Consider the following 144179-nt stretch of genomic DNA (forward strand, 5'->3'; position numbering starts at 1 on the left):
CGACGTTCACTAGCACTACCCCATTGCGGAAGTTTACAAGCAGCATTAAAATCTTCTAAGTCCATATTATAAGCTTTACCATAAAGATCAAATAGGACAGTGTGAGAATTGCGTGAAGATGTAAATTTGAACCTTCTCACAAAGGAATCAGTTAGGTGATAGTACTGAGGGCACTTATCTAGCATGAAGCCCTCGAGTTCAGCAATACGCACATAAGCGTCAAATTCCTCTTAATTCCTGCTTTGACCATGAAATCTTCCGACGGCCATTCACAAGGCCGCACTTGAGCTTCTCTTGGTAGTTCATGGTCCGGCTCGCGTATTGCGGGCCTGGGTCCTTGCTTCCTTGGAGAACCACCTTGGTACTTTTTCCTAAACATATTTCTTCCTCTGAAAAATTTTAGTAACTCAAAATAAAAGTGAATCAAACTCAACAAAATTGATAGCAACTACTCCCACAAGTGCCTAGAGACTATATCATGCATTAGAACTACTTGGGACCATATAAATTTGACATGCAAGCTCAAGAACAGGGTCACCTAAGAAGCAAAAATTTGCAATAAATAAAGCACCAGAACAAAAACTAATTGGACCATTGGAGAGTCACATACCGAAGAACAATCCCCCAAAGCAGTTTTGTGAGTGGAGCTTTGAGCAAGGAGATCGAAAATGGCAGCGAGATGAGCTAGAACTCAAGCTTGAGCTGGTTGGTGATTTTTTGGGAGGAAGGAGTGTGTGGGTGCAGGAATAAGTGGAGGGGGCCACCAGGTGCCCACGAGGCAGGTGGGCGCGCCCAGGGGGTGGGCGCGGCCTAGACCCTCGTGGCCAGGTGCTGGCTCCCCCTGATTTGTTCTCAGTGCCAGATATTCTCAACTATTCTAGAAAAAAAATCATATTTCAATTGCACGGCATTTGGAGAACTTTTATTTTTGGGGTGTTTTTTATTGCACGGATAATTCAGAAAACTGACAGAAAATACTATTTTTGCTTTATTTAATCTAAATAATAGAAAGTAAAAAGAGGGTACGGAGAGTTGTGCTTTCTAACTTCATCCATCTCATGCTCATCAGAAGGAATCCACTAACAAGGTTGATCAAGTCTTGTTAACAAACTCATTCCGAATCGCATGAAACCGGAGAATTTTGGAATAACACTAGGTTACGTCAACGGGGATATGCACGTCCCCAATAATAAGAATATCCTATTTCTTCTTGACAGTAGGAAGAGGAAATTAAAAACCTCAAAATACACTACTAGAAAAAGGCTTACTAGTGGCGCACCAGTTTTGCCTACTAATGGCGCACTACTGGTGCGCCACTAGCATCACGCCACTAGTAATTTTTACTAATGGCGCACCAGGCAGTGCGCCATTAGTATAGGCCACGGTGCGCCATTAGTATGCCTCCCAGGGGGCATGTGCTTTGCCATACTAATGGCGCACGTCTGGGTGATGCGCCATTAGTATGTATATTAGGGATTTTTTTTTTCTGATATTTGCACGGATTACAAAATATATTATTGGACAGAATATAAACAGCACCACACAGCAACAGCAGATTCATCGAATACAATAGAAGATTAGTCTCCGAATACAATTCATCATATTAGTCTCCGAAATCAAAAGACCGAACAAAGATAGAACATTACAAGTCTCGAGACCGTGAGTAGCGAGTTTGTCGAAATTAATACTAATCCTAACAAGTCCTACTAATCATCATCATACAACTTCTACTCGTTATTAATAACAAGTCATACGATCATCATCCTAATAGTCATCGAACCAACCCTACTTAATTGTTCGTAGCACATGATCATCAGTATTAGGCAGGACCTAAAATACCCTATTTAAGGTAAAATAGCATAAAACAATATAGACCCTGACTCTCCATTATGGAGAATGGAGATCATCCTGTCTCCAATTCTTGCGCGGCGCTTCCTTTTGCTTCCAAGAACCTCCTTACGACTGTCCATACATTTTTTCCATTCTCTGATTAGCATGTCTCCACTTCTTCTAGAAATCCGGTATGGACAGTTGAGATTTGTAGGATGACCTGGATATAAGTTCAAAACTTGAAGGCTGCCATTCTGATACATCAAATGAGGCACACAATCCTCTGGGATTCTCTGTTGAAAAACATAGTTCATAGTTAGCAATGATGTACTAGTTTTAGAAGTATGCAAAAGATGCACGGATGTCGTAATAGTACAAAATCTTACCAGGGTATCTCCATGGTAGTTACCGTAGTTCAACACGTGCACTAGTGGCATGTATTGACCATAATGTTGAGGAGTTTGATTGTAGATATTGTAATTCTCAAGATCAGTACAAAATCCGACCAGATTATTTTTCTCCTGATAAGTTAACTCGGAGCCATCGGTGTAGTGGGTTTTGTCTACCATTTTCCGCAGATTTTTTGAACAATCAAAATAAGTTGTCAATGGAAATAAGTTGTCAACTATTTTGAAATAAACAATATAGATTAGTTAATAATTAACTATGTTTGAGAAACTCACATAGCGGTAGAACTGGAGGCGTATCAACAAGGACCCAAATGTCCATATTGTCTTGGTCGATGCCAGGATCACCAAGATCCATGGTGACAAGCATACCCTCATCAAAACCATACATCTTGCAAAATGCTTCCCAATTTTTGCAACCAAAATGGGTTACGTATTATACAGATTTACTTCAAAATCCACATCATGATGTGTCCTTAGGTGAATTTTCTTCGTTTCAAAATTTTCATGATCTTCAAAATCCATCCTCTCCAAGACATAGCGTCTTGCATGGCATGGGATAAACTATACTCGAATTGTAAAAGATGAAATTACACGTTGGAATAGTTGAAGTCAGGCTTAATTATGAAAAAAACACTTGTCGTCGTTGCGTACCGTTTCAACTTCGAAGGTCTCCTCGAGCTTAATGCTGAAGCGCCGATCATCGTCCAGGTGAGGCCTGTCGCACAGACCTCGACCGTCGTGGCACCAGTCGCACTCCCCCGAGAGACTTTCGTCGTCCGATGACGACATTTCCTATGTTCATAATTCAAAACTACATCATCTCTGTTGGGTCCAATAAGATAATCCACAGTGTGGTGAAAACACTCCCATCCAAATAGAATATGTGGTATGGGCTTTTTTAGTAGGTCATCCTACCAGATTAGGGTTTATCGATGACGAGCAACTGACATTAGTAATAACTATGAGTAGATATCACACTTCTATATGAATAACACAAGAGGTAGTTGATCCTACTTAATTAAGTACTAAGATACCCCGGCCCATGCATTAGTCGGAAGTGCCCCATATGTCCTATTTTTAGCAAAGTCATGCTAAAATTCACGGAAAATTTCAGCATGACCTTTGCTGAAAATAGGACATATGGAGTACCCGAATTTGCCGGAACGGAAGTTAATCGACATTCCGGCAAACTCAAGGGCCTCTCGGGGTACCTGCAAAATCATCACGACACGATGGTCGCAGACAAAACCCAGCAAACTAGCAATTGATGGATCAACACGTAAAACATGTCCAATAAGAGCATATAATTCAACAACTCCACTGAAAATGAGAGCTGAAAGATGCAGGGAGCACAAACAGCTCAGAAAAAGGATGCAGGGAGCACAAAGAGCTACACTCTGAATCTTTTATCTATTTATACCTGTAAATTAGCACTCCGATGCTGGCCTTGACAAATGATCCCACTATGTTGTTTGCTGGAATCTGCAAAATGATCCCACTATGTTGACAAATGATCCCACTATGTTGTTATACTTGAGAACACTGTAACAAAATCAAAACCACAATAAACAGTGGTCAAATACAGAAGAAGGAACAATTTATTTGTACTGTAAAAAAGGTTAGAGAGAAAAGTTAATGAGGATGAGTCACATAAACCAATTCAGATCACTCCCTCCCCAACACTGGCAATGCTCACCAGATCTTTATAAACCTGGGTACTTGTTTGGGATAAAAATAATAGAAGGGATTTCAGGAAGGAGTTCAAAACATATAACATTGGAGGGTTAGATTCAATTTAAATGAAGGCACTGTTAGAAAAGACAACATAGTTCAGTAAAGTCATGAACATAAATACTGCAGAATTTAGAGACCACTTAGTACTGTAAATTCAGTTAGCAACAAGACAGAGAAATTGCACTTAGATTTCAAAGAAAAATATGACTACTCCACACTGTAAATCATCAACATTGACACTGTAATAACTGTATCCTCCACACTGTAAATAGACAGAACATTTTTTTGCCACAACTTGAATCTGCAGATTATCACGAGGAGTGAAGCAATTTTGATTTACAAACATAGTTACTCCTACTACTTATCTGCGGTTGCCCAGATCATAATTGCATCATGCTTGCTTATCTGAGACTAATACAAAAAGAGTAGAGCAGTTTTAAACAGAGCAGAAGAAGTACTAGTGCAGGAACGAATGTAAGGTTCAGAAAATCCATCACAGGAGCAAGAAGAAGAACAACAGTTTTACTAGCTTGCATGAACAAGTGGAGCAAATTGCTCAGAGGTGCTGCTGGAGATGCTGTCGGGGCGGCGGGCCGCTGGACAAGGAGGAAGGAGGAAGGAGGAGAGGTACCTGGGCGGGCGCGGCCGGTCACCGGAGGGGTCGGGGTCGGGGTTGGGGTCGGGGTCGGCGGCGGCGGCGGCGTCGAAGGGATGGCTGCGCGGGGGAGGGCGCGGGGGCGGCGGCGCGGGGGCGGGGGCGGCGGCGCGGGGGAGCTGCAGTGGTGGGGGGCACGGGGGCGCGGGGGCGACGGGGGTGGAGTCCGGCGGGGGTCGGGGCGGCGGCGTCGTGGGTCAGGTGAGCGCGCGGGTGGACTGGCGAGCGAGAGGGGAGGAATTAGCTAAGGGGGGAAACTTACTAATGGCGCACCCCGAAGCGGTGCGCCATTAGAATGTTTTTTTACATAGCAATGGCGCACCCACGACCGGTGCGCCATTAGTAAAAAAAATTTATGTACCAATGGCGCACCAGCCATAGGTGCGCCATAAGTAATTTTTTTATTATTATTTTTTGTTGCATCTAATAAATTTTTTAGAAAATGAATATGAATATGAAACAGTAACAATTTTTTACAAAAACAGTAATAATTTGTGACGGTGGAGCGGGGCGGGGAGGGTGCGGGGGGTCGTCGGCGGCGGTGGAGCGGGCCGGGGAGGGTGCGGGGGGTCGTCGGCGGCGGTGGAGCGGGCCGGGGAGGGTGCGGTGGGTCGTCGGCGGTGGTGGAGCGGGGGAGGGTGCGGGGGGTCATCGGCGGCGGTGGAGCGGGCCGGGGAGGGTGCGGTGGGTCGTCGGCGGCGGTGGAGCAGGGGAGCTAGGGTGCGGGTGGTCGTCGGCGGCGGTGGAGCGGGCCGGGGAGGGTGCGGGCCGAGGGGTCGTCGGCGGCGGTGGAGCGGGCCGGGGAGGGTGCGGGGGGCGTCGGCGGCGGTGGAGCGGGCCGGGGAGGGTGCGGTGGGTCGTCGGCGGCGGTGGAGCAGGGGAGCTAGGGTGCGGGGGGTCGTCGGCGGCGGTGGAGCGGGCCCGGGAGGGTGCGGGGGGTCGTCGGCGGCGGTGGAGCGGGCCCGGGAGGGTGCGGGGGGTCGTCGGCGGCGGTGGAGCGGGCCCGGGAGGGTGCGGGGGGTCGTCGGCGGCGATGGAGCGGGCCGGGGAGGGTGCGCTGGGTCGTCGGCGGCTGTGGAGCAGGGGAGTTAGGGTGCGGTGGGTCGTCGGCGGCGGTGGAGTGGGGGAGGGTGCGGGGGTCGTCGGCGGCGGCGGAGCGGGCTGGGGAGGGTGTGGTGGGTCGTCGGCGGCGGTGGAGCAGGGGAGCTAGGGTGCGGTGGGTCGTCGGCGGCGGTGGAGCGGGGGAGGGTGCGGGGGGTCGGCGGCGGCGCCCGGTGGAGCGGGGTAGAGGGTGCAGGGGGTGCTCGGCGGCGAGGGGGACAGGATCTGGCGAGGTGGGATAGCGATCGAGATGGAGGGGGATCGAGATCAAGTGTCCATGAAATATACACTAATGGCGCACGGGGAGCAGTACGCCATTACTAGCTTAAACTAGTAATGGCGCACTGCACCAGGTGCGCCATTAGTAGTTTTGCAAAAAAGTAAAAAATAAAAAAATATTTTAGTGGCGCACTATGCTGCTGGTGCGCCATTACTAGTTACAACTACTAATGGCGCACTATGTCCTGGTGCGCCATTAGTATGTCTGGCAAAATAAAAAAAATTGTTACTAATGGCGCACCGTTTGTCTGGTGCGCCATTAGTGTGAAAGACACTAATGGCGCACCACATGTCTGGTGCGTCATTAGTGGCCATTCCATCTATAGCCCTTTTCCTAGTAGTGTTATAATCGATGGAATTTTTCCAATAGAATTGATATTGTGGACTTGAGGTTGTTTCCTCGGAAAGTGCAACGTGTGCTCATTACCATTAACATGAAAAGTCACATTGCCTTTGTTGCAATCAATAACAGCCCCTGCAGTATTCAAAAAGGGCCTACCAAGAATAATAGACATACTATCGTCCTCGGAAATATCAAGAATAACAAAGTCCATTAAAATAGTAACGTTTGCAACCACAACAGGCACATCCTCACAAATACCAACCGGTATAGTAGTTGATTTATTGGCCATTTGCAAAGATATTTCAGTAGGTGTCAGCTTATTCAAATCAAGTCTACGATATAAAGAGAGAGGAATAACACTAACACCTGCTCCAAGATCACATAAAGCAGTTTTAACATAGTTTCTTTTAATGGAGCATGGTATAGTTGGTACTCCTGGATCTCTGAGTTTCTTTGGTATTCCACCCTTAAAAGTATATTTAGCAAGCATGGTGGAAATTTCAGCTTCCGGTATCTTTCTTTTATTTGTAACAATATCTTTCATATACTTAGCATAAGGATTCATTTTAAGCATATCAGTCAAACGCATATGAAAAAAGATAGGTCTAATCATTTCAGCAAAGCGCTCAAACTCCTCATCATCCTTTTTCTTGGATGGTTTAAGAGGAAAAGGGTTTCTGAACCCGTGGTTCTCTTTCTTTACCGTGCTTCCTAGCAACAAAGTCTCTCTTATCATAACGTTGATTCTTTGATTGTGGGTTATCAAGATCAACACCAGGTTTAATCTCTACATCATTGTTATTGCTAGGTTGAGCATCATCATTAACATCATCATTAACATTATCACTAGGTTCATGTTCATCACCAAATTGTGTTTCAGCATCAGAAATAGAAATATCATTGGGATTCTCAGGTGTGTCAATAACAGGTTCACTAGAAGCATGCAAAGTCCTATTATTTTTCTTTTTCTTCTTTTTAGAAGGACTAGGTGTATCAACATTAATTCTCTGAGAATCTTGCTCAATTCTCTTAGGGTGGCCCTCAGGATACAAAGGTTCCTGAGTCATTTTAACCCCTCTAGTCATAACTCTAATAGCATTGTCATTTTTCTTATTATTTAATTCATTGAGCAAATCATTTTGAGCTTTAAGCACTTGTTCTACTTGAGTGGTAACCATAGAAGCATGTTTACTAATGAGTTCGAGTTCACCTTTAACTCTAGACATATAATCACTCAAGTGTTCAATCATATAAGCATTGCATTTCAATTGTCTACCAACATAAGCATTGAAGTTTTCTTGTTTAACAATAAAATTATCAAACTCATCTAAGCATTGGCTAGCAGACTTATAACGAGGAATATCACCTTCATCAAATCTATAGAGAGAATTTACCTTTACTACCTGTGTCGGGTTATCAAGACCACATATTTCTTTAACAGGTGGCAAATTAAGACCACATATTTCTTCAATAGGAGGTAAATTCTTAACATCTTCAGTTTTAATACCTTTTTCTTTCATAGATTTCTTTGCCTCTTGCATATCTTCAGGACTGAGAAATAGAATACCCCTTTTCTTCGGAGTTGGCTTAGGAGTTGTTCAGGAAGTGTCCAATTATTTTCATTAGTCAACATATTATGCAATAGTAATTCAGCTTGATCAACTGTTCTTTCCCTGAAAACACAACCAGCACAACTATCCAGGTGGTCTCTGGAAGCATCGGTTAGTCCATTATAAAAGATATCAAGTATTTCATTTTTCTTGAGAGGATGATCCCGCAAAGCATTAAGTAATTGGAGAAGCCTCCCCCAAGCTTGTGGGAGACTCTCTTCTTCAATTTGCATGAAATTATATATTTCCCTTAAAGCAGCTTGTTTCTTATGAGCAGGGAAATATTTAGCAGAGAAGTAATAGATCATATCCTGGGGACTACGCACACAACGAGGATCAAGAGAATTAAACCATGTTTTAGCATCACCCTTTAATGAGAACAGGAATAACTTAAGGATATAGTAGTACCGAGTTTTCTCGTCATTAGTGAATAGGGTGGCTATATCATTTAATTTAGTAAGATGTGCCACAACAGTTTCAGATTCATAGCCATAGAAAGGATCAGATTCAACCAAAGTAATTATCTCAGGATCGACAGAGAAATCATAGTCCTTATCGGTAATATAGATAGGTGAAGTAGCAAAAGCAGGGTCATATTTCATTCTAGCATTCAAAGATTTTTCTTTCAGCTTAGCTAATAATTTCTTAAGATCATTCCTATCGTTGCAAGCAAGAAAGTCTCTGGCAGTTTCTTCATCCATAACATAACCCTCAGGCACAACATGCAATTCATATCTAGGGGGAGAATCTTCATCATCTCTTTCATCAATATTATGAGTTTCAATAATTTCATTCTCTCTAGCCCTAGCAAGTTGTTCATCAAGAAATTCACCTAGTGGCACAGTATTATCAAGCATAGAAGTAGTCTCATCATAAGTATTATGCATAGCAGAACTGGCATCATCAATAACATGCAACATATCAGAATTAATAGCAGAAGCAGGTTTAGGTGTCACAAGCTTACTCAAAACAGAAGGAGAATGAAGTGCAGAGCTAGATGGCAGTTCCTTACCTTCCCTCGTAGTTGAGGGATAAATTTTGGTTTTCTCGTCTTTCAAGTTCCTCATAGTGACCAGCAGATATAAATCCCACGTGACTCAAAGATTAGAGATGTGCTCCTCGGCAACGGCGCCAGAAAATAGACTTGATAACCCACAAGTATAGGGGATCGCAATAGTTTTCGAGGGTAGAGTATTCAACCCAAATTTATTGATTCAACACAAAGGGAGCCAAAGAATATTCTCAAGTATTAGCAGTTGAGTTGTCAATTCAACCACACCTGGACAACTTAATATCTGCAGCAAAGTATTTAGTAGCAAAGTAGTATGGAAGTAACGGTAACGGTGGCAAAAGTAATAGTAGCAGTTTTGTAGTAATTGTAACAATGGCAACGGTAAAGTAACTAAGCAAAGATCAATATGTGAAAAGCTCGTAGGCATTGGATCGGTGATGGATAATTATGTCGGATGCGATTATTCATGCAACAGTTATAACATAGGGTGACACAGAACTAGCTCCAGGTCATCAATGTAATGTAGGCATGTATTCCAAATATAGTCATACGTGCTTATGGAAAAGAACTTGCATGACATCTTTTGTCCTACCCTCCCGTGGCAGCGGGGTCCTATTGGAAACTAAGGGATATTAAGGCCTCCTTTTAATAGAGTACCGGACCAAAGCATTAACACTTAGTGAATACATGAACTCCTCAAACTACGGTCATCACTGGTAAGTATCCCGATTATTGTCACTTCGGGGTTAACGGATCATAACACATAATAGGTGACTATAGACTTGCAAGATAGGATCAAGAACTCACATATATTCATGAAAACATAATAGATTCAGATCTGAAATCATGGCACTCGGGCCCTAGTGACAAGCATTAAGCATAGCAAAGTCATAGCAACATCAATATCGAAACATAATGGATACTAGGGATCAAACCCTAACAAAACTAACTCGATTACATGATAAATCTCATGCAACCCATCACCGTACAACAAGCCTACGATGGAATTACTCACGCACGGCAGTGAGCATCATGAAATTGGTGATGGAGGAAGGTTGATGACGACGATGGCGATGGATCCCCCTCTCCGGAGCCCCGAACGGACTCTAGATCAGCCCTCCCGAGAGAGTTCAGGGCTTGGCGGCGGCTCCGTATCGTAAAACGCGTAGAATCCTTCTCTCTGATTTTTTTCTCCCCGAACGTGAATATATAGAGTTGGAGTTCAGGTCGGTGGAGCACCAGGGGCCCACGAGGCACGGGGCGGGCCCAGGGGGCAGGCGCGTCCCCCACCCTCGTGGACAGGGTGTGGGCCCTCTGGCCTTGATTCTTTTTCCAGTATTTTTTATTAATTCGAAAAATATTCTCCGTGAAGTTTCAGGTCATTCCGAGAACTATTATTTCTGCACAAAAATAACACCATGGCAATTCTGCTGAAAACAGCGTCAGTCCGGGTTAGTTCCATTCAAATCATGCAAGTTAGAGTCCAAAATAAGGACAAAATTGTTTGGAAAAGTATATACGATGGAGACGTATCAGGGCAGCGCTTATTTGGTGGAGGGGTCGGTGATTTGGGTGGAAGGTGTCGCGCTCGCGCCGGCGGTCTGGGCATGTCGGATGTGGAACGAAGAGGAGGATGGGGGTTGGGTGTTGATTACCTGCCTGGATAGACGAGGCCGAGCAGCATGAAGAAGGGTCGCTGGTGAGGAGGCGGCGCTGCAAGCAAGGAGTGAAGGTTTCAACTTGGAAAGGAAGGCAGAAACAGGGGAAATGTGGCTTTTGGTAAGGGAGAGGGGGGAGGTAGATATTTCCACGGAAGCCGACAATTTGGAATCGCTTTAGCGAAAAAACTGGCGTGCAAAGTGTCATCAGACACGGTACCTTATTCAGAACTGTGTACAACATGTGAACATCACAAACGATTCAGATAGCTTAACCTGTGTGTGATGTGTTTGAATGTCAAAAATTTTGGTTCGAAATTCCCTGGTTACAGTGGTCATCCATGTCATTGCATAATTTGGGTACACAAAGGAGACTACAGCACACCCACACTTCTTATTTGAGCAAGTTCAGCAATTAAACTGATCTAGCTGACCTAAACAGTACTCTAACATATTAAAGACCGGCGCCATTAATTAAACAAAACAAAGAGTACTACTACGGCTGGTACTCGTCGATCTCCGCCGCCGCCTCCATGTCCAGCTCGCGCCCGACGGTCTCCTGGGGAAGGGGCTCCATGGCATTCATCGCACCATAGTCGGCAAGCATATCGCCTTCTGCATCCGCCATCTCTTTGGAAAAGGCCGCCACGAGCTGGGCGTGGGCGGCCGCGATCTCGGCTACGACGGGCTCCGTTGTCGCAAGGTATGCGACGGAGCAACAGACGGCTGCTCGAACGTTCTCGGCGATTGCCAACTCTTCGGTCATGGGTTGCCGACCATTGTCACAGAAGCTTCGTTCGATTTGTGCGGTGACCGCCACGAGCTGGGCGTGCGTGGCCTCGACTTGATCGTGGCCGGCCTCCATCAGGGCTAAGGCCCCCGCTGCGGAACGGACAGCTGATGTGCCACTCTCGCCAGTTGCTATCCCCGAGGAAGATGTTTCTGCCGCCACCTAAGAAGCAACAGCGGCCGTTTGGACTGCCTTGGCCGCCCAGTCGCAGATTGCGGCTGCACTCATACACCTTGTTAGCACGCGCATCGCGGCTGTGGCCGCGCTCTCGCCGAAGTGGTCCACCGAAGTTGCCCTCACGACGCGTGTCCACGTGCCCATCTTTCACCGGTGATGATGAAGTGAAATGATATTTGGGGAGCGAGCTAGTGTGCTTGAGACGCCGGCTGTGGACTGTAGCCGACACACCTTCTCGCGTAAGCCATAGGCGTATTATAAACCGACGGTGCTCCAGGATATTTTGTGCTGCATCTCACATGATTGGTGATAATAAACTATGTGCGATCTACTTGATTTTTCATCTTGATTTGAATTACATAATGGGGTCACAGCGGCAATGGCCGGTGTTTGAATTGCTAGACCTTTTATCTGCAGTGAACATGCAACTATATGTGTGCCGTAAAATAATTGGAATTATTCAGGGTTCGTTTGAACATTTTATACATTAAATTGGTTTTCTAACCATTTCAGGTGCACAATTCAAAATTAAACTACATGCACATGCTCCGGTGCACTAACATGGGTTGTAAAATCATATATGTGTCCATGGGTTTATGCTTATGTCCCATGCATGAAATGGGGATGAAATTTGAACACCACGGCACCGTGGCTCTCTGGCAAACGTCGACGTACTTGCTTTTGTAATTCTAGTAAATCCAAAATCTGTCCGAAATTCATGAAACTTGGCATGCAATCATGGAGCGACATCAACATGCCGTGGTAAAAATTTCCCATTTGGGGCAGGTTTGGGTATAAGCTTCTCATAAACCAGAGCTTCTCACAACAAGTGTGATGGTTTCGGTAGGGAACATTTCACCTTTCTGGACGAAACGATATTTGTTGCCTCTTCTCGATTTCAAAATTTTTCCTAGTGTCAACATAGAGCAACAGGAGTGTTGTGTCAATTTTTGGGATTTTTTGGGGTGCGCTTGGACATTTTTATACATTAACTGAGTTTTCTATGCATTCATGTGCATAATTCAAATTTGAACTATAGGCACATGCTCCAATGCATATAAATTAGTTGAAAATTAAAATTTGTGTCATTGGTTGCCTGCTTAGGTCCCGTGCAAGAAATGGGAATGAATGTCAAACACCCTTCCACCGTCACTCGGCCGCAAACATTGAGATACCTGGTTTTTAAATTATACTAAATCCAAAGCTCGTCTGAAATTCATGAAACTTGGCATGCTGTCGTGCAGCGGCATCAATATGTCGTGGTAATTTTTTTGTCACATTTGGGGCAGGTTTGGGGATATGCTTCTCACAAACCAGAGCTTCTCAAACAAGCCTGATGGTTTCGGTACGGAACGTTTCACCTTTCTGGACGAAACGATATCCATTGCCTCTTCTCGATTTCAAAATTTTTCCATGTGTCAACATAGAACAACAGGAGTGTTGTGTCAATTTTTTTGATTTTTCGGGGTTCGGTTGGACATTTTTATGCATTAACTGAGTTTTCAATGCATTTATGTGCATAATTTAAATTTGAACTACATGCACATGCTCCAGTGCATATAAACTGGTTGAAAAATCAAATATGTGTCCTTGGGTGCATGCTTAGGTCCATGCAAGAAATGGGAATGAATTTCAAACACCAGGGCACCGTTGATTGCCAGCAAAACGTTGAGATACTTCTTTTTTAAATTCTAGTAAATACAAAACTCGTCTGATATTCATGGAACTTGGCATGCTATCATGGAGCGGCATCAACATGCCGTGCTAAATTTTTTGTCCAATTTGGGCAGGTTTGGGGATATGCTTCTCACAAACGAGAGCTTCTCACAACAAGCCTGATGGTTTCGGTAGGGAACGTTTCACCTTTCTGGACGAAACGATATCCATTGCCTACTCTCGATTTCAATTTTTTTCCTAGTGTCAACATAGAACAACAGGAGTGTTGTGTCAATTTTTGGGATTTTTCGTGGTTCCTTTGGATATTTTTATGCATTAATTGAGTTTTCAATGCATTTATGTGCATAATTCAAATTTGAACTACATGCACATGCTCTAATGCATATAAATTGGTTGAAAATTCAAATCTGTATCCTTCGTTGCATGCGTAGGTCCCACGCAAGAAATGTGAATGAATGTCAAACACCCTGCCACCATCACTCGGCAGCAAACATTGAGATACCTTGTTTTTAATTCCAGTAAATCCAAAACTCGTCTGAAATTCATGAAACTTGGCACGCAATCATGGAGCGGCATCAACATGCCGTGGTAAAATTTTCGTCCCACTTGGGGCAGGTTTGGGTATATGCTTCTCACAAACCAGAGCTTCTCACAACAAGCATGATGGTTTCGATAGGGAATGTCCCACATTTGGGGATGAAAGGATATCCATTGCCTCTTATTGCTTTCAAAAAAATTGTCGTGTCAACATAGAACAACAGGAGAGTTGTGTCAATTTTTGGTATTTTTCGGGGTTCGTTTGGACATTTTTATGCATTAATTGAGTTTTCAATGCATTCATGTGCATAATTCAATTTTGAAATACATGCACATGCTCTAATGCATATAAATTGGTTGAAAATTCAAATATGTGTCCTTGGTTGCATGCTTAGGTCCCATGCAAGAAATGGGAATTAATGTCAAACACCCTGCCACCGTCACTCGGCCGCAAACATAGAGATACCTAGTTTTTAATTTCTAGTGAATCAAAAACTCGTCTGAAATTCATGAAACTTGGCATGCTATCATGGAGCGGCATCAACATGCCGTGGAAAAATTTTGGTCCCATTTGGGGCAGGTTTTGGTATATGCTTCTAACAAACCAGAGCTTCTCACAACAAGCATGATGGTTTCGATAGGGAACGTCCCACATTTCAGGACGAAACGATATCCATTGCCTCTTATTGCTTTCAAAAAAATTCTCGTGTCAACATAGAACAACAGGAGTGTTTTGTGTCAATTTTTGTGATTTTTCGGGGTTCATTTGGAAATTTTTATGCATTAACGAGTTTTCAATGCATTCATCTGCACAATTCAAATTTGAACTACATGCACATGCTCTAATGCATATAAATTGGTTGAAAATTCAAATATGTGTTCTTGGTTCCATGCTTAGGTCCCATGCAGGAAATAGGAATGAATGTCAAACACCCTGCCACGGTCACTCAGCCGCAAACATTGAGATGCCTGGTTTTTAAATCTAGTAAATCCAAAACACGTCTGAAATTCATGAAACTTGGCATGCTATCATGGAGTGGCATCAACATGCCGTGGTAAAAAATTTGTCCCATTTCGGGCAGGTTTGGTATATGCTTCTCACAAACCAGAGCTTCTCACAACAAGCATGATAGTTTCGGTAGGGAACGTCCCACCTTTGGGGACTAAACGGTATCCATTACCTCTTATTGCTTTCAAAATTTTCTCGTGTCAACATAGAACAACAGGAGTGTTGTGTGAATTTTTGTGATTTTTCAATGTTCGTTTGGACATTTTTATGCATTAACTGAGTTTTCAATGCATTTATGTGCATAACTCAAATTTGAACTACATGCACATGCTCGAGTGCATATAAATTGGTTGAAAAATCAAATATGTGTACTTGGTGCATGCTTAGGTCCCATGCAAGAAATGGGAATGAATTTCAAACACCAGGGCACCGTTGATTGCAGGCAAAACGTTGAGATACTTTATTTTTAAATTCTAGTAAATCCAAAACTCGTCAGAAATTCATGAAACTTGGCATGCTATCACGGAATGGCACCCGACATGCTGTGGTATTTTTCGTGTCCAGTTTGAGAGAAGGCGCACTCGAATAATGACAGCCAACAAAGCCACTTTAATATCTCAAACATTTGTATAATTCAAACCATGTGCGTTCTGTTAACCATTCACGTGACGCCACGTGTCTTGGTATTAATGGCTGTTGGAGGTGCCGTGCGGACAGCTGCTTGACCTTGGCTGAATGGGAGGCGTGCGAGCGCAGTGCGCTGCGTAGGCTGACCGAGCGGCGTGCAAGCTGTCCCCGAATGCGCAGACTCACCGGGAAGCGTGCGAGGTGTATGCTGCACAGGCTCACTGGGAAGCGAGCCCTTTGACTTCAATGGTCGCTCGCCTTCCTCTTCGTGCATGCGCCCCTCTCAACGGCATGGGATGCCGCCGTCGAACGCTACCTCTCAGCGCTGCCAGCTGCCGTCCTCCCGCGCGCCGCCTGTTGATCTCGGGACGACATCATGTTTGATTTACAAGTGAAGAACATTCTGTGCTGCATTGAAGACTTCAACAACGGCGCCCCGGAGGACGACAACGACAACGACGGTGCGGCATTTGTTTATTCAGGTGTGTGCAAATGATCTGTATAGTCACTTATGTAATTGGACGTTTATTTCAGTTATATATATACATGTTATTCTTCTGTAGACAAAGCAAATCACATGGCTTATTAGCAGCAATCGTCTGTGTTATTATTGGTCTTCGCACACATTTCTGATTACGGACCTATTTGCCGCGTATCACACACATCTTGTTAAGTTGAACCGTTTCCATTGTGTTGCCTAATCACACACAGTTCATCCTAGTCAACCATATGTTGTATATCGCACACACCTTCATCTGGCTGCCCGTTTCTTTTGTTCCTCCTCATCGCAAACAGTTAATTGAACTGAACCGTATGCCCTGCATCGCACACGCAACTAAAATCTGAACCGTGTTTGATACATCCGTCATGGCAAACGTTTTGCACCTTTTTTGACGGTTCTTTTACACCACCGTTTGCGATTATGGCATCGCACACAGTTTCGTCGAAGGTTCTATGATCGTAGTGTCGCGTTTGGACCATCTTGCAGTAGTGGTGAGAGAGAGAGAGACAGAGCGAAATCTCAAAACAAAAGGTGCTCTGCTGGAATCCCATTGTATGTATTCATATGGTTCCGGAACTCGAGTTAACCTTAGGCATATGTGTGAGTTACATAATTATACTTTGAGACATTAGTGATGGTGGGAGGGTGGAATTAAAGGGGTGGGCGTGTTCGACAGAGAGAGCGTGTGTGTTTCTGTGTGAGAGACTTGTAGGATGGGGTAGAAAGACGAATTCTAACCTTGACGCAGGGAGAGAACTACACGAAGTGCTGTGTGTGATTCCGATGCCCACGAAGAAATGAGATATGTATGCGTGTGAGAGAGATTGCACAATTCATTCACGTATCACTATCTAGCGATCGTGGACGTGGATCGCTTGATCATAAATCAATATATACTTCAAATTGTGGCCAAAGATACAATATCGATTTAACACTATAAAGATTGGCCACTCACATATCACATTTTTTCTAAATAATCCTTTTCAATTGTGTATGCCAAAGTTACAGTGATATTTCTTCAAACAACCAATGTAGCTATCATGTACATGCACCATTGTTAGTCTTGCATTAAAATTCATTAGTCTTGGATGATTTAAGGTTCTATTATGAAGTAATATATGTAATATTCATATATGAATTCAACATCCATTTCTTTTTGTCCGCCTCTACAATATCCATTTCTTTTGTCGGACTACAATATCCATTTCTTTTTGTGCGCCTCTACAATAACACGTAAATGCATTCCGTTTAAAGTAAATAACCAATGGCACTAAATTATCTATTTACACGAGAAATACATAGGATGAGCATTTGATCCCTTTTTTTGTGAACGCGCCTCTACACCCGTACGATTGGCCGCGCCCGTGTGAACGTCCAAGTATTCGGTGCATCATCCCGAGTTATTGTCTTTTTTTCTGGGGTGGACTTCACACCAGTTATTAACTGCTGACGCGTGCCCCGTGTACATAGTCTCGCATGACCTTCCCGCTAGCACTGTCCAAAATTAGTTGAAACTGGATACGAACGATCCTGCGGGCGGCAAAATCTCCCGCCTCCTTCTAAAATTTCCGCCACCTAGTCTTTAGCATGCGAAATGCCCCTTTGGTCCTTGGTGCACGGATAACAACAGTTACAAATACCGCCCTCATTTACGTAATAGGTTGGGGCTGCTTTGGTAAGTTCCGATTCCCCCCACCACACGGCACCCCCATTTCCTCTCCCCTCACGCAAAAACGACTAATTCCACAGCACCAGAGCATCTTACATCACGACGTGCGTACTTCATCGGCCTTTCTATCCCTCCCCTCTCGAAACCCTAGACTACTCATCCACCGGCGTACAAGGGCCCATTCACTGCTAGCAGCGTCCACCTCGCCGGATCTGCTTCTGCGGCCGCATCTACACCTCCCACCTCCCCTAGAAACAAGTAGACTGCTCATCCACCACTGTACCACAGCCCATTCAGTGTCGGCCTTGTCCACGGCGCCGGATCTGCTTCGCCGCTACTCTCGTCAACTGCAGCGCATCTGCAGCGGCTCCTTCGTACTCCCCACCGGAGACGCTTCGTCCACACCCCCCACCCCCCGAAGCCGCCCCAACGACGCCCCCGTCGACGGCCTCTGATCCTCTTCGCCGACACCTTCCTCAACCCTACCAGAGCCGCTTCGCCGACACCATCATCAACCCTACAAGAGTAGCTTCGCCTATACCATTCTCAACCCTACCGGGGCCGCTTTGCCAAGTCACAAGTCCACGGCCTTAGATCAACTTCGTCGCACCCTCGTCCAACCTACCGGAGCAGCATCTGACGCCCAGTCCACGGCCGCAGATCCGCATCGCCGACACCATCCTGAACCCAACCACCGGAGCAGCTTCACCGACGCCCTCGTCCACGGCCTCAGATCCGCTTCACCCACACCGTAGTCCCCCCTATCAAAGCCGCTCCACAAACACCCTACTCCACGGTTCTAGATCTCATTATCGGACCCCGACAGTCAGCGCAGTGTCATCACCCTTGACGTTTCTAACCTGATTCCCACCGTCTGGCAAGATGCCAAGCACCCGCCACAGCCTAGGTACTTGTCACCTTTAAACCTGTCCAGCATCACCTGCCCGATGTACTTCAAATATATTAACTGGTCGCTGTTACATGTTATGCAGCTGGCAAAAACTACAAGGACGATGTTTCTTCTGGATCTAACAGCTTGGCCAACCAAGATCCTGGACTGAGGCATTGCTATGATCTTGCAAGTGCGTCTCTCACTCTCTTGTATTGTTGTGTGCCTGCCAGCGTGCTTTGCTAGGATTTTCGACCAGTAATCCCTTTGTGTAGACAATGATTTCTACTACTGGCTGCTAAATTAGATATGTAGATGTCATACATCACTGGTACGCGCCGGTGCTATACAAACGGTTTTTAACCCCTTTCCGCGACGGCATTTGGAACCATCGCCTAGTGAGTTACGGCAATAGGGGGTCCTTCCCACACGGCCAAGAAACCATCGGGGATATGGCCCTCCTGGCACACACGCTCGGCAAAATGAGTTCGCGTGCGACCGACGAGCGCTAAATACAGAAATACGTACAGTAGAGCTAAAAATACAATTATGTAGGCGAAATTGTTTCCGGTTGCAAGTACATCTCACACAGGTAGTCCCAGCTAAACGTTTCTATTCGTATGTACATCCCACACAGTCGCTCCAAGGAAAACGTTTCCGTTCACAGGTACATCACACACAATTTTTGCCGTTAAATCGTTTGTGATAGCGTTGCCATAGCAGACGATATTAACAATTTTATCGTTTGCATTATTGAATGCATCACACACGGTCCGTAGAAGAAACTGTGTGGCAAAGGATGTCCATCACACTATGTGGTACACGTTTGCGCAAGGTGGCCTAACACAAACAGTTTTCAAGAGAAAGTCGTGTCTGATTGTTCATAGATCCAACACGGTTTATTCCTAGAAACAGTGTGCGTTGCCTGAGGTCATCGCCCATGGTATTTTTTCAATAACCGTTTGCAATAGGAAAACCCAATTAGCAGGCTAATTGCCCTATTATTAATAATCCATTTATAAATCTAATTGACATTCATATTAAGCACATAATATATTTCATTTCCATATTAAGGAAGCGGAACTTCATAATTGAAATACATTAGAGTACATGATATAGCTTCAGCACTCAGCTACCCCATTACACAACTTCACCAGGACCAAGTTTCACATGCAACATCTATAACCTTTCGAAATTAGCATCATAGACGGAATATAGACAGATGCATCTCATCTGGAAAACTGCTAAAGCGAAAGGAGAATATTGATCCTTCATTCATGTTGATGGTCTTTGCAACTTTAGGCAAGTGCCTGTGGATGATTGACCGTCCATCCTTCGTCCTCTTCAGAAACACTTCAATATTGAACCATGGGTGTTGTATGAAAACCTTCCTCGCCTCCTGACCATAGAGGTGGTTTGAGAGGTAATCATCAGTGAACTGCTTTGGAAAGGCCTGGAAACAAGGATGTGCATAAATATCTCTATATTGGAAATGGGGCAATTAAAGGAATAAAAAAGGCAAGGTATAATAGTTAGTACCATCTTGTAGTGAACTGATGTCTCCTTCATTGTGCAGACAAAGATCTTGTTGTTTTTTGTCGCTAATTTCATTATCCTAACAATCTTTCTGAGTTTCTTGACTTGATTGATTTTCATGGACAACTCATTTCCCCATATGCAAAAAGGGTCGAATAGTGGGTCAAAACCTCTGACAGCAGGACCTACATGTGCAAGACCAAATTTTTAAAAACCTAAATATTAGAATGGTTCCTGCAATTGCATAATAATGTGCTATTAGACAATGGACCATGCACATGCAGTTAAGTAAACACCACAACAAATGAACCAAACGTTAACTGAGCACCACATTGCACAATATAACATACTCCTAATAGAAGATCAGATAGTTAACCAAACCAAGCATGCTTAACAACTTGGAAATATAGCAATTGTATTTGTTTGCCATGTGTTTAGTACAGCCAAATTCAATTTATTTCTCACATGGTATAGAATAACAGAATGCAGCCACAACAATTGAACATCGAATTGCAGAATTGAACCATGCAGTTAAGTAAACACCACAACAAATGAACCAAAATGTTAACTGAGCACCACATTGCACAATATAACATACTCCTAATAGAAGATCAGACAGTTAACCAAATCAAGCATGCTTATCAACTTGGAAATATAGCAATAGTATTTGTTTCTCATGTATTTAGTACAGCCAAATTCGATTTCTCACATGGTATACAATAACAGAATGCAGCCACAAAAATTGAACATCGCATTGCAGAATTGAACCATCCAGTGAAGTAAACACCACAACAAATGAACCAAATTTTAACTGAGCACCACATTGCACAATATAACATACTCCTAATAGAAGATCAGATAGTTAACCAAACCAAGCATGCTTAACAACTTGGAAATATAGCAATTGTATTTGTTTCTCATGTATTTAGTACATCCAAATTCAATTTATTTCTCACATGGTATACAATAACAGAATGCACCCACAACAATTGAATATCGCATTGCAGAATTGAACCAAACAGTTAACTATACACCACAACAAATGAACCAAATGTTAACTGAGCACCACATTGCAATATAACATACTCCTGATAGAAGATCGGAAATTAACCAAACCAAGCATGCTTGACAACTTGGAAAATTGCACCTTGAAGAATCGAACATCACGTTTGCAGAATTGAACCAAACAGTTAACTGAACACCACATTGCACAACATATAGAACATATACTCTAGAGCAGAAGATTGCATGGTAAAAGTAGATAGCATAATTTACTAGAATTTGTTAAGGAAAGGCAGTAGCTAGCAAACTGAACATGGGTCCTTATAGTGAGCTAATAAGACAAGCTACTCCTCATTGTCGGAGATATCGATGATGATTGGTCCTTGGACATGGAAGAGGGCGAGGCCTCCACTTCGTGGGTGCCCTCGTCATAGTGGTGAGTTGCCTGAGCCGCTCCGGGCACCAACCTGCTGGCTCTCGAGATGAGGTAAGCACGTGCACGCTGAGAAAACACCTCATAGTCTTCGTCGAAGGCACCGACGGTGGCCTCGAGAAAATGCCATGAACTGTCGTTTAAAGCAGCCAACCGCATCGCGGCGTCGATGCGCGAGGCGTCGACGGTGGCCTCGATGGCGAGGTGCTCCTCCAAGATCTGGGGGTCGGCACGAATAACAGCCATCGTGACCTCATCCGCGCGTGCAGCCGTGATTTGCTTCTCTGCTGCCAAATGCTCCTTGAGATCCTGGCTATACTGCGTGCACCATGGCTTAGGGCGGCGCTTATTTGGTGGAGGGGTCAGTGATTTGGGTGGAAGGTGTCGCGCTCGCGCTGGTGGTCGGGGCATGTGGGATGTGGAAGGAGGAGGAGGATGGGGGTCGCGTGTGGATTACCTGCCTGGATAGGCGAGGCCGAGCAGCATGAAGGAGGGTCGCCGGCGAGGAGGCGGCGCTGCAAGCAAGGAGTGAAGGTTTCAACTTGGAAAGGAAGGCGGAAACAGGGGAAATGTTGCTTTTGGTAAGGGGGAGGGGGCGGGGAGGTACATATTTCCGCAGAAGCCGAAAATTTGGAATCGTTTCAGCGAAAAAACTGGCGCGCAAAGTGTCATCAGACACGGTACCTTATTCAGAACTGTGTACGATATGTGAACATCACAAACGATTCAGATAGCTTAAACCGTGTGTGATGAGTATGAACGTCAAAAAATTTGGTTCGAATTTCCATGGTAACAGTGGTCAGCCACGTCATTGCATAATTTGGGTACACAAAGGAGACTACAGCACACCCACACTTCTTAATCGAGCACGCTCAGCAATTAAACATAGCTAGCTGACCTAAACATTACTCTAAAAAATTAAAGACCGACGCTCTTAATTAAACAAAACAAAGAGTACTACTACGGCTGGTGCTCGTCGATCTCCCCCGCCGCCTCCATGTCCAGCTCGCACCCGACGGTCTCCAGGGAAGGTGCTCCATGGCATCCACCGCACCATACTCGGCAAGCATCTCACCATCCGCGTCCGCCATCCCTTTGGACAAGGCCGCCACAAGCTAGGCGTGGGCGGCCGTGATATGGGCTTGGACGGGCTCCATCGTCGCAAGGTATGCGGCGGAGGAACGGACGGCTGCTCGAATGCTGTCGGCGATTGCCAGCTCTTCGGCCGTGGGTTGCCGACCATTGTCGGAGGAGCTTTGTTCGATTTGTGCGGTGACCGCCAGGAGCAGGGCGTGGGCGGCCTCGACATGGTCGTTGGCGGCCTCCATCAGGGCTAAGGCCGCAGCTGTGGAACGGACAGCTGTTGTGCCGCTCTCGCCAGTTGTTATCCCCGAGCCAGATGTTGCTGCCGCCACCTGAGAAGCAACAGCTGCCGTTTGCGCTGCCATGGCCGCCCGGTCGCAGATTGCGGCCGCGCTCATGCACCTTGTTAGCACACGCATGGCGGTTGCGGCCGCGCTCTTGCCGGAGTGGGCTACCGAAGTTGCCCTCATGACGTGGGTCCACGTGCCCATCTTTCACCTGCAACGATTGAATAGTGAAATGATATTTGGGGAGCGAGCTAGTGTGCTTGAGGCGCTGGCTGTGGACTGTAACTGACGCACCTTCTCGCGTAAGCCATAGGCGTACTATACACCGACGATGCTCCAGGATATTTTGTGCTGCATCTCACACGGTTGGTGATAATAAACTGTGTGTGATCTACTTGATTTTTCATCTTGATTTTAATTACATAATGGGTTCACAGCGACAATGGATGGTGTTTAGATTGCTATACCTTTTATCTGCAGTGAACATGCAATTATATGTGTGTCATAAAACAATGTGACTTAACTGAGTTTTCAATGCATTCATGTGCATAATTAAAATTTGAACTACATGCACATGCTCTAATGCATATAAATTGGTTGAAAATTCAAATCTATGTCCTTGGTTGCATGCTTAGGTCCCATGCAACAAATGGGAATGAATGTCAAACACCCTCCCATGGTTACTCGGTGGCAAACATTGAGATACCTGGTTTTTAAATTCTAGTAAATCCAAAGCTCGTCTAAAATTCATGAAACTTGGCATGCTATCATGGAGAGGCATCAACATGTCATGGTAAATTTTTTGTCCTATTTGGGGATATGCTTCTCACAAACCAGAGCTTCTCACAACAAGCCTGATGGTTTCGGCAGGGAACGTCCCACCTTTGGGGACAAAATAATATCCATTGCCTCTTATTGCTTTCAGAAATTTTCACGTGTCAACATAGAACAACAGGAGTGTTGTGTCAAATTTTGGGATTTTTCGGGGTTCGTTTGGACATTTTTATGCATTAACTGAGTTTTCAATGCATTCATGTGCATAATTCAAATTTGAACTACATGCACATGATCTAATGCATATAAATTGGTAAAGAATTCAAATATGTGTCCTCGGTTGCATGCTTAGGTCCCATGCAAGAAATGGGAATGAATGTCAAACACCCTGCCATGGTTACTCGGCTGCAAACATTGAGATACCTGGTTTTTGAATTCTAGTAAATCTAAAGCTCGTCTGAAATTCATGAAACTTGGCATGCTATCTTGGAGCGGCATCAACATGCCGTGGTAAATTTTTTGTCCCATTTGAGGCAGGTTTGGGGATATGCTTCTCCCAAACCAGAGCTTCTCACAACAAGCCTGATGGTTTCGGTAGGGAACGTCCCACCTTTGGGGACGAAACGATATCCATTGCCTCTTATTGCTTTCAAAATTTTCTCATGTCAACATAGAACAACAGGAGTGTTGTGTCAATTTTTGGGATTTTTCGGGGTTCGTTTGGACATTTTTATGCGTTAACTGAGTTTTCAATGCATTTATGTGCATAATTCAAATTTGAACTACATGCACATGCTCTAGTGCATATAAATTGGTTGAAAAATCAAATATGTGTCCTTGGTTGCATGCTTAGGTCCCATGCAAGAAATGGGAATGAATGTCAAACACCCACTACTAGGAAAAGGGCTATAGCTGATATGGACATTAATGGCGCAACATGTATGTGGTGCACCACTGCTATATAGCAGTGGCGCACCAAATACAGGTGCGCCATTATTGACATATTACTAATGGCGCACCTGGTGTGTGGTGCGCCATTAGTTGTTTTGAAAAAAAATAAAAAAATGTTAGCAGTGACGCACCAGGGGATAGTGCGCCATTACTAGTTGTCATAGTAATGGCGCACCACACACCAGGTGCGCCATTAGTAACCCTGGTGCTAAATGCACACCCCCCCTCGTGGACCGCCTTTTCAGTTTTTAAAAAAATAAAAGAAAATGATGGAAACATCAAAAAAATAAAAGAAAATAAGTTTCCCATGTGATATGTGGTCTAGTTGTTGGGAAAATTTACAAATATGAATTTCGACTTTATTTGCAAAATCTCTCTGCAATTTAGTAAAATGGGCATAACTTTTGCATACAAACTCGGATTAAAAAGTTTTTTATATGAAAAATCATCTACTCGGAAAGTTACATACAAATTGAATCGAGGGAATCCAGTTCAACATCTTCAAAATCCCCAAAAACCTAACAGAACGAAAGATACGGGGCTTTTAAGATCTAGAGGGGGGAAGCTTGAAATATTTTTTCAAAATTTCATCACACTCATGAACATGAACAAAGTCCTAGACATCAACAAGGTTTAATAGGATTGATATGATAGATATATCAACAAGTGCCTGTGAAGTGAGCTGGTGCTGGGGTTGGATAGAACTGCGAAGTTAAGCGTGCTCGGGCTGGAGTAGTGTGAGGATGGGTGACCTTCCAGGAAGTTTGACCACGGAGTGCGATTTGACTTGAGATTAAGCATATTGACCTGAGATTAAGATATAGTGACCCGAGATTAAGAAAAAAACGAAAAAATGAAATTTTTTTAAAAAATTCAGAATTTTTTTTTGAAAAAAAATTGTTAGTAATGGCGCACTTCTATGTGGTGCGCCATTACTAAGTCAGATAGTAATGGCGCACCAGATAGGCATAGTAATGGCGCACTATAGGCATGATAAGAGTGGCGCACCTATAGTATGCCATTAATGGCAAAAACAGGTGCGCCACTAATTAGCCTTTTCCTAGTAGTGACCCTGCCACCGTCACTCGGCCGCAAACATTGAGATACCTGGTTTTTAAATTTTAGTAAATCCAAAGCTCGTCCGAAATTCATGAAACTTGGCATGCTATCATGGAGCGGCATCAACATGCCGTGGTAAATTTTTTGCCCCATTTGGGGCAGGTTTGGGGATATGCTTCTCACAAACCAGAGCTTCTCACAAAAAGCCTGCACTACAAAAGAAATACACTTCCGTGATGATACGTGTTTGTCACAGTAGGTCATGTTTTTTGTCATGCATGTACATCCATGACGATTTTATGACAGAATCAAGATAGTCATACCTGTGCTGTCGTAGAAGTGTTCCATGACATTACCAAAATTATCATCATGGAAGTGTCCACTTCCATGACGATAAATCACGCGTCATAGAAGTGCTTTCGTCAAGGGTGACCGACACGTGGCATCCACCGTAACGGCTCGCCGTTAAGCTATCGGGTCCGGTTTTAGATCTGATAACCCATTAACAGCCCCGACCAATGGGGATTTTCCACGTGTAAATCATCATTGGCTGGAGGAAACATGTGTCGGCTCACCTTTGGGACAGATGTCATCCACTCATTGGACTGAAGGCGCCTATGATACATCGACACATGGCATGGCCCAACAGAGGCCCATTCCTATGAAAAGGCCGGCCCGTTTGACTTGGTCAAAAGGTGGCGGGCCGGCCCACGGAAAGCCTGTTAATGGCTTGTTCGCATATAGCTCATTTACAGCCCGCTAACCTAGGGCCCGTTGCGACCTATCCGAATTAGGCCCAGTAGCGTCATCTCAGCCGTCCAATATGATTCCAGCCCGTTTTAACTTCCGGCCCATGTATGGCCCATGACATCTTTCGGCCCATATGAGGCCCTTTGTAACTTTTGGCCAATTAACGGCCCGTGGTGAAACTGGCCCGTAATGAACAGTGTATCACTTTATACCCATTAACGGCCCGTTATTCCATTGAGCCGTTTCCAGCCCATGTTATCTTTCGGCCTTCTCAGAGTCAATATATTTTTGGGCTCATTTCCAGCATTCGGTTACTTACGGCCCGTTACTGTCATTTTTTGCTTGTGGGCCAAATTCAGCCCGTGGTTACAGTCGGCTCGTTTGTTGCCCGTTAATATGTTGGGCCGTTTTTATAGCGTTCTCAAATACGGCCGATTAACGACGGCCCGTTATGGTTGGCCCATAAACGGACGATTCCAATTCTAGCCCATTTACGGGCATATTGCGGTCTATTATTGGCCCATGTTTGGCCAGTCCATCATACGGCCCGTAGAAGGCCCATTGATGATACAGCCCGTAGAAGGCCCATTGTGTCTACGGCCCGTAGAAGGCCCATTGTTTCTACGCCCCGTAGAAGGCCCATTGTTTCTACGGCCCGTAGAAGGCCCACTCTGTCTACGGCCCGTAGGAGGCCTATGGTAACTCAGTAAATATGTAGCCCATGGTTATTGTGGCCTAGTTTTAAAAAATAGCTTATTGCGGCCACAAGCAAACCACGGAAAAAGAACTGCACTGACTACTAGCAAACAAATAAACAAGACAACAAGGAAATAAATAAGCAAGCAACTTACGCTAGGCTATCACGGCTATTACACATATTACATCCACTGGGCATCAAAGTTCGCCACCAGTGCAAATATAGGGAACAAAGCAGCATATCATATACACTGGTTGTCAAAGTTGGCGACCAGTGCAAATAAACGCCGAAGCAAAACAAGTCCAGAACTGAAACCACTTCAGAAGAGCTCTAGAAACAATATACTCGCTACCAATAATGCTGGCAAGATGCTTAGCAAGCTTATTAACTTTCTCTTGTTTGGCGCTTAAATCCTCCAGCACTTGCTGTTGCTTCAGAAAGTATGCATCTGAATTCTGCAGGGACTTCCTCAGTCCTTCGGCTTCCTGTCGCATAACATCTGATCAAATGTCTTTCAACTTGAAGTTGAGACTCAAGAAGCCGAACTGATTCAAGAAGCGAGTTCGAAGAGCTGGTGCCAGCAGTAGTAGCCAGTAACTCGAATGCTACATCAAGACAGGACTTTGGTGTTGTTTCAGTGTCTTCAATATAGTTTTTATCAGCTTTCTTGGAGACCCACACAGATGCCTCACTATCTTGAACCTTATCTGCATTACTTCCTTTACCATTGCATAACGGGGTACTCTTCTCCAATATTTTATCCGCGTTCTAAAAGAGAAACAAACAAACACATCACAGGTTTATCATGTTGTATATGAAACTCATTTTGGTAAACCAGTTCAGTAGTAAGGTGGACAAGATAACAACATGAAACAAACATATATCTATGTAGTATGTTCACTGTATGGTCTATATCCACTAGTACAGCAAGCTGCTAAACAAACGGTCTTTAACCCCTTTCCGCGACGGCATTTGGAACCGTCGCCAAGTGAGTGTGGGCGATAGGGGGGGTCCTTCCCACACGACCCAGAAACCGTCGGGGATATGCCCTCCTGGCACACACGCTCGGCAAAATGAGGTCGTGTGTCACTGGTGAGCACTGAAATACAGAAATACGTACAGTAGTGCTAAAAAATACAATTATACAGGCGAAATAATTTCCGGTCATAAGTACATCCCACACAGTCAGCCAGCGGTAAACGTTTTCGTTCGTATACATCCCACACAGTCGCTCCAAGGAAAACGTTTCTGTTCGCAAGAACATCACACACAATTTTCCCGGTTAAATCATTTGTGATAGCGTTTCCATTGCGCACGATATTAACAATTTTATCATTTGCGTTATTGAATTCATCACACACGGTGCCTAGAAGAAAATGTGTGTCAAGGGCTGTCCATCACACACAGTTTTTATGTGGTAAACGTTTGCGCCAGGTGGCCTAACGCAAACAGTTTTCAAGAGGATGTCGTGTGCAATTGTTCATTAATCTAACACGGTTTATTCCTAGAAACTGTGTGCGTTATTGAATGCATCGCACACGGTTTTTTCTCAATAACCGTTTGCAATAGAAAAACCCAATTAGCAGGCTAATTATCTGATTATTCATAATCCATTTATTAATCTAATTGACATTTCATATTAAGCACACAATATATTTCATTTTCATAATTGAAATACATCAGAGTACAACATCACACTAGTAGAAAAAGGGTCAAATGTCAAGCACATTAGTGCCGGTTTGCTTTTGAGCCGGCACTAATGTGTGCATTAGTGCCGGTTCCAACGGCTAGCCAGCCGCTTTCATTAGTACCGGTTCGTGGCCGACCTTTAGCACCGGTTTGTGCCACGGACCGGTACTAAAGTGAGTGGTGGCAGAATGTTGTCAGTCCGGGGCCCGTCCAGCACCTTTAGTGCCGGTTCATGGCACGAACCGGTGCTAAAGGTCGTCCTACATAAGCCCTTCGTCCACCCGAGCTCGCTCTGTTCTTCCCCTTTCCCCTCTCCTCTCTGTTCTTCCCCTCTTCCTCTCGAGCTCATCACACATTTTGCCCAAAATTTGTCAAGATTTGAAGGCCCCCATCCATTCAAATGATCACAAAGGTTAGCAACTTTGTCCTTTCATCTCTCATTGCTATATTAGCTCTTGCAATGCTTTGTATAGTGATTAATTTATGAGTTTAGTAATTTGGTAGAAAATATATGTGCTAGTATTTGATTTATATGCAATTTGTGGTCAAAACTAACACTTAGTTTGCATATGTAGGTGTGGTTTACTTAGTGCCTTCTAAATCTCTGTCGTAACCACAGTCGATCGCCTGCACCGTTCCGTCACCGGCACCACCTTGTGGTGAGCCTCTTGTTCATGAATGTTTTACATTACCAAATTGATGTTTGTGTGATTTGGATATATAGTTACTCGTATAATTATCTTACCCGTACATTGTTTGTTATACATAGATCCATGGTTTTGATATCCGTCCCCGTCGGCCCTCGTCCTTGTTATGATTCGGATGTGGTATATTCTCTTTTAAAACTAGTTGTTGCATTTCGTGTTTATGACAAATTATGCCCATCAAGTTGACATAGATATTTTTGTCTAGGAGGTTTGTGAACCGGAAATTCCAACCGACCCTATCGTCGAGAGGTTGAATTTAGTTGAAAGAGAAAACGAGTATTTGAAAGAAAAATTGAAAAGAACTGAGGGGGAGAAGATGGAATTGGAGTTGCATGTTGCCGATGTCGTCGATGATCACAAGATCAAGATGGAGAAAATGCGCTTGAAGATTAGAAAGATTAGAAAATATGCCATTGATAGTGATGCTTGGTATCATTATGCTGTTGGATCAATTGTTACCTTAGTTGCGATCTTGATCGCATTTGTTGTTGCATTTAAATTCTTTAGTTAGAGAGTTTTTTGTTTGTTGCATTTAAGTCTTGTATGAACTTTATGTATGAACTTGTATTAATTTGGTCTATTCGGTGTTGTGTAATGAAGATGAGCCGACAATGGATGTACGATGACCGATCCTCTCCCGAGTTCATCAATTGCGTGCAAACTTTTCTGCTTGCGGCTGAGGCAAACAAGCGGGCGGATGGTTTTATGCCTTGTCCATGTTTAGTCTGTAAGAATGATCATAATTACTCTACGTCAAGAACCATTCACGTCCACCTGTTTAAGTCCGGTTTCATGCCCCACTATAATGTTTGGACCAAGCACGGAGAAAGAGGGGTTATGATGGAAGACAATGAAGAAGAAGAGGACGACGACAGCTATCCTAGCCATGGGTTCCCTGAATACGATGATACAACAATGGGGGAAGAAACTGAGCTGGCAATGCGGGAAGAAGCTGAAGAAGAGGCATCAGATGAGCCCGCTGATTATCTAGGTCGGGCCATTGCCGATGCAAAGAGAAACCGCGCAAGTGATTTGGAGAAGAAGAAGTTGCAGCGCATGTTAGAGGATCACAAGAAATTTTTGTACCCGAATTGCGAAGCTGACAAGAAAAAGTTGGGCACCACACTGGAATTGCTGCAATGGAAGGCAGAGAATGGTGTATCTGACAAGGGATTTGGAATGTTGCTGGTAATGATAAAGAATATGCTTCCAAAGGACAACGAATTGCCCGAGAGTATGTACGAAGCAAAGAAGGTTGTATGCCCTCTAGGGTTAGAGGTGCAGAAGATACATGCATGCCCTAATGACTGCATCCTCTACCGCGGTGAGTACGAGGATTTGAACGCTTGCCCGGTATGCGGTGCATTGCGCTATAAGATCAGGCGCGATGACCCTGGTGATGTCGAGGGCGAGCGCCCCAGGAAGAAGATTCCTGCCAAGGTGATGTGGTATGCTCCTATAATACCACGGTTGAAACGTTTGTTCCAAAACAAAGAGCCTGCCAAGGCGATGCGATGGCACAGAGAAGACCGTAAGAAAGACGGAAAGTTGAGAGTACCCGCTGACGGGTCGCAGTGGAGAAAAATTGAGAGAAAGTATGGGAAGGAGTTTGCAGATGACGCAAGGAACGTATGGTTTGGTCTAAGCGCAGATGGCATTAATCCTTTTGGGGAGCAGAGCAGCAACCATAGCACCTGGCCTATGACTCTATATTTGTATAACCTTCCTCCTTGGTTGTGTATGAAGCGGAAGTTCATTGTGATGCCAGTGCTCATCCAAGGCCCTAAGCAACCCGGCAACGCGTTGATGTGTACCTAAGGCCATTAGTTGAAGAACTCTTACAGCTGTGGAATGGAACAGGTGTACGTGCGTGGGATGAGCACATGGGGGAAGAATTTGACCTAAAGGCGTTGCTGTTCGTGACCATCAATGATTGGCCTGCTCTTAGTAACCTTTCAGGACAGACAAACAAGGGATACTGCGGATGCACGCACTATTTAGATGATACCGACAGTATATATTTGGAGAATTGTAGGAAGAATGTGTACCTGGGACATCGTCGATTTCTTCCGAGCAGGCATCCCGTAAGAAAGAAAGGCAAGCATTTCAAAGGTGAGGCGGATCACCGGACGAAGCCTCGGCACCGTACTGGTGCTGATGTACATGACATGGTCAAGGATTTGAAGGTAATCTTTGGAAAGGGTCCTGGCGGACAACCTGTTCCAAAGGACGCTGACGGACGCGCACCCATGTGGAAGAAGAAATCTATATTCTGGGACCTGCCCTATTGGAAAGACCTAGAGGTCCGCTCCGCAATCGACGTGATGCACGTGATGAAGAATCTTTGCGTGGCCCTGCTTGGCTTCTTGGGCGTGTATGGGAAGACAAAAGATACACCTGAGCACGGGAGGACCAGCAGCGTATGCATGAAAAGAGGGCATACATCAGGGGCATGCCAGCTACGCTCTTACCAAAGAAGAGAAGGAAATCTTCTTTGAATGCCTGCTCTGTATTAAGGTACCGTCTGGCTTCTCGTCGAATATAAAGGGAATAATAAACATGGCAGAGAAAAAGTTCCAGAACCTAAAGTCTCATGACTGCCACGTGATTATGACGCAACTGCTTCTGGTTGCATTGAGGGGGCTTCTACCGGATAACGTTCGATTAGCCATTGTGAAGCTATGTGCATTCCTCAATGCAATCTCTCAGAAGGTAATCGATCCAGAAATCATACCAAGGTTAGAGAATGATTTGGTGCAATGTCTTGTCAATTTCGAGTTGGTGTTCCCACCATCTTTCTTCAACATCATGACGCACGTCCTAGTTCACCTATGCGAAGAGATTAGCGCTTTGGGTCCTGTATTTCTACACAATATGTTCCCCTTTGAGAGGTTCATGGGAGTCTTAAAGAAATATGTTCATAACCGTGCTAGGCCAGAAGGAAGCATCTCCAAGGGCCATGAAAATGAGGAGGTCATTGAGTTTTGTATTGACTTTATTCCTGATCTTAAGCCGATTGGTGTTCCTGAATCGCGGCATAAGGGCAGACTGGATGGAAAAGGCACGCTAGGAGGGAATCAAAAAATATGTATGGATGGACATTCTCTCACTGAAGCACACTACACAGTTATACAGAATTCCGCCTTGGTGGCTCCGTATATGGACGAACACAAGAATTTTCTACGCTCCAAACACCCGGAGCGGTCTGATGACTGGATTACATGTGAAAAAACCAGGAGTTTCGCCGGCTGGTTGCAGACACGTACCAGGCATGACGCCTCTATTGAAGATGACCTGTACTCGCTGTCCCAGTTACCATCTTCGAATACAATGACTTTCAAAGGGTACGAGATAAATGGTAATACATTTTACACGATCGCCCAAGATAAGAAGAGCACCAACCAAAACAGTGGTGTCCCCTTTGATGCAACAACCAAGACGGGAAAGGAAACATATTATGGTTACATAGAGGAGATATGGGAACTTGACTATGGACGTGATTTGAAGGTCCCTTTGTTTCAGTGCAAATGGGTCAATATGACACGATATGGGGTAACGGAAGACCCGTAGTATGCAATGACAACAGTGGATCTCAACAATCTTGCGTATGCAGAGGAACCATTCGCCCTAGCTAATGATGTGGCACAGGTTTTCTATGTGAAGGATATGTCTACCAAGCCGAGAAAAAGAAAAGATAAGGAAGCGAATGCATCATACGATGAGCCAAAGCGCCACATAGTTCTTTCTGGGAAGAGAAACATCGTGGGAGTGGATGACAAGACAGACATGTCAGAAGATTATGAAAAGTTTGATGAAATTGCTCCATTCACAGTGAATATTGACCCGAGCATCCAGTTAAATGATGAAGATTTTCCATGGCTACGGCGCAAAGGGACATACGCGAAGAAAAAGTTTCACACCCAAAGATCTGGGATGTGATCGGCTTCACTATCATCACTTTCTTCCGTGTTTCACACCCAGGAGGGAATCTCCGTAATAGTTAGGGTAGTTATGTGTTTTGGCATTTGAAACGCGAATAAATTTTATGTGCAAACAAATTCTTTCATGCATTTACTGATTTTTTCAGCTAAATGACCCTGAAATTGAAAAGCATTTCAAATGAACTCAGAAAAGGTTGAAAGTTGGCATGGTATCATAATTTCACCCACATAGCATGTGCAAAAAGTAGAGAGGGTTACCGCAAAAACTGGATGCACTTCGTGTATAAAATGGACAATCTCTTTCGAAGTATCAGGGTTTCGGACGAAAACTCATGCGTTACAAAGGGATTTCATTTTTTAAATAACCTAAGCATTACCAAATTGAATATAACGATAAAACACACTAATAAACATAAGAAAATAGAATCACTGAAAATCTATTTTCAAAGTCAAGTTATTCACAAACTAGTGATTCACACAAATTTCAAATAATTCAAAATGTAAACTATTCAAATTTGTAAACTACCGGCACTAACAGAAAGTTTGTAATTTTTTGTACCTAAAGCAAAAATATTCCCAAAGAAACTCAAAATACAGCAAAACACAACTCAAAAATAAATAACCAAAAATAAAGAAAGCAAAAAAATAAGAAAATAAAAAAGCCCACCTACTGGGCCAGAGCGGCCTGCATACGACTAGAAACCCAACCTGTAGTTGGGCCAGGATGCAGGCCCGCAAGCCCAGTAGGCCCACAGGCAGAGTAGGAGAGGTAGGCCCAGAAGGCCTGCTATTGAGAGGAGCTCAATGCAGTGCCCGCGTCCGGGCTTATAAACTGGTCCTGGCGCTCCTCAACTAGCGAGGTGGGACTAAACTTCTACGCCCCTCGCTTGGCAGCGCACACCCTTTAGTACCACCCTTTAGTACCGGTTGGTGCCACCACCCGGTACTAAAGGTGGGTGCTTCCCGTCGCTTGGCCTGGCCAAAATCGACCTTTAGTACCGGTTGGTGGCTCCAACCGGTACTAAAGGACCATCCTATATAAGAAACACTTACGAAAATTTCGTCAGTTTCCTCCCACTTCTCTCTGCTTCATCGCCGCCGCCCCATCCCGCGCCGTCGCCGCCGCCTTCGCGCCGTCCCCTTCGACTCCGCGCCGCCCCCGTCCTCGTCGCGCCGTCCGCGTCGCCGGCCCGTCCCCATCCCCGCACCGGCCCGCGTCCCCGTCCTCGCTCCGGCCCGCGTCGCCGTCGCCTCGACCTCGCCCGCGCTGTGAGCCACTGTCCCCCCTCTCCTCTCCTTCCAATCAAAGCTGCCGTGCGCGCCGCCGGCGCCGTCGCCTTGGCTCGCCGTCGCCATCGCCTACACACACAACACATACACACACACCATACACACACATACACAATTTTTGTTCTCGCTTTAGTTTTTAGTTTGTCTATTTTTAGTTTTTAGTTTTTCTGTTATTAGTTATTAGTTATTAGTTTTTTCAGTTTTTTCTGTATTAATGTTATAGAAATGTTAGTTATATAGAAAGGTTAGTTATATATAGAAATGTTAGTTTTTTCTGTATTAATGTTATAGAAATGTTTGTTATATAGAAATGTTAAAGAAAAATTAGTTATACAATTTTAGTTATAGAAATGTTAGAAATGTTAGTTTTAGATATGGTCGATGTTTTTTAGTTTATTATATTTTTAGTTATAAAATTTAGAATTTGCATATAAGAAATCACAATCCAATCATTTAAAAAATGGTACTTTACTTTTGCGGCATATAGTATTTGTTGTCGACGATGCCCGGGCCGCATCCTCGCTGTCGACCCGTTCGCGACGACGTCCTGCTTCAGAGGACCCATGTCCGGGATTGGGCTCCGCCGGGCTGGCACTGGGAGGTGCTACCTGGAGGGGCGCGACGCTTGGTGAGGAACCCGGCCTCGGGTCCCGTCGTCGACCCTGATCTCCTTTGGTGGCGTTCGCGTGGGCCACATTCGGTGCAGAGGGAGCCGGCCCCGCCGGAGGTGGTGCGTCGTCGTGTCAGGGAGGAGGACGAGCACGTCCATCGCTACATGGCTGCTATGGACGTCAGGTTCTCCAATACCTGGCAGGTTCTTTGGGCAGATGACCGGAGATATGATCCTGTGATGGTTCCTTGTCTTTGGGTGTCCACCGCCCGCGCCCCAGGAACCGCGAGTGGCCTAGATTCTTCTATAGTATTCGATCTTTATTAGCTACCTAGCCAGTGATGTATTCGAGATTATATATTATTTGAGATGATGTATTCGAGATTATATATTATTCGAGACGATGTATTCGAGATTATATATTATTCAAGACGATGTATTCGAGATTATATATTATTCGAGACGATGCATATTATGTACTATATGATTCAGTTTTTCCTTATTGATTGCATCCATGCATTGTAATTTGAATACTAAATTGTTTTATATTTCTTCTATATTAGTTAAATAAAAGCTATGGCGGCCAATACCGGCAGAGAGGGAGAAGAGGCCCTGTTCAAGATCAAACGCAGCCCTAGCAGGCCAGATGATCTGAATGAAGCAAATGACGGATCCCAATATCTGAACAATACCGGGGAGGGTGATGATAAGATATTCGATCTCGACGACCGAGCTGATGAAGTCATGAACTATGATTATGATTATGATGACGCAGACAATGATTATGATGACGAATACAATGTTGATCTTGAAATAACAAAGACTACCGCGAGGTATATTTATATAAGCACGCATCTAGTGATCATCACATGTTTTTTTATTTGAAGATATATTAACGAATCGATCTTTCTTCTTTCAGCCCTCCGGTTGAGCAAATCTGCTTCTACAGAAAGCAGGACAAAGCGCGGCCCGAGAAAAAAGTTGAAGGAGGGTGTAAAGTACAACATCGATTCCATCAAAGCTAGTGGCTAACCCCTCACGCCTAAGAACATTGCGAGCAAGCTCATTCGTCAGTGCGGAGTTCTTGTGAAGGACCAACTCCCGATCTCCATTCAAGAATGGAAAGAGCCAAAAACTAAACGCCCAGATGTTACTTGGGTCGACGACAGAGCAAAACAAAAGCTTTGGGAATCTCTGATGGAACATTTCACCCTACCAGATTATTTCACTGATGCAGATGTGCAGAAACTCAAGGACGCTGCTCTTAAGAAGATGGCAATTGCATTCAACACCCACAAGAAAACTGTATGGGCCAACTACCTCGCTGCAGAAAGGAAGACTCCAGAATTCAAGGGAACACTGCAGAAGCAAAGAGAACACTGGCCCGCTTTCGTGAAATTCAAGGAATCAGAATTATCTAAGGAACGGTCGAGAAAAAACAAGGCCAATGCCGCAAAAAAGACACAGTTCCATAGGCTGGGTCCAGGTGGCTACGCGGTGGCAATGCCTAAGTGGGATAAGTCTGAGCAAGAGATGGAGGATGCAGGGTTCACTCTGGTTACTAGGAGCTGGCTCCCCAGGTGCAAAACTTGGTTCTATGCGCATGGGGGGCGTTGGACCCGAAGACAGGCCTGGTTTCGAAGAAGGCAAGTCTAAAAGGAGCAGAACAAAAGTTACTTGACACAATAGAAGATGCTCGAAAGGGGGTGTTCACGCCCAACAGAGAGAACGACGAGCTTACGCGCGCCCTGGGAAATCCTGAACACCCGGGAAGAACACGAGGCAAGGGCGTTATTCCCTGGTATGAGGGCTTTTCGGAATGGAACGACGACTACAGGACCCGTGCAAGAAAGAAGATGGAGGAGGAGAAGAAGAGGAAGCTGGAGGAGGATCAGAGGAAGTAGGACGCGGAACGCCTTCAAGGCCTAGAAGCAAGGCACGCGGACTTGGCACTCAAATTCCAGCAGCAGCAGCAGCAGATCGACTCACTTAGCCAGGAAAGGGGGTCTCAACAACGGCAGCAGCAAGCGGATGATCATCCAGCATTGGATATCACCGTCCCATCCATGCCGAGAAGCAGCGTTGGTTCTGCCCCGGGCGACGCACTGCTGGATACAGACCCTGTGGATGACATCATAGAGAACACTAACTGTGAGCTACACTTCAAAATGAAGAACATATCCATGAAGGTGGCGAATGCCGTTGCTTTTACAATTACCCCCGAAGCAACCTTCCATTGCGCCCCGATTCCAGCGGGCTATGCTCGTGTCTTGATTGATGAGGTGGTGGGCCCATATTCGGGGCTAGAGCTTGACATTCCTGGAGGTGACGACGAGCAAACACTGGGAGAGGCCATACATCGTATCATCCTATGGAAAAAGGATTGCATCATCTTTCGAAGTCCGCCGACACCGCGTCTGCCGGCTCCTCCTTGAAGTCCGCCACCGTGTCAGCAGACTCCCGCTCCTCCAAGTCCACGAACGCGTGATCAGACTCCTGCTTCAAGTCCGGCACAGCGTCAGGCCACTCCTCCTGTTTCAAGTCTGACACCGCGTCAGGCCACACCTCCTGCTTCAAGTCCGGCACAGCGTCAGGCCACACCTCCTGCTTCAAGTCTGACACCGTGTCAGGCCACACCTCCTGCTTCAAGTCCGGCATAGCGTCAGGCCACTCCTCCTGCTCCAACTAAGCCAGGTCAGCCGTCTCCGCCGCCTAAGCAATCGCAGAAGAGACACGCCGCAACTATGGTGCATAGCGGTACGAGTCGAGGTAGTACAGAAAGTATAGGCGGAGACATGCGATATAAATATGGTCCAAGCAGCCTCGCTCCTCTTCCTCAGAGGCCTTATGACATGACCGAGGAGCAAAACGATGCAATAGTGTTGGCCGAAGTGGACGCTCATTTTCGACCAAAACCGGCAACGCCGCCGATGGAGAAAGTGCCTGAGGAAAAGATTGACCACTTCATTCGTATGGCTAGACCACCAGCTCCCAAGCCTGTTGACTCAGACTATGAGCACCAAATCAGGAAGGCACATCGAGAACGACTACAGAAAGAAGCAAGCTCGAGCTCGAGCCAACAAGCAGCTGTCAAAAAATGCGGGAAAACCGTTCCCCAGCTGGGAGAACAGATGGCGCAATCGACCCCCCCCCCCCCGCGTGTTGTGCCAACAACACATGAGAGTACGCGCGCCCAATATTATTGTGGGCAAACCGTTTACGTTCCCGAGCTGGGCGATGTGGTAATAACCGAGGAGCATATAATGCAGGCTGAAATGCTCAAGATCACTGTTGGACAACTCCTCGATATCGAGCCCATGCCTCCGCTTTGAGAGGAGGAAATAAAACGGAAATATGTCCACGGCGAACCTTTGGTCGAGCCCGAGGAGGTCAAGAACCTCCCAACGAGAATGTATGAATTGCATGATTGGTACATGAAAATTACCAAGATTTCCAATCAAGAGTCCCTCATGGTGCAAGTCGAGGAAGATCATTACTTCCATAAGAAAGCTCTGGTCGTTGAGTATTTAGAACTATTTCAGTTATTCAATCAAGATGCACTCGACAAATCTATCGTCAGTTGCTATTGTCTGTAAGTGATTTCTTTCTGTAATTTAAGTCTCAAGCTAGCTCTAGTGCTCATTGATTGATCATTAATTACCTGTAATTATATATCCTCACTATATATTCTTTTCTGTGGTATTATGCAGGATGAAGATGTATGAAATGAAAAAAGTTGGACGCTATGGCATTGGGTTTATTGACCCAAATACCGTTAATGAATACACATGGAAATTGGAATGGTGTAGACAAGATGTAGAGAAAAACATGGTAGAGTTCTTGAAGCGCCTCAATAGCAATGAAGATATACTACTTCCTTACAACTTCGAGTGAGTCACACTGTCTTGTACTACAACTTCTGTTTTTGCTTACTAGCTACATGTTAATAAGTGTATAGGGTTTAGGGTTATAGTTGATTAGTGTTATGCACATGCCCGCTTAATTTATACATGCAAACGTATGTGCATGCAGCTTCCACTGGATCTTGTTAGACATTAAAGTTGACGAAGGAAAAGTTGAAGTACTGGACTCAGTACTAAAAAATAGTGACTACAGCATCGTGAAGGGGATAGTCGACAGGTTATTTCAATCATTATTAACTATATCTCGGCCTATTTAGTTCATCATTTCCTGATATGAACTATTTTTAATAACTCCTTTATTAATTTTCTTTGCCGGCGGGTAGGGCTTGGGCAAAATACATCAAGGTGACTCCAGGAAAATGGCGACAAAAGCTATGTTGGTATCGACCCAAGGTAAGTAATTAAGTAGTACTAGCTAGCTAGCTACCATCTCTTTAATTCTTGTTTCAGTACCATTAATTAATTAACATGCTTGATTAATTATTATCTGATTAAATTCTATTGTCGTAAAGGCCCTGAAGCTAACGCCGGGGACTGAAGTGTGTGCATACTACGTTTGCGAGAACATTCGCATGATGGCGTCCGAATGGAGCAGATCTGATAGACAGGACTGGGTACGTTTGCCAGAACACTATTCACAAATCTTACATGATTGTCGATATCTAGTCACACAACTAATACACATGCATATTGATCTCCTTCTTAACAGTTCAAAGAGGTGCGGGACAAGCTCCTATCAGAGGAGCGCATACGAGCACTTCAAGAGGAAATAGCGGGATTTTTGCTCGACTAGATCATAGATCCCAAAGGAGAATACTATTACCCGCTACCGCCCCCATGAACCACTTGTCATCGTGCTCTGAAGGCACCAAGGCAACATGTAGGAGAAATTGTATATATATACATGTGTATGTGTGAATAATTAATGGTGGTTGTGAGACATTCGATTATATATATATGATCAGTTCTACGAGAAAATCTATTTATATATATGCATAACATGTACAATATGTCGTATCGTAAAATACCAGCAAACAAAAAAGAATTAAATGGAAAACACAAAATTAATGGAAAAATAAAAATTAAAACCAAACCCCCCCCAAACATTTAGTATCGGTTGGTGCTACCAACCGGTACTAATGGTCTACCAGCACTCGGGCCTGGCTCGTGCCACGTGGTGGCACTTTAGCGCCGGTTCGTGCCGAACCAGTACTAAAGGGGGGGGGGCCTTTAGTCTCCACTCCATAGTGCCGGTTGCAGAACCGGCACTAAAGGCCCTTACGAACCGGTGATAAAGGCATGTTCTGCACTAGTGTCATATAGCTTCAGCACTCAGCTACCCCATTACACAACTGCACCAGGACCAAGTTTCACATGCAACATCTATAACCTTTCGAAATTAGCATCATAGATGATAGATAGACAGATGTATCTCATCCGGAAAACTGATGAAGCAGAAGGCGAATATTGAGCCTTCATTGATGTTGAAGGTCTTTGTAACTTTAGGCCAGTGTTTGTGGATGATTGACCTTCCATCCTTCGTCCTCTTCAGGAACACTTCAATATTGAACCATGGGTGTTGTATGACTACCTTCCTCGCCTCCTGACCATACAGGTGGTTTGAGAGGTAATCATCAGTGAACTGCTTTGGAAAGGCCTGAAAACAAGGATGTGCATAAATATCTTCTCTATATTGGAAATGGTGCAAAGGAATAAAAAGGCAAGGTATAATAGTTAGTACCATCCTGTAGTGAACTGATGTCTTCTTCATTGTGTAGACAAAGATCTTGTTGTTTTCTGTCGCTAATTTCTTTATCCTAACAATCTTTCTGAGTTTCTTGACTTGACTGATATTCATGGACAACTCATTTCCCCATATGCAAAAAGGGTCGAACACTGGGTCAAAACCTCTCACAGCAGGACCTACATGTGCAAGACAAAATTGTTAAAAACCTAAATATTAGAATGGTTCCTGCAATTGCACAATAATGTGGTATTAGACAACGGACCATGCACGTGCTAACCTCGACTGTAAACCTCAGTGCTTCCGATTGTTTCCCTGCAACACATATAAGGTAGTTAGTCATCAGGTTAAGGGTTCGCATGCTATCAGTAAAATATGTTCATGAAAAATAAGCACATTGCAGATTCATCAGATGAATTCAAGCCACATGGAAAACCCATTTATCCAAACCAAGCATGATTAAGAACTAGGAAATATAGCACTTGCATATGTTTCTCATGTATTAAGTGCAGCCAAATTCGATTTATTCCTGACATGCACAACAATACAAAATTCTACCCATGACAATTGGACATCGCAGTGTAGAATTGAACCAAGCAGTTAACTAAACACCACAACAAATGAACTAAACATTAACTGAGCACCATATTGCGTAATATAACATACTCCTAATAGAAGATCAGATAGTTAACCAAACCAAGCATGCTTAACAACTTGGAAATATAGCAATTGTATTTGTTTCTCATGTATTTAGTACAGCCTAATTCTATTTATTCCTCACATGGTATACAATAACAGAATGCAGCCACAACAATTGAACATCGCATTGTTGAATTGAACCAAGCAGTAAACTAAACACCACAACAAATGAACCAAACATTAACTGAGCACCACATTGCACAATATAACATACTCGTAATAGAAGATCAAACAGTTAACCAAACCAAGCTTGCTTAACAACTTGGAAATATTGCACCCTGAAGAATTGAGCATCACATTTGCTGAATTGAACGAAGCAGTTAACTGAACACCACATTGCACGACATATAGAACATATACACTATAGCAGAAGATTGCATGGTAAAAGTAGATAACACAATTCACTAGAATTTGTTAAGGAAAGGAAGTAGCTAGCAAACGATGGCCTCGAGAAAACGCCATGAACTCTCGTTTAAAGCAGCCAACTGCGTCGCGGCGTGAGTACGAATGGCAGCCATCGCGACCTCATCCACGTGTGCGGCTGCGATTTGCTTCTCCGCTGCCAAATGCTCCTTGCGATCCTGGCTATACTGCGTGCACCATGGCTTAGGGCGGCGCTTATTTGGTGGAGGGGACGGTGATTTGGGTGGAAGGTGTCGCGCTCGCACCGGCGGTCAGGGCACGTGGGATGTGGAATGAGGAGGAGGATGGCGGTCGGGTGTGGATTACCTGCCTGGATAGGCAAGGCCGAGCAGCGTGAAGGAGGGTCGCCGGCGAGGAGGCAGCACTGCAAGCAAGGATTGAAGGTTTCAACTTGGAATGGAAGGCAGAAACAGGGGAAATGTGGCTTTTGGTAAGGGGGAGGGGGCGGGGAGGTAGATATTTCCGCGGAAGCCGAAAATTTGGAATCGCTTCAGCGAAAAACTGGCACGCAAAGTGTCATCAGACACGGTCCCTTATTCAGAACTGTGTACGATATGTGAACATCACAAACGATTCAGATAGCTTAACCCGTGTGTGTTGAGTTTGAATGTCAAAAATTTGCGTTCGATTTTCCCTGGTTACAGTGGTCATCCACGTCATTGCATAATTTGGGTACACAAAGGAGACTAACTTCTTAATCGAGCAAGTTCATCAATTAAACAGAGCTAGCTGACCTAAACATTAATCTAAGAAATTAAAGTCCGGCATTCTTAATTAAACAAAACAAAGAGTACTACTATGGCTGGTGCTTGTCGATCTCCGCCACCGCCTCCATGTCCAGCTCGCGCCCGACGGTCTCCTAGAGAAGGGGCTGAGGGAGTCCTGGATTAGGGGGTCCTCGGACAGCCGGACTATATACTTTGGCCGGACTGTTGGACTATGAAGATACAAGATTGAAGACTTCGTCCCGTGTCCGGATGGGACTCTCCTTTGCGTGGAAGGCAAGCTTGGCAATTCAGATATGTAGATATCCTCCCTTGTAACCGACTCTGTGTAACCCTAGCCCTTTCGGTGTCTATATAAACTGGAGGTTTTAGTCCATAGGACAACAACAATCATAATCATTGGCTAGCTTCTAGGGTTTAGCCTCTACGATCTCGTGGTAAATCAACTCTTGTAATACTCATATCATCAAGATCAATCAAGCAGGAAGTAGGGTATTACCTCCATCGAGAGGGCCCAAACCTGGGTAGACATTGTGTCCCCCGCCTCCAGTTACCATCCGCCTCAGACGCACAGTTTGGGACCCCCTACCCGAGATCCCCCGGTTTTGACACCGACAGGAGCTCCATGGCATCAATTGCACCATACTCGGCAAGCATCTCGCCATGCGCGTCCGCCATATCTTGGGCATAGGCAGCCACGAGCTGGGCGTGGGCGGCCGCGATTTGGGCTCTCGTGGGCTCCGTCGTGGCAAGGTATGCCGCGCAGGAACGGACGGCTGCTCGAACTCTCTCACCGATTGCCAACTCTTCGGCCGTGGGTTGCCGACCATTGTCAGAGAAGCTTCGTTCGATTTGTGCGGTGATCGCCATGAGCTGGGCGTCGACGGCCTCGACATGGTAGTGGGCGGCCTCCATCTGGGCTAAGGCCGCCGCTGCAGAACGAACAGCAGTTGTGCCGCTCTCGCCAGTTGCTATCCCCGAGGCAGATGCTGCTGCCGCCGCCTGAGAAGCAATAACGTCCGTTTGGGCTACCTTGGCCGCCCGGACGTAGACTGCGGTCGCCCTCACGAACCTTGTTAGCACGCACCTGGCGGCTGCGGCCGCGCTCTCGCCGGAGTGGGCCGCCGAAGTTACCCTCACGACGTGGGTCCACGTCCCCATCTTTCACCGGCGATGAATGAACAGTGAAATGATCTTTGGGGAGTGAGCTAGTGTCGACACGCCGACTGTGGACTGTAGCCGACGCACCTTCTCGCGTAAGCCATAGGCATACTATACACCGACGGTGCTCGAAGATATTTTGTGTTGCATCTCACACGGTTGGTGATAATAAACTGTGTGAGATCTACTTGATTTATCGTCTTGATTTGAATTACGTATTGGGGTCACAACTACAAAGGATGGTGTTTGAATTGTTAGAAATTTTATCTGAAGTGAACATGCAACTATAGGTGTGTTGTCAAAAAAATTGGAATTATTCAGGGTTCGTTTGGACGTTTTTATACATTAACTTGGTTTTGTAGGCATTTCAGGTGAATAATTCTAATTTGAACTACATGCATATGCTCCAGTGCATATAAACGGGTTGAAAAATCAAACATGTGTCCTTGGTTGCATGCTTAGGTCCCATGCAAGAAATGGGAATGAATGTCACACACCGTGCCACCATCACTCGACCGCAAACATTGAGATACGTGGTTTTTAAATTCTAGTAAATCCAAAACTCGTTTGAAATTCATGAGACTTGGCATGCTATCATGGAGTGGCATCAACATGCCATGGTAAAAAATTTGTCCCATTTGGGGCAGGTTTGGGTATAAGCTTCTCACAAATTAGAGCTTCTCACAACAAACGTGATGGTTCCGGTACGGAACGTGCCACCTTTGGCGACAAAGCGACATCCATTGCCTCTTATTGCATTCAGAATTTTTTTGAGTGTCAACATAGAACAACAGGAGTGTTGTGTTCAATTTTGGAATTTTTCAGGGTTGGTCTGGAAATTTTTGTACATTAACTAGGTTTTCAAGGCATTTTATGCGCATAATTCAAATTTGAACTACATGCACATTCTCAAGTGCATATAAACTGGTTGAAAAATCAAATATGTGTCCTTGGTTGCATGCTTAGGTCCCATGCAAGAAATGGGAATGAATTTCAAACACCCTGCCACCGTCACTCAGCAGCAAACATTAAGATACCTGGTTTTTAAATTCTTGTAAATCCAAAACTCGTCTAAATTCATGAAACTTGGCATGCTATCATGTAGCGGCATCAACATGTTGTGGTAAATTTTTTGTCCCATTTGGGGCAAGTTTGGGTATAAGCTTCTCACAAACCAGAGCTTCTCACAACAAGCGTGATGGTTTCGGTAGGGAAAGTGCCAGCTTTGGGGACGAAACGATATCCGTTGCCTCTTATTGCTTTCAAAAAAATTTGAGTGTCAACAAAGAACAACAGGAGTGTTGTGTTCAATTTTGCAATTTTTCGGGGTTCGTTTGGACATTTTTATACATTAACTGGGTTTTCCAGGCATTTTATGTGCATAATTCAAATTTGAACTACATGCACATTCTACGGTGCATATAAACTGGTTGAAAAATCAAATATGTGTCCTTGGTTGCATGCTTAGGTCCCATGCAAGAAATGGGAATTAATGTCAAACACCCTGCCACCGTCACTCGGCCGCAAACATTGAGATACCTAGTTTTTAAATTCTTGAAAATCCAAAACTCGTCTGAAATTCATGAAACTTGGCATGCTATCATGGAGCGGCATCAACATGCCGTGATAATTTTTTTGCCCCATTTGGGGTAGGTTTGGGTATAAGCTTCTCACAAACCAGAGCTTCTTACAACAAGCATGATGGTTTCGGTAGGGAATGTGCCACCTTTAGGGATGAAACGATGTCCGTTGCCTCTTATTGCTTTCAAAAAATTTCAAGTGTCAACATAGAACAACAGGAGTGTTGTGTTCAATTTTGGAACTTTTCGGGGTTTGTTTGTACATTTTTATATATTAACTAGGTTTCCTAGGCATTTTATGCGCATAATTCAAATTTGAACAACATGCACATTCTCCAGTGCATATAAACTGGTTGAAAAATCAAATATGTGTCCTTGGTTGCATGCTTAGGTCCCATGCAAGAAATGGGAATGAATTTCAAACACCCTGCCACTGTCACTCGGCCGTAATGAGATACATGGCTTTTAAATTCTAGTAAATTCAAAACTCGTTTGAAATTCATGAAACTTGGCATGCTATCATGGAGCAGCATCAACATGCCATGGAAAAAAATGTGTCCCATTTGGGGAAGGTTTGAGTACAAGCTTCTCACAAACCTTAGCTTCTCACAACAAGCGTGATGGCTTCGGTAGGGAACGTGCCACCTTTGGGGACGAAACGATATCCGTTGCCTCTTATTGCTTTCAAAAAAATTCTAGTGTCAACATGGAACAACAGGAGTGTTGTGTTTACTTTTGGATTTTTTCCGGGGTTCGTTTGGACATTTTTATACATTAACTAGGTTTTCTAGGCATTTCATGTGCATAATTCAAATTTGAACTACATGCACAACCTCCATTGCATATAAATTGGTTGAAAAATCAAATCTGTGTCCTTCGGGGCATGCTTAGGTCCCATGCAAGAAATGGGAATGAATTTCAAACACCAGGGCACTGTTGATTGCCGGCAAAACATTGAGATACTTTGTTTCTAAATTCTAGAAAATCCAATACTCATCTGAAATTCATGAAACTTGGCATGCTATAATGGAATGGCACCCGACATGTTGTGGTATTTTTCGTGTCCATTTTGAGAGAAGGCGCACTCGAATAACAGCCAGCAAAGGCATTTTGAAACAAATAGCTGCCACTGTGACATCTCAAACGTTTTGTATAATTTAAATTGTGTGTGTTCCGTTAACCATTCACGTGACACCACGCCTCAGTCTTTTAATGGCTAGGAGGTGCCGTGCGGACAGGTGCTTGAGTGCTTCACTAAACGGAAGGCATGCGAGCGGTACCCCAATGCGGAGGCTCAACGGGAAGCGTCCGAGCTGTACGCCGTGCAGGCTCACCGGGAAGCGAGCCCTTTGACTTCCATGGCTGCCCGCCTTGCTTGCATCCTCTCCATTAATGGCGCCCAAGCCGCAGTTTAATTCGGTTTTTAAATATAAAACACTCATCACAAACATTTTAGTTAGAACACCCGTATGCAAACCAACAGCTTCCCCAGGAAGCCAAGGGAAAATGTGCCAAGCGGGATTTGTGCAGCTCTTGATTGCAAATGTTTTAGATAGAACACCCGTATGCAACGTGAGAGCTATGGTGTTCCCCCTTAAGTCGGGGGAAAATCCGCAGCGCAGGATTTGTGCATCCCTTCAACGCAAACGGTTGTCTTGGATGACCCTTGTGCAACCACGGACAAACAATTTGGTAAGATTTGCATCTGTCATATTGGGTATGTTGCCATTTGTCAAACTGGAAATATTTACATTTGTTGATCTAGTAACGTTGCCATTTGTCAATCCTTGTAACACTGCGATTTGTCAAAATATGCAGCTAGAAATCACTAGGAATATCTAATTTTTGCAACTAAAATTCAGTAATTAAGCATAGATTTCATTCATAGATTAAGCAGTTATTCTTAACTTATACAAACAGTTCAACTCGACAGCTGAACCGAGCAAACTTCTCCCCAATTGCTGCCAACCACATACTGAAATAGCTAGTTCAACAATATATACTAGCTAATTTTAAGTACGTTGTACAGTTCGACCACACATCTATAGTCAGATGAACTGAACAAAATAGCCCCTAAATACTACTACTACCACGGAGGGGCCTTGTGCTACTTCCGGCAGCCTCTCCTCTGCCGAGCACGCTCAGTAAGAGGCAGAGCAGGAGGAGGAGCCTACTGACGAGCTGGACAAATGCAATACGGTGCCTGCCGCTGCTGCACGTTCAGCGACGCTCACCAGCTCGAAAGCCCTCTACCGCTCCAGACGATCCCTCTCGAAGCGGCCGGACAGCCCGTAGATCTCCTGATTCCTCTCGCCTCCGCGTCGGCGTGTGCTGCCGCCACGGCTGTGGTAAGGCTCTTTGCGTGCTCGACGAGGCGCTCCTCCTCCTCCCGTAGGAACTCGATGTAGCGCGCAAGGTCGCTGACGCACGTGCGGGCCTCCAGCTCCGCCTCCCGCCTTCGGGCCGCGGCGGCGGAGCGGGTGATAATCCCGGCGGTCGACGGTGGGCTGGCGGCCATGGCGGCCGATGATGGGGTGGCGGCTACGACCACCACCTCCCACCTTCGGGCCGCGGTGGCGGAGCGGGTGATGGCCACGGTGGCCAGCAGTGGGGTGGCGGCCATGATGGCCACCTCCCGCCTTCAGGCCGCTACAGCGGAGCGGGAGATGCCCATGGCTTTCAACGATGGTGTGGCAGCAACGGGGGCCGGCAACAGCCGCCGATAGGCAGCGGCGGCGGAGCGTGTGGTGGGTGTTCCGCGCACACCCAACAGGGACTACACACGCACTACACTACGCCGGGGACTGCGCCGCTGCCGCGGTGTAGCCTCCCAACTGGAGCTGTCCTTTGATGACGGCGGAGTGGCTGAGCGACGAAGACGGACCGGTGCCATTGGCGATTGTGGGAGAAGCAGACGAGATAAGCTACAGGGAGGGAGGGGAAAATGTGACGCAGGACTCGCCGGCCGTGAGGGTTTTTATAGCAGGCCGGTAAGCATTGAGATTTTGGGGGATTTCACTGCGTCGGGCGGGAAGCTTGCGCGAGAACGGGCTCACCGACGATTCATTGGCGCCACCGTTTGGCCAAAAGAACGCCCCCGCGCGCTGCGCAAGCTTGCGCTGTAAGCCATCTGCGGCAGCGGGGTGACAAGACGTGCGAGAGGAGGACGAAAGGACATGTACACATACGGTTAATAAATTAAAAACGTTTGCGATTTAATTACCTACTATACCCCTGTCCTGGTTTATGAGTAGGATTTAACTTATAAAATACGAATGCATGTCGCCAAAGATTATATCATTGCAGTCGTATTTGAACATAGTTTCCAGCTATACAATTTTTGTAACATGCATTAACACTTTTTTGGTTAAATTTAAGGTTATATACCAGCAAGCGTTTGCCTGCAACACACACGGCTTATTCCATCACAAACAGCTCGGATGGATCAACTGTATGCCACGTATCGCACACGCAACTCTAATCTGATTCGTTCTTGATGTCTCCGACATTGCACGCACAGTTCGTCTTATTTGCCACGTATCACTATGCCGGCCTCTGCTCGCGTCCCTCAGCAAACTCTGCTCGCCGTTAGGCGCTGCGGCGCCCTCTGTCGTGTCCGTTGGCACGCTCTGCTCGCGTCCGTCGGCGCGCTCGGCTTGTGGACAACTTTACCTTGCGCGTTCAACTGCTATATGCATATATATATATATGTGTGTGTGTGTGTGTGTCTGTGTTTGCTTGCCGTTGAGGCGACTGCGGAGCGCTCTGCTCACGTCCCTCAGCGTGCGCTCTGCCAGCGGTTGGGCGTGCACACGATCACGTCGGGGGCCCCATACGGTTGCGCCGCGCGCTTTGCCACGTGATGCAGTTACGTGCGGCATGATGAAATTACGCGCTGCACATTAGAACTACCATCAGCGCCTGCCGATATTCCTGGCCGTCCAGCTTCCCCTTTAATTCCCGTGGCCATTATAACCTTAGCCTCTTCAACCTTTTGATCGCGCCCCACAACACAACAAGCACACCTACGACGACACATAGAGAGGGGATGTCCAGCGGCGCCCCAATGGAGTTCGGCGAGCATGGAGTGGAGACCCACGCGAGGGAGAAGGATCTCTCGGTGGTGTACACCATCGACTCGGCCCTGGTGGACGACTACATCAACAGCGTTGAGCAGTTGCTTGCTCGAGACAAGTACAAGGTGGTCGGCATCGACCTCCAGTACACCGCCGGTCGTCCCGGCATAGATCAGAAGGTTGTCATCGCCCAGTTGTGCGTGCGCCATCATGTCCTCATCTACCACTACTGCATGGCCACAGAGCCCTGCGACCGTTTCAACAGGTTTGTCAACAGCACCGACTACAAGTTCGCCATGGTGGAAACCAAAGATGATGTAAATGCGCTCAGTGTTATGGGCATGGCCTACAAGAACCTTGTCATAATCCATGACCACTATAGGGTCTGGGGCAGCACGAAGAAGGACTCCCTGATCGAACTCGTCTCGGCCATCATCAACCCCTACTACAAAAAGATGAAGCGGGATGCCCAGAGAACAAGTCCCCTATCCTGGCATAGGGCCTGGATGTGGCAACTGGATGAACCTCACCTCAGGTTCGTGGCCAAGAGCATGTACACATGCTACGAGATTGCACAGGCGGATCGTTGACATGAGGAAGTGCCTCGTTACCCAAATCGACGAGCCCCGATCGAGCCACAAGCAAAGCAAGCGTCACAAGAAGTAGATGATGATCAGATGATCGTTTATGCTAGTTAATCATGCATTCAATATATAGTTTACTTTATTGGTGTGTGGAAATGTCATGTGTGTAGTAGCCACCTATGTAATTATGCATGTAATAGTTTACTTTGGTGTGTGCAAATGCCATGGTTGTAGTAGCCACCTATGTAAGTGGATGTTTAATTTGGTTATGCAAGCATGTCCTTATATATATATATATATATATATATATATATATATATATATATATATGTTGTTGTTCTGTATGCAATCCCATCGCACAACACACACGTCTTATTAGCAGCAACCGTCTGTGTTATTATCGGTCTTCACACACATTTCTGATTACACGCATGTTTGCCGCGTATCACACACATCTTGTTAAGTTGAACCGTTTCTGTTCTCATGTCTCAATGCAAACAGTTCATCCGAGTGAACCGCATGTCGTATATCGCACACACCTTGATCTGGCTGACCGTTTCTTTTGTGTTGCCTAATCACAAACAGTTCATCCGAGTGAACCGTATGATGTATATCGTGTTGGGGAACGCAGTAATTTCAAAATTTCCTACGCATACGCAAGATCATGGTGATGCATAGCAACGAGAGGGGAGAGTGTCGTCCACATACCCTCGTAGACCGTAAGCGGAAGCGTTATGACAACGCGGTTGATGTAGTTGTACGTCTTCACGATCCGACCGATCCAAGTACCGAATGCACGGCACCTCCGAGTTCAGCACACGTTCAGCTCGGTGACGTCCCACCACTACAAAAAAAAGACACATCTATGACATTTTGGCCCGAACGAAATTTTTTCTGTCATACATATGACACTTCTATGACGATAATTGTGACAAAACCCGGTATCATCATAGATGTGGTGGGTTCCTAATTCTATGACAAAAAATCATGACAGAAAATGGGCTTTTCGTCCTGGGCGGGTCGGAGACACAGCTGCATGACATTCTTCGGGCCGTCCATGACGAATAAAACCATGGTAGAAGCAAGGGCGAGGAAAATATCGGGGTGTTCCCGGTTACGGTGGGTGGTCGGGGCCGAGCGATGGGCGTTTCTCTCGTACACACACGCGCGTGGGTGCGAGGCGTTGGGCTCTAACTGAACCCGAGCGATTGCACTGCAGGCTACGCGTTACTGAACCCGAGCGATCGATCGATGGCTGTTAACTGAACCCGATCGAGTGATTCCTTCGCTACTGCTGCTAACTGAAGTCGATCGATGCAGCCTCTGGATGAACATTCAGTGTTGCCGGGGGGGTTTGGATGAACAGTTCCCGGTGGGGGTGGATGAATAGGACCCCGTGGTGTTGCCTCTGGATGAACAGTGAGCGTTGCTAGGGGGTTTGGATGAACAGTTCCCGGTGGGGGTGGATGAACAGGACCCCGTGGTGTTGCCTCTGGATGAACAGGACCCCGATCAATCGAGCTGGTTGGGGCTGGATGAACAGGACCCCGTGGAGGGCTGGATGAACAGTAGACGGTGGAGGGCTGGATGAACAGTAGCCCGTGGAGGGTTGGTTGAACAGTAGCCCGTGGAGAGGGCTGGTTGAACAGTAGCCGGTGGAGTAGCGCGTGGTGGAGGCTGGATGAACAGGATCCCGTGGATGAACAGTCGCAGGTAGAGGCTGGAGGAGGTCGACGGTGGATGAACAGTAGCCCGTGGAGGCTGGAGGGGGTCGATGGTGGAGATGAGCAGTACCCGGTGGACTCCCGTTTTGCGGTACGCCACACCCCTCCCGATGAACAGAACCCCTCGTTTCGACCGTAGCGCTCCAACACAAGTGTGTTTCCTCCGTTTTGCGGTATGCCACACCCCGCCCGATCAACAGGACCCCCGTTTCGACCGTAGGAGGTCCATTTCCTCCGTTTTGCGGTACGCCAGACCCCTCCCGATGAACAGGATCCCGTTTCGAACGTGGCCGCTCAAACACAAGGCCGTTTCCTCCGTTCTACGGTACGCATGCCTCGTTTCTATTGGCTGTTCCATCCAAGCCGGTTGGCTCCCACGCGTTCCGTTGCCTCCCGATGAACACGACGTATTCCGTATACTGTTGAGCAATTGACAGAATTGAGCATAGTTATGAGAATATCTAGGTATGATCATGTATATAGGCATCACGTCCGAGACAAGTAGACCGACTCCTGCCTGCATCTACTACTATTACTCCACACATCGACCGCTATCCAGCATGCATCTAGAGTATTAAGTTCAAAAGAACAGAGTAACGCTTTAAGCAAGATGACATGATGTAGAGGGATAAACTCATGCAATATGATATAAACCCCATCTTGTTATCCTCGATGGCAACAATACAATATGTGCCTTGCTGCCCCTACTGTCACTGGGAAAGGACACCGCAAGATTGAACCCAAAGCTAAGCACTTCTCCCATTGCAAGAAAGATCAATCTAGTAGGCCAAACCAAACTGATAATTCGAAGAGACTTGCAAAGATAACCAATCATACATAAAAGAATTCAGAGAAGATTCAAATATTGTTCATAGATAAACTTGATCATAAACCCACAATTGATCGGTCTCAACAAACACACCGCAAAAGAAGATTACATCAAATAGATCTCCATAAGAGAGAGGGGAGAACATTGTATTGAGATCCAAAAAGAGAGAAGAAGCCATCTAGTTAATAACTATAGACCCGAAGGTCTGAGGTAAACTACTCACACATCATCGGAGAGGCTATGGTGTTGATGTAGAAGCCCTCCGTGATCGATGCCTCCTCCGGCGCAGCTCCGGAAAAGGCCCCAAGATTGGATCTCACGGGTACAGAAGGTTGCGGCGGTGGAATTAGGTTTTTGGCTCTGTATCTGGTAGTCTGGGGGTACGTAGGTATATATAGGAGAAAGAAGTACGTTGGTGGAGCAACGTGGGGCCCACGAGGGTGGAGGGCGCGCCCAGGGGGTAGGCGCGCCCCCCTACCTCGTGCCCTCCTGGTTGATGTCTTGACGTAGGGTCCAAGTCCTCTGGATCACATTCGTCCCAAAAATCACGTTCCCGAAGGTTTCATTCTGTTTGGACTCCGTTTGATATTCTTTTTCTGCGAAATTCTGAAATAGGAAAAAAACATCAATTCTGGGCTGGGCCTCCGGTTAATAGGTTAGTCCCAAAAATAATATAAAAGTGTATAATAAAGCCCATTAATGTCCGAAACAAAATATAATATAGCATGGAACAATAAAAAATTATAGATACGTTGGAAACGTATTAGGCACCAACACGACACGAGCTTCGTCTGCCTGGTGCGCATGCAGTCGGGTGAGTTGTCCAAGTATAGACACAACCAGGCCCTCGTTGGTATCTGCAGCTCGACTTTGGCTGGTCATAGTGGAGAGTAGCATAGACTAGTTACTAGTCTATGTTACTAGTACCTTCATAGTGGGTAGTGGCATATAGTATATGCATAATTTGGCGACGAGCGCTCTCTATATGTACCACCTTTTTTCTTTAATTACATCTTGTTAGTTTTGCTCCATGGCGCAATCCATCGATACTACTAGTGTACAAATGTATACAATTTTTAAAAGGCTAGAGGGCGGGGCAGTCTAGCTTGGTCCTTTTCACGAGAGGCGAGGGCCTTTGTGATTTGACGGCTCATTACTGCTGGAAGGCGGGGCCTTGTGATTTGACTGCTCATATTAATGTGCCGACGACCTGAGGAGGAGCAAAGAACCGTGCGGTATACTCAAGTTTTCCACTAGAGTACGACGGAGGAGCACGAAACTTGGCAGCCCAGTGCCATATCGTCTACTATCTACTCTTATTATATATTACTAGCAAGAGGCATTGTTCTATTGGCGATAAAGAATGATCTAATTTGCTAGTCATCTCATTTTTTGCATTGTTCTATTCATGCCTCGCAGAGAAGGTGACACGTGCGGCGAAACACCCGAAGCAAAATAAGAAACACAGGAGCAAAAGAAGAAGGAGGATTATCACCCTAAAAAAAGAAGGAAGACGCACACACAAGTCTGGGGCCCTGCTCTCACTACATGAAGGGTCACTGGCCGCGGAGTCGTAACTGCTTCTTCATCGCCTCCACGACCTCCATCTCCTTGCGCGTCTCCGCCGCCATCTTCTTCATTGTGTCCATGACGCAGGATTTCTCGACGCGAGCCTTCATCATCTATTCCATGGACGCATTACGTACCTTGACAGCAGCCGGGTGCTCGATGCGGAGCTTCGCCAACTCCTCCTTATGTTCGATGACGAGGGCCTGCAACATCTTCATCGAGGAACTACTATTCTCATGCATCTTCTTCCAGCCGGCGTTCTCCTCCTTCAGCAGGTCGAGCTCGTGGTAGAGCTTCGCCTTGTCCTCCTGAAGTTGCAGGATTTCGCCCGTCGCCTTCTTCTCCGAGGCAATGCTCTTCTTCAGCAGCATCACCAAGCCGGCGGTCAACTCCCCCTGCTCATTGAGCTCAGCGGGCATGTCGGCGAGGCTCTCCTTCAGCAGCTCCACCAAGCCGTGGATGAACTCCTTCTGCTTATTGAGGTGCTTGTTGAGCTGATCAGGCATGCCGTCGAGGGATAACGACTCCAGCGCCGCCAACTCGGCATGTTCGCCTTCGCGTCTAGGGCGCTCCTGGGAGCCATTGCCTGCCCGTGAGAGATCTTTCGAGGTCTCTGCGTGGCGGCGAGCCTTCTCTTTTTTTCCGCAGCCTTGGTTGCCGCTCCCTTGTTACGAGTAGTTCTCGACCTAGAGCTCTGCACACCGGCCATGGCAAGGACGGACGAAGAAGGAAGACTGATGAGGAGGAAGGTAGAGTAATTTTCGGTTAGGTAGTTCCCCTTTTTATAACCTAAGTACTAGCACTAGTGCTAAAACCTAGATAGTGGGAACACGTCCAGGTTTGGTACGTACTGGTAGGTGTGAGCAGGCTTGCACTTAATTGTAGCACTAGTACTTTCAAATGTGATGGGAAGAAGGTAAAGATTAATTGATGGTTTTTGGTTTCGAGGCCCGAAACGGCTCCCGATGAGTTTAGTGGAACATAAATTTCAAGTAGACTACACTGCTGAGATGCGTAAATATTATGTTACTGTCAAAAATTCGCACAAAATACAAAGGAGACCAATTGAAGTACTACTAGCAACCCATGATTTAACTACTCGCATGCGCGCAGTGGAGTACTAATGTCTTTCTTCCGCCCTCACGTCCACTTAATTTGCATGCACTATATTAATTGACCATCAATCAAGTGCAGGACTTTACACGCGTCAAATTATCACATGGGGTGGATCTTGGTACAAAATTGCGTCTGCCCGTGTACCCGCGTGTGCGTGCGAGGGGATGAGTGCGTGCGTGGCGTGCGTGCACATCTTCGCTTCGTGCATGTACCACCAGTGCGGCTCATGGAGGACGAGTACATTCTTCTGGAACCAGCAGCACGTCACTGTGATCAGTCCACACAAGGATGTCGCGACAACGCCTCCACATGTGCCACATGGCTTCATGAACTATAAAAGAGACACTGTGTAGCATGCCATTGTGTTTTGCACATACTCGAAGTACTAGTAAGGTACACGTGCATTGCACGCGTCAGATTTTGCAACCAAATTATGAATAAATACCACACTGTAGCATGTAAGCTCTGAGTCATATATTCCTGATGTAGACCTTCGTTTAATTCTTATAGTTCATCTCATTGAAAATCAATTAGTTTTTATAAAAAAAACCTAGGGCCTCTTTGATTCGTAGGATTTCCAAAACGCGGGAATAGGAAGAACATGGGATTAGAGTGGAATGTCGTCTTGAATCCTACAGGATGGTACAAGTGTTTGATTGTGCATAGAAAAAACGCAGAATTCTTTCAAAGAGGTTTGAGTGGATGGGATGTTTCCTATGAAATCTAGTGCAAATGGATCATATGGAAAAATTCCTATGGTTTACAATCCTACGAATCAAACAACCAAGATAGGAAAAATTCCTAAGGATTAGAATCCTCCAAAATTCCTTCAAGAATCCTTTGAATCAAAGAATCCCTTAATCTATTTTATGACTCATGGAATTGTGCGTTGTAAAGCATAAATTCAAAAACAAATAATGGCAATTCAACTAGAAAAAAAGTTCGGGCAGTTATGATACGGAAGATTCTAGAACAAAGGAGAACCACTGTCGTTTTGATATTTGTGCATTATGCTTAAGTTCAACCATGGAGGCTGCTAGATTGTACATGTGGAAAAATCCGGTGGGGGGCTAGAAGATGGTGCGAGGGGCTGAGTGGAGGGAGACTATGAAGGAGTGCACAACTGCGAGACCGATATTTAGAGAGAGGGGGCGAGAACGTGCGCTGTTGCGCGCAGTGGCGGAGCCATGAAAAATGTCCCATGGGCTAGGGGGCCAAGCATTGCTAATCCTTTACGAGGAGGGCCAATTCATCAACTTAAACCATTTTTACCAGCAATTGTCTAATGATCACATTCATATTAGCCTCGATATATAGTGATGTTAGGGGGGGTGCAGGGCCCTTGTTGCCCCCTGTCTTCGCCATTGTGCGCGCATCTGAGAGATGAAGCGGAAGACATGGATGATGAGAGGGGGGCGTTGGATATATATTAATGTGGGTGTATTAGCTATATATGTAATCCTATATAGAGAGGTATAGATTGATCGATGTGGACGTGGGAAAGAGGGTGAGACCTCACTAGATATATAGATTGATTGGTTTATGTGGAAAACTATGAAAGACCTAGCTATATACACACACACATAGAGGAACATCGATCAATGCGCATGCACGTGAGGGATAAAGAATGCCCGTATGATGGAGAGGGGGATGTGTGTGTGTGCCTTCATGGGAGACCGACCAGAAGAAAAAGATTGCATGTGTGCGATGGATAATGCCGACTGGTAGTGTGTGTGCATGCATGCACGAGAGAAAGTTAGTGGTACAATTATAAAGAGAAGACCAATGTGTGGGTGTAAAAGACTAGGTGAGGTCATAATCAATGTGAAGTTGAATTCAAATATTTGAATAAGAGATCATGATGTTTGAAACCCATGCATGCATGAATATAACGGAGATCTGCGCGGTGTGGTTTGGAAACAAGCATGTTGTAATGTATACACATTGAACAAGGTCAGACTGGTTTGAATTTGAGATACCGATGGCAGACATCGTTTGGCCACATTGCATCCGTGCATGGACACACTATTCTAATTGGAGATGATGGGTGGCTTTCGCATCACATATCTATATCTATACCCCTATATATATTATATTTTATATTTTTATATAGAGTGCGGATAACTTTAACTTTGAAAGATGGTCGTTGGATGTGGCCAATCCGATGGTGCAAAGCTGGCAAATTTGAGCACTACTGGCCGTTGGATATCATCTAGATTCCACCAGATTTTGCCACATGTACAATCTAGAAGACACTATGGTTGAACTTAAGCATAATGCAGAAACCTCAAAACACAAGCACTTCTTCTTTGTTCTAGAATCTTCCGTATCATAATTGCCCAATTTATTTTCTACATGATTTGTTTTTTACTTTATGCCTTACAACGCACAATTCCATGAATCTTAAAATATATTAGCTTTCTTATAAAAACTAGATGATTTTGAATGAAATGAACTATAAGAATTAAACGAACATCTACATCATGCATATATGACTCAAAGCTTCCATGCTATAATGTGGTATTTATTCATAATTTGGTTGCCAAATCTCATGCGTGCAATGCACGTGTACCTTACTAGTCTAAATGGTGGCTGTGTGTGTGTTGTGCGTGTTAAACACATTGTACGTAGTATATCATACTAGTCTAAATTGTTTTTTTTGGGTACACGTTAAGCTTGTTCTCCCGAAATTTCAAGCCGCGCCTCTTTATGCCGAAATTTCAAGCAAGCGTCTCTGTCTATCGTGCTACGAAACTCCCGCCTCTTCAACCTGTGCCTTGTTACCCCGAAATATTTAAGATAAATCTTTGTCTCATTATGCTCCGACAACTCCCTCCATCTCAACCCGCGCCTTGCTATTCCAAAATTACAACGCGCGCGAAAACTCCCACCTCCTGTGAAATCCCAACACGCGAAATGCCCGTGATACCCCTGAACCGAAAGAACCGCCTCAAATCGGTGGGGGTACTTTCGTAACTTACTCCACATTTCGGACAAGCGTGTCCCTAAGCCATGGTTCCCCACTCCCATCCCATCCGCCCACCCATTCTTACACCGAGGCCGGGAAAACTCGTGAAGCCCCACACCCTCCTCCGTCCGCCACCCAGCCGGAGCCTCTTCCCCGACGACGTCGTCCACAGAAACACCTCGATGTCCCTCATCCACCGTACCGGATGATGATCCGTCGTCGATCTGGTCATCCCGCCGGTTCATCCACCCCGTCCTCCACCTCCAAGGAGCTGCCCCGACATTCCCCTCGTCTTTCGCGCCACCTCCATTCCCACACCGCCGTCTTCACCTGCACCACCGGAAGAGCATCATCATCACCGTTTCCTCGGATGAAGCTGCGGCCTAATCGGCGCCACCAAAGAGGTTGTACACTAATCGCCGCATTTTCTTCTTGATTCGATCTCACAGTGCTGTCGGCGCTCGGTCCCGAGCCAACACGGCGCGGCTCCATCCACGGCGGCGTCGCCGACCACTTCCTCCACAGCGTCGCTCCCTCGGCGGTGACGTCCACATCAGTAGGAGCTGCTGCTGCTTTAGCTCTCGCTCTCGCTGCTGCTCTACTCTTGCTCTCGGTCCCCTGCCTGGTCCGCTCTTGCTCGCGCTGCTGCTCTCGCTCTTGCTCTTGCTTGCGATGCTGCTCCGATTTAGCTACACTTTAGTCAACTGAATTGACTTTTGGGTCAGTCGATTTTCAGGGGGTGGGGGGGCTCGCCGGAGTTAAGGAAGAACCAGCCGCATCGGGGAGGGGGGCTCGCCGGAGAGGTACCCCACTATCTATCTTAGGGTTCAGGGTGGGGGCGGTGGCGTGGTGATCGCCGGAGAAAAAGCTCGGCACGGGGGGGCCTAGAGGGATAGCCGGGGCGGCGGTGGACCGGCGGTGGGGAGTGTTTTCGGGGCGGGCGGGCGGGGCGGCGCACCGCCAGCCGCGGGCGGCGGGGGCGGCTGTTTGGCCGGTGGTGGCTAGCAGCTCAGGGGGTGGAGGTTGAAGATGAACTGCAGGCCCTTGATTTCGTATCCAACGACTGCAAAATCGACTAACTAGAGATGAAAAAGTCAGTCGACTGACGTGTAGCCTCACCTCTAGTGCGTTCCGTTTCGACAGTAAAATTCAGTTTCGACAGCAAAATTCAGTTTCGACAGTTAAGTTCAGTTTTGATAGTTAAATTCAGTATCAACAGTTAAGTTTAGAGATGAGCGGCTTATGTATACATCTAGCACTTTGTGGTCATGTATTTTACGTCACCTATTGGAGATTCTATTAGAATTCCACTCAGGTTAACGTTGTCTCTCTTGTCATGCTTCAGCCTCGGCGTCGTACAACTCACCGGAGCTGCTCCGACGACAAAACCCTCCATCACAGCGGAGCAGTACCTCAGACTCCATCTCCAGACGCCTAAGATCTTCTTCCCCTCCTCCGACAGCCAAGTCAGCCGGAGTGTTGGGAATCGTAGCATAATTTAAAATTTTCCTACGCTCACCAAGATGCATCTATGGAGTCTACTAGCAACGAGGGGAAAGGAGTGCATCTACATACCCTTGTAGATCGCGAGCGGAAGCGTTCCAATGAACGTGGATGACGGAGTCGTACTCGCCGTGATCCAAATCACCGATGACCGAGTGCCGAACGGACGACACCTCCGCGTTCAACACACGCACGGTGCAGCGACGTCTCCTCCTTCTTGATCCAGCAAGGGGGAAGGAGAGGTTGATGGAGATCCAGCAGCACGACGGCGTGGTGGTGGATGTAGCGGGTCTCCGCAGGGCTACGCCGAGCTTCTACGAGAGAGAGAGAGGTGTTGCAGGGGAGGAGGGAGGCGCCCAAGGCTGTTGTGTGCTGCCCTCCCTCCCCCCCTTTATATAGGCCCCTGGGGGGGTGCGCCAGCCCCAAGAGATGGGATCTCAAGGGGGGCGGCGGCCACAAGGGGGGGAAGGGGTTGCCTTGCCCACCAAGGCAAGGGGGAACTCCCCCCCCTAGGGTTCCCAACCATAGGCGCAGGGGGGGAGGCCCAAGGGGGGCGCCCCAGCCCACTAGGGGCTGGTTCCCTTCCACTTTCAGCCCACGGAGCCCTCCGGGACAGGTGGCCCCACCCGGTGGACCCCCGGGACCCTTCCGGTGGTCCCGGTACAATACCGGTAACCCCCGAAACTTTCCCGGTGGCCGAAACTGGACTTCCTATATATAATTCTTCACCTCCGGACCATTCCGGAACCTCTCGTGACGTCCGGGATCTCATCCGGGACTCCGAACAACTTTCGGGTTTCCGCATACATATATCTCTACAACCCTAGCGTCACCGGACCTTAAGTGTGTAGACCCTACGGGTTCGGGAGACATGCAGACATGACCGAGACGCCTCTCCGGTCAATAACCAACAGCGGGATCTGGATACCCATGTTGGCTCCCACATGCTCCACGATGATCTCATCGGATGAACCACGGTGTCGAGGATTCAATCAATCCGTATGCAATTCCCTTTGTCAATCGGTATGTTACTTGCCCGAGATTCGATCGTCGGTATCCCAATACCTTGTTCAATCTCGTTACCGGCAAGTCTCTTTACTCGTACCGCAATGCATGATCCCGTGACTAACGCCTTAGTCACATTGAGCTCATTATGATGATGCATTACCGAGTGGGCCCAGAGATACCTCTCCGTCACACGGAGCGACAAATCCCAGTCTCGATCCGTGCCAACCCACCAGACACTTTCGGAGATACCCGTAATGCACCTTTATAGTCACCCAGTTACGTTTTGACGTTTGGCACACCCAAAGCACTCCTACGGTATCCGGGAGTTGCACGATCTCATGGTCTAAGGAAAAGATACTTGACATTGGAAAAGCTCTAGCAAACGAAACTACACGATCTTTTATGCTATGCTTAAGTTGGGTCTTGTCCATCACATCATTCTCCTAATGATGTGATCCCGTTATCAATGACATCCAATGTCCATAGTCAGGAAACCATGACTATCTATTGATCAACGAGCTAGTCAACTAGAGGCTTACTAGGGACACTTTGTGGTCTATGCATTCACACATGTATTACGATTTCCGGACAATACAATTATAGCATGAATAATAGACTATTATCATGAACAAAGAAATATAATAATAACCATTTATTATCGCCTCTAGGGCATATTTCCAACAGTCTCCCACTTGCACTAGAGTCAATAATCTAGTTACATTGTGATGAATCGAACACCCATTGCGTCCTGGTGTTGATCATGTTTTGCCCTAGGGAGAGGTTTAGTCAACGGATCTGCTACATTCAGGTCCGTGTGCACTTTACAAATATCTATGTCTCCATTTTGAACACTTTCACGAATGGAGTTGAAGCGACGCTTGATATGTCTGGTCTTCCTGTGAAACCTGGGCTCCTTCACAAGGGCAATAGCTCCAGTGTTGTCACAGAAGAGAGTCATTGGGCCCGACGCATTGGGAATCACCCCTAGGTCGGTAATGAACTCCTTCATCCAGACTGCTTCCTGTGCTGCCTCCCAGGCTGCCATGTATTCCGCTTCACATGTAGATCCCGCCACGACGCTTTGCTTGCAACTGCACCAGCTTACTGCTCCTCTATTCAAAATATACACGTATCCGGTCTGTGACTTCGAGTCATCCAGATCTGTGTCGAAGCTAGCGTCGACGTAACCCTTTACGACGAGCTCTTCGTCACCTCCATAAACGAGAAACATATCCTTAGTCCTCTTCAGGTACTTCAGGATATTCTTGACCGCTGTCCAGTGTTCCTTGCCGGGATTACTTTGGTACCTTCCTACCAAACTTACGGCAAGGTTTACATCAGGTCTGGTACACAGCATGGCATACATAATAGACCCTATGGCCGAGGCATAGGGGATGACACTCATCTCTTCTATATCTTCTGCCGTGGTCGGGCATTGAGCCGTGCTCAATTGCACACCTTGCAATACAGGCAAGAACCCCTTCTTGGACTGATCCATATTGAACTTCTTCAATATCTTGTCAAGGTATGTACTCTGTGAAAGACCAATGAGGCGTCTTGATCTATCTCTATACATCTTGATGCCTAATATATAAGCAGCTTCTCCAAGGTCCTTCATTGAAAAACACTTATTCAAATAGGCCTTTATACTTTCCAAGAATTCTATATCATTTCCCATCAATAGTATGTCATCCACATATAATATGAGAAATGCTACAGAGCTCCCACTCACTTTCTTGTAAACACAGGCTTCTCCATAAGTCTGTGTAAACCCAAACGCTTTGATCATCTCATCAAAGCGAATGTTCCAACTCCGAGATGCTTGCACCAGCCCATAGATTGAGCGTTGGAGCTTGCATACTTTGTTAGCATTCTTAGGATCGACAAAACCTTCCGGCTGCATCATATACAACTCTTCCTTAAGGAAGCCGTTAAGGAATGCCGTTTTGGCGTCCATCTGCCATATCTCATAATCATAGTATGCGGCAATTGCTAACATGATTCGGACGGACTTCAGCTTCGCTACGGGTGAGAAAGTCTCATCGTAGTCAACCCCTTGAACTTGTCGATAACCCTTAGCGACAAGTCGAGCTTTGTAGATGGTCACATTACCATCTGCGTCCGTCTTCTTCTTAAAGATCCATTTGTTTTCTATGGCTCGCCGCTCATCGGGCAAGTCAGTCAAAGTCCATACTTTGTTTTCATACATGGATTCTATCTCGGATTTCATGGCTTCTAGCCATTTGTCGGAATCCGGGCCCGCCATCGCTTCTTCATAGTTCGAAGGTTCACCGTTGTCTAACAACATGATTTCCAGGACAGGGTTGCCGTACCACTCTGGTGCGGAACGTGTCCTTGTGGACCTACGAAGTTCAGCAACTTGATCTGAAGCTTCATGATCATCATCATTAACTTCCTCCCCAGTCGGTGTAGGCACCACAGGAACATTTTCCCGCGCTGCGCTACTTTCCGGTTCGGAAGGGGTGACTATCACCTCATCAAGTTCCACTTTCCTCCCACTCAATTCTTTCGAGAGAAACTCCTTCTCTAGAAAGGACCCGTTCTTTGCAACGAAGATCGTGCCTTCGGATCTGAGGTAGAAGGTATACCCAATAGTTTCCTTAGGGTATCCTATGAAGACGCATTTTTCCGATTTGGCTTCGAGCTTTTCAGGTTGAAGTTTCTTGACATAAGCATCGCATCCCCAAACTTTTAGAAACGACAGCTTAGGTTTCTTCCCAAACCATAATTCATACGGTGTCGTCTCAACGGATTTAGACGGTGCCCTATTTAAAGTGAATGCGGCAGTCTCTAAAGCATAACCCCAAAATGAGAGCGGTAAATCGGTAAGAGACATCATAGATCGCACCATATCCAATAGAGTGCGATTACGACGTTCAGACACACCATTTCTCTGAGGTGTTCCAGGCGGCGTGAGTTGTGAAACTATTCCACATTTCCTTAAGTGTGTACCAAATTCGTGACTTAAATATTCTCCACCACGATCTGATCGTAAGAATTTTATTTTCCTGTCAAGTTGATTCTCAACCTCACTCTGAAATTCCTTGAACTTTTCAAAGGTTTCAGACTTGTGTTTCATTAGGTAGACATACCCATATCTACTTAAATCATCAGTGAGAGTGAGAACATAACGATATCCTCCGCGAGCCTCAACACTCATTGGACCGCACACATCGGTATGTATGATTTCCAATAAGTTGGTTGCTCGCTCCATTGTTCCGGAGAACGGAGTCTTGGTCATCTTACCCATGAGACATGGTTCGCACGTGTCAAATGATTCGTAATCAAGAGACTCCAAAAGTCCATCTGCATGGAGCTTCTTCATGCGCTTGACACCAATGTGACCAAGGCGGCAGTGCCAGAAGTATGTGGGACTATCGTTATCAACTTTACATCTTTTGGTATTCACACTATGAACATGTGTAACATCACGTTCGAGATTCATCAGAAATAAACCATTGACCAGCGGGGCATGACCATAAAACATATCTCTCAAATAAATAGAACAACCATTATTCTCAGATTTAAATGAGTAGCCATCTCGAATTAAACGAGATCCAGATACAATGTTCATGCTCAAAGCTGGCACTAAATAACAATTATTGAGGTTTAAAACTAATCCCGTGGGTAGATGCAGAGGTAGCGTGCCAACGGCGATCACATCGACCTTGGAACCATTCCCGACGCGCATCGTCACCTCGTCCTTTGCCAGTCTCCGTTTATTCCGTAGTTCCTGCTTTGAGTTACAAATATGAGCAACCGCACCGGTATCAAATACCCAGGAGCTACTACGAGTACTGGTAAGGTACACATCAATTACTTGTATATCACATATACCTTGGGTGTTGCCGGCCTTCTTCTTTTCCGCTAAATATTTGGGGCAGTTCCGCTTCCAGTGACCACTTCCCTTGCAATAAAAGCACTCAGTCTCGGGCTTGGGTCCATTCTTAATTTCTTCCCGGTAACTGGTTTACCGGGCGCGGCAATTCCCTTGCCGTCCTTCTTGAAGTTCTTCTTACCCTTGCCCTTCTTGAACTTAGTGGTTTTATTCACCATCAACACTTGATGTTCTTTTCTGATCTCTACCTCAGCTGATTTCAGCATTGAATATACCTCGGGAATGGTCTTTTCCATCCCCTGCATATTGTAGTTCATCACAAAGCTCTTGTAGCTTGGTGGAAGCGACTGGAGGATTCTGTCAATGACCGCGTCATCCGGGAGATTAACTCCCAGCTGAGACAAGCGGTTGTGCAACCCAGACATTCTGAGTATGTGCTCACTAACAGAACTGTTCTCCTCCATTTTACAGCTGAAGAACTTGTCGGAGACATCATATCTCTCGACCCGGGCATGAGCTTGAAAAACCAGTTTCAGCTCCTCGAACATCTCATATGCTCCATGTTTCTCAAAACGCTTTTGGAGACCCGGTTCTAAGCTGTAAAGCATGCCGCACTGAACGAGGGAGTAATCATCAGCACGCTGCTGCCAAGCGTTCATAACGTCTTGGTTCTCAGGGATTGGTGCTTCACCTAGCGGTGCTTCTAAGACATAATCTTTCTTGGCAGCTATGAGGATGATCCTCAGGTTCCGGACCCAGTCCGTATAGTTGCTGCCATCATCTTTCAGCTTGGTTTTCTCTAGGAACACGTTGAAGTTGAGGGCAACATTTGTGTGGGCCATTTGATCTACAAGACATATTGTAAAGATTTTAGACTAAGTTCATGATAATTAAGTTCATCTAATCAAATTATTCAATGAACTCCCACTCAGATAGACATCCCTCTAGTCATCTAAGTGAAACATGATCCGAGTCAACTAGGCCATGTCCGATCATCACGTGAGACGGACTAGTCAAGATCGGTGAACATCTCCATGTTGATCGTATCTTCTATACGACTCATGCTCGACCTTTCGGTCCTCCGTGTTCCGAGGCCATGTCTGTACATGCTAGGCTCGTCAAGTGAACCTAAGTGTATTGCGTGTGTTCCGAGGCCATGTCTGTACATGCTAGGCTCGTCAACACCCGTTGTATTCGAACGTTAGAATCTATCACACCCGATCATCACGTGGTGCTTCGAAACAACGAACCTTCGCAACGGTGCACAGTTAGGGTGAACACTTTCTTGAAATTATTATAAGGGATCATCCTACTTGCTACCGTCGTTCTAGGCAAATAAGATGCAAAAACATGATAAACATCACATGCAATCAAATAGTGACATGATATGGCCAATATCATCATGCTCCTTTGATCTCCATCTTCGGGGCACCATGATCATCTTTGTCACCGGCATGACACCATGATCTCCATCATCATGATCTCCATCATTGTGTCTTCATGAAGTCGTCACGCCAACGATTACTTCTACTTCCATGGCTAACGCGTTTAGTAATAAAGTAAAGTAATTTACATGGCGTTTATTTAATGACACGCAGGTCATACAAAATAATAAAGACAACTCCTATGGCTCCTGCCGGTTGTCATACTCATCAACATGCAAGTCGTGATTCCTATTACAAGAATATGATCAATCTCATACATCACATATATCATTCATCACATCTTCTGGTCATATCACATCACATAGCACTTGCTGCAAAAACAAGTTAGACGTCCTCTAATTGTTGTTGCAAGTTTTTTTTACGTGGTTTGTAGGTTTCTAGCAAGAACGTTTCTTACCTACGTATGACCACAACGTGATTTGCCAATTTCTATTTACCCTTCATAAGGACCCTTTTCATCGAATCCGTTCCGACTAAAGTAGGAGAGATAGACACCCGCTAGCCACCTTATGCAACTAGTGCATGTCAGTCGGTGGAACCTGTCTCACGTAAGCGTACGTGTAAGGTCGGTCCGGGCCGCTTCATCCTACAATGCTGCCGAAACAAGAAACGACTAGTAGCGGCAAGAAGAATTGGCAAACTCAACGCCCACAACTGCTTTGTGTTCTACTCGTGCATAGTAACTACGCATAGGCCTGGCTCATGATGCCACTGTTGGGAATCGTAGCATAATTTAAAATTTTCCTACGCTCACCAAGATGCATCTATGGAGTCTACTAGCAACGAGGGGAAAGGAGTGCATCTACATACCCTTGTAGATCGCGAGCGGAAGCGTTCCAATGAACGTGGATGACGGAGTCGTACTCGCCGTGATCCAAATCACCGATGACCGAGTGCCGAACGGACGGCACCTCCGCGTTCAACACACGTACGGTGCAGCGACGTCTCCTCCTTCTTGATCCAGCAAGGGGGAAGGAGAGGTTGATGGAGATCCAGCAGCACGACGGCGTGGTGGTGGATGTAGCGGGTCTCCGCAGGGCTACGCCGAGCTTCTACGAGAGAGAGAGGTGTTGCAGGGGAGGAGGGAGGCGCCCAAGGCTGTTGTGTGCTGCCCTCCCTCCCCCCCCTTTATATAGGCCCCTGGGGGGGGGGTGCGCCAGCCCCAAGAGATGGGATCTCAAGGGGGGCGGCGGCCACAAGGGGGGGAAGGGGTTGCCTTGCCCCCCAAGGCAAGGGGGAACTCCCCCCCCTTAGGGTTCCCAACCCTAGGCGCAGGGGGGGAGGCCCAAGGGGGGCGCCCCAGCCCACTAGGGGCTGGTTCCCTTCCACTTTCAGCCCACGGGGCCCTCCGGGACAGGTGGCCCCACCCGGTGGACCCCCGGGACCCTTCCGGTGGTCCCGGTACAATACCGGTAACCCCCGAAACTTTCCCGGTGGCCGAAACTGGACTTCCTATATATAATTCCTCACCTCCGGACCATTCCGGAACCTCTCGTGACGTCCGGGATCTCATCCGGGACTCCGAACAACTTTCGGGTTTCCGCATACATATATCTCTACAACCCTAGCGTCACCGGACCTTAAGTGTGTAGACCCTACGGGTTCGGGAGACATGCAGACATGACCGAGACGCCTCTCCGGTCAATAACCAACAGCGGGATCTGGATACCCATGTTGGCTCCCACATGCTCCACGATGATCTCATCGGATGAACCACGGTGTCGAGGATTCAATCAATCCGTATGCAATTCCCTTTGTCAATCGGTATGTTACTTGCCCGAGATTCGATCGTCGGTATCCCAATACCTTGTTCAATCTCGTTACCGGCAAGTCTCTTTACTCGTAACGCAATGCATGATCCCGTGACTAACGCCTTAGTCACGTTGAGCTCATTATGATGATGCATTACCGAGTGGGCCCAGAGATACCTCTCCGTCACACGGAGCGACAAATCCCAGTCTCGATCCGTGCCAACCCAACAGACACTTTCGGAGATACCCGTAATGCACCTTTATAGTCACCCAGTTACGTTGTGACGTTTGGCACACCCAAAGCACTCCTACGGTATCCGGGAGTTGCACGATCTCATGGTCTAAGGAAAAGATACTTGACATTGGAAAAGCTCTAGCAAACGAAACTACACGATCTTTTATGCTATGCTTAAGTTGGGTCTTGTCCATCACATCATTCTCCTAATGATGTGATCCCGTTATCAATGACATCCAATGTCCATAGTCAGGAAACCATGACTATCTATTGATCAACGAGCTAGTCAACTAGAGGCTTACTAGGGACACTTTGTGGTCTATGCATTCACACATGTATTACGATTTCCGGACAATACAATTATAGCATGAATAATAGACTATTATCATGAACAAAGAAATATAATAATAACCATTTATTATTGCCTCTAGGGCATATTTCCAACACGGAGCATCCTCACCGGCCAACCCAATCACGTTGGGATCGACAATGCTTCGCCAAAGAGGTTGTACACTTCTTGTGGTTTGACTTAATCTCACCATGCTTCTTTGCATCCTGTGATCTTCCAATTCTTGTGAACCAAACACCCAGATTGGCAGAAATCCTGTGTTTTTAAATTCTCTGTTTTGCACGTGCATTCCTATCCTATTCCTGTCTATTTCCTATCCCTGCATTGTTAGAATCCTCAAATTCAAACAAGTCCTTACACAATTACTTCTGTTACAGATATGTGTAAACTTGTGTGGTTTGTCCTGCTCCTGCGGTGCTGTGTTCCACCCCAGCTCAGCTGCTCCAACGACGGAAGGGTTCACCACAGTAGGGATCCGCTCTCCAGACTGTCTTTCGCCGCCTCAAATCTTCTTCCCCGCCGCCGGCAGCCACGACAACTGCATTACCATCATCAACTGAGCAAGTGACCTTGAGGACTACACCGGTCCGCAAGAGAGGTCGCACTCTTCCGTGTCTGCTTACGTTATGCATCGCTTAATATGATGACATGCTACTTTATTGTCGTGTTCACCTATTAGACTCTGACTCAGGTCCAAACTTATGCTGAAACTTGAGTTTTTAAATGGTTGTGGGGTACATATTGGGGCAGCAATCAGTACTATCTGTCTACTATCTGGTTAATATAGGGTGTCTACTATGAGTTTCATGTTGGGTGAAAACAAACATTAAAGGAGCCATTATCTGTATTTTTTAACTAAAGCTATTATCTGCCTGCTATCATTGGTTTTGGGTCTATCCACAGTTTGCTACCTTCACACTGGATGTGTGCATGCACTCCTTACATAATCTCACTATGTTTTATTCCTATGCATGTCAGTTATTGCACACAATGGAACTGAACATGTAGAGAAAAAGAGACGAGCCTTGTGTGGCAATAAAATTTCATGCAGATGTCGCTCCATGGTGGGCCCAAGGGCAGCCCCCCTCCACCCATTTTGGATCGTAATCAAGAGGAAGATAACTGTTTCGAGGGGGATTCAGAAGCAGAAGACCACTCCTATTTACCCCATGAGGTCTTCGCTCTAACTTGGCATGCTGATGTTGGTAATATCATGCATATGGTGCCTTGCATTGCTTACTGTATACATCAAAGATGTCATCTGCTTAGTTTAGACATGCTTTGTGTTAATGCCATCTGTTTATTTTCTTTATCGTATATGTGAATCATGCAATGCCATCTTGTTTAGCCTGGCATCATATATGTGAATTTTGCAATTCCACCCTGGTTAGCCAGTCATCTTATATGTGAATTATATCATGACATCATTTTTATTACGTGTTAAATTTGTCAACAATTTTAGTACATTCAATTACTCTTCCTGTGCATCAGCCATTCGACACGGTCATGGAAAAATCTGGAGTGCGAACAAGGTCTTCAGAGCAGACAATGCTATCTGACGAAGCGCATGTCTTGCTAGTTACAGATAGCTCCTCAGAGGAGGATTCAGAGATAGGTGACCAGTCCTATTCCCACCCCCACCCCCCCCCCCGAGGTGCATGCTCTAACTTGGCAGCTTTATGTTGCTCATATCGTGCGTATGGTATCTTGCATTGCTATGTCATTTGCTTAGTTTAGACATGATTTGTGTGAATGCCACCTCTTTAGTGTCTAATTACCATATATGTGAATTATGCAATGTCATCTTGTTGCAAGACATTATATATGTAAATTATGCAATGCTATCTTGTTGCAAGGCATTATATATGCGAATTATGCAATGCCATGCTGTTTAGCCAAGCGTCATATATGTCAATTATATCATGCCGTCCTTTTTTTGTATTTCTCATTGCTTTTGTCAACAATGTTTGTATATTCAACTGCTCTTCCTGTGCATCAGCCATTTGAATTTGTGATGGAGAAATCCGGAGTGAAAACAAGGTCTTCAGAGCAGACAATGCTACCAGCTGAAGCAGATTTCTTGCTGGTTACAGATAGCTCTTCAGAGGAGGATTCGGAGGCAGATGACCAGTCCTATTATCCCCCTGAGTTGTATGCTCAAACTTGGCAGGGTTATATTACTCATATCATGCATATGTTGTATTGCAATGCTTAGTTTTTACATCATATACACGATATTGAATGCCATCTCCTTAGTTGACACATCGTATATGTGATTGCCCTCTACTCACTTCCTTAGTATATAAATCATATATTTGAATTATATCATGCCATGATCTTTACATAGACAGCATGTAACTGAATTATGGCATGCCAACCCATTTGCTAAAGACATAATATAGTTATATCATCTCATCCTGTTTACAGTCATCATATTTTGAATTATGTCATTCTATCCATGAATTATATCATGCCATCATGTTTCCATCGACGGCATGTTTGTGATTTATGGCATGCCAACCACTTTAATAGACACATCGTATAGTTATATCATGTCATCCTGTTTACATAGTCATCATATTTTGAAGTATGTCATTCTATCCTGTTTAGTTAGCCATCATACATGTGAAATTGTGTCATGCTATCCTGTTTAATTAGCCATCATATATTTGAAATTATGTCATGCTATTCTGTTTGGTTAGACAACATAAATGTGAATTATTTCATGCCCTGTTTTCTTCCCTACTGTCCATTGCACCTGTCTATCTTACAATGTCTGTACATTCAATTACTTTTCTTGTTTATCAGTCATTTCAATATGACGGGGTGATGGCAGTATCTGTGGGAGTAAAACACGGTCTTGAGAAAAGATTGTGCTACCTGTCGATGGAGATAGAACCACGGTTGTACTTGCCCAAGAACCAGCCCCACCACACACAACCCAGACTCATGCAGATTGTACCCCTACCCAGTTGGACAGAGAACCAGCTACACCCCTTCTAACCCCAACCCCAGCAGATAGTAACCCAGTTCCCGTTGACACAACACCGTCTCCACCATAGAGCACCCAAACACGATCAGTTAGTAAGGCAACTGCAGTGCCCAAAGCACGAGGACCACCACTCCGAACCCCAAGTCAACGCTTCAAGCAGAAGAAGAGTTGTTCTCATGTCAGGTTCCATAGCTATGGTTCATACTACTTTGCTTTTGCATCACTGTATTTACTCATACCAACTAATTTCAAATTTGAAGGATGCAATTGAAACTCCAATGGCGCAAAAGGTATGTTTTAAACCTATTTCTTTAACGTCTTTGCTGTTGTAGCTTGCTCTATGTTGATTTCAGTTTCAATTGAATAAATAGTTATGTTCTCATGCCATGCACATTACAAGTGTTGTTATTGCTGTGTAGTTTCCCACACTTATATTCTGTCTATGCTGCTTTGTCTTAAATAGATATGATTCGAACTGTATCTATCTTGATTTGGCAACATAAACTAGAACGATATAGACCATCCAGTGACCATACTACATAGATATATGTTTGTTTCATGCTGTTATCCTGTCCACCTTACTACTGAACAGGTTTACCAAAATGAGTTTCATATACTACATTGTAAACCTGTGATGTGTTTGTTTGTTTCTCTTTTAGAACGTGGATAAAATATTGGAGAAGAGTACCCCGTTATGCAATGGTAAAGGAAGTAATGCAGATAAGGTTCAAGATCGTGAGACATCCCTGTTGTTCTCCAAGAAATCTGATAAAAACTATATTGAAGACAGTGAGACAACCCCAAAGTCTTGTCTTGAGGAAGTCCTTGCAGAATTCAGATGCATACATTCTGGTGCAACAGCAAGTGCTGGAGGATTTAAGCGCCAAACAAGAGAAAGTTAATAAGCTTGCTAAGCATCTTGCCAGCATTATGGGTACCCAGGATATTGTTTCTTGAGCTCTTCTGAAGTGGTTTCAGTTCTGGACTTGTTTTGCTGCGGCATTTATATGCTGCTTTGTTCCCTATATTTGCACTTGTGGCGAACTTTGATGCCCAGTGGATGTAATATGTGTAATAGCCGTGATAGCCTAGCGTAAGTTGCTTGCTTATTTATTTCCTTATTGTCTTGTTTATTTGTTTTCTTGTAGTCAGTGCAGTTCTTTTTCCGCGGTTTGCTAGTGGCCGCAATAACCTATTTTTTAAAACTAGGCCACATTAAGAATGGGCTACATATTTACTGTAGTTAACATGGGCCTCCTACGGGCCGTAGAAACAATGGGCCTTCTAAGGGTCGTAGAAACAATGGGCCTTCTACGGGGCGTAGACACAATGGGCCTTCTACGGGCCGTATGATCGGTTGGCCAAACATGGGCCAATAATAGACCACATTATGGCTGTAAATGGGCTAGAGTTGAAATCGTCCGTTCATGGGCCGACCATAACGGGTCGTCGTTAATCGGCCGTATTTGATGACGCTATGAAAACGGCCCAACGTATTAACGGGCCACAAATGGGCCGACTATAACCACGGGCTATATTTGGCCCACAAGCAGAAAATGACAGTAACGGGCCGAAAGTAAAGGAATGCTGGAAATGAGCGCAAGAATAAATGGGCCCTGAGAAGGCCGAAAGATAACATGGGCTGGAAACGGCCCAACGAAATAATGGGCCGTTAATGGGTATAAAGTGATACACTGTTCATTACGGGCCAGTTTTACCACGGGCCGTTAACGGGCTGAGGGTTACTAAGGGCCTCATATGGGCCAAAAGACGTCATGGGCCATACATGGGCCGGAAGTTAAAACGAGCTGGAATTATATTGGATGACCCAGGTTAGCGGGCTGTAAATGGGCTATATGCAAATAGGCCGTTAACAGGCTTGCCATGGGCCGGCCTGCCACCTTTTGACAAAGTCAAACGGGCCGGCCTTTTCACAGGAATGGGCCTCTGTTGGGCCGTGCCACGTGTCGGCGTATCATAGGCGCTTTCGGTCCAATGAGTGGATGACATCTGTCCCAACGGTGAGCCGACACGTGTTTCCTCCAGCCAATGATGATTTTACACGTGGAAAATCCCCATTAGTCGGGGCTGTTAACGGGTTATCGGATCCAAAACCGGACCCGATAGCTTAAAGGAGTTCCGTTACGGTGGATGCCACGTGTCGGTCACCCTTGACGAAAGCACTTCTGTGACACGCGATTTATCGTCATGGATGTGGACACTTCCGTGATGATAATTTTGGTAATGTCATGGAACACTTCTACGACAGCACAGGTATGACTATCTTGATTCTGTCATAAATTTTTCATGGATGTACATGCATGAGAGAATACGTGACCTACTGTGACAAACACGTATCATCACGGAAGTGTATTTTTTTGTAGTGCACGAACTCATGATCCAGTAGAGCTTCGAGGGAGAGTTCCGTCAGCATGACGGCATGATGACGGTGATGATGATTCTACCGATGCAGGGCTTCGCCTAAGCACCGCTACGATATGACCGAGGTGGATTATGGTGGAGGGGGGCACCGCATACGGCTAAAAGATCAATGATCAACTTGTGTATCTATGGGGTGCCCCCCTCCCCCGTATATAAAGGAGTAAGGAGGGGGGAGGGCCGGCCTAGCTATGGCGCGCCCTGGAGGAGTCCTACTCCCACCGGGAGTAGGATCCTCCCCCTTCCAAGTAATAGGAGTAGGAGAGAAGCAAGGGGAAGAGAGAAGTGAAGGAAGGAGGGGGCACCGCCCCTCCCCCTAGTCCAATTCGGACTAGGCCTTGGGGGGGGCACGCGGCCTGCCCTAGGGAGCCCCTCTCTCTCTACCCTAAAGCCCAATAAGGCCCATATACTCCCCGGCGAATTCCCGTAACTCTCCGGTACTCCGATAAATACCCGAACAACTCAGAACCTTTCCGATGTCCGAATATAGTCGTCCAATATATCGATCTTTACGTCTCGACCATTTAGAGACTCCTCGTCATGTCCCTAATCTCCTCCGAGACTCCAAACTACCTTCGGTAAATCAAAACACATAAACTCATAATACAGATCGTCACCGAACGTTAAGCGTGCGGGCCCTACGGGTTCGAGAACTATGTAGACATGACTGAGACACGTCTCCGGTCAATAACCAATAGCGGAACCTGGATGCTCATATTGGCTCCTACATATTCTACGAAGATCTTTATCGGTCAAACCGCATAACAACATACCTTGTTCCATTTGTCATCGGTATGTTACTTGCTCGAGATTCGATCGTCGGTATCTCAATACCTAGTTCAATCTCGTTACTCGCAAGTCTCTTTACTCGTTCTGTAATGTATCATCCCGCAACTAACTCATTAGTCACATTGCTTGCAAGGCTTATAGTGATGTGCATTACCTAGAGGGACCAGAGATACCTCTCCGACAATCGGAGTGACAAATCCTAATCTTGATCTATGCCAACTCAACAAGTACCATCAGAAACACCTGTAGAGCACCATTATAATCACACAGTTACGTTGTGACATTTGGTAGCACACAAAGTGTTCATCCGGTATTCGGGAGTTGCATAATATCATAGTCATTGGAACATGTATAAGTCATGAAGAAACCAATAGCAACATACTAAACGATCAAGTGCTAAGCTAACGGAATGGGTCAAGTCAATCAAATCATTCTCTAATGATGTGATCCCGTTAATCAAATGACAACTCATGTCTATGGCTAGGAAACTTAACCATCTTTGATTCAATGAGCTAGTCAAGTAGAGGCATACTAGTGACACTCTGTTTGTCTATGTATGCACACATGTACTAAGTTTCCAGTTAATAATATTCTAGCATGAATAATATACATTTATTATGATATAAGGAAATATAAATAACAACTTTATTATTGCCTCTAGGGCATATTTCCTTCAGTCTCCCACTTGCACTAGAGTCAATAATCTAGTTCACATCGCCATGTGATTAACACCCATAGTTCACATCGCCATGTGACCAATACTCAAAGGGTTTACTAGAGTCAGTAATCTTAGTTCACATCCCCATATGATTAACACCCAAAGAGTACTAAGGTGTGATCATGTTTTACTTGTGAGAGAAGTTTAGTCAACGGGTCTGCCATATTCAGATCCGTATGTATTTTGGAAATTTCTATGTCAACAATGCTCTGCATGGAGCTACTCTAGCTAATTGCTCCCACTTTCATTATGCATCTAGATTGAGACTTAGAGTCATCCAGATCGGTGTCAAAGCTTGAATCGACGTAACTCTTTACGACGAACCTTTTGTCACCTCCATAATCGAGAAACATATCCTTATTCCACTAAGGATAATTTTGACCGTTGTGCAGTGATCTACTCCTAGATCACTATTGTACTCCCTTGCCAAACTCAGTGTAGGGTATACAATAGATCTGGTACACAACATGGCATACTTTATAGAACTTATGGCTGAGGCATTGGGAATGACTATCATTCTCTTTCTATCTTCTGTCGTGGTCGGGCTTTGAGTATTACTCAATTTCACACCTTGCAACACAGGCAAGAACTCTTTCTTCGACTGTTCCATTTTGAACTACTTCAAAATCTTGTCAAGGTATATACTCATTGAAAAAACTTATCAAGCGTCTTGATCTATCTCTATAGATCTTGATGCTCAATACGTAAGTAGCTTTACCGAGGTCTTTCTTTGAAAAACTCCTTTAAAATACTCCTTTATGCTTTCTAGAAAAATTCTACATTATTTCCGATCAAGAATATGTCATTCACATATACTTATCAGAAATGTTGTAGTGCTCCCACTCACTTTCTTGTAAATACAGGCTTCACCACAAGTCTGTATAAAACTATATGTTTTGATCAACTCATCAAAGCGTATATTCCAACTCCGAGATGCTTGCACCAGTCCATAGATGGATCGCTGGAGTTTGCACATTTTGTTAGCACCTTTAGGATTGACAAAACCTTCTGGTTGCATCATATACAACTCTTCTTTAAGAAATCCTTTAAGGAATGTAGTTTTGACATCCATTTGCCAGATTTCATAAAATGTGGCAATTTGCTAACATGATTCGGACAGACTTAAGCATCGCTTTGAGTGAGAAAATCTTGAACTTTGTCAAAAACCTTTTTTGACAAGTCTAGCTTTCTAGATAGTAACACTACTATCAGCCTCCGTCTTCCTCTTGAAGATCCATTCATATTCTATGGCTTGCCGATCATCGAGAAAGTCAACCAAAGTCCACACTTTGTTCTCATACATGGATCCCATCTCAGATTTCATGGCCTCAAGCCATTTTGCGGAATCTGGGCTCATCATCGCTTCCTCATAGTTCGTAGGTTTGTCATGGTCAATTAACATGACCTCCAGAACAGGATTACCGTACCACTCTGGTGCGGATCTCACTCTGGTTTACCTACGAGGTTCGGAAGTAACTTGATCTAAAGTTACATGATCATCATCATTAGCTTCCTCACTAATTGGTGTAGGAGTCACAGGAACAGATTTCTGTGATGAACTACTTTCCAATAAAGGAGCAGGTACAGTTACCTCATCAGGTTCTACTTCCTCCCACTCACTTCTTTCGAGAGAAACTCCTTCTCTAGAAAGGATCCATTCTTAGCAACGAATGTCTTGCCTTCGGATCTGTGATAGAAGGTGTACCCAACTGTCTCCATTGGGTATCCTATGAAGACACATTTCTTCGATTTGGGTTTGAGCTTATCAGGATGAAACTTTTTCACATAAGCATCGCAACCCCAAACTTTAAGAAACGACAACTTTGGTTTCTTGCCAAACCACAGTTCATATGGTGTCGTCTCAACGGATTTAGATGGTCCCCTATTTAACGTGAATACAGCTGTGTCTAATGCATAACCCCAAAACGATAGTGGTAAATGGGTGAGAGACATCATAGATTGTACCATATGTAATAAAGTATGGTTACGATGTTCGGACACACCATTATGTTGTGGTGTTCCAGGTGGCATGAGTTGCGAAACTATTCCGCATTGTTTCAAATGACGACCAAACTCGTAACTCAAATATTATCCTCCATGATCAGATCGTAGAAACTTTATTTTCTTGTTACGATGATTTTCCACCTCACTCTGAAATTATATGAACTTTTCAAATGTTTCAGACTTATGTTTCATCAAGTAGATATACCCATATCTGCTCAAATCATCTGTGAAGGTCAGAAAATAACGATACCCGCCGCGAGTCTCAACACTTTATCGGATCGCATACATCAGTATGTATTATTTTCAATAAGTCAGTTGCTCGCTCCATTGTTCTGGGGAAGGGAGTCTTAGTCATCTTGCCCATAAGGCATAGTTCGCAAGCATCAAGTGATTCATAATCAAGTGATTCCAAAATCCCATCAGCATGGAGTTTCTTCATGCGCTTTACACCAATATGACCTAAACGGCAGTGCCACAAATAAGTTGCACTATCTTTATTAACTTTGCATCTTTTGGCTTCAATATTATGAATATGTGTATCACTACGATCGAGATTCAACAAACCATTTTCATTGGGTGTATGACCATAGAAGGTTTTATTCATGTTAACAGAACATCAATTATTCTCTAACTTAAATGAATAACCGTATTGCAATAAACATGATCAAATCATATTCATGCTCAACGCAAACACCAAATAACACTTATTTAGGTTCAACACTAATCCCGAAAGTATAGGGAGTGTGCGATGATGATCATATCAATCTTGGAACTACTTCCGACACACATCGTCACCTCGACCTTAACTAGTTTATGTTCATTCTGCAACTCCCGTTTCGAGTTACTACTCTTAGCAACTGAACTAGTATCAAATGCCGAGGGGTTGCTATAAACACTAGTAAAGTACACACCAATAACATGTATATCCAATATACCTTTGTTCACTTTGCCATCCTTCTTATCCGTCAAGTATCTAGGGCAGTTCCACTTCTAGTGACCATTTCCTTAGCAGTAGAAGCACTCAGTTTCAGGCTTGGGTCTAGCTTTGGGCTTCTTCATGGAAGTGACAACTTGTTTGTCATTCTTTCTTGAAGTTCCCTTTCTATTCCTTTGCCCTTTTCTTGAAACTAGTGATCTTGTCAACCATCAACACTTGATGCTTTTCTTGATTTCTACCTTCATCGATTTCAGCATCACGAAGAGCTTGGGAATCATTTCCGTTATCCCTTGCATATTATAGTTCATCACGAAGTTCTAGTAAATTGGTGATAGTGACTAGAGAACTCTGTAAATCACTATCTTATCTGGAAGATTAACTCCCACTTGATTCAAGTGATTGTAGTAATCAGACATTCACTAGCTGAGCTATTCTCCTCCATCTTGTAGGCAAAGTACTTGTCAAAGGTATCATACCTTTTGAGGGAGTCCTGGACTAAGGGGTCCTCGGGCGTCCGGCCTGTTATCTATGGGCCGGACTGACGGGCTATGAAGACATGAAGACCGAAGACTATACCCGTGTCCGGATTGGACTCTACTTGGCGTGGAAGGCAAGCTAGGCGACCGACTATGAAGATTCCCTCTTATGTGACCGACCTCATGTAACCATAGATCTCTCCGGTGTCTATATAAACCAGAGAGCATAGTCCGGATAGGACAGATTCATTACCATATACTCATAGGCTAGACTTCTAGGGTTTAGCCATTACGATCTCGTGGTAGATCAACTCTTGTAACACTCATATTCATCAAGATCAATCAAGCAGGAAGTAGGGTATTACCTCCATAGAGAGGGCCCGAACCTGGGTAAACATTGTGTCCCCCGTCTCCTATTACCATCGGTCCTAGACGCACAGTTCGGGACCCCCTACCCGAGATCCGCCGGTTTTGACACTGACATTGGTGCTTTCATTGAGAGTTCCATTGTGCCGTCGCCAAGAGGGTTGATGGCTAGCCTTGTTGTCAAGGATAATATCATCTCCGGAGGAGCCCTGGCCCCAGGTCAGACCCTCCGTCTCGGTGGCTTCGTCATGACTGCCAGCTCGGCCCTTAAGCCGACGATGACCTCTCAAGTCATCAAAAATCACCTCCGCGTTGTTCCCGAATACTCCGCCCACATGGATCCAGTGGAGTTGTCATCATTCAACGAACTCCTGGATCGCATGGCCGCCATGGTGGTCGCTACAGACTACGATCGGGTCAGGCTTGAACCCGACCGGAGAGAAATTAAAACTCCACCGATCACCCACCTGATAGCGGTAGTCGAGGAGCAGAGCAACTCTTCCACTATATTGAAGACGAACTATGTTCGAATCGCCAATCTTGAAGAGCCGGATACTTTTAGGCAGAAGGTCATGCCTCTTCCTCCGAACACAAAGTCGGATGAAGAGCCTAAAAAATCAGTAGATATCCCGGAGCCCGAACTATCCGGCCCGGTAGACCTCCAAATTCCGGATCCAAAATCAGGTCAGGGTTCGGATTCAATTCCACCCACCCACCCGGACATATATGCTCTCAGGAGCATCAAACAACAACCTCAGGAAACGGTCCACCACTCCTGGGCCAGATTCCTCCTTGTTAAAAACAAGGTAAAGGACTACTGCGACGAAGACGCGATAGCAGCATTCCACAACAACTGCGCGGACAAAGGCATCCTTAACGCCATCAATCGCCGCCACATACTAAAGTTCGCCGACCTAGCAACTATCCTACAAAAGCACAGCGCGATGGAAAGCGCCTAGAAAACTCAGGTAGCTTGCTGGGAACCGTCCCGGCTCCCTTTTCAGGCGAAAAGGACGCGCCCCCGTGGCACGCCCAGACGAACAGTCAAAAAACATAAGCCTATTACGTTGCACGGCACCGTTCTGGAGGGATGGCTCAATGGCCCATGCAAAATACACACAACACCGGATACCGTGACAACCCACAGCCTTAGAGCATGTTGGATACTCCGGCAGGTAGCCAAGAGCGGCGAGGATATCCTTACCAGAGACACCCCAGAACAACACCCTCCAGCAAACGATGACAATAGAGTATTGGCGGTCTTCGAGACATTCGATTCAAATAACAAGTGTAAAAGGGCCCTGCGCGATCTCGCCGAAGTTTGCCAGGTCGCTGCAATTGACCCCTGGAACGACACGGCCATAACCTTCAACGCCAGTGACGAACCTAAATACAGAACAGTCCGAGCGCCAGCTGCCCTAGTCCTCAGTCCCATCGTGGACGGCTTTCGACTTATAAAAGTCCTCATGGACGGCGGCAGCGGACTAAACCTCATTTACGAGGACATGCTCCACAAGATGAAAATAGACAGGAGCCGCATCGAGAAAAGTAGCACAACCTTTCGAGGTATCGTTCCCAGCCGGGAAGCTTGGTGTGCAGGAAAAATTACACTTGATGTGGTGTTCGGCACGCCGGAGAATTATCGGTCCGAAGAAATAACCTTCCAGGTGGCCCCTTTCAACAGTGGGACCACGCCCTGTTAGGGCGAGAGGCCTTCATGCGCTTTCAAGCCATACCTCACTATGGGTACATGAAGCTAAAAATGCCCGGGCCTAATGGAGTAATCACCCTCGTCAGCGATCCGGACAGAGCCCTCCGCGCTGAGAACAAAACCGCATCCTTGGCTCTCGAAGCATTGTCCGAGGCCCTTGCGGCCGAAGAACTAACCGCACTACGCTCCACCATAGATAAGGACGATGTGATCCTGGACAAGCGACCCAAATCCACTTCCTTCAAGCCAGCAGAAGAAATAGTCAAATTTCAGGTCCATCCAACAGACCTGAAGAAGACAGCGTCCATCGGAGCACAACTCGGTCCTGCAGTCGACGCCGCACTACGAGACTTCCTGCGCGAAAACTGGGACATATTCGCCTGGCATCCTTCCGATATGCCAGGAATCCCGCGCGAGTTGGCCGAACACAGCCTCAACATAGTAAAGGGATATAAGCCGGTCAAGCAAACTCTGCGGCGATTTTCCGAACCCAAACGACAAGCTATGGGGGAGGAGCTAGCCAAACTCATCGAGGCCGGATTCATCAAAGACATTAAACATCCGGACTGGCTGGCAAACTTGGTAATGGAACCAAAGAAGGATAAATCCTTGTGCCTATGCGTCGATTTCAAAGACCTTAACAAGGCCTGCCCTAAGGATCCCTTCCCTCTTCCCTGCATTGATCAAATCATTGACGCCACCGCAGGTCACGACTCGCTATGCTTCCTTGATGCATATTCCGGATACCATCAAATCAAAATGAAGGAGTCCGATCAAGCCGCAACAACATTCATTACACCATACGGGCCGTTTTGCTTCAACACCATGCCTTTCGGGCTCAAGAACGCCGGCGCCACCTACCAGCGCATGATCCAAACATGCCTCGAGAAACAGATCGGCAAAACAGTGGAGGCCTACGTGGACGACGTCGTCATCAAAACCAGACACGTCGAAACACTAATAGACGACTTGCGTCTCACATTTGACAACCTCCGCACATACGACATCAAGCTCAACCCGGAAAAGTGCGTCTTCGGTGTCCCCGCCGGTAAACTATTAGGCTTCATCGTCTCCAATAGAGGAATTGAAGCAAATCCAGCCAAAATCCGAGCTCTGTCACAACTGGCCATGCCAACCGAACTCAAACAGGTCCAAAAACTCGCTGGGTGCATGGCAGCTTTAAGCCGCTTCATCTCCAGGCTGGGAGAAAAGGCGCTGCCGCTCTATCGCCTTCTACGACGCACCGACAACTTCGAGTGGACCGACGCGGTGACGGCCGGACTGGAAGAAATAAAAGCCCTTCTGGCAAGCAACCCAATCCTGGCCGCACCAAACGTCGGTGAACCAATGCTTTTATACATATCGGCAACACACCAGGTGGTGAGCGCCATACTCGTCGTCGAACGAGAACAGGACGGACACAAATTCCCGCTCCAGAAGCCGGTATACTACGTATCCACCGTCCTCACACCATGCAAATCCCGGTACCCTCATTATCAAAAAATAGCATATGCAGTCTTCATGGCATCCCGAAAATTGTGACACTACTTTCAGGAGTGCTCTATCACGGTGGCCTCCGAAGTGCACCTCAATGATATAATTAACAACCGGGATGCAACGGGCCGGATTGCCAAATGGGCCATTGAGCTCCTGCCATTCGACATCACGTACAAACCACGTAGAGCCATCAAATCCCAGGTACTGGCCGACTTCGTCGCCGAATGGACAGAAGCCGAACTCCCTAAAGAGTGCGGCATGTACTCCAACTGGGTGATGCATTTTGACGGCTCCAAGATGTTGGCAGGGCTAGGGGCGGGCGTCGTATTAACGTCCCCCACAGGAGACATCGTCCAGTACGTACTCCAAATATTATACACAGATTCCGACAACGCAGCCGAATACGAGGCCTTGCTACATGGCCTTCGGATGTCCGTATCAATGGGCATACAACGCCTGGAGGTGCGCGGGGACTCAAACCTCGCAATAAACCAAATTAATGGAGACTTCGACGCCAAAGATCCAAAGATGGCAGCTTCTCGGAACGCCGTCTTAAAGATGTCGGCTCGGTTCGAGGGGCTCGAATTTCATCACATCGCTCGCGAAAGTAATCAGGCGGCAGACGTCCTTGCTCGCATCGGCGCTAAGCGCGACCTCGTCCCACCTAACATTTTCCTGGGACGGCTCTTTAAGCCATCTGTGGTGTGGCAAGGGGGACAGGCCCGTTCCGAATACAAACATAGATAGCGAACACACCGATATCATCGGCGGCTCAGCCACCGAAATAACACCATCGGCCCACCTCATCATGGCAGTCATTGCCCCATGGAACGAACCATTCTTGGCCTACTTAAATAGTAAGCAGCTCCTGGAAGATCAGAACGAGGCTCGCCGCATCGTCCGGCGCTCGAAGGCCTACAAACTTCACGAAGGAGAGCTCTACAAGAAAAGCACTACCAGAGTCATTCAAAGGTGTATCTCCGAGGAGGAGGGGCGGCAACTTTTGGAAGAAATTCACGCCGGTCTCGGTGGGCACCATGCTGCAGCCCGGGCACTTGTCAGCAAGGCCTTCAGGACATGATTTTATTGGCCTACGGCCCAGGCAGACGCACAGGACCTCGTCCAGCGCTGCGTCGGATGCCAACTCTTCGCCAACCAAAGCCATATGCCCCCAACCGCCCTACAAACAATCCCCATTACATGGCCCTTTGCGGTCTGGGGCTTGGACATGGTCGGACCCCTCAAAAGGGGAAGCCACAAGAAAAAATATATGTTGGTCATGGTGGACAAATTCACCAAGTGGATAGAGGCTAGACCAGTCAAAATGGCCGAGTCCGGACCGGTGATTGCATTTATATCTGATGTGGTATACCGTTACGGTGTACCGCACAGCATCATCACCAACAACGGTTCGAATTTCACAGCCGATGAGGTGAAAACCTGGTGCGCTAATTTGGGCATTAAGCTCGATTACACCTCTGTCTACCACCCGCAAACAAACGGTCAAGTCGAGCGAGCTAATGGTCTTATTATGAGCGTCGTCAAACCCAGACTAGTGCGTTCTTTGAAAGAATCAGACAAGCACTGGGTCGAGGAGCTTGACTCCGTACTATGGGGGCTGCGGACCACGCCCAACCGTACTACCGGATACACACCTTTCTTCATGGTGTACGGTGCAGAGGCTGTATTGCCCTGCGATATTATACTCGACTCACCTCGAGTGCGTATGTACGAGGAGATAGAGGCCGAGTTGGATCGGCAGGACAGCCTAGATGCCCTGGAGGAGGAGCGTGACGTCGCCAAAGCCTGTTCAGCATTTTATCAACAGCAGGCTCGAAGATACCAAAGTAGAGAAGTACGGGCCAAGACGTACAATATTGGCGAACTCGTTGTACGCTTACCGGAGAAGAAAAGGGACAAAATGAAGCCCAAATGGGAGGGTCCCTTCATAATCGACGAAGTTCTCACCGGAGGAGCGTACCGTCTTCGTGGCGCATCAGACAATCGCCTCGAGCCGAACCCCTGGAATGCGGCCAGACTCCGAAGGTTCTATGCCTAGCACTGAACTCTTTGTTAGTCTCCTTCTCCCCTATAGTTTCCATTACTCTTTCTCCCTTTCACACAATTTTTTCTTTCGCTTTAAAGCACTTATTCGGCTTGACCGAACACTACCGACGTACACATATTTACATATGTACGCCCATTATACCTGGGGGCTTCTTTAACAGAAGCTTGTTAAATATTACTTCCCGAGCATCACGCTCATCACACATGCGCGCTTTCCTGCATATCCTTTTTCTTCACCATTATATGCATCGATATGACTTAAGTTTTGGCCAAGCTGGGTTGCCTGGCTCCTGTGCTTACCCCTACGTTCCCAATTGTTCGGCTAGGTGGTCAAGGGAGCACCTCTGCGATTGTTACTGCCGGGTCATCCGGATGTGTACCTCAGATTGGGTGAAGCCGAGAGCTAGCGTTCTTAAGGGAATATTCGGTCGGTGGCTGAAAAATCTCTTTTGCACTCACTCTATTGTGAATCCCCAGAAGCTATACATACTGTGATTTTCACATCACAATTCGGACATGTCTACTAATGCATGCATACCCAGGGAAAGGAAACCTTAACGGAACTATTCTCTCTGGAAGATGTTTCTTACGATTCAACTGTATTATAACATAACTAGCAGAATACAACTTGTCTGTTAAAGCAATTATGACCCCTACGCCTAGTTTTCCAGGCATGCCCCGGCCTATTCGGCCGCTAGGGTATCCGGGAACATTCCGTACCCTTGAGTCTGGAGGTTGAAGCGAAAAGGTCTGCCATGACAAATGATATACAATTCAGCTAGAATTCCACACGGCGAGGAAAGTTGTAACACCCCGGATGTAACTTTCCATATTTCTAACTCCAACTCTTGCCATTTTCGGCTATGTGTTATGATATTCCCTTCATGGTCGGGTTTTGTCTTTCGTCTTGCATTATGTTCATGTCATGCATCTCATATCATGTCATCATGTGCATCTCATTTGCATACGTGTTCGTCTCATGCATCCGAGCATTTTCCCCATTGTCCGTTTTGCAATCCGGCACTCCCACATGCACCGGCGCACCCCTCTTGTTTATTTTCGTGAGCGGGTGTTAAACGTTCTCGGAATGGACCGAGGTTTTCCAAGTGGCCTTGGTACACCACCGGTAGACCACCTGTCAAGTTTCGTTCCATTTGGAGGTCGTTTGATACTCCAATGGTTAACCGGGTCACCGCAAAGGCCTCTTTTGTGTTGCAGCCCAACACCCCTCCAAAACAGCCCAACAACCCATCTAACTCACCTCCATGCTCTTCGTCGTTCGATCACGGTCGTGTGGGCGAAAACCGCACTCCATTTGGAGCCTCCTAGCTCCCTCTACCTGTAAATATGTGTCTCTCCCGAATTTCTCGCACAGATGAAACCCTAGCCCGCTCCCCTCGCGCCGCCGGACACGTCCGGCCCGAGCCGGACGAACTGCGCCGCCGCCCTCGCCCACTCACCGCCCGCCACGTGTCCACGCCGACGCCCGTACGCCCGCGGCCCGGTGAGCCCACGCGCGGCCCCCCGCGGCCCGCGCCGCCGCCGCCCGGGTCACCGCTCCCCCGCCGCCCGGCTTCCTCTCTCCTCTTCGCCCGAGCCCGGCGCCTCCTCCTCCTCCCTCGCCCGAAGCTCCAGCGAGCCACGCCGTCTCCGGTGAACAGTACCGCGCCAGATCCAATTGACCTAGGGTTGACTTTCTTCCCCCTAAAAAATCTTCCAAGTCCCGATATTTTTGCATATTATTGCTCTGTTCATCGCATCATAACTCTGTGCATACTGCTCCATTTCACGCATGTAATATATCGAAATGTTCACCTCGAGATGCTCTTTATTTTGTTCCATTGTGCCATGTTAATTTGTGTCCATCTTGATGCCCAAATCTCTGTTTCTGTTTTCAGGGACTTAGTAATTTCACAAAGTCTGTTTCTGCTGTTATTTTGTTGTCATGTATTCATGTGTCTACAGAGAGATCCATGCTCCTTTTGGTTATGTTCAGTAAGGATACTTTGTAGATATAGTTGTGCTCTATCCAGCCATGCCCCTGTTTGCAATTATGGAGTGCCATAGAATGTCTTAATCTTGCTCTACTTTTGCTATAAAATATTCCTGGCAGATTGTTAACATGATATTCTATTTTGCCAAGCTTGTTGTAGTTGATCCATACATGCTATGTACTTTCTCTTGCCATGGATAGCTTCATAAACATGCCATGTTGCTGTAGGTATTCTTGTTTTGTCATGCATTTCTTTGTGATGATTGCATCAAGCTCACCAAGATGCCTTCATAACTCTGTTTACTGTCATGCTCTGTTTTCTGCTAAGTCTGAAACCTGTTAACAAAACATGCTATGTTTACATGGGTGCCATCATATTTTCTGGTCCTTTTGGCTTATGGTCAGTAAGGGACTTTTGTTCTATCCATTTTAGTAGATTCATACCATGCCTTGTTTTGCTATGTTAAGTTCCTGCAGCATGTGTTTTTCTTGCTCTGAACATTGCTACCTGATGCTGTTTCAGCCATGTCCAGTAATTTCACCAAGCCTGTGAACCTGATATCTTTTGCACTTTTGCCATGCTTGTTTGAACCTGTTATGGTGTGATCTAGCCGTAGCTCAGTGTTCATCTTTTGTCAAGCATCTCCTGTAGATTACTGTCATATGCTTTGTTGCTATGTTGGAGTGCTGTAGCATAGTTACTTATTGCATTTTAAGTGCTATCTTGCTGTTAATCGCAGAATCGTGTCATTCTTGTTTTGCTTGCCATTTGCAAACCGTGCATCCTTTTCCGGTGATCCTTGTATCGATTTCGACCGAAATCATCTCATCTTTCCAGTGGCATGCTTGGTTTGCCAAGTTACTGCCTTGTTCATCATTTTTCTTCCGGAGCACGCATATGCATCACATACCACATCTCGCATATCATACATGTTTTGCATCATGTTGCTTGTGCATTTCCCGTGATTGATTGTGGTTTCATTGCTTGTGTTCTTGCTGTGGGTAGAGCCGGGAGACGAGTTCGTGAATGAGGAACCTGTTGAGTACGCTTACGAGGATCAAGCTTTCGACAACTCTGAGAACCTTGCAGGCAAGATGACCATACCCTCGAAATCACTTCTATCTTTGCTTTGCTAGTTACTCGTTCTATTGCCATGCTGCGCTACCTACCACTTGTTATATAATGCCTCCCATATTGCCATGTCAAGCCTCTAACCAACCTTCCTAGCAAACCGTTGTTTGGCTAAGTTACCGCTTTTGCTCAGCCCTTCTTATAGCGTTGTTAGTTGCAGGTGAAGTTGAAGTTGGTTCCATGTTGGAACATGGATATTTTGGGATATCACAATATCTCTTATTTAATTAATGCATCTATATATTTGGTAAAGGGTGGAAGGCTCGGCCTTATGCCTGGTGTTTTGTTCCACTCTTGCCGCCCTAGTTTCCGTCATACCGGGATTATGTTCCTTGAGTTTGCGTTCCTTACGCGGTTGGGTGATTTATGGGGCTGTTGGGGAACGTAGTAATTTCAAAAAAATTCTACGCACACGCAAGATCATGGTGATGCATAGCAACGAGAGGGGAGAGTGTTGTCCACGTACCCTCGTAGACCGAAAGCGGAAGCGTTAGCACAACGCGGTTGATGTAGTCGTACGTCTTCACGATCCGACCGATCAAGTACCAAACGCACGGCACCTCCGAGTTCAGAACACGTTCAGCTCGATAACGTCCCTCGAGCTCCGATCCAGCCGAGTGTTGAGGGAGAGTTTCGTCAGCACGACGGCGTGGTGACGATGATGATGTTCTACCGACGCAGGGCTTCGCCTAAGCACCGCTACGATATTATCGAGGTGTAATATGGTGGAGGGGGGCACCGCACACGGCTAAAAGATCGTTGATCAATTGTATCTATAGAGGTGCCCCCCTGCCCCGTATATAAAGGAGCAAGGGCGAGGCCGCCGGCCAAGGAGGAGAGGCGCGCCAGGAGGAGTCCTACTCCTACCGGGAGTAGGACTCCCCCCTTTTCCATGTTGGACTAGGAGAGGAAGGGGGAAAAGGTGGAGGGGAGGAAGGAAAGGGGGGCGGCGCCCCCCTCTCCTTGTCCTATTCGGACTGGGGAGGAGGGGCGCGCGGCCCTGCCCTGGCCTCCTCTCCTCTCTTCCACCTAGGCCCACTAAGGCCCATTAAGTTACCGGGGGGTTCCGGTAACCTCCCGGTACTCCGGAAAAATCCCGATTTCACCCGGAACACTTCCGATGTCAAAACATAGGCTTCCAATATATCAATCTTTATGTCTCGACCATTTTGAGACTCCTCGTCATGTCCGTGATCACATCCGGGACTCCGAGCAACCTTCGGTACATCAAAACATATAAACTCATAATATAACTATCATCGTAACGTTAAGCGTGCGGACCCTACGGGTCCGTGAACTATGTAGACATGACCGATTCACCTCTCCGGTCAATAACCAATAGCGGAACCTGGATGCTCATATTGGTTCCTACATATTCTACGAAGATCTTTATCGGTCAGACCGCATAACAACATATGTTGTTCCCTTTGTCAATGGTATGTTACTTGCCCGAGATTCGATCGTCGGTATCTCGATACCTAGTTCAATCTCGTTACCGACAAGTCTCTTTACTCGTTCCGTAATACATCATCCCGCAACTAACTCGTTAGTCACAATGCTTGCAAGGCTTATAGTGATGTGTATTACTGAGTGGGCCCAGAGATACCTCTCCGACAATCGGAGTGACAAATCCTAATCTCGAAATATGCCAACCCAACAAGTACCTTTGGAGACACCTGTAGAGCACCTTTATAATCACCCAGTTACGTTGTGACGTTTGGTAGCACACAAGGTGTTCCTCCGGTAAACGTGAGTTGCATAATCTCATAGTCATAGGAACATGTATAAGTCATGAAGAAAGCAATAGCAACATACTAAACGATCGAGTGCTAAGCTAACGGAATGGGTCCAGTCAATCACATCATTCTCCTAATGATGTGATCCCATTAATCAAATGACAACTCATGTCTATGGCTAGGAAACATAACCATCTTTGATCAACGAGCTAGTCAAGTATAGGCATACTAGTGACACTCTGTTTGTCTATGTATTCACACATGTATTATGTTTCCGGTTAATACAATTCTAGCATGAATAATAAACATTTATCATGATATAAGGAAATAAATAATAACTTTATTATTGCCTCTAGGGCATATTTCCTTCAGTCTCCCACTTGCACTAGAGTCAATAATCTAGTTCACATCGCCATGTGATTTAACATCCATAATTCACATCACCATGTGATTAACACCCATAGTTCACATTGTCATGTGACCAACACCCAAAGGGTTTACTAGAGTCAATAATCTAGTTCACATCGCTATGTGATTAACACCCAAAGAGTACTAAGGTGTGATCATGTTTTGATTGTGAGATAATTTCAGTCAACGGTTCTGTCACATTCAGATCCGTAAGTATTTTGCAAATTTCTATGTCTACAATGCTCTCCACGGAGCTACTCTAGATAATTGCTCCCACTTTCAATATGTATCTAGACCGAGACTTAGAGTCATCTAGATTAGTGTCAAAACTTGCATCGACATAACCCTTTACGACGAACCTTTTGTCACTTCCATAATAGAGAAACATATCCTTATTCCACTAAGGATAATTTTGACCGCTGTCCAGTGATCTACTCCTAGATCACTATTGTACTCCCTTGCCAAAATCAGTGTAGGGTATACAATAGATCTGGTACACAGCATGGCATACTTTATAGAACCTATGGCCAAGGCATACGGAATAACTTTCATTCTCTTTCTATCTTCTGCCATGGTCGGGCTTTGAGTCTTACTCAATTTCACACCTTGTAACATAGGCAAGAACTCTTTCTTTGACTGTTCTATTTTGAACTACTTCAAAATCTTGTTAATGTATGTACTCATTGAAAAAACTTATCAAGCGTCTTGATCTATCTTTATAGATCTTGATGCTCAATATGTAAGCAGCTTCACCGAGGTCTTTCTTTGAAAAAATCCTTTCAAACACTCCTTTATTCTTTGCAGAATAATTCTACATTATTTCCGATCAACAATATGTCATTCACATATACTTATCAGAAATGTTGTAGTGCTCCCACTCACTTTCTTGTAAATACAGGCTTCACCACAAGTCTGTATAAAACTATATCCTTTGATCAACTTATCAAAGCGTATATTCCAACTCCGAGATGCTTGCACCAGTCCATAGATGGATCGCTGGAGCTTGCATATTTTGTTAGCACTTTTAGGATTGACAAAACCTCCTGGTTGCATCATATACAACTCTTCTTTAATAAATCCATTAAGGAATGCAGTTTTGTTTATCCATTTGCCATATTTCATAAAATGCGGCAATTGCTAACATGATTTAGACAGACTTAAGCATACATACGAGTGAGAAAATCTCATCGTAGTCAACACCTTGAACTTTGTCAAAAACCTTTTTCTGACAAGTCTAGCTTTGTAGATAGTAACACTACTATCAGTGTCCGTCTTCCTCCTGAAGATCCATTTATTTTCTATGGCTTGCCGATCATCGGGCAAGTCAACCAAAGTCCACACTTTGTTCTCATACATGGATCTCATCTCAGATTTCATGGCCTCAAGCCATTTCGCGGAATCTGGGCTCATCATCGCTTCCTCATAGTTCGTAGGTTCATCATGGTCTAGTAACATGACTTCCAGAACAGGATTACCGTACCGCTCTGGTGCGGATTGTACTCTGGTTGACCTACGAGGTTCGGTAGTAACTTGATCTGAAGTTACATGATCATCATCATTAGCTTCCTCACTAATTGGTGTAGGAGTCACCGGAACAGATATCTGTGATGAACTACTTTCCAATAAGGGAGCAGGTACAGTTACCTCATCAAGTTCTACTTTCCTCCCACTCACTTCTTTCGAGAGAAACTCCTTCTCTAGAAAGGATCCATTCTTAGCAACGAATATCTTGCCTTCGGATCTGTGATAGAAGGTGTACCCAACTGTCTCCTTTGGGTATCCTATGAAGACACATTTCTCCGATTTGGGTTTGATCTTATCTGGATGAAACTTTTTCACATAAGCATCGCAACCCCAAACTTTAAGAAACTACAACTTTGGTTTCTTGCCAAACCACAGTTCATAAGATGTCGTCTCAACGGATTTAGATGGTACCCTATTTAACGTGAATGCAGCTGTCTCTAATGCATAACCCCAAAACGATAGTGGTAGATCAGCAAGAGACACCATATATCGCACCATATCTAATAAAGTACGGTTACGATGTTCGGACACACCATTACACCGTGGTGTTCCAGGTGGCGTGACTAGTGAAACTATTTCACATTGTTTTAACTGAAGGCCAAACTCGTAACTCAAATACTCTTCTCTATGATCAGATCGTGGAAACTTTATTTTTCTTGTTACAATGATTTTCCACTTCACTCTGAAATTATATGAACTTTTCAAATATTTCAGATTTATGTTTCATTAAGTAGATATACCCATATCTGCTCAAATCATCTGTGAAGGTGAGAAAATAACGATATCCGCCACGAGCCTCAATATTCATTGGACCACATACATCTGTATGTATGACTTCCAAAAAATCCGTTGCTCTCTCCATAGTTCCGGAGAACGGCGTTTTAGTCATCTTGCCCATGAGGCATGGTTCACAAGCATCAAGTGATTCATAATTAATTGATTCCAAAATCCCATCAGTATGGAGTTTCTTCATGCGCTTTACACCAATATGACCTAAACGGCAGTGCCACAAATAAGTTGCACTATCATTATTAACTTTGCATCTTTTGGCTTCATTATTATGAATATGTGTATCACTACGATCGAGATCCAACAAACCATTTTATTGGGTGTATGACCATAGAAGGTTTTATTCATGTAAACAGAACAACAATTATTCTCTAATTTAAATGAATAACCGTATCGCAACAAACATGATCAAATCATATTCATGCTCAACGCAAACACCAAATAACACTTATTTAGTTTCAACACTAATCCCGAAAGTATAGGGAGTGTGCGATGATGATCATATCAATCTTGGAACTACTTCCAACACACATCGTCACCTCGCCTTTTAGTAGTCTCTGTTTATTCTGCAACTCCCGTTTCGAGTTACTACTCTTAGCAACTGAACCAGTATCAAATGCCGAGGGGTTGCTATAAACACTAGTAAAGTACACATCAATAACATGTATATCCAATATACCTTTGTTCACTTTGCCATCCTTCTTATCCACCAAATACTTGGGGTAGTTCCGCTTCCAGTGACCAGTCCCTTTGCAGTAGAAGCACTTAGTCTCAGGCTTAGGACCAGACTTAGGCTTCTTCACTTGAGCAGCAACTTGCTTGCCGTTCTTCTTGAAGTTCCCCTTCTTCCCTTTGCCCTTTTCTTGAAACTAGTGGTCTTGTCAACCATCAACACTTGATGTTTTTCTTGATTTCTACCTTCGTCGATTTCAGCATCACGAAGAGCTCGGGAATTACTTTCGTCATCCCTTGCATACTATAATTCATCACGAAGTTCTACTAACTTGGTGATGGTGACTAGAGAATTCTGTCAATCACTATTTTATCTGGAAGATTAACTCCCACTTGATTCAAGCGATTGTAGTACCCAGACAATCTGAGCACATGCTCACTGCTTTAGCTATTCTCCTCCATCTTTTAGCTATAGAACTTGTTGGAGACTTCATATCTCTCAACTCGGGTATTTGCTTGAAATATTAACTTCAACTCCTGGAACATCTCATATGGTCCATCACGTTCAAAAACGTCTTTGAAGTCCCGATTCTAAGCCGTTAAGCATGGTGCACTAAACTATCAAGTAGTCATCATATTGAGCTTGCCAAAACGTGCATAACGTCTGCATCTGCTCCTGCAATAGGTCTGTCACCTAGCGGTGCATCAAGGACATAATTCTTCTGTGCAGCAATGAGGATAATCCCCAGATCACGAATCCAATCCGCATCTTTGCTACTAACATCTTTCAACATAATTTTCTCTAGGAACATATCAAAATAAACACAGGGAAGCAACAACGCGAGCTATTGATCCACAACATAATTTGCAAAAAATACTATCAGGACTAAGTTCATGATAAATTTAAGTTCAATTAATCGTTATTACTTAAGAACTCCCACTTAGATAGACATCCCTCTAATCATCTAAGTGATTACGTGATCCAAATCAACTAAACCATAACCGATCATCACGTGAAATGGAGTAGTTTTCAATGGTGAACATCACTATGTTGATCATATCTACTATATGATTCACGCTCGACCTTTCCGTCTCAGTGTTCCGAGGCCATATCTGCATATGCTAGGCCCGTCAAGTTTAACCTGAGTATTCCGCGTGTGCAACTGTTTTGCACCCGTTGTATTTGAACGTAGAGCCTATCACACCCGATCAGCACGTGGTGTCTCAGCATGAAGAACTTTCGCAATGGTGCATACTCAGGGAGAACACTTTTATCTTGAAATTTTAGTGAGAGATCATCTTATAATGCTACCGTCAATCAAAGCAAGATAAGATGCATAAAAGATAAACATCACATGCAATCAATATAAGTGATATGATATGGCCATCATCATCTTGTGCTTGTGATCTCCATCTCCGAAGCACCGTCATGATCACCATCGTCACCGGCGCGACACCTTGATCATCGTAGTATCGTTGTCGTCTCGCCAACTATTGCTTTTACGACTATCGCTACCGCTTAGTGATAAAGTAAAACAATTACATGGCGATTGCATTGCATACAATAAAGCGACAACCATATGGCTCCTGCCAGTTGCCGATAACTCGGTTACAAAACATGATCATCTCATACAATAAAATATAGCATCATCTCTTGACCATATCACATCACAACATGCCCTGCAAAAACAAGTTAGACGTCCTCTACTTTGTTGTTGCAAGTTTTACGTGGCTGCTACGGGCTTAGCAAAGAACCGTTCTTACCTACGCATCAAAACCACAACGATAGTTTGTCAAGTTGGTGTTGTTTTAACCTTCGCAAGGACCGGGCGTAGCCACACTCGGTTCAACTAAAGTGAGAGAGACAGACACCCGCCAGTCACCTTTAAGCAACGAGTGCTCGCAACGGTGAAACCAGTCTTGCGTAAGCGTACGCGTAATGTCGGTCCGGGCCGCTTCATCTCACAATACCGCCGAACCAAAGTATGACATGCTGGTAAGTAGTATGACTTATATTGCCCACAACTCACTTGTGTTCTACTCGTGCATATAACATCAACGCATAAAACCAGGCTCGGATGCCACTGTTGGGGAACGTAGTAATTTCAAAAAAATTCTACGCACACGCAAGATCATGGTGATGCATAGCAACGAGAGGGGAGAGTGTTGTCCACGTACCCTCGTAGACCGAAAGCGGAAGCGTTAACACAATGCGGTTGATGTAGTCGCACGTCTTCACAATCCGACCGATCAAGTACCGAACGCACGGCACCTCCGAGTACAGCACACATTCAGCTCGATGACGTCCCTCGAACTCCGATCCAGCCGAGTGTTGAGGGAGAGTTTCGTCAGCACGACGGCGTGGTGACGATGATGATGTTCTACCGACACAGGGCTTCGCCTAAGCACCGCTACGATATTATCGAGGTGTAATATGGTGGAGGGGGGCACCGCACACGGCTAAAAGATCGTTGATCAATTGTGTCTCTAGAGGTGCCCCCCTGCCCCCGTATATAAAGGAGCAAGGGGGAGGCCGCCGGCCAAGGAGGAGAGGCGCGCCAGGAGGAGTCCTACTCCTACCGGGAGTAGGACTCCCCCCTTTTCCATCTTGGACTAGGAGAGGAAGGGGGAAAAGGTGGAGGGGAGGAAGGAAGGGGGGCGCCGCCCCCCTCTCCTTGTCCTTTTCGGACTGGGGGGAGGGGCGCACGGCCCTGCCCTGGCCTCCTCTCCTCTCTTCCACCTAGGCCCACTAAGGCCCATTAAGTTACCGGGGGGTTCCGGTAACCTCCCGGTACTCCGAAAAAATCCCGATTTCACCCGGAACACTTCCGAAGTCCAAACATAGGCTTCCAATATATCAATCTTTATGTCTCGACCATTTCGAGACTCCTCTTCATGTCTGTGATCACATCCGGGACTCCGAACAACCTTCGGTACATCAAAACATATAAACTCATAATATAACTGTCATCGTAACGTTAAGCGTGTGGACCCTACGGGTTCGAGAACTATGTAGACATGACCGAGACACCTCTCTGGTCAATAACCAATAGCGGAACCTGGATGCTCATATTGGTTCCTACATATTCTACGAAGATCTTTATCGGTCAGACCGCATAACAACATACGTTGTTCCCTTTGTCAATGGTATGTTAGTTGCCCGAGATTCGATCGTCGGTATCTCGATACCTAGTTCAATCTCGTTACCGGCAAGTCTCTTTACTCGTTCCGTAATACATCATCCCGCAACTAACACATTAGTCACAATGCTTGCAAGGCTTATACTGATGTGTATTACTGAGTGGGCCCAGAGATACCTCTCCGACAATCGGAGTGACAAATCCTAATCTCGAAATATGCCAACCCAACAAGTACCTTTGGAGACACCTGTAGAGCACCTTTATAATCACCCAGTTACGTTGTGACGTTTGGTAGCACACAAAGTGTTCCTCCGGTAAAAGGGAGTTGCATAATCTCATAGTCATAGGAACATGTATAAGTCATGAAGAAAGCAATAGCAACATACTAAACGATCGAGTGCTAAGCTAACGGAATGGGTCAAGTCAATCACATCATTCTCCTAATGATGTGATCCCGTTAATCAAATGACAAATCATGTCTATGGCTAGGAAACATAACCATCTTTGATCAACGAGCTAGTCAAGTAGAGGCATACTAGTGACACTCTGTTTATCTATGTATTCACACATGTATTATGTTTCTGGTTAATACAATTCTAGCATGAATAATAAACATTTATCATGATATAAGGAAATAAATAATAACTTTATTATTGCCTCTAGGGCATATTTCCTTCAAGGACCCCCTTGACAGTTCGCCTTGAATAAAACTCCTCCAGCAAGGCCCAACCTTGGTTTTACCATTTGCCACCTAAGCCTTTTTCCCTTGGGTTTTCGCGAGCCCGAGGGTCATCTTTATTTAAACCCCCGGACTAGTGCTCCTTCGAGTGCTGGCCCAAACTGGGCGATGTCCGGCGCCCCCTGGGCAACCAGGGTCTATGCCAACCCGACGTCTTGCCCATCCGGTGTGCCCTGAGAACAATGTATGTGCAGCTCCTATCGGGATTTGTCGGCACATTCGGGTGGCTTTGCTGGTCTTGTATTACCATTCTCGAAATGTCTTGTAAACCGGGATTCCGAGACTGATCGGGTCTTCCTGGGAGAAGGTTTATCCTTCATTGACCGTGAGAGCTTATAATGGGCTAAGTTGGGACACCCCTGCAGGGTATTATCTTTCCAAAGACGTGCCCGCGGTTATGAGGCATATGGGAATTTGTTAATGTCCGGTTGTAGAGAACTTGTCACTTGACCCAATTAAAATACATCAATCGTGTGTGTAGCCGTGATGGTCTCTTCTCGGCGGAGTCCGGGAAGTGAACACAGCTTGAGTTATGCATGAACGTAAGTAGTTTCAGGATCACTTCTTGATCATTTCTAGCTTCGCGACCATTGCGTTGCTTCTCTTCTCGCTCTCTTTTGCGTATGTTAGCCACCATATATGCTTAGTGCCTGCTGCAGCTCCACCTCATTTCACCATCCTTTCCTATCAGCTTAAATAGTCTTAATCTCGCGGGTGTGAGATTGCTGAGTCCTCGTGACTCACAGATTCTACCAAAACAGTTGCAGGTGCCGACGATGCTAGTGCAGATGACGCAACTGAGCTAAAGTGGGAGTTCGACGAGGAACATGGTCGTTACTATGTTTCTTTTCCTGATGATCAGTAGTGGAGCCCAGTTGGGACGATCGGGGATTTAGCATTTGGGGTTATCTTATTTTCATTTGGTTTTGACCGTAGTTGGTCTATGTGTGGATTTTGGATGATGTATGAATTATATTTATGTATTGTGTGAAGTGGCGATTGTAAGCCAACTCTCGTTATCCCATTCTTATTCATTACATGGGATTGTGTGAAGATGACCCTTCTTGCGACAAAACCACAATGCGGTTATGCCTCTAAGTCGTGCCTCGACACGTGGGAGATATAGCCCCATCGTGGGCGTTATAAGTTGGCAGAGCCATCCCCGACATAGGAGCCCCCTGCTTGATCGAATCGCTGGCGTTGTTGACTCTAGAACAAAAATGTTTTGAGTCTTAGGATTATATATATCGGAGAGTAGGATTCTTTTTACTCCTCAGTCCCTTCGTCGCTCTGGTGAGGCCTCCTGACGTAGAAGTTTTGACTCTTCTCTCCTCAAATTTCACTAAAAAAATTTAGGATCACGCGGGTATCTTGGAATCGTTCCGATGGTTTTTTGATGAGAACATTGTTCTTGGTGCCTCCTGACATTTAGGGGTTGTGGCAGTGTCCCGGGGAGTTGAGCTCCGAGGTGTTGTCATCACAATTTTATCGTTGCAATTCTGGAATACTTGAGTTTCGCCGACATCGAAAATCTCTTTTATGCAGTTGTTGGTGAGATCACCTCGACGCCACCCAGTACTGGGCGGGAGTTCGGGAGTATTGCCATAACTCGTATAACAGATGCTTTTCGAAGGTTGAGGTTCACGATTTCCGAAGGTTTCTTGGTTATGTGTTGACGGATGGATACAGCTGGATCTAGGGATTGCTAGTTTGGGTGATATATTTTGTGTCCCCTGTATCCCCTACACCAGATTGCATAACCAGAAAGTTTCGGGAGCTTATAGGTGGGATTCAAGTAGCTCCTAGGATATCTTTCCGACAGACGCATGATATGAGATTGGGGTTCGACGTCTAGTGGTCCGCCTTTCCACGGTTGGTTTTACAGTGGTCTCGTAGTGTCTTAAAGAGTCCTTGGCTATGCCGACTCGGGGACGCTTCGTATGTCATGTGCACTGCCTTGTACATGATTGTGCTATACGATCGAGCCCGTGTGGGCCCCACCACGAAAACTTCGGACGAAGTCTCTATCATATGTTTGTTCCGGCTTATTCTGCAAGCCAATACTTTGTTTTGTTTTGAATTGTGGTATTCGAGTTGCTTCGAAGTCAAATGTTGATTCCATACCTTTTTCTAAGTGGCTTCTCAACTTAATGGAAGTGTGATGATTTACTATGGAATTCATTCATTCATCCTCGTTCGAACGTTTCTTGTGAAGACTATATGTTGAAATTTCTATCTGTCTATCAAGATGCTATCGGATGTCACCCTCTTCAGGATGGCTCCGCCAACGCGTCAGAATCCAGAACGCAATGAAGGGAGTCAGGCGAACCCTCCGCCACCACCTCCGCCTCCGGAGGCATGGCAAGCTATCATGGCAGCCACCAACGCCAATGCTCAGATGATTCTGCAACTCTTGCAAGAACGCACCCAAGGGCAAGGCAATCAAGGAAATCAAGGTTAAGGCAACAATCAGCCTCACTTCGCTACCCTCAACCAGTTCCTCGCAAATCAGCCCAAGTCTTTCAGCTACTGTGTCGAGGCCACAGATGCCGATGATTGGCTCATGGACATCAACAAGCATTTTGAATGTAGCAATGTCAGGCCTGAGGACTATGTCAAGTTCGCTTGTTTTCAGCTCAAGGACCAAGCTGCTGATTGGTATCAACAATACAAAGATTCCAGAGGAGCTCGTGTGATCACTTGGACTAACTTCTGTCGGGACTTCAAAGCGCACCACATTCCACAAAGTGCTGTTGAGAGCAAGCGTGAGGAGTTCCGCAATCTCAAGCAAGGCAACATGTCTGTGTATCAATTCAACATCCAGTTTCAGAAACTTGCTCGCTTCACTAAACAAGACGTTCCTGATGAAAAGAGCATGATCTATCACTTCAGAGGTGGCCTTAGAGAGGATCTGCAGTTAGCTCTCGTTCTTGTTGAGCCTACTCAGTTTGATCAATTCTATAACATGGCACTGAAGCAAGAAGCTGCTCAGCTCAAGTGTGAGGCTTCTAAGAAGAGAGTCAGGGACGCAGTTCAGTCTTCTTCTTCCTCACTGGTGGCTGCTAAGCAACAGAAGTTCTGGTTGCCTCCTCCTCCTCTGTTTCGTCAGCCTTACCAGCAGAAGAACAAAGGTGGCCATGGATCTTCCCACTCATCCAACCCTGGCTATCAGAACAAGTCTCGGAATCAAGCTCCAAAGTCGAATGCTCCTTACCATCGTCCACTCTCAGAGGTGACTTGCAACAAGTGTCAGCAGAAAGGTCACTATGCTAACAAGTGCTTCAATGAAAGGCGCCTTCCGCCTCCTCCTCCTGTGAGATCTTCCAGCAATGCAGTGGTCAAGCATAATCCCAAGTCTGCAAAGGTGAACATGATGAATGCAGCTCAAGCGGAGGAATCTACTGATGTGATAATGGGTAATCTCTCAGTTAATGATATTCCTGCAAAAGTCTTATTTGATACTGGTGCATCTATTTCTTTCATATCAAGACCTTTTGCATCCATGAGAAATTTGCATACTGTTGATCTGTCTAAGCCGATAGCGGTTTCCTCTCCGGGCTTATTCATGAATACCAAAATGATGGCTCCGGATGTTTCTATGAAGATGGGCAACTATAAATTTTTATCTTCTCCAATGGTTCTTGGTGACTCGGATATTGATCTAATTCTCGGGATGGACTGGCTTTCTAAGCACAAGGCTCAACTTGATTGTGCTGCCAGGGAAATTCAATTGACACACTCTTCTGAGGATGTGATCATCTATGCCGCTCGTGATGAAACCATTCGGTTATTTTCTCTCAATGAGAAGGGCGAGTTGAATGCCATCTCTCAAATTATAGTCGTTTGTGAGTATCAAGATGTCTTTCCAGAAGAGCTTCCGGGTATGCCTCCTCACCGGCCAGTTGAGTTCGTTATCGATCTTGAGCCTGGCACTGAACCCGTTTGCAGGCGTCCATACAAGCTTGCACCCAAGGAGCTGAAGGAATTGAAGAAACAGCTCGATGAACAAGAGCGTCTGGGTTTGATCAGACCGAGTTCATCTCCATGGGGTTGTGGTGTTCTTTTTATCCAGAAGAAGGATGGCATGGACCGACTTTGTGTCGACTACCGTCCATTGAACAAGAAGACAATCAAGAACAAGTATCCACTTCCCAACATCAATGAGCTATTCGAGCAACTCAAAGGTGCTAAAGTATTCTCCAAGCTTGACCTTCGTATGGGTTATCATCAGATTCGCATTCGTGAAGAAGATATTCCCAAGACAGCATTCAGAACAAACTTTGGTTCTTATGAATATACTATCATGTCTTTCGGCCTTGTCAATGCTCCTCCAACATTCTCTCGGATGATGAATTTCATCTTCAACCCCTATACCAATGAATTCGTCCTGGTGTATCTCGATGATATCTTGGTCTTCTCCAAGAATAAGAAGGATCATGCCAAACAATTGTGATTGGTGCTCGACAAACTCAGAGAGTATCAATTCTATGCGAAGTTTTCCAAATGTGAGTTTTGGCTCGATGAAGTTCTTTACCTTGGTCATATCACCTCTGCCAAGGGCATCGCTGTTAATCCCGAGAAGGTGTCTGCAATTGTGAATTGGGAACCTCCTCAGAATGTCAAGCAGCTTCGCAGTTTTCTTGGTCTTGCAAGCTATTGCCGAAGATTCGTTGAGAATTTCTCTAAGATTGCAAAGCCTCTTTCCAACCTCCTCCAGAAGCATGTGAAGTATGTCTGGTCTCCTGAGTGTGACGTTGCTTTCAACACTCTCAAAGAGAAACTCGTCACAGCTCCTGTCTTAACTCCTCCTGATGAATCCAAGCCTTTCGAAGTTTTCTGTGATGCTTCTCTTCAAGGTCTCGGTGATGTGTTAGTGCAAGAGAAGAAAGTTGTGGCCTATACCTCTCGTCAGTTGAAGCCCAACGAAAAGAACTACCCCACTCACGATCTTGAGTTGGCGGCAGTTGTCCATGCATTAATAACATGGAGACATCTCTTGTTGGAAAGAAAAGTGGACATTTCACCGATCACAAGAGTCTCAAGTACATCTTCACTCAGCCCAACCTCAACCTCAGGCAAACTCGATGGGTCGAAATGATTCAAGAGTACAATCCGAGTATTGAATATACTCCAGGCAAGGCCAATGTCATTGCAGATGCTTTGAGCAGGAAGGCTTATTACAACAGCTTAATCCTCAAGCCATTTCAACCGGATCTTTGTGAAGCTTTCCGCAAGCTGAATCTCCAAGTTGTTCCTCAAGTCTTTCTTGCCAACCTCATAGTCTCTCCTACTTTGGAAGATCAGATTCATGAGGCACAACTCCTGGATACCATGGTGAAGAAGGTGAAACGTGGTATCGACAAGGGTCTTTCCAAATACAAGTGTTATCGCATTGATGACAGAGACACTTTATTCTTCGAGGACCGGATTGTGGTTCCTAAAGGTGATCTAAGGAAAGTCATTATGAACGAGGCACACAATTCTCTTCTTTCCATTCATCCTGGATGTACGAAGATGTACCATGACCTCAAGCAGTCGTATTGGTGGACTCGAATGAAGCGAGAAATCGCTCAATTCGTGAATGAATGTGATGTCTGTCGAAGAGTGAAAGCAGAACACCAACGACCAGCTGGTCTCCTCCAACCTCTTGCTATCCCAGAATGGAAGTTTGATCATATCGAAATGGACTTCGTGACTGAATTTCCTAAGTCCAAGCGTGGAAATCATGCTATCTTCATTGTCATTGACAAGCTTACTAAAGTGGTTCATTTCCTTCCAATCAAAGAATCGATCACAGCAGCTCAGTTGGCAGAGCTATACACCTCCAGGATTGTCTCTTTGCACGGCATTCCACAATTGATATCTTCAGATCATGGAAGCATCTTCACTTCTATGTTCTGGGACTCCTTCCAGAAGGCCATGGGCACCAACATTCGCTTCAGCACACCTTTCCATCCTCAAACTAGTGGCCAAGTCGAGCGAGTCAATCAAATTCTTGAAGATATGCTCAGGGCTTGTGTCATTTCCTTTGGCATGAAATGGGAAGATTGTCTTCCATATGCCGAATTCTCCTACAACAACAACTTCCAAGCGAGTTCGGGCAAGGTCCCATTCGATATCCTCTATGGCAGAAAGTGTCGTACTCCTCTCAATTGGTCAGAGACTGGTGAACGCCAACTTCTTGGCAATGACTTAATCACAGAGGCTGAAGAAATGTGTAAAGTCATCCGTGAAAATCTCAAAGCCGCGCAATCGCGCCAGAAGAGTTACTATGATAGTAAGCACCGTGATTTGGCTTTCGAGATCGGAGACCATGTCTACCTCCGCGTCTCTCCAATGAAAGGCACTCGTCGCTTCGGTATCAAAGGGAAGCTTGCCCCTAGATACGTGGGTCCTTTCAAGATCATTGGAAAAAGAGGCGACCTCGCCTATCAACTTGAGCTTCCTTCCAACTTCGCGAATGTGCACGATGTGTTCCACATGTCACAGCTTCGCAAGTGCTTCAAGACTCCTGAGCGCACCATCAACTTCGAAGAGATTGATCTCCAAGAAGATCTGTCTTATCATGAGCACCCTGTTGCTATTCTTGAAGAAACTGAGCGCAAGACTCGCAACAAGTCAATCAAATTCCTGAAAGTGAAGTGGTCGCACCATTCCGACCGAGAAGCCACCTGGGAATGCGAGGACCACCTCCGTTCCGAATATCCGGAGTTCTTTCAGTCCTAGATCTCGGGACGAGATCCTCTCGTAGTGGTGGAGTGTTGTAACACCCTGGATGTAACTTTCCATATTTGTAACTCCAACTCTTGCCATTTTCGGCTATGTGTTATGATATTCCCTTCGTGGTCGGGTTTTGTTTTTCGTTTTGCATCATGTGCATCTCATTTGCATACGTGTTCGTCTCATGCATCCGAGCATTTTCCCTATTGTCCGTTTTGCAATCCGGCACTCCCACATGCACCGGCCCACCCCTCTTCTTTCTTTTCGTGAGCGGGTGTTAAACGTTCTCGGAATGGACCGAGGTTTGCCAAGTGGCCTTGGTACACCACCCGTAGGCCACCTGTCAAGTTTCGTTCCATTTGGAGGTCGTTTGATACTCCAACGGTTAACCGGGTCACCGCAAAGGCCTCTTTTGTGTTGCAGCCCAACACCCCTCCAAAACAACCTAACAACCCATGTAACTCACCTCCATGCTCTTTGTCGTTCGATCACGGTCGTGTGGGCGAAAACCTCACTCCATTTGAAGCCTCCTAGCTCCCTCTACCTATAAATATGTGTCTCTCCCGAATTTCTCGCGCAGATGAAACCCTAGCCCGCTCCCCTCGCGCCGCCGGACACGTCCGGCCCGAGCCGGACGAACTGCGCCGCCGCCCTCGCCCACTCACCGCCTGCCACGTGTCCACGCCGACGCCCGTACGCCTGCGGCCCGGTGAGCCCACGCGCGGCCCCCGCGGCCCGCGCCGCTGCCGCCCGGGTCGCCGCCCGGCTTCCTCTCTCCTCTCCGCCCGAGCCCGGCGCCTCCTCCTCCTCCCTCGCCCGAACCACGGCGCCTCCTCCTCCTCCCTCGCCCGAAGCTCCGGCGAGCCGCGCCGTCTCCAGTGAACAGTGTCGCGCCAGATCCAATCGACCTAGGGTTGACTTTCTTCCCCCTAAAAATCTCCCAAGTCCCGATATTTTTGCATATTATTGCCCTGTTCATCGCATCATAACTCTGTGCATACTGCTCCGTTTCAAGCGTGTAATATATAGAAATGTTCGCCTCAAGATGCTCTTCATTTTGTTCCATTGTCCCATGTTCATTTGAGTCCATCTTGATGCCCAAATCTCTGGTGCAAGAGTGCTATATGCTGTTAACTGCTGTTACTTATCAGAACTTGAGGATTTGTTATTTTTGTTGCTATTGATGTGTGTATATGATGGGCATGAGCTCTACATGTGTTTGATGTATGCCATGCCATCTTTACAAAGGTGTATGCCATGTATTTTTGTGATCTCTGTAGTGACTAGCACAAGCATGCAAACTAGGCTTCGTGATGTTTCTGTTTTCAGGGACTTAGTAATTTCACAAAGTCTGTTTCTGATGTTATTTTGTTGCCATGTATCCATCTGTCTACAGAGAGATCCATGCTCCTTTTGGTTATGTTCAGTAAGGATGTTTTGTAGATATAGTTGTGCTCTATCCATCCATGCCCCTGTTTTACCATTTAGCACCTAAGCCTTTTTCCCTTCGGTTTTTCCCGAGGGTCATCTTTATTTAAACCCCCGGACCAGTGCTCCTTCGAGTGCTGGCCCAAACTGGGCGATGACCGGCGCCCCCTGGGCAACCAGGGTCTATGCCAACCCGACGTCTTGCCCATCCGGTGTGCCCTGAGAACGAGATATGTGCAGCTCCTATCAGGATTTGTCGGCACATTCGGGTGGCTTTGCTGGTCTTGTTTTACCATTGTCGAAATGTCTTGTAAACCGGGATTCCGAGACTGATCGGGTCTTCCTGGGAGAAGGTTTATCCTTCGTTGACCGTGAGAGCTTATAATGGGCTAAGTTGGGACACCCCTCCAGGGTATTATCTTTCGAAAGCCGTGCCCGTGGTTATGAGGCAGATGGGAATTTGTTAATGTCCGGTTGTAGAGAACGTGTCACTTGACCCAATTAAAATACATCAATCGTGTGTGTAGCCGTGATGGTCTCTTCTCGGCGGAGTCCGGGAAGTGAACACGTCTTGAGTTATGCATGAACGTAAGTAGTTTCAGGATCACTTCTTGATCATTTCTAGCTTCGCGACCGTTGCGTTGCTTCTCTTCTCGCTCTCTTTTGCGTATGTTAGCCACCATATATGCTTAGTGCCTGCTGTAGCTCCACCTCATTTCACCATCCTTTCCTATAAGCTTAAATAGTCTTGATCTCGCGGGTGTGAGATGCTGAGTCCTCGTGACTCACAGATTCTACCAAAACAGTTGCAGGTGCCGACGATGCCAGTGCAGATGACGCAACCGAGCTCAAGTGGGAGTTCGACGAGGAACGTGGTTGTTACTATGTTTCTTTTCCTGATGATCAGTAGTGGAGCCCAGTTGGGACGATCGGGGATCTAGCATTTGGGGTTATCTTATTTTCATTTGGTTTTGACCGTAGTCGGTCTATGTGTGGATTTTTGATGATGTATGAATTATATTTATGTATTGTGTGAAGTGGCGATTGTAAGCCAACTCTCGTTATCCCATTCTTGTTCATTACATGGGATTGTGTGAAGATGACCCTTCTTGCGACAAAACCACAATGCGGTTATGCCTCTAAGTCGTGCCTCGACACGTGGGAGATATAGCCGCATCGTGGGCGTTATAAAAGTACATAGTCACTTGGACTCATACACTTCCTCCTCTATACCGTCTAACAGGCGATCTAACTTACATTCCTGTTGGGAATATTTGGCGGCCACCTCTACTTGGTCATACACTAAACTAACGGGAATTTCTTCCCCATTCGGCCCTACCGGTCCGACACGGGCCATGTGATTAGGATCAAGCTTGGTATACCGAGTCTTCAACATGGCCCAAGCCTCTCGCGCACATTCTCGACAGGCCGATATCTTCCATAGCCGGATATGCCGCTGCGCTCCTTTGAACTGCTCTACAAGCTCCTCCATACTTCTTGGAGGGGAGGCGGAGGGCCATAGAGCCTTGGCAACACTCCGCATCGCCAGCCTCGCCTGTTCGTGCATTTGTGACAGCTTACTCAGCAGATCACTCGATGATCCGGACACCTCCTCTTCAGGACGGCCCGTCAATATACCTGTAAGCATGGCTACGTCAGTTTCCTTTTTCTCCAAACTACTAAAAATAAACAAGTTCGGAAACATACTGAACATGCCGCCCCGCAGCTTCTTGTTCTCTTTTATGGAGTCGGCTAGATGGGCCCGCACATCTTTCAACTCTTCACCCAACTTAGTGTTGGAATCATGTAGCTTGTTTTTCTCGTCCCTGATGCGGGTCAGCACACGCTTGCCCGTGGCGTGTTGTCTCTTTGCCTCTCTTTCTCCCTCTTGGGCGATCTTCAACTTCTTCTCAAGTTGATCAGGCGACCCTATTATGCGATTAGTGGAAGTATTAGCACAGTTGGTATACGTTTACTGTTCCTCGATGGAGGGGAACATTACCAGTGGACAGCTTCTTCAAATTTTCCAGTTCGGCGGTAGCAGCATTTAGCTGCGCCCGACATTGTTCCAGATCTTGGGTTAGTAGGTCGTTCTTCTGGGTAAGAACCTGGTAATATAAACGGTCCTCAAATCAGTTGTACCAACTGCTTTCAGCCCCGGGGGCTACTGGCAGATGGCTATCCTATTTCGAAAAAAGAAAACTTACCCGCTCATCTGTTAAATACTGCTTCGTGGCTCTACTAAGCCCGTTTCGAGCAGTTCGGATGTACGCATCGGCCGAGCTGAAGGCATTGAATGCCTCTTCCAAAAACTCAGGGTCCCATAAAACAGCCCTACAGCGCCGATGATTCATGGCGCTCTCCACTTCCGACTTGGTAACGGACATATTCTCCGAACCCTCGGCTGAAGGACAGTCCGACACTGTTCCTATGTTGGCTCCCGCCTTTCCAACGGGGTCTAAACCCCGGGCGCGGGGAGTACGGCTGGCCGGACCCTCGGATTTAGTCCGGTGAACCTTTTTCCTAGTGTCAAACAAGCGTACAAGTTACAGTTGGATGTGATTGTTGACGTATACCTTCAAATCCTTACCTCTTTGACGAGGGACCGGTCGTGACTTCACCGACCTTCCTTTTAGAGGCCTTGCTAGATGTCGGGGCCGCCCTCTTTGGAGCCGCCCCAGGAGTAGTATGACGCGCCGAACGCCTCCCCTGTGGAGCACGAGACAATGCGATGGGTGAATCAATGCGAGGAAGCTCTTTTGAGAGAGGTTTTTTCTCAACAACTTACGTGGGAAGCAGGAAGAAGACCAGGGTAATCGGCGATAATGGCCACTTCCGTGCCATCGTAGCTCGCCTGGTAAAACACCCCTTCCGCGAGTACCACGGATATATCCGGATCCTCTTCGAACCCGGGATCCAGTTCCCGGTTGTGGTCCTCAGGTTGGGGGGCAGGGCTGTAAAACCCCTCGGTGATTCTTCGCCAATGCTGTTATAGACGGATTAGAAATTTGTCAAAAATAATCCTAGAGGCGAAATGAGTAAAGCAGAAGGATTGGGGCTTACCCAACTGGGAGGATTATACATAGAATATCCATCTCTGCGATTGATTCAAAGAAATTCCTCTTCCTCCCCTTTGAACAGCTCGGCCAGCATTTTGGCCAGAGCGGCGGGGGTGCCCGGACCTTTTCGACCACAACGGGAGGCGGCGTCCTCCTCATTGTAGTGCCACATTGGGAGCCCTCTGTATTGAAGCGGCTAAACCCCTCGCGTTATGGAGGTCGCCATTACCTCAACCATTGTTAATCCGGACTGGGCGAGCGTCTTTATCTCGCCCAAGAGTTGACGAACCTCCGCACTGTCGTCCTCCTCAAGGCTCCGGGGCGCCAACTGTGGCGTTTCTTTAGCGGAACGCTTGCAAATTCAGGGAGACCCCTTCGAACTGGGTCGGGAAGCGCAACGTCCTCAATACAGAACCACTCGGAAAGCCATTCTTTAGGTGCCTTCCTTGGTGTGGCGGACGGGTATCCGGTATCAGCGATGCGCCACACTTCGGCTCCGCCAAGTTCAAATATAGACCCTTCATGGTTACGCGGGACAAGACAAAACAATTTTCTCCATAGTTCGAAATGGGCTTCAACGCCCAGGAATAGCTCGCATAAAGCAACATAACCGGCGATGTGCAGGATGGAGGCGGGAGTGAAGTTGTGCAGTTGGAGACCATAATATTCTAAAAGCCCTCGAAGGAATGGATGGACTGGAAATCCGACGCCCCTCAGCAGATAGGGGACGAGGCACACTCGCTCCCTTCCGGATGGATTGGGGAAGTCCTCCGTCTGGGTCACGCCATTAAAAGAGACCGACCCTGCTCGGACAGGGACCAGATCTGCGGGAGGAAGAAATCCCTGTGTTTGCAGCTTTGCTAGCTGACTACCAGTCACAGAACACTTCTCCCACTCGCTTCTCTTTGGGCTGGAGCGGGAGGAAGAACTAGGAATGCTAGCCATGTTGGCATGGCTTCTCCTGGCAGTTTCTGGGGATTTTCTCGGCACGGTATCGCCTGGATCTAAGATCCAATTTCATTAAGTAGGTGTTCTGCCTTGTGTGGACGAGGTGTTATTTGCGAAAATGCCCTGACTTTCCGCATCCGCTCGACACGTGGAAGACGAAGTTATTCGCGCGCAGAAGCCGAGGGGAACGATATTGAGTCAGCAACCGAATACATAACTCGAAGAAGGGAACCCGCCTTGCAATGCCGAAGACAATCCGAACGCCGAACACATCATCATTGAAGCCTGGTTTGGGGGCTACTGAGGGAGTCCTGGACTAAGGGGTCCTCGGGCGTCCGACCTGTTATCTATAGGCCGGATTGATGGGCTATGAAGACATGAAGACCGAAGACTATACCCATGTCCGGATTGGACTCTATTGTCGGATGTGGGGTTTCGGCAAACCCTTGAGGTTCGAACACTGGGGTGCGCGCGAAGTCTTTCCCTCCTACCGATCTACGCCCTAGCTCGCTAAGATCTCGCGGACGAACTCGATGAACTCACAACGCAAAGAGACACGAGGTTTATACTGGTTCGGGCCACCGTTGTGGTGTAATACCCTACTCCAGTGTGGTGGTGGTGGATTGCCTCTTGGGCTGGTGATGAACAGTACAGAGGGGAGAACAGCCTCCTGAGGTTGAGGTGTTCTTGTGCTTGCGGACTTGTGCGCGTCTCTCGGTCCTCTTTCTCTACTATGGTGGCTAGACCTATCTATAGGGGCCCTGGTCCTCTTCCCAAATATTGAGCGGGAAGGGAGCCAACAACGGCGGGCAAATTTGAAGGGGGCCAGCTAGTACAAGCTATCCTGACAAAAGTGGTCTTCGCCTGCGAAAGGCTCTGTGGTGACGCCGTCTTGGGCTCCACGATGACCTCCGTCTTGCCGTCCTGCTGGTCTTGGTCTCGTTGCACCGATATAGCGACCTTTGCCTGATGCCTCGGTACTCCTCGCCTGCGCTGGCCTCCTTAGCACCAAAGAGGAAACAAGGACGCTGCACGCTGGCGCCCGCCTGGTGCCCATCGTCATGGCTCACGTCATGAGAGCCTCGTGAGGTTTGCCCCGCCTTGATATCTCCGCTCCTCGTGAGCCTGCCCGACTAGGCCACTCCTGAGGAGGCCTTGCATCATCCGCCTCGCAAGGCTTAGCCCCTCGCGAGGGTCTTGGATGCCTTGTTGATGAAGATGGGTTGTACGGCCTGCAGGATTAGCCACGCCATGGGCCGCAGGCAGGCAAGTCTGGGGACCCCCATTCCCAGGACGCCGACAGTAGCCTCCGGGCCTAAGGCACGCTCGGACTTAGCTTCGCGGCGAAGCCAAGTGTCAAGTACGGAGCACCGCGGGCCCCAAAAGACTGCGGCCTTGGTTGACGCGTGGCGGTTGATTGGACGTGGGCGTCTCCGCTTACCCACGCTGCCCTTGCATCCACCTGGCTATGTCGCCCCCGCCTCTCGCACAGTTATTCTTCCTTAGCCCATGCCCGGCTCCTCCAATCTCCCTGCTTCCTCGAGGCCTTGCTTTGCCCTTCCAATCTGACTTGCGCTCTGCCTGCTTCATCGCCATGGCGCCGAAACAGGCTGAAAAGGGGAAGAAACCTCTGTCTTTGCCAACTGCGCCTCCGCCCTTTGAGCCTGCACTCGGCCGGCCTCAGGTGCTCAATGACGAGGCCATGGACAAGGTGCGCCCCATGCTTGCCTCCAGCTTCAACGAGTGGGGAGAGACGATGGCCTGCCCGCGTCCCGCACCCGCATGGATCGGGCAGCCACTGATGTCCCGATCTTCATTGATGCCCTCTGGACTAGCTTGATTCCTCCCTTCTCTGCCTTCTTCAACGCGGTGCTCGAGCATTATCAGATACACATGCTTCATCTCGACCCTCAATCTGTGACCCTTCTTGTCGTTTTCGCCTTCTTGTGTGAGGCCATGGTGCGCATTGCTCCTTCCGTTGCCTTGCTTCGCCATTTCTTCTCATTGCATCTGACCGGTCCCCGGCAGGGCTCGGGGTGCGTGGGTTTCCAGGCCATGGCCGCGACTGCGGTCGCGGGGATTGACTTCGAGCTTCCTCCCTCCACGAGTGACTTCCGCATACGATGGGTGTTTGTTGACGCCGGGGTGCTCAGCCCTCTGCTCCAAGTTCCGGCGGGGCTTGCTGTTCCAAACTCCGGCTGGGGCCATCAGAACCCCGCCTTGCTCTCTTCTGGGCCAGGCTGAGGCTGCTGAAGGACCGTGGCGTGACCGTGCCTATGGTGGTGAAGGAGTTCGTCAAACGCCGGGTTGCTCCGCTTCAGCGCCACTCTCGCCCAATGTGGACCTTGCTCAACAGTCAGGACCACATGAGGTTCCAGGAGTCTGGGCTCCCTCTCGGGACGCGGCAGACAGTGCTCAAGGTCTTGACGGGTGTCCCCTTGCCGGCCAAAATGCCTGGGAAGAATTGACTGTTGTATCGCTGCAAGAACAAGGACGAGTTTGCAGCGAGCATGCCTTTCTTTGACAAATGGGGGCTGCGGCCGGCCGGTCTGGTGGGGCCCCGCGAGAACCCCATTGTCGTGGTTCCCTTCCTTGCCGCTGGTGCCAAGCTCACCCCAAGTGGGGGTGCAGGGGGTGAGCTCTAACGGAGGCTGGTGGCCCAAGTGCTGATGAGCACATGCCGCGCGGTGATCCTGGGGCGTCATCCTCGGGAGCTTGCGACCCCCCTCCTGAGACGCCGGTCGCTGAGGAGGCGCAGGTGCGGCTCCCGAGGCTAAGGCTCCGAAAACCTTGGGAGTTGGCGGTGAGGCGGTGCCCGGCTGTTTGCCGCATCCGGGCACCCCTGAAGTTGTCTCTCGAAGCTCTTCGCCCCATGCAGGCCGCCACGTCCAGCGATAAAGTCGGCTCTGCGTTGATTTCGCGGATCTCCGCAAGAGGAGAGGGTCCCCGAGCGGCAACAACATCTTTGGACCGCTGAAGCGGAGGAAGTACATCGCCGTTGACGTGGAAGTATTGTATCGTTGTGGCTCCTTGCGTGCTGTTTTCCATCTCCTGACGTCAGCTCTTCAGGACTCCTTCCGTCGAGGCGGCTGCGCCTCCTGAGAAACGGCCTCCTCCTTCCTCAACTCCCCCATCGGCCTTGAGCGTTCCTGGTCTGCCTACCGCCCCTGGAGCAGGGCCGGTTGGGGGTGCATCTCCGCCTTCGTGGCGCACTGAGCCCGCGGCTTGGTCGCCCCTCCCCCACGGTCTGGCGTGGAGCCTAGCGGGCGTGCCCAAGACCCCTCCTTTGTGCATGGACAACAGCTGGTTGGCCTCGATCTTTGGCTCCTCTTCAAGCAGTGAGCCCCAATCGTCTTGGGCTCCTCGCAAGGGCGGGCTGACATTAGGTGCAGCGTCAGCCCCCAGCCCCCTGCCGGGAGGTGGCGCGCCACTTGCAGCCCCGCCCGCTGCCCCGGAGGTGCAGGACGAGGTGGGCCGAGTGTTCGAGCTCGAGCGCGAGCAGAGCGTGGTTCGCTACGAGCTCTTCCAGGAGGCGATGGGCGCGATGAACTGACTTGGTGAAGAGCTCGCTGGTGTCGACTCCCGCCTTGAGGCTGAAGGTCTCCGGCTGGTGGAGGAGCGGCGCAAGCTGAAGGTGGCCATCAACCTCGGTCGCTATCAGCGCGACCTTGAGAGCGCAAAGGCCGAGGCGTCCCTCAAGATCACCCATGAAGCCCGCTCGGGAGCCTTGGAAGAGGCTCGCGAGGCTGACCGCCATCGCGAGGCTGCGGAAGAGCGCGCGTGGGAGCTCCAGGCCTGGAGCGCGTCCCTTGAGCAGCAGGTGGAGGCGCGCAGGGCTGCTCTTGCATCACTGAGGAGGACGGCCGTGGAGGAAGAGGAGGTCCGGAAGCGCGACGAGGCACTGGCCCTGGAAACCGTGGAGCACAGCCTCGAGCTCGAGCAACTGGAGACGAGGGAGCGTCAACTTGCTCAAGCAGAAGATGCCGTCGGGGCTCGCGAGGCCAGGGTCGTGGAGGAGGTCGATCGCCGGGTGGCCGAGGTTCGCGCAGACCTGGAGGGTAGGTACAACCTGATGCTCAAGCTCGCGGGTGCGGAGGATGTGGGCAGGGCCGCTGCCCTCAGGCCCAGGTTGGATGAGGCTGAGAGGCGTGCGGAAGCCTCGGCCGCCGCCCTGGTTACGGCGCAGGCGGACTTGGCCTCCGCCCATGCCGAGCTGCATTCTCTTCGGAGGCGGGGTGATGACGCTGAGGCCGTCGCACGGCAAAACACGGAGGAAGTGCTCCAACGACGAACGTTGGAGCGCGAGCATGCCCCCATGCTTCAGGATCTCCGGAACAGGGCCAATACCGCCCTGGGCCATATTTGCGACGTCGAGGTGCCGGCCCCTCACTCGAAGGATTATGCCAGCCACCTGACCTTCTTCACCGAGGTGGTGACGTGCCTGGAGGCTTGATCTGCCAGAGCTCGCCAGCTTGTGCAGGAAAGGGCTCGTGGCTTGCTTGAGCGCGCTTTCTCCCGTGTCTTCAGCCACCTCCTGAATGCCGACCCCAACTTTGATTTTGACGCCGCCATCGCCCCCGTACCCACGGCTGTCCGGGGCAACCTGGCGCATTGGGTCGAGGACAATGTGGCCGCGTTGGTCAGGGCCTTCACTTCGGAGGATGACGTGGTGGTGGTCGTCGGAGACGAAGGCGACGTGGTTGGCGACGGCGACGGGGGCGTCGCCGACGGCGGCGACGATGCCGACAAAGACGACAACGACACGAGTGACGCGTCCGTGGGTGATGCAGCGAGCAACATTTCTGGCTGATCCCTTGTCCTCCTATTGTTTCATCCTGCACACAAAACTCGGGCATGGCCCTTGGAAAACTTCTAAGAGCATTTTGAGAGGGGGAGCCCCTCATGTAAGCTAATTGCAGTTTTTACTTTCCTATGCGGTGTGAGTTAGTGTCCTCGTGGACTCGTGAATCCAGGTGCAAGTTTTCTGTCATCGTTTACCTTAGCGAGCGCCAGCTTTGAGCTGGGTCGCGAGGCGTCGAGTTTCTGAGAATCCTGCGGAGCTTATCGCGCCGTCAGAAGGGGCCCCGCAAGAGGTGAGCACCAGTTGCAGTGCTAGCGCGCGCTCGGTGTGCGCGTGCTTCGCGCAGTCCCGTTCGCGAGGAGCTCGTGAGGGGAAGGCGACGGACATGAGTCCCAGACAAAACGAGATCCAGAAGGCAAGAAATTGCTCGAACGAGAAAAGGCTCCCCCCGTGCGCATCGATAAAAATTCGGCTTCAACTTAAATCCAGATCCAGAAAGCAAAGCTACAGAAAGGGAAATCCAAAGCGAAAGGCCGCGTCCGACACCTAGTCTAGTTGTCGGGTGGTTGGTGCGACATATGCCAAGGGATGGCTTATCATTGTGGGAGCCAATAAAACGTCGCCGGTGCCTGGAAGCGGGATGAGGCGAAGACATGCACGCCGGCGGATCTTACCCAGGTCGGGGCTCTCCGAGGAGATAACACCCCTAATCCTGCTCTGCGGGGTCTCCGCATGATCACTAGATCGATGAAAGGTAGCTACAATCGCTCCTAGAGCTGTTAAGATCAAGGGAGAAGAAGAACAAGGCTAGCTCTTGCTTCTCTCTATCTATGGTGTGTGTGCTATCTTAGAAGCCAACTCTATGCTCAGAGGCCAACTATGCTTGGAGGCGAACCCTTTGCATGGGTGCTCCGGGGGGTTTATATAGGCCTACCCCCCGGGGGTACAATGGTAATCCGGCTGGGCTCTGGTCCCAGCCGTCAGTGTCTACGCTCGCCGGCTTCTCCGCCGGCTGGTGGGTCCCGCCGGCTGCCGGCTACATGGTTGACAGGCCGGCCCCACCGCCTAGGGTCTTGTCGGCGGCTGCTTACTGTTGCCTCGCCTGTGATGACGAGGGCTTTGTTGAGGTAAGCGTGGCTACAGTGGGCCGCCTCGTGGGCTATCACTGTAGCCTTACCTCGTCTTGTCTCCTTAATGGGGCTCCTACTTCGAGGAAGGGAGTAGCCGGCTTCTGGAGGCCGGCTACGCTCTTGGCCGACTGGGAAAGGCCGGGCCGCCTTCACGCCTCTCTCTGGCTGAAGGGGCCCGCCGCCCGCGGGCCGTATGAGAGTCGGTCGTGGGTGACATCGAGGCTAGCATGGCTACAGTGCCGAGCCGCACGGGAGATGGCCGTCCCGTACGGCCTCCTGTAGCCATGCCCGCCTCGGGCTTCGGGGGTAGTGGGCCGCACTGTGGCCACACCCCGTCGTGTCGCCGTTATGTGGGAACAGCTTTGGTGGTTATGGTCTCGGCCGGCTCCTAGGAATCGGCGTCCTTCTTAGCCGGCTTCTTGGAGTCGGCCACCCCGTAGTCGTCCTGGGGAGGAGTTGGTGAGGCTGGGTCGCCTTCCGGGAGTCGGCTTCAGAGGTAGCCGGCCAGGGAAGGCGGCCCAATGCTCGGAGTGCTTGGAGGCCCGAAGGCCTGATAATTTTTCAGAAGAACCAGGGGCAGTCGGTTAGGCTACCCGTGGCCATTTACCCCGACAGTAGTCCCCGAAGCTGATTGGGCTTCGAGGTGGAGTGGGAGTTGAGAAGCTCGATCAGCTTCCTATCGTGACAAGTCGGCAGCTGGGAGCCGGCCTTCGTCAGGCGCGCCGCCTGAGTCGAAATCTTCTGGAGTCGGAGGGCGGGAACCCGCTGGCACGTGCACTGGGCCGCGGGCCGGCCACGGGCCGTCGGCGAACCACGTGGCCGGAAAGCCTGCCAGCCCACGCGTGTGACGGGACGTTGCCGCAGGGAGGGGGCCCGCCACGTCCGCGCCCCGGCCCAGGCGCGGATCCTTTGTATCCCGAAACCGCCCGCTCGTTCCGTGCGGCAGTTTCGGCTCGCATTTACGCGCAATAATCGCGAGACGTGGGGGGAGTGGGCGCAGTTAATCCCACGTCTCCCCCCCCCCACGTCCGGCCTCTTCGGCCTCGTGAGGCTATAAGTAGGGGGAGGTGGAGGGCGGCAGGCCCTCGCACGCTCCTCCTACTTCCACCGTCTTCTTTGCTCTTGCCAGCTCTTGCGACAGCGCCTCGCCGCCGTGCTCTTCCACCGCACGCTCCTCCGCCGCCGTGCAAGCTTTCGCCATGCCTCCCACCGTAGAGCAGCTTGGCGGGGATTGGGACGGCTCCAACGTCCATGACGACCATGTCGACTTCCTCCGCGACACGCGACGGCTGCCCAGCGCGCACAAAGTGGAGGTCCGCCTCGCGCCGGAGAAGGAAATCAGGCCGGAGCCGCGGGAGGGCGAGCGGGTGGTCTTCCGCTCGCACTTCTTGCGCGGCTTCGGTCTGCCAGTGAGCGCCTTCTTCCGCTCCTGGCTCGAATTCTATCAGCTCCAGCCGCACCATCTCACCCCCAACACCGTGGTGCTGCTGTCGGCCTTCGTCACCCTGTGCGAGGGTTATCTCGGCGTCCTCCCCACTCTTGAGCTCTGGGGGAGTTCTTCCAGTCGAAGCTGGGCACGCGCAGTAAAGGCGTGCCGGCTCATACTGGCGCCTTCATCGCGTCGCGGAGATCGGGCGCCGACAACCCCTTCCCCGTCATCACGCTGATCCAATCGGTGAAGAAGTGGCAGAAGTCATACTTCTACGTGCGGAACATCGCTCCACGGGGCGACTACATCAACCTGCTGGCTTACGTAGCCGGCCCACCGGCGGGCAGGCTGCCCCAGTGGTCCTTCCGGGCGGTGACGCTGTCGCAGGCTGGAAACGCCGCCATCGCCCGACTGCGGGTGATGGTCCAGTCGAAGGGCCTAACGGGGCCCGATCTTCTGGCTGCGTTCGTCACGCGTCGGGTTCTTCCGCTCCAGAGCCGGCCTCATCTGATCTGTCAGATGAGCGGCCAGCTCGATCCGAGCCGCATGTGCACCAAGGAGATGCCGCGCCATGAGGTCGCCTACATGGTGAATTACCTCGCAAACTGCCAACTCACTGAAGAGTGGCAGTTCGGCAAGGAGCCGTATAGCCGAGCCAATCCTCCGCCTATGGTACGCTCCCCTTGTCGCTTTTTCTCTCTCTCTCAGCCTTGTTGTCGAGCATCTCTTGGCCGACTTTGACTTAGTCGGCTTTTTCTTCGACAGAGCCCTCTGCTTCGATCGGCCAGTGGGTCAGACGCGGAGCGCCGCTTCGTCCCCGACCGGACCGAACACGACCTGGAGGACCCGAACTGGGGGCGGTCCATATGGACGACGCCGTTGAGCCGGGCGGTGGCCAAGCCGGTGGCGAAGCAGGCGGCTCTGGGTTCACCGCTACCTTTGACGACTGGCCAGACGAGGATGAAGCCGAAGCCGTCCCGCGCCGCCAGCCGGCATCTGGACGCGGCGCGGGCTCCTCCGCCGCGCAGCCTGCTCGGGGTGGAGGGCAGAAGCGTCGCGCCGCCCAGGGTCTATTCGGCAGCCGAACGAAGAAGCCCAGGGGCGGGGCGGCAGCCACCAGGCGGGAAGAGGCGGCCGCGAAGGCGGCTCGTTTCCGCAAAGTGGTGAAGCAACCGCAGACCGTGTCAGCGTAAGTTTTCTTTCTCTGTGTACTCTCTTTCTTTCTTTCTTTGGTGGTTCTTGAACTCTCGTCTTTTTCTTCAACGATCAGAGCTTCGTTGTCACTTGAGCGGGCGGCTGCCGGCTCCATCGTCGAGTCGCCAAGGGGCTCTGGGAGCACCACCCGCTGCGTGGACCCCCGCGCCGACCTCCAGGAGGCGACGGCAAGGAACGCGCGGGAGGTGCGGGAGGAGCAGGAGGCACGGGAGGCGGAGGCACGGAAGGCAGCCGCCGCCCAGGCGGCTCGGGAGGAGGAAGCGGCGAAGGCACTCGCCGAGGCCGCAGCCAGGGCCCGGGCAGAGGCTGAGGCCGCGGCGGCGGCGGGGAAGGTTCTGATGGTCACCCCGTTGCGCGTCATAGCGCCTGGGGGCATGGAGCCCTCGCCAGGGGGAACCAGCGGCGACCAGCCGGGGCTGGGGGGAAGCGGCGACGACGTCATCATCTTGGGGACGGCGCCGGAGCCGACCCCGCCAACTGGGGCGGCCCAAGGCGGCCAGCCTGATCCGCCACCTGCACAGTCGGCGGAGGGCGAGCCGGCCGCGAGGGCTGAGGTGGCGGTCAGGATTCCGCCAAGCCGGCGCGCGGGGAAGGCCGCGTCGGAGCCGCAGAAGGCTGCGTCGGAGCCACAGCCGGCCGTGGGCTCCAGCTCGTCGGCCCAAGATGCGGAGGCGGCCAGCCCTACCTCGGGGTGGACACCAGGCGGAGGGACGGCCGTGGTGAAAGTGGCCGCACAAGACGTCCGGACCCGGCTCCAAGGCCAAGCCGCGGCGCTGAGGCAATTCACCGACGAGTTCCTCGCAACGCGGGCGGCCATCCGGGTTAGTATTCCCATCTTGCTCTTGATTTCTCTTCTTGATCTTGATTTCTTCCGTGGGGGCGCGTCAGCGCACCCACTGGGTGTAGTCCCCGAGTTCCGAGTCGGCTGCTGAGCAGGCGGCTTGGAACTTCTTGGAGGTTTTGTCTTTGCTGTTTTTGTTCTCACTTCGGTCTTCTGTCCATCTTGCAGGACTACCACAACCTTCGAGCGGCCGCCTTCAACTCCCAGGCTCGGGAGCTGACTCAGAAGACCGCCGACCTTACTGAGAGCCGAGGTACGTGACTTGATCTTTATCTCATGTGGGGGCGCGTCACCGCACCCACTGGGTGTAGTCCCCGAGATTCGGGCCGACTGCTGAGCAGTCGGGTCGGATCTTCCTTGACGACTTCTTACTGTTTTTCTTCTTCTAACTTTGCAGCGGCCAACGCCAGTCTGAGGGCACAGCTGGGGGAGTCCCAGACTGCTCTTCATGCCAAGGATGCAGAGCTCGCCGCCTTGGTGCAGGAGCGCGACCGCCTGGTCAAGAAGCTGGCCGACCAGGAGGAAGGCCACAAGGCGGCGTTGAAGGCTGCGCAGGATCGCGAAGCCGCTCTCCAGGCCGAGTTCGAGACGGAGGCGGCTGGCTGGGTTGAGGCCAGGCAGACTCTGGTCTCTGGCTACGGCCAGATCGAAGATCTGGTTGACGGTAAGCCGCCTACCCCTTCGTCCTTTCTTGTCGTCTGCCGCTTTGGCTTGCTTTTTGATTTTGGTGTTCCTTTCTTCTTGCACAGAGTATTTCCCTGGCTATTCAACTGCCACCAACCAGGCCATCCAGGCCCGTCGCCAAGCGAAGAGGCAAGCCGGCTTTGAGATCTCGCCAAGCGCCGGCCGCTCGCTGGAGGAACAGCTCCTGGCGATCCAGGCTCGCATCCAGCCGGCTCACCGGCTGCTCCGCCGGCTTCAGCGTGCCGGGGCGCAGGTCTTGGCCGCCCTCTGGCCCGGCCAAGCGGTCCCTCGCACCCCCAGTCGGACCGCCGACTGGCTGGAGGTGGCAGTCGGCCGCTTCGAGGCTTGGAAGGCGTCGGCGGCTCGCTCCGGCGCCAGGCGGGCGCTGGAGTTTGTCAAGGCCTGGTATCCCGGCCTGAACCTGGACCAGCTGGCCACCTGGCGGCAGCAAGCCGGCACGGAGCTGGAGCCGGCGCGGCCGGACATCATTCGGCGGGCTTCGGCGATCACCGACTACACCGACACCAGCGTCTTCGCCCCCGAGGTGGACGACAATGGAGTTGCCCAGCCGGAAGAGTGGTTCGGGCTGGACCCGGCGTACGGCGAAGACTCGGCGGAGGAGATCGACTCCAGCGACGAGGGTGAAGAAGAGGAGGAGGAAGGTGAAGACGCCGAGCCGGCTGGTGGAGCAGCCGGCCAGCCTCAACCTGACCGCACCTCTAGCACCACGTCGCGCGCCTCCACGCCTCCTGCCGCGGGTGGTGGTCAAGCCGGGGTCCGTTAGTCGGCCACTCCTTCAGCCGGCGAGGCTGCCTTCACCGACCAGCTCGGCCTCCATGTCGCGCCCTAGTCTGCCGTCTTTCGCTTTTCCTGTCTTGTTACTCTTTAGAACAATATTTGGTTAAATTCGCACAATTCCACCCACTGGGTGTACTTGAACTTATGTCTGTTGCCGGCCTGTTGGCGGCTTTATGTATATATATGACTTATGCATTCGGCCTTTCCTTGTACTTTTTGCTTTTTGTCCTTCTGCTTTTTCCTTTGCCGCCCTCCCTTGGTTGCCGCCTCCCCAGTCAAACAGTTGCTCTGCAATCTGTAGCCGGGGGAGTGCCTGGCTGATTGGGGAGGGGGAAGTACTTTAGCTCTGCTGGACTAAAGCTAAGTTTTTTAGGAAGCCGGCCAGCCGGCTGCTCTGGTAGCCGGCAGGCATGTTTGGAGGCCGTCTCTTTGCTATATAGGTTCGTTGTTCCTTAGCCGTTTTTCGTGTGGGCATCCTTTCTGTCTTTCCTCTTGCTAGTCGGACAGTCAGTTCATTGAGCTGCGACTTTCAACAAGAGAGGACTCGGGAGCCGGCGCACTACTTTTCTGACTTTAGGAAAAACTTTCGATATAGCTCAAGGCGGCCAGTCCCCGGGCCGACTAGTCGAACCCGGTGCCGGACAAAAATTCAAAATGTAATAATACATTCATGGATATGACACTCATCATTCATAGATAAATAAAAGGCAGTCCCCGAGTACTGTTCGGGGGGCCTGTTGGTTTGTACTTAATACAAAAGGGGAGCGTGATACATACTGCTTTTCAGCTGTAAAATCGTCTTAGGAGGTTTGCATTCCATGGTCGCTCCGACTCCTTGCCGGAGTCGTCTCTCTTGCGTGCTCTTGGTTTTTGCGCGTCGATCAAGTAGTAGGAGTCGTTGCCGGGTGCCTTGCTAACGACGAAGGGGCCTTCCCAAGGGGCCGAGAGCTTGTGCTGGCCGGCTGTTCGCTGGATCAGCCGGAGCACAAGGTCGCCCTCTTGGAAGGGTCTTGGCTTGACCTTGCGGTTGTAGTAGAGGCACAACCCTTGCTGGTAGATGGCGGACCGGCTGAGGGCTAACAGCCGGCCTTCTTCCAGTAGGTCGACGCCGTGTTCTCTTGCTTCTTTGGCTTCCTCCTCCGTGTACATGGTGACCCGAGGCGAGTCGAACTTGATGTCTGTTGGGATGACAGCCTTGGCACCGTACACGAGGAAGAATTTAGTGAAGCCGGTTGACTTGTTGGGTGTAGTGCGCAGACTCCAGAGGACAGCCGGCAGCTCTTCGAGCCAGCAGCCGGCCGATCGCTCCAGTGGTACAACCAGTCGGGGCTTGATGCCGGAGAGGATGAGTCCATTTGCTCGCTCGACCTGGCTGTTTGACTGCGGGTGGGCAACGGACGCTAAGTCCAGTCGGATGCCCTGCGTCGCGCAGAAACGTGCCAGTGCTCCTTTGGCGAAGTTCATGCCGTTGTCGGTGATGATGCTGTGCGGCACGCCGTACCGAGTAGTGATGTCGGTGATGAATGTCACGGCAGTCGGCCCGTTCAGCTTCTTAATCGGCTTTGCTTCAATCCACTTTGTGAACTTGTCCACAGCAACAAGTAGATGTGTCAGGCCACCGCGAGCTGTCTTGAAAGGGCCCACCATGTCCAGTCCCCAGACGGCAAAAGGCCAAGTAAGGGGAATGGTCTTGAGGGCAGAAGCCGGCAGGTGTTGCTTGGAACTAAAAACTTCACATCCACTGCAGCTCTTGACTATTTCTTTAGCATCCTCCAAGGCAGTCGGCCAGAAGAAACCGTGGCAGAAAGCCTTGGCCACGAGGGATCTTGAGGCTGCGTGATGGCCGCATTCGCCTTGGTGGATGTCTTTGAGGATTGCCACTCCTTTTTCTGGCTCGACACAACGCTGGAAGACTCCAGTGACGCTGCGCTTCACAAGCTCTCTGTTGATTATTGCGTATGCTACGGCTCGTCGTTGCACTAGTCTTGCTGAGATCTCGTCAGCCGGCAGCTCTCTGCTGACTAGGAACTTGAGGATGGGCTGGGCCCATGAGGGAGCTGTGACTTTTTCTTCTGTTAATGTGGCCACCATGACTCGGGTGGGTGGGATGGGTGTTGCATTGGAGTCGGCCACCGCTTCTTGTGTCGTTGCAGTCCCCGGGCCGACTGCTGCAGTCCCCGAGCCGGGTTCTGAAGTCCCCGGGCCGGGTGCGACTACGGCAGTCCCTGGGCCAGTCGTCGAAGTCCCTGTGCCGCCTGCGGGATTTCTCCAGTCGGATCCGACTGTTTCTGGCGCATGCGGTACGAAGATGGAATCCGACTCTGGAGACGGCTTGATGGACGGCTTGAGGAGGTGCTGGAGGGAGACGCCAGTCGGTATGGCTTGTCGGGTGGAGCCGATCCGTGCGAGGGCATTTGCTTGGTCATTGTCGGCCCTTGGCACGTGAAGGAACTCGCACCCTTCGAAGTATCCGCTTATCTGCTGGACGAGGAAACGATAGCTCGCCATGTTCGCGTCCTTGGCGTCCCAGTCGCCAGATGATTGCTGGACCACCAAGTCTGAGTCACCGTAGCACAGGATCCGGCGTATGCCGAGTTCTTTGGCTAGCCGGAGCCTGTGTACGAGTGCCTCGTACTCGGCGACGTTGTTGGAGGCGGCGAAGTGGATCTGCAGCGTGTACTTGAGCTTGTCGCCTTTGGGAGAGGTGAGGACGATGCCGGCTCCCAAGCCGGTGCGCATCTTGGACCCGTCAAAGTGCATCTGCCAATGGGTAGAGTCGGGAGCCGGCGGTAAGTACTGGGTCTCGGCCCAGTCGACGAGGAAGTCGGCCAATGCTTGCGACTTGATGGCGGTGCGGGGTTGATAGAAGATCGTGTAGGGTGCCAAGGCAATGGCCCATTTGGCCACCCGGCCGGATGCATCCCGGCTGCCTATGATCTCGGCGAGCGGGGCAGTGCACACGACCGTGATGGGGTGCTCTTGGAAGTAGGGCTTCAGTTTCATGGCAGCGAAGTACACTCCATAGCACATCTTCTGGTAGTGCGGGTAGTTTTGCTTTGAGCTGGACAGTACTTCGCTGAGATAGTAGACCGGCCTCTGGACCAGCTGGGCTCGGCCTTCCTCCGGGCGTTGGACCACAACAACAGTGCTGACGACTCGGCTAGTCTCGGCGATGTAGAGGAGCATGGGCTCCTTCTCAGTCGGCGCAGCCAGGACAGGCGGAGTGGTCAACATTTTCTTCAACTCATGGAAGGCTTGGTCGGCTTGATCATTCCACTCAAAGTGAGTGGACTTCTTCATGAGTCGGTACAAGGGGAGAGCCTTTTCTCCTAGTCGGTTGATAAAACGATTCAGGGAGGCTAAGCAGCCAGTGAACTTCTGCACATCTCGCAGCTTGGTGGGAATCTACATCCTCTCGATGGCCTTGATCTTGACGGGGTTGCACTCAATGCCGCGTTCAGAGACCAGGAAGCCTAGCAGCTGGCCGGCTGGCACTCCGAACACGCACTTCTCGGGATTGAGCTTGATTTGGAATCGGCGCAAGTTGGCAAATGTTTCCTTCAGGTCTTCCAGCAAGGTACCGCGCTTCTCTGTCTTCACCACAATGTCGTCTACGTAGACGTGGGCATTTCTGCCGAGTTGTTTCAAGAGACATTTCTGCATGCAACGCTGAAAAGTGGCACCGGCATTTCTCAAGCCGAATGTCATTGTCAGGTAGCAGAAAGCTCCAAAGGGTGTGATGAAGGCAGTCTTCAGGCGGTCAGCTGGGTCCAACTTGATCTGATGGTACCCTGAGTACGCATCCAAAAAATTTAACAGCTCACATCCGGCTGTGGAGTCTATCACTTGGTCAATCCGTGGCAGAGCAAACGGATCCTTTGGGCAGGCCTTGTTCAAACTCGTGTAGTCTATACACATACGCCACTTGCTATTCTTCTTCAGAACCAGAACTGGGTTGGCAAGCCACTCTGGAAAGAACACCTCCATCATAAAGCCGGCTGCAAGGAGCCGGGCTATCTCTTCTCCCACAATTCTTCGCTTCTCTTCTGACAGTCGGCGGAGGGGTTTCTTGACCGGCTTCGCATCATCTCGGACATGTAGCTTGTGCTCGGCGAAATCCTTTGGGACACCCGGCATGTCCTTTGGGGACCATGCAAAGATGTCTCGATTCTCACGGAGGAAGTCGACGAGCTCGCCTTTCTATTTACTGTCCAAGTTCAACCAAATGACAGCGAACCTCTCCGGGTGCTCCGGGTCCAGAAGTATCTTCTTCGTCTCTTTTGCAGGCTGGAAGGAGCCCTGCGCATCACAATCCTTGGGGTTGGGGGACAAGGCCGGCTGCTTGCCGGCCATGGCCACAACCCGTTCCAACATCTTCTTCTCTTTTGCCACCACGAGGGACTCGGCCAGCCGGCTGCTGGCCATGGCACACTCGATGGACTTCTTGTAGTCGCCGGCTACCGTGATGATCCCCTTCGAGCTCGGCATCTTCATCTTCAGGTAGGCGTAGTGGGGCACAGCCATGAACTTGGCCAAAGCAGGTCGGCCAAGTAGTGCATGATAGGGGCTCTCCAAATCCACTACCTCGAACCATATTGCTTCCTGGCGAAAATGATCTTTGTCTCCGAAGAGAACATCCATTTTGATCTTGCCGATTGGAGAGCAAGACAGGTCGGGTACGATACCATGGAAGACGGTGCGGCTCGGCATGAGCTGCTTCGCTTTGATGTTCAGCTTCTCCATGGTATCGCGGTACAGTATGTTGATACTGCTTCCGCCGTCTATCAGGACGCGGGAAAATCTGGCAGCTCGCCTCTCCGTCGCGAGGGTGACGTCCAAGACCATTGCATAGGAGCCAGGCGAAGGCATCACCTCTGGGTGGTCGGCCTGGCTCCAGCTGATTGGCTTTTCTGACCAGTGCATGAACTCGGCGGTGCTAGAGGCGACTGCATTCACTTCTTGGTGCTGCCGGCGTCGGCTGCGCTTGTCGTCGGCTTGACTTGTAAAGACGACGTAGGCGGCGTGCTCTTCGGGGAATTCGTCTTGGATAGCGCCGACTGCCGGCCGAGCCGCCGGCTGTTGAGGGGCTGGAGGCGGCGGGCCGGGAGGCGGAGGCGGCAACATTCCCTCACCCTTGGTGATGCGGGTGAGCCAGTGGCATTTCCGTGTTGTGTGGTTGGACGGCTTCGCGCCGCTGTGGAACTTGCAGGGGGCATCTAGTGCTTGCTCGTAGGAGAAAGACGGCTGCCAAGCCGGCCTTCCACCCTTCTTCTTGGGAGCGGGCCGTTCTTCAGGCGGCTCGTCTTCAACTGTGGCCACCTGCCGACTGGAGGAAGTCGGCATGGGGCCCTTGCGCTTGTGGTCGTTCTGGTAGGGACGCCGATTAGGGTCGCCAGCCGGCGTCTTGGGAGCCGGAGCAATTACTTTCCCCGAGGCGTCCACTCGGAGCTCGATCTTCATTGAGGAGTCGGCGGTGGCGTATTTGTCGGCGATGACTAGTAACTCGTCGAGGGTAGCCGGCTCGTCGCAGAGGAGTCGGTGCTTGAGGAGGGTGCCCTCTCGGCACCCGGCGGTGAAGTACTCGATGGCCTGGACCTCGTGCACTCCCTCGCAGGAGTTGCGGAGCTTGGCCCATCGCGTGAGGTAGTCGCGGGTCGATTCATTGGGCCCCTGGACGCAGAGGGAGAGCTGGCGAGGCTTGGGAGGCCGCTTGTAGGTGCTGGTGAAGTTGCGGACGAAAACTTCGGTGAAGTCCAGCCAACTGTTGATGTTGTAGGGCTTGAGGCTGTTGAGCCATGTGCGCGCCATGCCTTGCAGCATGAGGGGGACGTACTTCACGGCGATGCGCCGATTGCCGTTGGCTATGCTGACGGCCGTGGAGTAGTCGATGAGCCAATCTTCCGGCTTCACCGAGCCGTTGTACTTGGGCGTGTCTCTGGGGAGCGAGAACCCTTTGGGGAAGGGCTCATCACGGATGCGGGGGCTAAAGCACGACAGGCCGACATCGTCTTCTTCTTCTAACGCCAAGGATCGAGCAAGGCGGTCGATCCTGTGGCGGGCGTCGTTCTCGCCGACTCCTTCTCGGCGGCCGAGTCGGTCGCCAAGAGTCGGATGTGTGATGGGCGGCGGAGTGAGGTGTTATTTCTCTTCGAGGCGGAGGAGGAGGCAGGTTTCCTTGGTGCTCTACAGCTCAAGGGCGGCCATCCGCGTCGCGCTCGATGGTAATGCGAGTCCGGCTGCGGCTGGCAGCCGGCTCCTTGTCTTTCTTCTGGCGCGCGCCGCTCGCAGTCGGCGAGCGGGACGTCGCGGCGTGCTCCCGGCGCGGGGGATGACTATCAGCACGGGCGCCGGCTTCGTGCCGTTCTGCAGCCGCGACGAGCAGCTGTTGGATCCGTCTTGTCATGTAGGGGAGCTCATCGGCTCCCATCCCGTTGAGCTCTTCTGCAGCCGCCTGAGTGGCTCGCAGATTCTCGAGCGGGGTGGCGTAGACGGGGCGATCTGCGCCCAGCATGCTGGCGACGGCTGCGCCACGCTTCTGGACGAAGCCGGCTCGGCTCGGGCCGCTAGGCGGCGGCGTGCCGAAGGCGGCGCGGTCGACTTCGCGCTGGTGAGCCTTGGTGAGGCGTCTCATCGAGGCTGTCTTCTGGCCCTCCGCGATGAGGGCAAGGCGGCGTGCCTCCAGGGTCTCGGCGTCGGCGTCGGCCGGGATGGGGACGGAGAGGTCGTGCATCGCCGCTTGCTGAGCGTCGCGGGCATTCTCGCCTGAGTTGGAGAGGTGGCTGATGACCAGCACTTCGGTGACAGCGCTGCTGCCGCTGTCAGCTCGAGGGAGGGGGTCGTCGAAGACCACCACGTCGGAGGGGTAGGCGTCAAGCGACGCGGTGTCGGAGTCGATGAGCATCGGGTCGGTGGAGCCGACCGACTCCATGTCCGCAGCAGGCTCACTGGAGACGTGAAGTTGGTCGAGAAGGCTGACGAGGCGGCTCTCGGGGTAATCGGTGCCTGCGTCGGACGCAGGCTCGTCGGAGATGCGAGTCTCGCCGAGCAGATCGGCGAGGCGGCTCGCTGCGCAGGCGTCGTCGACGCCTCGCAGCGCGTCGAGGCAAACGCCATCGGGCGCAGCAGGCTGGCCGCGCTCGCGGGGGAGGAAGAGGGTTCCCATCCAGAACAGGTCTCCGGACGACGGTGCACGTGGCCCCATGGTGGGCGCCAAATGTCGGGTGGTTGGTGCGACATATGCCAGGGGATGGCTTATCATTGTGGGAGCCAATAAAACGTCGCCGGTGCCTGGAAGCGGGATGAGGCGAAGACATGCACGCCGGCGGATCTTACCCAGGTTCGGGGCTCTCCGAGGAGATAACACCCCTAATCCTGCTCTGCGGGGTCTCCGCATGATCACTAGATCGATGAAAGGTAGCTACAATCGCTCCTAGAGCTATTGAGATCAAGGGAGAAGAAGAACAAGGCTAGCTCTTGCTTCTCTCTATCTATGGTGTGTGTGCTATCTTAGAAGGCAACTCTATGCTCAGAGGCCAACTATGCTTGGAGGCGAACCCTTTGCATGGGTGCTCCGGGGGGTTTATATAGGCCTACCCCCCGGGGGTACAATGGTAATCCGGCTGGGCTCTGGTCCCAGCCGTCAGTGTCTACGCTCGCCGGCTTCTCCGCCGGCTGCTGGGTCCCGCCGGCTGCCGGCTACTTGGTCGACAGGCCGGCCCCACCGCCTAGGGTCTAGTCGGCGGCTGCTTACTGTTGCCTCGCCTGTGATGACGTGGGCTTTGTCGAGGTAAGCGTGGCTACAGTGGGCCGCCTCGTGGGCTATCACTGTAGCCTTACCTCGTCTTGTCTCCTTAATGGGGCTCCTGCTTCGAGGAAGGGAGTAGCCGGCTTCTGGAGGCCGGCTACGCTCTTGGCCGACTGGGAAAGGCCGGGCCGCCTTCACGCCTCTCTCTGGCTGAAGGGGCCCGCCGCCCGCGGGCCGTACGGGAGTCGGTCGTGGGTGACGTCGAGGCTAGCGTGGCTACAGTGCCGAGCCGCACGGGAGATGGCCGTCCCGTACGGCCTCCTGTAGCCATGGCCGCCTCGGGCTTCGGGGGTAGTGGGCCGCACTGTGGCCACACCCCGTCGTGTCGCCGTTATGTGGGAACAGCTATGGTGGTTATGGTCTCGGCCGGCTCCTAGGAGTCGGCGTCCTTCTTGGCCGGCTTCTTGGAGTCGGCCACCCCGTAGTCGTCCTGGGGAGGAGTTGGTGAGGCTGGGTCGCCTTCCAGGAGTCGGCTTCAGAGGTAGCCGGCCAGGGAAGGCGGCCCAATGCTCGGAGTGCTTGGAGGCCCGAAGGCCTGATAATTTTTTCAGAAGAACCAGGGGCAGTCGGTTAGGCTACCCGTGGCCATTTACTCCGACACTAGTCTTCTGGTCTTCAAGTCTTTTCACCAGCGCGGAGCTAAGTGCTGCCACTAGGCGTGGGAGGGAGCCCCAGGACCTGAGGCCGGCACCCCTGAGACTCCGGGGCATGTACAGCCCCAACTCATTATTACGTGAGAGTGTCACGGGCGGCGAGCTTCACAGGCACTGGGCCTTCTTCACAAGTACCGGCCTTGCTTCATATCGCTAGACGAGGGCCCCGAGTTGCACCACCCTTGACCTCCTTTGAGCCGACCGGTCACCGGGACGACACAAAAGAGGGAAAGAGGACGCCAGCGGTGCCCTCGGCGACCACAGGTCCTCTGCCGGGGGAAGGGTCGTCGAGGCCTCCCCGGCAGAGGGCCTACCTCCGGGTATCGCCAGGCGTCGCGCGACGAGGGGAGGGGCCTTGCTCCTGGCTCCCTCCTGGCGGCCCCCAGCGTGTTTCCCTCGTTGGAAGGGTTGCTGCCATGCCAGGGTCGTCGATCGACGCTGCAACCTGATTCATCTGTAGCCCATGGTTAGCGTAAGCCTGTTCCTGAGAGATTAGCGGTACCCTGTAGTTGTCGTTGCCGGCGCGATCGTCCTGGTTCTCCATTGGTTCTTGGAAAGCTTCGGCTCCTAGCGCCCCCTCTCCCCAATCTTCTCCAGCGAATGAGCCGGGGTCTTCCTCCGGTGCGTACTCTTGGTCCATCATGCGGGGCACGTAGGCCTCCGGGCCGTTACCCCGAACACCTCGCCGTGGTGCCCCACGCTCCATGTTGCTCGGCCCAGGGTGGCGTCCTCAGGATGGTAGCGTGGCATCCGGCTTGGACCATGGGGGCGACACTTGCGCCCATGCTTGTCGCGGGCGGCATGGGGGCGGCGGAGCCCCCTACGCCGCTGGCCGTGCTGATGTTGATGAAGCCCCCGGGCGTAGCTGATGGCGTGCGGTTGTGATGAGGCCCGCCGTGTGGCCCTGCAGTGGCCTGAGGGAAAAGTCGATAGCAGAAAGGTGGTGCTCCCGACGCCGCTGCATCCAGTAGCTCGGCAACACGCTCCAGCAATGCATCTCGGCCGCTCTCCATCAGCCTGCATCGCAGCAGCTCCCTTGCCACGGTGAGCGCTGCCCGCATGTTTGCTTGCTCTCGCCGTGAGTGCGGCGCCGTTGCTGCGGCATGGCTTGCCGCTCTTGCAGCGGCTCGTACTTGCCGTGGGGTGAGGGTGGATGACGCCTGGCCGCGCTGCCCACGCCCGGTGGAGTTTGGCGGCACTCGTGCCGCCTGGAGCGCGGGGTCGAGGTCTTCATGGGCAGGAAGCGCTGCCCGGGCTGGCCAGGTTGCCCAGCGGTCGGAGCTGGCCCTTGAGTCGCCGGACATCGTGGCTATGGAGCGTCGGCGAGCTGGTCAACGGAGAGGAAGCTCCGGCGCACCCCTACCTGGCGCGCCCAATGTCGGATGTGGGGTTCCGGCAAACCCTTGAGGTTCGAATACTGGGGTGCGCGCGAAGTCTTTCCCTCCTACCGATCTACGCCCTAGCTCGCTAAGATCTCGCAGACGAACTCGATGAACTCACAACGCAAAGAGACACGAGGTTTATACTGGTTCGGGCCACCGTTGTGGTGTAATACCCTACTCCAGTGTGGTGGTGGTGGATTGCCTCTTGGGCTGGTGATGAACAGTACAGAGGGGAGAACAGCCTCCTGAGGTTGAGGTGTTCTTGTGCTTGTGGACTTGTGCGCGTCTCTCGATCCTATTTCTCTACTATGGTGGCTAGACCTATTTATAGGGGCCTGGTCCTCTTCCCAAATATTGAGCTGGAAGGGAGCCAACAACAGCGGGCAAATTTGAAGGGGGACAGCTAGTACAAGCTATCCTGATAAAAGTGGTCTTCGCCTGCAAAAGGCTCTATGGTGATGCCGTCTTGGGCTCCACGATGACCTCCGTCTTGCCGTCCTGCTGGTCTTGGTCTCGTTGCACCGATATAGCAACCTTTGCCTGATGCCTCGGTACTCCTCGCCTGCGCTGGCCTCCTTAGCACCAAAGAGGAAACAAGGACGCTGCGCGCGCTGGCGCCCGCCTGGTGCCGATCGTCATGGCTCACGTCACGAGAGCCTTGTGAGGTTTGCCCCGCCTTGATATCTCCGCTCCGCATGAGCCTGGCCGACTAGGTCACTCCTGAGGAGGCCTTGGGTCGTCCGCCTCGCGAGGCTTAGCCCCTCGCGAGGGTCTTGGATGCCTTGTTGATGAAGATGGGTCGTACGGCCTGCAGGCTTAGCCACGCCGTGGGCCGCAGGCAGGCAAGTCTGGGGACCCCCGTTCCCAGGGCGCCGACATCTACTTGGCGTGGAAGGCAAGCTAGGCGACCGACTATGAAGATTCCCTCTTATGTGACCGACCTCATGTAATCCTAGATCTCTCCGGTGTCTATATAAACCGGAGAGCATAGTCCGGATAGGACAGATTCATTACCATATACTCATAGGCTAGACTTCTAGGGTTTAGCCATTACGATCTCGTGGTAGATCAACTCTCGTAACACTCATATTCATCAAGATCAATCAAGCTGGAAGTAGGGTATTACCTCCACAGAGAGGGCCGAACCTGGGTAAACATTGTGTCCCCCGTCTCCTGTTACCATCGATCCTAGACGCACAGTTCGGGACCCCCTACCCGAGATCCGCCGGTTTTGACACCGACACCTTTCAACATGGGCATGAGTCTGAAATACTAATTTCAACTCTTGGAACATCTCATATGCTCCGTGGCGTTTCAAAAACGTTTTTGAAGCCCCAATTCTAAGCCGTAAAGCATGGTGCACTAAACTATCAAGTAGTCATCATATCGAGCTTGCCAAACGTTCATAACGTCTGCATTTGCTCCTGCAATCGGTCTGTCACCTAGCGGTGCATCAAGGACATAATTCTTCTGGGCAGCAATGAGGATAATTCTCAGATCACGGATCCAATCCGCATCATTGCTACTAACATCTTTCAACTTAGTTTTCTCTAGGAACATATCAAAAATAAAACAGGGGAGCTAAACGCGAGCTATTGATCTACAACATAGATATGCTAATACTACCAGGACTAAGCTCATGATAAATTAAAGTTCAATTAATCAAATTACTTAAGAACTCCCACTTAGATAGACATCCCTCTAATCATCTAAGTGATCACCTGATCCATATCAACTAAACCATGTCCAATCGTCACGTGAGATGGAGCAGTTTTCAATGGTGAACATCACTATGTTGATCATATCTTCTATATGATTCACGCTCGACCTTTTGGTCTCCAGTGTTCCGAGGCCATATCTGCATATGCTAGGCTCGTCAAGTTTAACCCGAGTATTCTGCGTGTGCAAAACTGGCTAGCACCCGTTGTATGTGAACGTAGAGCTTATCACACCCGATCATCACGTGGTGTCTCGGCACGACGAACTTTCGCAACGGTGCATACTCAGGGAGAACACTTATACCTTGAAATTTAGTGAGAGATCATCTTATAATGCTACCGTCGATCTAAGCAAAATAAGATCCATAAAAGATAAACATCACATGCAATCAATATAAGTGATATGATATGGCCATCATCATCTTTTGCCTTTGATCTCCATCTCCAAAGCACCGTCATGATCACCATCTCACCAGCGCGACACCTTGATCTCCATCATAGCATCGTTGTCGTCTCGCCAACTAATGCTTCTACAACTATCGCTACCGCTTAGTGATAAAGTAAAGCAATTACATGGCGATTGCATTTCATAAAATAAAGTGACAACCATATGGCTCCTACCAGTTGCCGATAACTCGGTTACAAAACATGATCATCTCATACAATAAAATTTAGCATCATGTCTTGACCATATCACATCACAACATGCCCTGCAAAAACAAGTTAGACGTCCTCTACTTTGTTGTTGCAAGTTTTACGTGGCTTCTATGGGCTGAGCAAGAACCGTTCGTACCTACGCATCAAAACCACAACGATATTTCGTCAAGTATGTGATGTTTTAACCTTCACAAGGACCGGGCGTAGCCACACTCGATTCAACTAAAGGTGGAGAAACTGACACCCGCCAGCCACCTGTGTGCTAAGCACGTCAGTAGAACTAGTCTCGCATAAGCGTACGCGTAATGTCGGTCTGGGCCGCTTCATCCAACAATACCACCGAATCAAAGTGTGACATGCTGGTAAGCAGTATGACTTGTATCGCCCACAACTCACTTGTGTTCTACTCGTGCATATAACATCAACGCATAAACCTGGCTCGGATGCCACTGTTGGGGAATGCAGTAATTTCAAAATTTCCTACGCGCACGCAAGATCATGGTGATGCATAGCAACGAGAGGGGAGAGTGTCGTCCATGTACCCTTGTAGACCGTAAGCGGAAGCGTTATGACAACGCGGTTGATGTAGTCGTACATCTTCACGATCCGACCGATCCAAGTACCGAACGCACGGCACCTCCGAGTTCAGCACACGTTCAGCTCGGTGACGTCCCACGAACTCATGATCCAGCAGATCTTCGAGGGAGAGTTCCGTCAGCACGACGGTGTGATGACGGTGATGATGATGCTACCGACGCAGGGCTTCGCCTAAGCACCGCTACGATATGACCGAGGTGGATTATGGTGGAGGGGGGCACCGCACACGGCTAAAAGGTCAATGATCAACTTGTGTGTCTATGGGGTGCCCCCTCCCCCGTATATAAAGGAGTGGAGGAGGGGGGAGGGCCGGCCTAGCTATGGCGCGCCCTGGAGGAGTCCTACTCCCACCGGGAGTAGGATTCCCCCCCTTCCAAGTAGTAGGAGTAGGAGAGAAGAGAAGGAAGGAGGGGGCACCCCCCTCCCCCTAGTCCAGTTCGGACTAGGCCTTAGGGGGGCACAGGGCCTGCCCTAGGCAGCCCCTCTCTCTCTCCCCTAAAGCCCAATAAGGCCCATATACTCCCCGGCGAATTCCCGTAACTCTCCGGTACTCCGATAAATACCCGAACCACTCAGAACCTTTCCGATGTCCGAATATAGTCGTCCAATATATCGATCTTTACGTCTCGGCCATTTCGAGACTCCTCGTCATGTCCCCGATCTCATCCGGGACTCCAAACTACCTTCGGTATATCAAAACACATAAACTCATAATACCGATCGTCACCGAACGTTAAGCGTGCGGACCCTACGGGTTCGAGAACTATGTAGACATGACCGAGACACGTCTCCGGTCAATAACCAATAGCGGAACCTGGATGCTCATATTGGCTCCTACATATTCTGCGAAGATCTTTATCGGTCAAACCGCATAACAACATACGTTGTTCCCTTTGTCATCGGTATGTTACTTGCTCAAGATTCGATCGTCGGTATCTCAATACCTAGTTCAATCTCGTTACCGGCAAGTCTCTTTACTCGTTCCGTAATGTATCATCCCGCAACTAACTCAGTAGTCACATTGCTTGCAAGGCTTATAGTGATGTGCATTACCGAGAGGGCCCAGAGATACCTCTCCGACAATCGGAGTGACAAATCCTAATCTTGATCTATCCCAACTCAACAAATACCATCGGAGACCCCTGTAGAGCACCTTTATAATCACCCAGTTACGTTGTGACGTTTGGTAGCACACAAAGTGTTCCTCCGGTATTCGGGACTTGTATAATCTCATAGTCATAGGAACATGTATAAGTCATGAAGTAAGCAGTAGCAACATACTAAACGTTCAAGTGCTAAGCTAACGGAATGGGTCAATTCAATCAAATCATTCTCTAATGATGTGATCCCGTTAATCAAATGACAACTCATGTCCATGGCTAGGAAACTTAACCATCTTTGATTCAATGAGCTAGTCAAGTAGAGGCATACTAGTGACACTCTGTTTGTCTATGTATTCACACATGTACTAAGTTTCCGGTTAATACAATTCTAGCATGAATAATAAATATTTATCATGATATAAGGAAATATAAATAACAACTTTATTATTGCCTCTAGGGCATATTTCCTTCATATCGCACACACCTCCATCTAGCTGCCCATTTCTTTTGTTCCTCCTCATTGCAAACAGTTAATTGAACTGAACCGTATGCCCTACATCGCACACGCAACTAAAATCTGAACCATGTTTGATGGCTCCGCCATCGCAAACGTTTTGCACCTTTTTTGACGGGGTTTTACACCACCGTTTGCGATTGTGGCATCGCACACAGTTTCGTCGAAGGGTCTCTGATCGTAGTGTCGCGTTAGCAGCATCCTGCAGTAGTGATCATTCTAGTTTATGTTGCCAAATCAAGATAGAGACAGTTCGAATCGTATCTATTTAAGACAAAGCAGCATAGACAGAATATAAGTGTAGGAAACTACACAACAATAACAACACTTGTAATGTGCATGGCATGAGAACATAACTGTATATTCAATTGAAACTGAAATCAACATAGAGCAAGTTACAACAGCAAACACGTTAAAGAAACAGGTTTAAAACATACCAGTTGCGCCATTGGAGTTTCAATTGCATCCTTCAAATTTGAAATTAGTTGGTATGAGTAAATACAGTGATGCAAGAGCAAAGTAGTATGAACCATAGCTACGGAACCTGACCTGAGAACAATTCTTCTTCGGCTTTAAGCATTGACTTGGGGTTCGGAGTGGTGGTCCTCGTGCTTTGGGCACTGCAGTTGCCTTACTAACTGCTCGTGTTTGGGTGCTCTATGGTGGATGCGGTGCTGTGTCAACTGGAACTGGGTTACTGTCAGCTGGGGTTGGGGTTAGAAGGGGTGTAGCTGGTTCTCTGTCCAACTGGGTAGGGGTACAATCTGCGTGAGTCTGGGTTATGTGTGGTGGGGCTGGTTCTTGGGCAAGTAGAACCGTGGTTCTATCTGCATCGACAGGTAGCACGATCTTTTCTGAAGACCGTGTTTTTACTCCCACAGATACTACCATCACCCCCTCCAATAGAAATGGCTGATAAACAAGAAAAGTAATTGAATGTACAGACATTGTAAGAGAGACAGGTGCAATGGATAGTAGGGAAGAAAACAGGGCATGAAATAATTCACATTTATGTTGTCTAACCAAACAGAATAGCAGGACATAATTTAACATATATGATGGCTAATTAAACAGGATAGCATGACACAATTTCACATGTATGATGGCTAACTAAACAGGATGGAATGACATACTTCAAAATATGATGACTATGTAAACAGGATGACATGATATAACTATACAATGTGTCTATTAAAGTGGTTGGCATGCCATAAATCACAAACATGCCGTCGATGGAAACATGATGGCTTGATATAACTCACGGATAGAATGACATAATTCAAAATATGATGACTATGTAAACGGGATGAGATGATATAACTATATTATGACTTTATAAAATGGGTTGGCATGCCATAATTCAGATACATGTTGTCTATGTAAACATCATGGCATGATATAATTCAAATATATGATTTATATACTAAGCAAGCGAGGAGAGGACAATCGCATATATGATGTGTCAACTAAGGAGATGGCATTCAATATTGTGTATATGATGTAAAAACTAAGCATTGCAATACAACATATGCATGATATGAGTAATATAACCCGGACAAGTTTGAGCATACACCTCAGGGGGATAATAGGACTGGTCATCTTCCTCTGAATCCTCCTCTGAAGAGCTATCTGTAACCAGTAAGATACCTGCTTCAGCAGGTAGCATTTTCTGCTCTGAAGACCTTGTTTTCACTCCAGATTTCTCCATCACCAATTCAAATGGCTGATGCATAGGAAGAGCAGTTGAATATACAAACATTGTCGACAAATGCAATGAGAAATACAAAAAAAAGGACGGCATGATATAATTCACATATATGACGCTTGGCTAAACAGCATGGTCTTGCATAATTCACATATATAATGCCTTGCAACAAGATAGCATTGCATAATTCACATATATAATGTCTTGCAACAAGATGGCATTGCATAATTCACATATATGGTAATTAGACACTAAACAGGTGTCATGCACACAAAGCATGTCTAAGTTAAGAAAATGACATAGAAATGCAAGATACCATACGCACGATATGAGCAACATAACCCTGCCAAGTTAGAGCATGCACCTCCGGGGGGGAATAGGACTGGTCATTTGTCTCTGAATCCTCCTCTGATGAGCTATCCGTAACCAGCAAGACATGCGCTTCATCAGATAGCATTGTCTGCTCTGAAGACCTTGTTTCCACTCCAGATTTTTCCATGACCGTGCCAAATGGCTGATCCCCAGGAAGAGTAATTGAATGTACTAAAATTGTTGACAAATTTAACACGTAATAAAAAATGATGTCTTGATATAATTCACATATTTAACAAGATCGCATTGCAAAATTCACATATATGATGCCTGGCTAAACAAGATGGCATTGCATGATTCACATATACGATAAAGAAACTAAACAGATGGCATTCACACAAAGCATCTCTAAACCAAGCAGATGACATATTTGATGTATAAAGTAAGCAATGCAAGGAACCATATGCATGATATTACCAACATCAGCATGCCAAGTTAGAGTGAAGACCTCAGCGGGTAAATAGGAGTGGTCTTCCCCTTTTGAATCCCCCTCAGAACAGTTATCTTCCTCTTGATTACAATCCGAAATGGGTGGAAGGGGGCTGCCTTTGCGCCCACCATGGAACGACGTCTGCATGAAATTTTATTACCACGCAAGGCTTGTCTCTTTTGCTCTACATGTTCAGTTCCATTGTGTACAATAACTGACATGCATAGGAATAAAACATAGTGAGATTATGTAAGGAGTGCATGCACAAATCCAGAGTGATGGTAGCAAACTATGGATAGACCCAAAACCAATGATAGCAGGCAGATAATAGCTTTAGTTAAAAAATACAGATAATGGCTCCTTTAATGTTTGTTTGCACCCAACATGAAACTCATAGTAGACACCCGAGATTAACCAGATAGTACTGACTGCTGCCCCAATATTTACCCACAACCATTTAAAAACTCAAGTTTCAGCATTAGTTTGGACCAGACTCAGAGTCTAATAGGTGAACACGATGATAAAGAAGCATGTCATCATATTAAGCGATGCATAACGTAAGCAGAAACGGAAGAGTGTGACCTCTCTTGCGGACCCGTGTAGTCCTCAAGGTCATCTGCTCAGTTGATGATGGTAATGCAGTTGCCGTGGCTGCCGGTGGCGGGGAAGAAGATCTGAGGCGGCAAAAGAGAGTCTGGAGAGCAGATCCCTGCTGTGGTGAACTCTTCCGTCGTTGGAGCAGCTGAGCTGGGGTGGAACACAGCGCAGCAGGAGCAGGACAAACCACACAAGGTTTTCTTTGACACATATCTGTAAGTAATTGTGTAAGGGCTTGTTTGAATTTGAGGATTCTAACAATGCAGGGATAGGAAATAAACAGGAATAGGATAGGAATGCACGTGCAAAACAGAGAATTTAAAAACACAGGATTTCTGCCAATCTGGGTGTTTGGTTCACAAGAATTGGAAGATCACAGAATGCAAAGAAGCATGGTGAGATTAAGTCGAACCACAAGAAAATGTATGGTTATAATGTTATTATGCTACTATCTCGTCTTGTGCTTTATGAATAGGAATTTGAAAAGGAGGACAAGTGGAAATTAAAATTCCTACAGTTTTTCTTTCAAGGAGACACTAAAGGAACAAATCCTACAGTTTTCCTTTGCTCCATTCCTTTGAAACAAATGCATGAATAGTAGTACCATAGGAAACTTTCCAATTCCTATGTTTTTCCTTCACTTTTCCTTTCAAGCACTGGCGATTCTAGTAGGCTGGCTTGAGCAAGGAAAAGCCTACACTCAAAAAATGTTTTTGTCCTACTTCTACTACTTTGGACCCAGGCCACTGCCCTACTAGCTCAACTCCCAGGCCCATCGACAAATGCATGGCTCAAACGCGCAGAGATAAATAATGATGGCGTTCAAGAGAGTCCATCACGGATAGCTAAGTTGCCTGGTACCTCACTGCTTGTCATATAGTAGGATACAATAATCATATTTCACGTTACTACGTGTGCTCAGTGGACAATATATATAACATGTAGAGTAAAAAAGAGATGCAACAAGTGTACAACCTCTTTGGTGACGCCATGTCGATCTCAGCGTGATTGGGTTGGTCGGTGAGGACGCTCCGGCTGACTTGGCTGTCGAAGGAGGGGAAGAAGATCTTAGGCGTCTGGAGATGGAGCCCGGGGTACTGCTCCGCTGTGATGCAGTGTTTCGTTGTTGGAGCAGCTCCGGTGAGTTGTACGACGCCGAGGCTGAAGCAGGACAAGAGAGACAACGTTAACCTAAGTGGAATTCTAATAGCATCTCCAATAGATGACGTAAACAACATAACCACAAAGTGCTAGATGTAAAATACATCAGCCACTCATCTCTGAACTTAACTGTCGAAACTGAATTTAACTGTCAAAACTGAACTTAACTGTCGAAACTAAATTTTGCTGTCGAAACTAAATTTTACTATCGAAACTGAAAGCGCTACTAGAAGGAAAGTAGTAGCAACAGCGCGTGCGAGAGCCGGGGCAGCTGGTCGTGTAGCAGTTCATCTTCAACCTCCACCCCCCTGAGCCGCCAGCCACCACTGGCCAAACCGCCGCCCCCCGCCGCCCGCCGCCGGCAGTGCGCCGCCCCACCTGCCCCGAAACCACTCCCCACCGCCGGTCCGCCGCCGCCCCGGCCATCCCTCTAGCCCCCCCCCCCCCCCCCGCGCATGCCGAGCTTTTTCACCGGCGATCCCCACGCCACCGCCCCACCACCGCCCCCACCCTGAACCCTAAGATAGATAGTGGGGTACCTCTCCGGCGAGCCTCCCTCCCCACTGCGGGTGGTTCTTCCTTAACTCCGTGAGCCCCCCACCCCCTAAAAATCGACTGACCGAAAAGTCGATTCAATCGACTGAAGTGTAGCTAAATCGGTGCAGCATCGCAAGCAAGAGCAAGAGTGATAGCAGTAGCGCGAGCAAGAGCAAGAGCAAGAGTAAGAGCAGACTAGGAAGGGGACCGAGAGCAAGAACAGAGCAGCAGCGCAAGCGAGAACTAAAGCAGCAATAGCTCCTACTGATGTGGACATCGCCGCCGAGGGAGCGACGCCGTGGAGGAAGTGGGCCGGCGACGCCGCCGTGGATGGAGCCGCGCCATGTCGGCTCAGGACCGAGCACCGGCAGCACCGTGAGATCGAATCAAGAAGAAAATGTGGCGATTAGTGTACAACCTCTTTGGTGGCGCCGATTAGGCCTCAGATTCATCGGAGGAAATGGTGATGATGATGCTCTTCCGGTGGTGCAGGTGAAGACGGTGGTGTGGGAATGGAGGTGGCGCGGAAGACGAGGGGAACATTGGGGTAGCTCCTTGGAGGTGGAGGACGAGGTGGCTGAACCGGCGGGACAACGAGATCGACGACGGATCCTCATCCGGTATGGTGGATGAGGGACGTCGAGGTGTTGCTGTGGAAGACGTCGTCGGGGAAGAGGCTCCAGCTGGGTGGCAGACGGAGGAGGATGTGGGGCTTCGCGGGTTTTCGCGGCCTCTGTGTACGAATGGGTGGGCTGATGCGATGGGAGTGGGGAACCATGGCTTAGGGACACGCTTGTCTGAAATGTGGGGTAAGTTACGAAAGTACCCCCATCGATTTGAGCTAGGCGGTTCTTTCGGTTCAGGGGTTTCACGGGCATTTCGTGTGTCGGGATTTCGCGGGAGGTGGGAGTTTTCACGCGCATTGTATTTTTGGGATAGCAAGGCGCAGGTTGAGATGGAGGGAGTTTTCGGAGCACAACGACACAAAGATATATCTTAAATTTTTTTCGGGGTAACAAGGCGCGGGTTGAAGAGGCGGGAGTTTCGCAGCACGATAGACAGAGACGCTAGCTTGAAATTTCGGCATAACAAGGCGCGGCTTGGAATTTCGGGAGAACAAGCTTAACGTGTACCAAAAAAAGACAATTCACACCTCATCACTAGAGAGCCATGTCTTGTTTTACTATATTACTAGAAATGCATTCAAATACAACAAAAAAACTAAAAAATTGGGACAACAAACATAACGTGTAGAGTACCAAAACAATTTGCACTTCCCTCAACAATAAAAAAACAATGTGTGGTGTCCAGCATATGGACTAAATTTTAGTACATTTTCCCTGTTTGAATGGGATTGTACTCGGGTTAGTTATACAACCATCTAAATATTATCTTCACAACACAAGACATGAATATAGGAGAAGTAAATTCCTATATAAATACAAACTACATGTACATACGATCTCAAATTCAAATAGATGTATCCATTTTATGTTGAATTCAAATCATAGTACATGTATGCTCTAGCTAGATGTTCAGAATCTAAACCATGTATGATATACTACGTATAATGTGTTTAAAAAGCACAACACACACACAAACACCATTTAAACTAGTAAGGTACACGTGCATTGCACGCATGAGATTTGGCAACCAAATTATGAATAAATACCACATTATAGCATGTAAGCTTTGAGTCATATATGCATGATATAGATGTTCGTTTAATTCTTATAGTTCATTTCATTCAAAATCATCTAGTTTTTATAAGAAAGCTAATCTATTTTAAGATTCATGGAATTGTGCGTTGTAAAGCATAAAGTAAAAAACAAATAATGGCAAATCATGTAGAAAAACATTTGGGCAATTTTGATATGGAAGATTCTAGAACAAAGAAGAAGTGCTTGTGTTTTGAGGTTTGTGCATTATGCTTAAGTTCAACCATGGAGTCTTCTAGATTGTACATGTGGCAAAATCTGGTGGAATCTAGATGATATCCAACGGCCAGTAGTGCTCAAATTTGCCATCTCTGCACCATCGGATCGGCTTCATCCAACGACCATCTTTCAAAGTTAAAGTTATCTACACACTATATAAAAAATATAAAATATAATATATAGGGGTATAGATATAGATATGTGATGCGAAAGCCACCCATCATCTCCAATTAGAATAGTGTGTCCATGCATGGATGCAATGTGGCCAAACGATGTCTGCCACCGGTATCTCAAATTCAAGCCAGTCTGACCTTGTTCAATGTGTATACAGTACAACATGCTCGTTTCCAAACCACACCGCACATATCTCAGTTATATTCATGCATGCATGGGTTTCAAACATCACGATCTCTTATTCAAATATTTTCAACTTTACATTGATTATGACCTCACCTAGTCTTTTACACCCACACTGTCGTCTTCTCTTTATAATTGTACCACTAACTTTCTCTCGTGCCTGCATGCACACACACTACCAGTCGGCATTATCCATCGCAGACATGCAATCTTTTTCTTCAAGTCGCTCTCCCATGCATGCACACACACACCTCCCCCTCTCCATCATATCGGGCATTCTTTATCTCTCACAAGCATGCGCAATGATCGATGTTCCTCTATGTGTCTGTATATATTGCTAGGTCTTTCCCATTTTCCACACAAACCGATCAATCTATATATCTAGTGAGGTCTCACCCTCTTTCCCACGTCCACATCGATCAATCTATACCTCTCTATATAGGATTACATAGCTAATACACCCACATTAATTATATATCCAACGTCCCCCTCTCATCATCCATGCCTTCCGCTTCATCTCTCAGACGCGCGCACAGTGGCGAAGACAGGGGCAGCAAGGGCCCTGCCCTCCCCCTTACATCACTATATATCGAGGCTAATATGAATGTGATCATTAGACAATTGCTGGTAAAATGGTTTAAGTTGATGAATTGGCCCCCCTCATAAAGGATTAGCAATGCTTGGCCCCCTAGCTCATTTATTTTTCATGCCTCCGCCACTATGCGCAACAGCGCACGTTCTCGCCCCTTCTCTTTAAATATCGATGTCGCACTGGTGCACTCCTTCATAGTCTACCTCCACTTGGCCCCTCGCACCATATTCTAGCCCCCCACCGGATTTTGCCACATGTACAATCTAGCAAACTCCATGGTTGAACTTAAGCATAATGCACAAACCTCAAAACACAAGTGCTTCTCCTTTGTTCTAGAATCTTCCGTATCATAACTGCCCAAACTTTTTTTCTAGTTGAATTGCCATTGTTTGTTTTTACTTTATGCTTTACAACGCACAATTCCATGAATCATAAAATAGATTAAGGGCTTCTTTGATTCAAAGGATTCTCAAAGGAATTTTGGAGGATTCTAATCCTTAGGAATTTTTCCTATCTTGGTTGTTTGATTCGTAGGATTGTAAACCATAGGAATTTTTCCATAGGATTCATTTGCACTAGATTTCATAGGGAACATCCCATCCACCCAAACCTCTTTGAAAGAATCCTGCATTTTTTCTATGCACAATCAAACACTCGTACAATCCTGTAGGATTCAAGACGACATTCCACTCTAATCCCATGTTTTTCCTATTCCCGCGTTTTGGAAATCCTATGAATCAAAGAGGCCCTAGGTTTTTTATAAAAACTAATTGATTTTGAATGAGATGAACTATAAGAATTAAACGAACGTCTACCTCAGGCATATATGACTCAAAGCTTACATGCTATAGTGTGGTATTTATTCATAATTTGGTTGCCAAATCTGATGCGTGCAATGCACGTGTACCTTACTAGTACTTCGAGTATGTGCAAAACACGTAAATTAGAATTCCAATGGCACACTACACAGTGTCTCTCTTACAGTTCATGAAGCCACGTGGCACATGTGGAGGCGTTGTCGCGACATCCTTGTGTGGATTGATCACAGTGACGTGCTGCTAGTTCAAGAAGAATGTACTCGTCCTCTCTGAGGCACACCGGCGGTACATGCACGAAGCGAAGATGTGCACGCATGCCACGCACGGACTCATTCCCTCACACACACGCGCGGGTACACGGAGGGGCACATTTTTGTACGAAGATCCACCCCATGTGATAATTTGACGCGTGTAAAGTCCTTCACTTCATTGATGGTCAATTAATACAGCGCATGCAAATTGAGTGGGCGTGAGGGAGGAAGAAAGACCGGCGGTACATGCACGAAGCGAAGATGTGCACGCACGCCACGCACGGACTCATTCCCTCGCACACACACACACACCGTACACGAGGGGACGCATTTTTGTATGAAGATCCACCCCACGTGATAATTTGACGCGTGTAAAGTCCTTCACTTCATTGATGGTCAATTAATACAGCGCATGCAAATTGAGTGGACGTGAGGGAGGAAGAAAGACATTACTACTCCACTGCATGCATGCGAGTAGTTAAATCATGGGTTGCTACTTCCATTGGTCTCCTTCGTATTTTGTGCCAATTTTTGACCATATTTTTAAGTAACATAATATTTATGCATGTCATAATAAGTGGCACAAAAAAGGGGGCCAATAAACCAGGACGCAGGCAGCATGATCAATTATTGCCCAGGCTACTGTTGGCGGCCTTTGTATTTAAATATGGACGGAGTGGACGCTACAGGAATCAGGCACTTTGCCGTCCGTCGGCAGACGGCAACAGGTCTGGCTGATTAGGCTACGGCAAAGGCTTCTTTGCCGTCTGCTGGCGGACGGCAAAGATGAAATGGTCTTTGCCGTCCGCTGGCGGACGGCAAAGGTCCTGGACAGCACACGTGGCAGCTTATGGCCATTAGGGGGTTAACGGTGCGCTTTGTCATCCGCTGGCAGACGGCAGAGACCATTGCACCTTTGCCGTCAGCCAGCAGACAGCAAGTAACCAAATAGACCAGCCCCAGGTTGCACAGGTAGCTGCCACGTGGCACCTTTGCCGGCTACTGGCTTATGGCAAAGTTCTTTGCCGTCTGCCAGCGGACGACAAAGATCCTGTGTAGCCCTTGTTTTTTCTCTTTTTTTCTTAAATTCATTCAGTTTCAACACACAAATTTCACAGCAGACATATCCAACACACAAGTTTCATCATATATACATACATAACCAACACATAGTTCCATCCATACATATTACTCCCTCCGTGCGAAAATACTTGTCGAAGAAA

Source organism: Aegilops tauschii, chromosome 5 (assembly GCF_002575655.3).
Source record: "Aegilops tauschii subsp. strangulata cultivar AL8/78 chromosome 5, Aet v6.0, whole genome shotgun sequence".
Taxonomy (NCBI): Eukaryota; Viridiplantae; Streptophyta; class Magnoliopsida; order Poales; family Poaceae; genus Aegilops; species Aegilops tauschii.